This window comes from Anoplopoma fimbria, chromosome 24, assembly GCF_027596085.1.
Source record: "Anoplopoma fimbria isolate UVic2021 breed Golden Eagle Sablefish chromosome 24, Afim_UVic_2022, whole genome shotgun sequence".
Taxonomy (NCBI): domain Eukaryota; kingdom Metazoa; phylum Chordata; class Actinopteri; order Perciformes; family Anoplopomatidae; genus Anoplopoma; species Anoplopoma fimbria.
Window position 1 is genome coordinate 15,836,954 of NC_072472.1, and position 115,860 is coordinate 15,952,813.

The window sequence follows — 115,860 nt, forward strand, 5'->3', positions numbered from 1 at the left end:
GAGATGAACTGAGTCTGACTGACTGACTGACTGACTGACTGACTGACTGACTGTCTGGCTCATCTGTATGTCTGGCAGTCTGTCACAGCGATACTAAATGGGGAAGTGGAAGCATAAAAGTGTGACAATGTGGCGACATCGGGGAATAGGAGAAACAAAATGTAAGAAACAGAATAGCAGAGCGTGGGTGAGAAAAGGGGAGAACACAAGCTGATGGGGTAGGAGGAATCAAACGAGGCAAGAAGAAAAAGACTCAGACTGCTCTCTTGGGCTTGTCTGTCTGTTTCGAGCACAACGCCACAGCCTGAAAACACAGACACTGCCACAGTCTGCATCAGCCTGCCTTTCACCACTGTGACTCCAATTTGAACTGCAATCTCATATGTAATACTGTTATTCTGGCCCATATACCAGGTTACATAACACTCCGAGCCAAATCCTGACCTAAATCTGCAAAACAGCCACCCTTGCTGCCACTCCTGCTTTCGATCTTGTGCTCAACAGCACAAGATCGAAACGTCAGAAAACGTCAGACATCACATCGTTGTTGTTGTTAGGCAATGATTTGGACACCACTTGCTATACATGTACATATCACCTATTCATCCTGGTTTCTCTTCTCTTCCGTAGGTGGCTGTGTGAACTTGGACTGGATGGAAAGCAGAAACCATGTTCCCACCGGTAAGTTGAGTCTCACTTCCTGGGCTAGCCTGCAGGTGGAGGTCAAATCCACAGCTGTGGGCTCTACTCACAATACAATACGAGCATCGACACCACAGAATAATCCCCACTGCCATTTCACCATCCCTATCTGCCAAGTTTGGTGTGATGTGACAACGCGGCACACTGTTGATGGCCACTTCACCTTAGTCCTACTCTGTGTGAGTGAGATCTGTCGGTGTGTTTTTGTTTCGTCTGTGTGTTGTTGGTGCTATTTGTGTTAATGGTGTATGGCAGAGTATCACATGGAGTGACGCAAAGCACCGACTTGACCTCATTCTTTTTTTTTTTTTTTTTATTAACCACAGTGTCATTGTGAGGTCTTTGTGTGATGCCAGTCAGCTTGGCCAATACTGTTGAGCTTTGATATGCTGCCCTGAAGTGAGCTTGGAGCTTGTCAGTGGTCTGTACAGTCAGCGAGGGTTGAATGGGACTTGAGAGAGGCCATGACTTTGACTTAGATGATAAAAGTGGATTATAGATTTCAGTTGACATGTCTCTTGTCCTATTATGTAGTGGTACGACCCCTAGTCAGTGATCATCATAAGGCAAATAACCCTCCATGTAAGCCCAAATGATCAGCTTTTTTTAGAAATCCATTTTTTCCTTAAATACTTTATCCTCAAATGACCTAGTTTCACCATTTGTATGCGACTTTCTGGGATGAATTCACTTGATACTGTTAAATGTATTACTCTGGTTAAATACAGCGCTGCGAGAACCAGGCACAAGTGCATTATCCCTCCACTGCATCCCTGCAGTCGTCCCTCTGTGAATGAAAATATATCAAGGGGTGGTGAAAAGCAGCCTGTGCTGGTGCTCTGTTACCTGGGATGGCCCAGAGTGTGCCTCCTCCTCCTCCTCCTCCTCCTCCTCCTCCTCCTCCTCCTCCTCCTCTTTTGGAGTGCAGCCCCACCTGATGCACACATCTGCTTGCCCACTCATCTACGCCGCCGCTTTGGGAGGTGGGTGGTTGGCGGGGGTGGAGTGGGGTTGGAGCACCAGCCAATAACACTCCTTATCCTGACAGCATTCAAGTGACTTGACACATGTTTTCAACCAATCACAGAGCACTGCAGCAAAGAAAGCAGCAGTAGTAATAAAATGAAAAAAAGAGAAGAGTAAATACAGTGATAATTTATTCAAAGGGGGCATCTTGTCTGTGCTGTACTTCTGCACAAGTCACAGCTTTCTGTATATGACCGACATGACAAAATTGCAATACAATAATGAATTAATAATAATAATAAGAATGGTATGCTGCTATCAACTGATGCATATCATTTGGATTATTAGATGTGATTGAATTATTGATGGTTAATACCAGATTTGATTTATTTATCTTCAGACGTGTTAAGTTTACATTCAGTCTTCTATACTATGTCTGTGTCTCAAAAAGACACACTGTTATAATCAGCAGCATTTCACCTACCACCTCCTGATCACACTATTACTCTTGAAAACAATAGCTAATTGGATGGCTCACCCTGTTGCTTTGAAATCATATATTCTTCTGTTCACTGTTGAAAAAACCCAGAAGTTAGACAAATACAGGAGGGGTTTTTTGTTCTCTGTCTGAATACCAGGTATTCTATCCCTCTCTCATACACTTTCTAATTTCAATCTCATTTGAATTTCGACTTTGGATTGCCCCTCACCTTGATCTGAAACAGAATCATACGATTATGGTTAGCATAATAGACATGTATGAGAGCCATTCATTCTTACAAGGTCAATGGTACAGCAATCACCGCCTTTCATTGAGGAGAGAAAGACAGCTTTGTCGGGGATATCGTGAAAGGGGGTAGATGTCTTCTTGCTGTACAATTGAGCCATAAACCTCCATATTCCTCATTAGGTACGTATTCTCGTGGCCTCATGTGGAGAGCCTTGTTGTTACTCTACTGCACTCAAACCTCAGACACTCAAAGTCTGAACCCGGGATGGGGCTCGTCAGCTTCAGTGTCTGTCAAGTCATTCAGAAAAAAAGCCTATTACCTCTGACACAGCGTGGCAGTACTGTCCGAACGGCTGACTACAGCAGTGGCCTCCGGTAGAGGACTTCTCTGTCAGTGTGCACTTTACTGTACAGGGCGGAGCCGTTATTTCTGTGTGGTTGTCTAAAGGTTTTACCTGCGATGCTTGTTTGCAGTTGTGTTTGAGCGATTTTTTCTTTGTTGGTGTTGACTTCATACAATAACAAAAAACAAAAGGACAAGTTCATGTTTCACTAACATTACGCATGGTTCGTACAATAGAATATTCTGCTGTATCATTGTTTCTACCTGTCTGTGGGTGGACGAATTTGAAGGACAATTTGTCATATTTTCAACACGCATAACCCCATAGATTCGATTATCTGAGTGGATACTGGAACTTTGGTGTCTATCTGAGAAATATGCTTAGGAATAATGAAATACTGAATTTCTAAAGCTACTCACAGGCAAATTCCCAGACAATGGATTTGGCCACTGATAGCACCTTGCATCACCTACAACCACTATCTGTCTCGTCTCAAGGTTGGATTCACAAAAGATATTGTGGTTATGATATTGAGTTTAAATGGCCCCTTTATTGCATCAAGAACACAGTAGGCAGTAAACTGGCAGACGAAAAAAGAAAGGTCCTGACCGACAAGGTGCAGAGGTATTTCACAAAACTTCAGGCAAGGAATTTAAACATTACAGAGATGAAATTGTATTTTGGTGAGACTCCTTATGAATGTGCTTCAGTTACCACTCTCTCTCTGACGACGTCACTGTAACTACATGTGGATAGTGACGCTGATCTTTGTAAATTGGACAGTTTTTGCAATGAGGCTCATTTGCATAGAAAGGAAAGATTTTTCATCACGCATATAGCCTCATTTTAATATGTACAAATAGTAAAGGAGCACAATCCTTTTTTGAATTCGCCCTTTAATGTTTTAAAATAGGGTGCTCAGATTACTACCACAATCATGTGATGTCGAAACAATTATGTTGACATAGAAATAGCAGTTTGACATCATTAACAAACTTAATTGTTACCGCTGGCAGGGAGATATATTTGTTCCCGTTTGTTTTAGATATTTCCAAAACTTGGTAAAAGATTTCAAAAGATTTTGGGGTGAAGTCCAGCTGTCAATAAAAAAAAAAACCAAGTCATTTGTTTTGTTAAGGGTCCGGATTAGGGTGCAGGTTATGTTTTTTTTTTTATGAATTTCTTAACATTGGATGAAATGTCCTTTTTCAACATTTTCACTATTTTGTTATGAACTACTAATGAAAAAGTCTGGCAGATGTATTGATGATTGTCACACAATATCTATTTGATGCAAATCTTCATCCATCCTCACCCACAGATATTAAACATTGCTAAACATTTCCTCTAATTTAAAATATAACAATTGAATTATGCAGCATTATATGTTCCCTGTGAGAGCTTTCTAGTGTTTACAATAAATGATTATGTCAAGTATTCAGCTCAGAACAGAAGAAGCCGGTTGGTATGCATCATGGTTAAGTATTCCTCAACCTCTTTGTAGTCTCACTGGGTTGTTGTATAGTTATGTTGAGGGCCATGTGAGCCAGTTTCTTTGAGGTAGGATTCAATGGAAGGCCTGGACTGGTATTTTGCAATAAGAGTGGACTAATAAACTCATTCATGTTTGAAGAAGTTCAAACGGAAAGTAAGTCCGTTGTGAAGCATGTTTTTGAGCCGATTACACACTTGTTTTGAGGTAAAGCTATTAGTAAAACCATGCAAAATATTATATAAAGGCAAAAAAATGACGAAAACACAGACTGGTTGATTCACATTGTAGAAAAATCCATATCTCCCTGTAAATATTGTCATTTCTGTCCATGCCAAGCCACAGGAGTTCATCATTCTTCACAGTTATGTACGTTTGCAAAACCATTTCACAGACCTTATTTTATCAACTGTATATAAGGTTTTTATCCACTTTTTGTATCATAGTATGAAAAGTAATACCTTCTATTTTTTTTTTTTGCCATTAAGGATTATTTTTTATTTTAGTAAAAACAAGACTATTCAACTGCTTCATAATGATTTCCTTTATATCTCACAGTTAAAAAACATTGTGAGTTTCATATGGTGGGGCGTACAAAACATTATAATGCAGTCTCTCTTCCATTATGTGTTAACGTTTTAAGACATGAGAAGAAAATTAGTCGACTACTTGTATATATAGACTGTACGCATTTAAAAACAACAAAACATATGTCTATGGTTTTACAATACAGGGATGTCATTCAATTTTGGGCGTTAGTTGGCAAATGACCTTCAGCCTTTGAAATATGCATCATGATACTTTTGTCTGTCGGGGTTGGATTCTGTAATATTATGTTATTTGTCAATCAAAATGGCTGCAGGGGATGGAAGTCACATAACTGAGATTCTTACTTTTTTTTTTTTTTTTTACTGGGCATGACAGGAATGTTTCTGAATTCTCATCCCCCCCCTCAACTGACCTGAAAAAAGACAAAGAAGGAAACCAGCCACATATTCCCTCTGAACAAAGTTAAACTGAGAAGCCACTGAAACATAGCCTGATAATCAGAGCATTACATTTCACCTCACTATTTGAATCACTGACATGATTGGAGATGTCGACATCAAGTCAGTGGTCTGAAACAAAGCAAACTGAAACCATTGTAGTGGAGATCCATCAAAATGAGATCAGTATTAGGATGTAAAACTAGATATTGTCTCAGATTTTGGTCACCATGATAATCTTAAATTGTATTTAACTGATCTGTGTTATTCTGATTTGAAATTAATAATCATGTTGCTTAAACTATGGGTTTTTTCTGGACATTAAAGGCTGAATTACAGTTCTGTGAAATCCTAATTGAATGTCTTTGTTTCAAGAAGTTTATGAAAACCCCATATCAGTGTTGAGCTACTGATGAAAAATTCAGATGACTCTTGATTTTTTTTTTTTTTTTAAATACTGCTTGCTCTGCGGCTGAGACTGACTGCGTCATAATGCAGGTCAGTGTGTAATGAAGGTTTCAGGAATGTGATTGGTTGATGTGTTGGAGCTGAGGAGAGACACTGCAGACCATAGTCTCTCTGCCCACTGTCTGTATCCGTCCCTCCTGGCAACCTCACAGCTATAGTTACTGGCTCACAACGTAATGTGTGTGAGTGTGTTTTCTGTCAAGTGTGTGTGTGTTTGTGTTTGTGGGAGTGTCTGCTTGCACTGGAAAGGCTGAGGAGCTTGACACAGTACACTGTATTCATGGGCGGATCTGTGGATCTCACACCCTCACCACTGCACAAGAATACGACAACGAGATGTACGTTTGATAGTTCCCGATTTGGCGTGTGTGTGCGTGTGATCGAGGAAATGATTCAGGTTTTGCTACTGGAAATGTGCTTGAATGACCAATGTGTTTCATGTGGTCACCACAAGTGAAAGTGCAAATGAGTCACTAGACAAACACAGACACAATAGTACAGGAAACCACAGCGATGTCTACACACCCCAGTGCCTTGGACACGCACACACTCGAGTTACTTGATTGCAAAAATTGAGGATTTTAACTTGCTCATAACGGCTTTCCACTATTGTGAATCCTATGTCTCAAGTGGAATAGGAAAGACACACCCAACAAAGTGTTTTGATTTATTGCTTTTGAAACAAAAGCAGTTGTTCTATGGAGAGACATGCAGTGTTGAGTCATCTGAACTAATGACCCACAGTTGAAGAAGAATACTGAGACACTAATTGTTCTCTTTTTAAGGGCAAATGCAAATTAAGGGAAATAATTCCACTACATTATGTATATGTAGAATTAAATAAACATATTAACAGCCCTGAATTTCGACAGCAGTCACATGCTATAATAGTTATACAGTTGTTCTTTGTTTTCTGTTTGATAAGTTGATAGAAATATTACTTGTTGTTAAAAAAGTAAAGCTATAATTAAACTGTAATATACTACTCATATACTTTCGTATTTCAATAAAACACTGAATTGTATGTATTCAGAAGCTTGTATCTTAAGGGGAAAATGAGGATTGTAAAATTTCTGCAGCTAAAAAGGGAAGCTTAGTACTTACATATATTAATGTTTCTTAATACTAGAAAGTGTTACTAGTACTACTTAATACTTATTCTTTGACTGTTTTTGTGGTTATTATTATTATTTGTTTAACATTTTGTTATGATTTCAGTGATGAAGTTGCAGCTTCCTTTAGAGACTGACCATGTGTCTAGTCCTCATTAAATAACAAGAGCTGTTACCCGTTAGAGCTCGTGTTTTTACAGACACATTCTAAAACCTTGGTGGAATACGTCAGTTACTGTAAGTTAGTGCCGAGTTATTTTCAAGTTTGTAGTCAACAGTATATCTTGTTTATTTGCAGTAGTCTTTTTTTAACTGTCAAAAACTTTTCAGGATAACTTTCACAAACTGCAGATTCTGCAGTTTGTGTTCTTGTGAAATATTGGAGTCTGCTTTGAGCTAAACAAAATTTGCCCCTTAGCTTTGTTAAACCAATTATAAATCAAAATCTCCTTATCCAATGTTTGAAAACATTACAAAAGCAAATGAACCAATGAATTACTATAAAAAACATTAAGAACTCCATCATTTCCACACACATCAAAGAAAACAGTCAACAAAAGGGGGAAAAATCAACTACTTGTCAAGAATTGCAATTATAAAAGACAAAAGAGATGCTGGCTGATGTTAGAGGTGGTGGAGCAGCAATATGAGACCCATCTTCCTCAAATCCCAAACAGCCACAGGGACAGATTGCAGAGAATAAAGATGTTATTGATTATTTATAATGTGTTAAAAAATGTGGAGCCAGGATTGGCTTCAGGGAAGTCAGGGCCAACACAAGAGCCAAAAAATATCAAACTGGCAAGGTAACACATATAAACAAACAAAATCAAACAAAAGAAGATCAATTAAACCAAATGACTTAACTTTCCCAACTCAAGTAAATAAACAAGAGAAAACTAAATTAATATACCTGGCAGCAAACCTCTACATGCTCCAGAAAGACAAAGACAATGCTGAAGAGAGTACATTTCACTAATCACTGATGGGACACACACAAGTGTGGCTGGTTGGAAAGAGAGGAAGATGACATTTGTCGTAGACGCCGTTTTGGCTCGGCATGTAGTTAACTGTCACTTGGGAGCAAAAGTCACCCGCAGGCGTCGTCAATCTGACCAATCATCGTCAATGCGTCTCTTAGCATACAAGCTCTCTCTCTCTCTCTCTCTCTCTCTCTCTCTCTCTCTCTCTCTCTCTCTCTCTCTCTCTCTCTCTCTCTCTCTCTCTCTCACACACACACACACACACAAGCACACCTGTCATTAGGTCATATAAGATAAAATACACTGACAAAATGTAAGGGGAGATTTTCCTTTGGAGTTGCAGCCCTATTGACCCCGTCTGAATTAAGTCAAAGCTTGATTATCCTCTTTTCCTCTGCTTCAATTACTGCGTCTTCTTGATAATGGGTATAGATTAAGGGGATAATGTCCTTGACTGCACCTTTGTGAGAATCAGAAGCTCAGATATTTATGAATTTTTCCGATTTTATAAAAGCAAATGCGATTGATCTTATTAATAATCAATGCTAGTAAAGGATGATTCTGAATCTGCCACTGATATTTTGCAGGTATGGAGGTAGCTCAAGTCACATCTTGAGCAGTTTAGCTTTCAGTCAGTGAACTTTTATTGCCTGAGAAAGGCTAATTGATAAAGTTAATTGCCACTTGTTTGACTGCACTAGACTGCACTGACTGCGAATCTCATTCTTACAGACTAATTACTGCCGTCTCGTAGATTCAGAGCATTGGCTGTCCTATTCCACCTCGACAGCAGACATGTGTAACAGTCTGGTAATGTCTGTGTAATGTTTGGTCCTCAGCTGGTTGTTTAATAAAACAACTCGGTGACGCAGCTTCCAGGGAGTGATGTCCAAAATGTAAAAGAGTAACTTGTTAGAGGAGAAGGGCGCTACCGCAGACTGCAGACGTTACAAGGATGCAGTGTCTGTGACATCACCCACAATCCAAATATGGGCAAAGGGGTGGCAGCCTGCTGTGAGGAGCGAGAATAAACTACCACGACTGACTGTGAGAGGCTGCAAGGTCCATCATTCAAGTCTCTCTAAAGCCCAGCCCTGGTTAGCTTTTATTTTTGCTGACTTTAATATATTGCATAGTGTTTAATAGGATTATTTACTGTTTATTAATACAATATGATAAGAGAGTTCCTGTTCACCTGTTGCGATGGGATCAGACATGATTCAATAAACTTCTGTTCTTCTCCTGCATGAACCAACAAACCAACAGGTTCAGTAATATATCAGGCTTCATATAGCTGATACCAATCCAGCAAAAAACTCTAAATTCTATTTAGTATTTAACATTTGATAAGACTATTTGTTATAAAATTTTGCTTTTTGTATTTTTTTTAAAAAGTCTGAGTTTTCTTGTTGCAGCATCATGTGACCATTAGAAAAATAGCAGCTTATTGCTCTTCTTTATTGGTTTCACAATACAGCAGTGTTGTTTGTTGCTCAGGCTTTTTACCTGTAACCATAAAGTCTCTCTCAGTTACTTTATAATTTTCACAGTGTGATTCAATGTAATCCCATACTACTATATTGCAACTAGAATGGATAATTATGGTGTTGAATATAGTTAATTTGTTATCTTTGTTTCATTAGTTCATGTTCAGTAGTCGCCCAAATTGCCCTCAATAGTTTGAGGCTCAGTTGCACAAGCTCTCTGGTTGATTCACTGAGACGTATATGCAAATCAAGTTGTGGCAGAAATATGCCCCCCTAAAATAGTGCGTGAACACCAATCCCAATTCAATCACAGTTGAAGCGTACTTTGCACACAGATGGAACGGCCTCTCCCTCACATGCTTGGCTTGTTGGCTGCTCCGCCTGCTGAGGTCCTGCAGCAATAATCACGGGCAAATGGCGCAAACTGCACCGTCTTCTGGATGACCTGCACCTTTAAGTCAGTCTTTGTTTTGTGCGTCAGTAACTGACATAGCTGACACAAAGAGCCCAAAGTCTTGCCGAATTGAATATATTACATCTTATCTGTCATTGCATACAGGTGCAGGCACAAAGTCGAATTCAAATTGTCAGAATCACATTTGTTCTTCTTTTTATATGGGTTTCCAGAATAAGATTTGTATCACTCTGCACAGTACAGTAATCTTTTTAATTTAAAAACAGAGGCATCACACAACTTGAGCGTCTATTGTGATGCTTCTGTAGACTATATCCCTTGTCAGCTGAAGTCTATCTATTAGGCCAGCCTCTCTGTAAAGCTGGCATGTGTCTTGCGGCCAAGCACACCATTAACTGTGGAATTAGAAACCTTGAGAAGTTGTTAATCACCACAGTCATTCACATTCCACATAGATTCTACTCTGCTCAGGACCTCGGCGAGCCGGGGATGGGGCATGGTCTGCGGAGAGCTGGGCCAATGCTATTGGACCCAGTGGTCTTTAATTAGAGGGAGAGCTTGGCAGGGACTGATGGAGGAGAAAGGCTCTCAGGATGTGAGTCCAGGGTGAGAGGGTTCACACACAAAACACTGGCTTTTCATCACCGCATGACTCACTCAGTTTGTGTGTAAAGTGTGTGCATGTGTGCAAGGCAGAGAAAGTGAGAATATGTGTGTGCGTGAGTTCGTACTGTATGCTTGTGTGTGTGTGTGTGTGTGTGTGTGTGTGTGTGTGTGTGTGTGTGTGTGTGTGTCTGTGTGTGTGTCTGTGTGTGTGTGCAAATGGCGGTGCGTGCGTGCGTTTCTTACCTCACTGCTCAGGCATTCCAGTAGAGAAAGTGGTGTGAAGAGAAAGAGTGGCTCTCACAGTGTGGGTATTCATGGATCTGGCCCCCGTGGGCCGGTCCGGGCTCCAGTGTTCACAGACAAAGCCTCTCCAGCAGGACCCAGACACACTCACACAGAAAAGGGGAGCAACAGAAGGAGAGGAACGCAGGAGAGGGGGAGACAAGGTAACAAGGGGAGAGAAAACCGAGAAGGGGCGGGAGAGGGCAATGGGAGAAGGTCTGAGTGTCAGCTCCCATTCATCCGAGAGTGCAGGTGTGATGGGCTGTCATTTAAAACTGGATCAACCCAAACCTGCTCCGCTTCGATGCAATTTTCTATTTGTATTTTTTAAATCTGTAAAAACATGTTTTAAGCCAATGAAGCAAGACCTTGTCTTTCCAAATTTACGTCACAAACTCCAGACTCATGGGTTGTTATCTGGCTGGTTATAACAGAGATGCTTTATAGGGCCTCTCATCTGTACTTTGTCTAAGTCGTCACACTGAGAGACACTTGCACTCCCTGCACTCCCTGCACTCAACACCACCTTTATTCTTTTTTTTTTTATGTTTGCACTAGCGGACTCCATAAAACTATCCCAGTCTCCTCCTGGGAAACAGGCTCCTCCCTCTCTTTTCACATCAACCAATCCCGTCTCTCTCTTCCAGCGCTCTTTACTCCCTCCAGCATTAAGCCAGCAGCTTGAGCTCCTAGGATTCCATGAGTTTCTTCCACTTGGCCGTCCTGTCACTGTTCCCCCTGCGTGGCCCCTATCCCTAGATCGGGTAGCCTGGTTCACTGTGTCCTTAAACAACCCGCGTGCATGTACAGGAAAGGGGCCCCGAAATGGGGAGGCCCATATCTAACCCTTAGTTTTTACAGAGAGACAGATTAGCACTGGAAAATCCCCTCACTGACTTTCCTTATTACAGTCATTACAAGTCTAATATTAATGGTCTCTACTGCATATGTTATTCATATATATACAGTACCAGTCAAAAGTGTGGACACACCTTCTCATTCAACTACTTTGAAGAATCTAAAATATAAAACATATTCTGGTTTGTTGCGCATTTGTTTGTTTACCACATAATTCCATATGTGTTCCTTCATAGTTTGGATGTCTTCAATATTAATCTAAAATGTAGAAAAAAATAAAAAATAATATATATAAAAACCATTGAATGAGAAGGTGTGTCCAAACTTTTGACTGGTACTGTATATATATATATATATATATATATATATATATATATATATATATATATATATATATATATAAATGACCCAGATGTAGGTGTTGTAGCTACTCAGCATTAAGTACAACGATAGACACAAGGCATTTACAAAAGTAATTAACAAAAACAATCTACATACTCTAATTAATCACCAATCAATCACCGAGCCAAATTCCTTGCATGTGTAATGTAATTGGCAATAAACAGCTTCTGATTCTGATTCTGATTCTAAAGATGAGCATCTTTTCATGTTATTATTTGGGCTATATTGACATACAGCTTTGGTGATTTGGCAACCGTTATAGTAATCTCATATTTTGCTCCATGTGCCTTTACACACTAACAGTCAGCTATGCAGGTAATCAAAATTCCTCGTGTTTGAATAACAGCGGCAGATCAATAAAGAGACTAGTTCCTGTCCAGATAGTACATCAAGTAGTCTTCTTAGTAATTCAGAGGCTGCTGTCATTCATTGATACCGGAGGTCATTAGATATCAGAATGTTTTTCTTTCTTCTTAGTTTAGAGTAGTGACATACAGAATTCTGAAATATTTTCACTAATTCAAAACCATTTGTGATACTTTGTAAAGTACATTGTCATGTAATTATTACCTTTAGAAAATGTTTTTTGTTTAGCCTCAGTGATTCACGGGCGAGTCAGTAGGTGAATTGAATTTTGTATTGAGTTTTGTACTTTTAAAAACTTTGGCAGATCATATTTTGAGCAGAAACAATACCAAGCAGAGGAAATGATGGATTTTTTTTCTTTGATGTTCCATTTTAGAAATATAATGAACATATTGTAGTACTTTTAATCTAGATACATTTCTAAACTACAGTATTTTAACTCCTATAGAACTCTAAGGATACTGTGCTCCCTTACATGGGACACCTGTCTGTTTTTGGATGGATGCCACCCGTTGGTGGATGGATGCATGCTTGGATGGCAGGCACCTGCTAGGTTGAAATTGATGGCCTTGTCCTGAAGCAGACATATTACGTCCCTACTGAAGTTAAACTACTGGTCGGCATTGTGAAATGCGATACCAGTTTTATGTTTCAAGGCCATGTTAAGAAATTGTGTAAAAGTAAAAGGTAGTATTCAGCAGCTTAGTCATGTGGCTTTAGAATCTGTGTGAATGTTTGCCATCTAAAGCTATGAAAGTAATGTGGGATGTAATAATGTAATGTGGGTGCTTTTAGCAAAACTTCTAAATCTAAATAAGTAGAGGCACAAGCGGTGCAAGGTGGTGCAATAGACAGTAAATAAATATGTTTCTTTGGCTGATATGGCCATATTTAATAACAGTGAGGATCCATGTTCACATTGCTTGTAAGGAAAAAAATCCTGACACTTTAGTTATACATCACTCATTCAACATTCCATCATTTCTCAAGGCTGAATCTCAAATTAATGGTGTGAGTCGTGTACTTACTAAAATGAAGAGAGGAGTACCTTTTGATTAGGTTTAAATTGCAGATATTTCAGGTTGCACTCCAAGTCTTGCTCTGAATAGATTTAACCTACTTTTTGTTTGCTAATGCTTGGATGAATGAAACCGGGTTATTCTCAGAATTGCAGCATAGCTATTTAAAAAGGTTCAGTCGGTACAAAATTACTTAGCATGGTATTTTATACTCTTTTTGTTTTTGTTTTGATAGTTGTGTGAATACCATGAGATAGGTCAGCCTATTTAAAGGATCTTCCCTGTACAGTTGTGCTTCATTGACTTGATAAATCTATATCATTCATTCTTCATTATATACATATCTCAGTCTGACAACTCACATGACGGGGATTTAATTTAATTATATAATATAGAGTTTATTTGGACTCTGATTTCATCAGTAAACTAAGCAGAAAGGGGATTGAATGGGGGAGAACCAAACTGTGAGCTTTGAGTTGTATGGTGATTATAAAATCCTATATTGAGCAGTTCAGTAATAGAAGCAGTGGTTTAAATGAGCGAATGGTGAGTTGGATGTGAGTTGGTGTAAGTAGTGTAAGACAGTGGTCCCCAATCTTTTTTGCGACCGGTTTCATGTAAGATAATATTTTCACGGACCGGCCTTCAAGGTGTGGTGGATAAACACGACGAAATAAAATGATACGACCGAGTCATTTTTGCTAGCTTGTGGGCTTGATTTTGAGGTAACGTATCAGGTGACCGAGACAAGCGTCTTGACATGTGTCGAGAGGCACAGGCGGATGTAATTGGAAGAGAATCTGGTCATTTTTCAAAATAAAACATCTTTCAGACTCTGATAATCAATAAAATGGAAATATTATAAGTTATTTATTCTCTCTGTTCGGCCCAGTACCAAATGGCCTGGTGGTTGGGGACCGCTGGTGTAAGACATCGCATAGCTATACCCATATTTAGAGATGCATCTTGTAAATTGAGGAATATTTGAAACCACAAATCCCTTATCAGCCATTGTTGGACTGCAGATGAACCATTACAGGTCATGGTCCGCCTTTTACACTATTAACTGTATCATGAATGAATGGCCATTTTATATGGGGATAATGAAGGCACAGTAGACACACTGTCATATGGCTTGACTCCTGATCCTCTCAAATCACTGGTGACCAAGAGGCCACGACCCCAGCATCTGCCAGCAGTGGCAGAAGGAGTGGCGATCGACGACTGTCTGAGTCCCACCTACAGCAGACAGATGCTGTGTAAGATGAAGTCTCCGCAGTGAACCCGCCCAAACACTCACTGCCTCTGACTAAGTCACACAGGGGAAGATGAGTCATTAGACATCGATCTTGACTTCTTCAACTCCAAGCTACACAAAAGTTTTTTAGGATCCCCCAATGATGACTGTAGTCTAAAACTGCTATGAAATGTGAGCCTCAGTGTCTAAAGCCAAATTTTGTAATTATTTTGCTCAATTTAGCCTTAAAGGGAAGCTATTTAAAAGGCAGTAACAACAGTATGTGGCGTTGTTGGGTGAGAACTTCCACAAATGTCAAAATTCTTTCACCGAGACAGACAAAACCTTAGAGATACTTCAAGGGAGCATGGTCACTCTGTTTGACCTTTCAACGCACCATTGGCCTTCTGATTCCAGATGTGATTTTGTGGAAGATTAGTAAGTCTCTCTTGTATCAAATCAGGACTTTGTGAAGCAGGTTTGTCATTAACCAAGAAACATGATTAAAATTTAGATTAAATGCCAATAAAATGCCAAGAATAACTATAGAAATAAAACAACCATGGGTTTCTGAATATTAAGAAAAATTAATTATATATATATATATATATGTGTGTTTTTCCCTTTTATTATTTTCCTTTTGAACACTTAATATCACAGTTGTTCTTGCTTAATTGGTTATTGTAAAGGCGAGAGAGCAGTGCAACCACGGCCCTAATAGGGCTGTGAGATATGAACAAAATGTTCTATCCCAATATAAATAATTTCATATCTTGATATTGATATATATCATGATTTATCATGTTATCTGGAAAACTGAATAAATGATGCATCTTTATGAAATACCCATATCCTAAATGTTATTTTTGCATACTCCTGTGTGGATTGAATACTTGACAGTTTCAAATGAAATAATATAGAAAAGTATTTCGAGCTAAACACTGATGATTGGATGCATGTACACAAATGCGGAGTAATCAGATCAAGACAATAGTTTGATTTAACTGAACTTGTGTATTTCCATTAGCCGAATGCTTATCTATTCCGATTTTCTGAGAAATTTAGTATATGCGTTGGTATTATCGATTTAGACAACATAATTGTGTATCAGGATACCTTGATATATGATTTCATCACAATGTGGTGCCATTAAAAAGATTAATGATCATACTTTATTATGGCCCAGCCCTCATTATGATATCATATTTTTTATCAAACCAGTTAAACGTTTTTTTTCTTTTCTTATATGTCTACAGCAAATAAGTAATATAGTACATAGCCAAAAACATAAGTTTCCTCACCCATTTTCAACATTTGTTTACCTTTACTTTTGAATTATTTTTGTACTTTTTTCATATTTTGTTAAGTTATGACAACATAGTATCATAATTTGTGGTGTCAGTGGAGCCGTTGTTTTATTTTTGGCAAATTAGATTGGTTTCTACTCGCTCACAACTAATGTCTTCATCCTTGAAAAACACATTGTTATCCAAATCCACTAGCATTGAGATGATTTTTTAGAACATTTATAGAGTCAATTATTAATCTTTATAGGATCCATATTTTAATCTCCAGACACGTATTTAATAGAACAGTGACAATTAGTGTAGAAATGATAATTGTTGGAATGTTTTCATCTTTACCTTTAGCTATAATTGTGCTTATGTATCTTTATTGACTTGTATGGGAGGCTAGGGTTATAAGAGTATAAATATAGTGCATATTTTTAGTATTGAACAAAACTCTCCTAGTACTATTTATTTGAGTGAGTATTTTTTTGTGCTCCAAACGTGAACAGCAGTGCGTGCATGAGAGCTAAGTTCGATGCACGTAAGTGAAGCTGTTTGCCTCGTTCCTTCCTGTGTGTTCTGAAATCTCCTTTGCTGCAGACAGTCTGGGGTGCAGAGATGGTGGAGGGCGGGGGGGGAGGTACGCAGCGGACATGGCGGCAGGCCAGAATCAATTGGCAGTGTAATGAGATGGCCGGGTGCCAGGTAACCATGGAGCTACCCTCTCTGCCTGTCTACCAGTGCAGAGTTCAAAATTAAACTGAATGAATGAGAGGAGGGAGGGGAAGGAGGGCAGGGAAATAAGGGCCTGAAATGGCAGGAGTGGAGGGTGAGGGAGAGAAAGAAATGGCAAGAGAGGAGGGTGGCTGATGAGGCACTGTGGGCTATTTCAAAGCAGTGCTGTACAATTTAACTTGAGCCCTCATTTCAGAGAAGGAAGATGGAGGGGGTAAACTCACGATCCACCCACGAGTTTTGTGCGGCGAAATATCTGGAAATACAGTTTCTGTCCATCTGCATTTGGCTATTTTGCACTGCCAGCATTTAAGTAAAGAACAAGTGCGTTTCGCAAGGAAAGTAAAAAAATGTGACCTCCCTGAGTTTATTCCTTGATGTACAAGTTGAGCTGCCTGTTTTGCGAGTCCCATGGCATTAGTGGCTTTAATTTGCCTGTAAGTCTCATTCCTTCATCCCCTCCTAGACCCACACTCTTCCTCCTGTCATGGAAGATGTGTTAATATTGAGCATTTGGCTGCATTCTTAAAGTGATTAGTACAAGCCAGTGGATCCTGCAGATGAATAGAAATTAAGTAATTAATACAGTAATTAGATCTTTTTCTCCGTCTTGCCCCTGCTATGTCATTGTGCTCGCTCCTTTCTCAACTCTTTCCACACATAATCCCCTGAAGCAGTGTGCCACCCATAATGGATAGTTTTACTTTGTACTTTGTCTGTCTGATGAATAAAATGTACTGGTATGTTGTCAAACAGCTGCATTACAATCAAACCTTGATTAGTAATACTTAAAATGTTCTATTAATACTTAATATATAAAATGATAGGCATGTTGAAAAGAAAGTATCACATTTCAAAAGTTAGAAAAACTTTTTAATTAATGTGTGTCAAGAGGAAAACCTAAGGCTAACTTAAATGTTTATTTAGATGGTTTTAGTTAGATTAATAGATGTGGATAATGCAACTCGTTGATAATTGTGGCTCTTGGTTCTTTTGTTTCACAATAATACAGTCAACCTACAATCAGCATTTAAATCAAACATTATGGAGGAAAACTAAACATTAGGAAAGAAAAGCAGTTATAATCAAAAGCATGTCAAATAAGCAGAGAAGCGCAGGGTAAATTTGTATCAACAATGGCACCGAGTTTGTTGTTTTCTGACTCAAAGCCAGCATCTTCACTGTCTTTAGAAACTGGTCAAACCTGGTTGAAACAGGGCAGAGCCGGCCACACATCACAGGCCGGCCAGACCATCAGTTTGTTTTGTGCAGCTTTTCCTGCAACGGTGAAAGTAAATGTTAGGCGTGGATGAACTTACAGGTTATATACTGTGCGTGCGTTGTTTGAGTAAGGATTGGAGTGCTCTTTATCCTGATATAACCTTTGCTTTGACCAGAATGCCGTCTCAGGTTTTTCTATTTAGTGGTATTTAGAAGGGGAGGGAGAGCGTGATGTACTACTAGTCTGTCTCTACAGTAAAATGTATGTTCGGGCCTCATGGCCTGTGAAAAATAGTCAGGCACTCCCTGCTGAAATGGCCCCAGACTTTGAGAGTTTTGAGTGCACGTTGAGAGGGAGACGAGACAGTGGGCCAAGATGTCTGTGGTGGGGATTAATGGGGAGGACTGGAGAAAGGGTGCCGCAGTTGTGCGTGAGCAGAATACTTGATGGGGGAAGTGAGAGGAGGGAACAGTGAGGGATAAGCAACTGCAAGAGATTGGTGAGATGAAAGGGGGAAAAAGATAAAAAATGGATTGAAACATCAAGAAGCAGAGATGTAAGCGTGAATAAAAATGTACAGTAATAAATACTGCTGTTGTCTGGTGTCTCCCACTGATGCTTTATCAAGCTCTCTTGTCTGATTGTACTATACAGTGTAGGCTTTAAACATTCATTGTGTTGCACTGGGCTGAACATGGGGATAAGATCTACACAAAGGCCTTCACAGACAGATGAAATATACACCGCAGTCAAGTTCAATGATTAGATATCTTTAAATACAACACACGTTGGGGAATATAAACCAGGGAGAGAATAAACAAAGCAAGTCACTGAGTACACATTGAGATTAATCCAGTATGCAGGATCTTTGGTTACATTTACAACTAATTATACTTACTTTCATCATTACTTTTTCATGACTATCCTGGCCCAAATAATTTTGATTCATGATATTATCCAGATTATCATCAAAATATGCTTAAAACTCTTAAAATGTTACTTAAACGTACTGGAATTACTTACATTTTAAAGGAAAAATGTTTTTATTGCGTTAAAGATAGGACACAGAGGTAATCATATATCAAAAGAATAAAGGATAAAAAAATAGCAATGTTGTGTGAGTCTGTTCTTTCTAACATGAATTTAAATCAGGCTCTATTTTTCACTTCTCTACCTTCACAATTAACCCACTGATGGAAATGAATTCTAATTTGTTCTATATAACCATTTATTGTCCCATCCCTTCCTCCGTAGATTGCATAGGCACACCTGTAACCATTATGAAACCAATCTTATTTTATGAACTCCACGTTTCTTCTCTTTTTGTTCCTTTAGCAAAGTCTCTGGGAGACAGATGGAGACATCTACTGTCCTTATGTCTGCTTTTGGTTGTAGTGAGCAGCAACATTTTGGTAGACAAAAATCCCTTTTGTTAAACAAAATGCTTCAATGGCTTCCAACGGATTTACATACACACCGATACCTTGATCTTGTCTATCTCATTATCATGAATGTATGTTATTAATATATACATTTTTCAGGTTTTACCTACATCTGTCCTTTATTCTGAAATCACAGCACTGGTGGTTTTCAGAGGTGTTACTGTATGTTGAAGTTACTTGTGAGCTCTTCAGATAATACAACAGACAGGCTGGCCTGTGGGCGGTTATCTCATGTTTTGACATTCGTTTTCAGTGCCTGCCCCCTGGATGCTACACTTTGCTTTTATGTACTCAGAAAGGGATTGTAGTGATCTTTAAAATGTCAATAAACAGGTACCACGTCTGAAAGAGGAACATTACTGGATGTGCTTGTTCTTTGGAAAGCAACAGCTGCACAGAATTAAGATGAGATAAGATAATCCTTTATTAGTCCCACAGCGGGGAAATTTACAGGATAGCTCGGTAGCAATGACTAGCATGAGTGGCGACATGTAGAGGTATTTGTTGAAACTTCCTACAATTCACTGACTTATCTGTGAATCACAGCCTGAAAACAAATAGTTGACACATTATGAATGAAAGAGGAATGGATTGTTCTTGCTTTTCCTGGACTCTTCCAAATGTAAATATGAATATAAAAAATATACAGTGTCTAGTTTTTGTTTTAGTCAATTACATTATGTAAACATATTATAGTTAATATACTTAATAGTACTAGTGCATTAATATTCAATGATAACTCCATGGGTTTTAACTAACTACCATATTGAAGATTTAAAAGAAGTGGTGGTACTGTTAAAGTTCAACTGTACATCTTATTCCAAATATGAAAATGAAATGAAAGTTTTGCTTCTTCAGGTTGAGAGTGTGAAAAACGTGAGTGCATCGAAATCCTGAGTGCTATAAAAGGTTTGGGTAATAAATGCACTGTGTGGTACAGAAGTATGAAGGCATTTTAAGTTATTTAATTGAGTTTATAATGTAGTCTGGTGACGAGATTCAATTTATGCAGTCTGTTATGTGTCTCTCTAAAGGACAGCACAGACCCTCATATGGGCACCGAGTGAAACCAGAAAATGGGGACTACCTTACTGAAAGACAACCAAGGTCAAATTTTCCTGGACGTGCTGTTGTTGTGATACTCCGTTTATAATATTGAACAATGTTTTAAGACCATTTAATAACAAGAAATACAACAGTGTTGTATCTTTATCATTGACATTATTTATAAGGTTATCCTGCACTATTAAAAAGCAATTCCTAGCGTGTCACTTGCGTCGTGGGTAGGGTTTTTTTTATGCGGCGTTTTTTTAATGAAAGGCGTCTCTCGGATGCTAAATTAAAGGCAATATTGAAGAAAAGAGGTTTCCACGATACTGATGGGATGAGTTAACGTGTCATGTCTTTGCTAGCAACTGCACATGTTTTAAGACAATAATAGATCTTTCTCTTAAACACTAATAAATCACTAAATACATTTTTAATTTATGTTCTGTTCACAGGAATTCATTTTTAAAGCCTGGTACATGTGCAGCACTCATACAGGTTAATGTGAGACAATGGCTGCAGCCCAATATGGACAATTATAACAACACATACAGTTAAGAAAACAGTAACTAAAACAATCAAATACAATATTAATCCATATTTATCAAGCTGCTCGATTTTCTCTGCACTTACATTACATTATATTAAAAATATGTGCTATAGATTATTTCCCATTGTTGGCAGCCCACTCTCTCTTCCCCACTTTCCCAGGCTCTGAGAGTGGCTTTAAGGGGTTACCTTGTTAGAGGTTTGGGGTTATGCCCATGTCGGTCGCTCTGTTTCCCTCAACCTTCTGTTTTGGAGAGGCCCTTTTCTGTGGCGGCCCTGTTACAGGGTTCTTGGCAATATCCTGAAAGTCAAATCTGTTCATTTAGATTCAAGTGGTGACCATGGAGCAGACAGCAGCCCATTGGCATGCTGTGGCAAAGCTAGTACCTAATGTCATGAAACTAACACGCTGAACACATGAACTAATCTATGTGTGAAGGTGATTCTTGTATTCTAAAATACAGTATGGCTTATTGTGCAATTTGTCAATGTTTATAAATTGCAGATAAATTAGCTCATTGTTCTTCCAGATGTCATAAGTCCGGGTTAGATGGGGTTCTATCATGTCTTACTTAAGGGCACTTTAGTGCGACAGCTGCTTCTGTGAATGCAGTCTGACTGTACAAGAGCACAGCTTCTTCAAAATCTGAAATAATGCCTCCAATGTTGGTGCAGGTTAACTGACTGGTGGGTTCATTCCTATGATGGGGAGGATGGAAATATTTTATAAATGAGTAGTGTTTCGTGTAAAAACAGTGGTAATCCACGTCTGTATACTCTACCAGGAACAAGAACTGTACTGTATAAAACAGGATCAAATGTACGGAAATAGGAAAAACTGCGTGGGCTCATAAAAAATAATCATACCAGGTTGCATCATTTCTTTATTTAATAGGGAATTTAGAAAATAATATCCATAGCCCTTTTGAATGTTGCCAGCTTTCTTTGAGCCTATTGTTGCTTCTTGTTGAATAATCTAGTGGCATTAGAGCTGAACACAATGCAGTATGCAGTCCCTAGAAATAGTGCATGTTCTGAGGTGTTCTACATTTTTACAAGGTTACATTTTAAGCTACATGCAGTCTTTGGCTTTAGATGGAATCTGCAGAGCTTTTCAGGGAAAACACAAGAAAAGATACAATGAAAAGATTGGGCTCGCAGATAGAACCATGAGATACTCCGGTAAAAATGCACAGATGAGGATATAATACTTTTGACTGCAGCGGGTCGCCATTTAACTACTAACCGTACTGTTGTGATTGTTGAATATATATATATATATATATATATATATATATATATATATACATACATACACACACACACACACACACACACACACACGTATGTACGTATTTAAAACCAAGGTACACACACTGAAAAAAGTTTGGAATTATGATGTTGGCATTCAATTAATAAAATAACCATGGACAGATGCAGATTAAAGCATAATTCAACAATTATTTAGATGTAAATATTGCTTTTTCTTTTAAAAAATAGAGAATACAAAGTCAACAAAAAGAGTTACTTGTCTTGTAAGGACATTCAGGAGACATTAAATCAGAGCGTAAAACATACAGCATCAGGAGGACGACACATTAGCACATACAACAGTGTGGAGCATCAGGATGTGGGCATGTAGGAGACACACACTGAGCCATATCAGCCTTACTATTTACAGTCGTAGCCTTCCCCTGCGCGGTGGGCCGAGTAGAGTTTCTTATGGACTGACAACACAGCTGTATGCCATTCGTCCGGTCTGAAAGACGGCTAATGGGACAAAGGGCACGAGTGAGGAGAGGGAAACGAGGGAGAGATGCTCGCTGAATCGCCCAGCCCTCCCCTGAGCAGGACGGGGAGCACCACTCTTCCTCGTTGCTCATAGCTGCTTTTCTCCCGGCCCTCAGCCATTTTGGAGAGAGGAAAAAAGTGGCCGCCTTCTCTCTCCCTCTCTCACTACGTGGCATATCTTTGGAAAGGCTGCCGTGTTGTAGCAGCAGAGAAGACACGTTTTGCAGCTCGCACTCGGGAGATAATATGTTTGCAGAGAAAAAAAATCCTGACGCGAATCAACCTTCTTCCATCTTGACTTTTTTTTTTAATGAATTTTTGTTCCCCTTGCATTGAGCTGCTAAGCCTCTCTCCTCTCTGCTGTGCACTCTCACTCATGCTGTGTCCTTTTCTTTTTAAAAACTTGCGCTCTAGTTTTGTTGGCCGGTCCTTTCCCCTTGTCTTTTTTTTTTTTCAAGTTTTATCTTCTCTCATCTCTCAATTTGATTTTATGCAACAGAGTTAAAGACAAAAGGGATATGTCCAAATTTTGGCAGTGCTAAGAAGAGACAGAGCTGCAGCCAAGGATCCTGCTGGGATCCAAAAAAGCCAAGCAGAATGAAGCACCAAAAAAAAAAAAAAAAAAAAACACCACCCTTTCCTTTGCTTGGTCACAAATTCCACTTTCTCTGTAGCCAGCCCTGCGCTGCCACTCCTCCTCATCCACATCTTACCGCATTCAACCTTTTGCCATTTCTCTCTTGCCGTACATTTTTTTAAAGGCGATTTGAGGTTTTTGTACCCCCGGAAAAATGGGCACTGGACATCGGGTTAGGAGGGCGTAACGGGGACAGAACAAGGGGATGTTATCTTCTTACTTTTGCTTGTTATTTAGCGGTTTTTTTATTTATTTTTTAATGCTACTGTTATTGAATCGCTGTTGTTTTAGTGCTTGTAGTTTTAGCATCTTATGTGTTTTAAGGATATGCTCGGATTACCACGTGTTTGTGATTGTCTGGTTTAAGGAATGTGTGTGCACAGGTATCCTATCTGTCAACGTTAGACTTTCTGTTCTGTTCAAAGTCAGTTGTTGATGATTTGTATATCTGTTTTTATAGGTTTCTGGATTTATGCTTAAGCATTGGCCTTCACTTCCCCTCGAGCCTGACTCCATCTGATTCCAGAGGATGTCTGACCATCAGTTCCCTAATGGTATGTTTGCAATTTATGATACCTTTCTCTCTGTTAGCTTGGTTCAGTGTTGTTTCTAATACGGAACATACGACGTGTAACTGATGATTTGTTCACAGTACATGTTTTTATGGTGTTCATTGCAGGTAGTAAGGTCAAGGTGTTATTATACAGAATGGAAATGCATTATTTGTCAAATAGCTGCACGATATGTATTTATTAACTACTTAAATGAAAACTCGCATAATATTTTTTATTCTGTGCCAGTGCAAATCTTTTTTAATACTTGCTTTATAATATTTTCCGAGAGATTTAGAATTTGTTGTCTGTTGGCGATTGTAGATGTATTTAGTCCTTTTTCTAAGAATACAAATGGTCTTTTATTCATATTGCTGCATTTCATTTTAATCTCGTAAAGCCTAAAATGTCATTTAATACAGTATATTTTCTGAATTAAAAAATCATTAATTAGCTCGCATTTGCCTTTTTTTTTTTATTTCCACATCTCAAACAACACACGTTATATTATTTTGTCGGACACTTGAAAAAAACAAATGTTGACCTCAGTGTGATCAGTAGGTTACACAAACATCACGTCCATCTCACAGTCATGTGCTCTGGCCTTTTCAGTGCACCATGGTTTTAATTCCAATGCTCACAAACAGGAAATATGTTTTATAGCCACATTTAAAAGGTCTGATTAAATATAACATTTCAAAAATATTTTATTTTACTCAGACAGGGATGTATTCCTTAGATGTTGTAAAGGTAAAAATAGATTAAACTCGTAAATCTCCAACATAGAATGGAAGACATCAACATTTAAACCCTGAGGTTTGATAGAAACTGTGCAGTTCATAGTGGTTCTTTTGCTTGAACGCCCACTGAGTGGGGTGGTATGTTGAATGAGTGGAGTTTACATGAGCAAACAGCAAATGACTTGCTTTTTCTATGTTTTGTGGGTTTTCGTCGTTATTATCTATTCTTGAAGGGATAATGTCAGCTGCCACAAACCCGTAGATCCGAACTTGTGGTGACTGGCTGCACAAGCTCGTATCTATAGGTATGTGTCTTCATGGCAAACACAACACCTGCCCTCTGTCTGTAAGAAAAACAAACTAACTCAATGTAATTATCTTCAAAGCAGATTTTGAACAGTTAATCATAAAGATCAGAATTGTCAGATTTAATTACAGTCTTGGATATGCAGTAAGTCATTTATAACACCAAGCTCTCCTTGCCTGTGTTCCCTCAAGTGAACACCAGTGACCCTGTCACAAACACGAAACTCTCTATTAAACTTACCCCACGTGTCCCATGTACACACAGTGACCCCACCCAAAGTAGGAGGGCTGAGAAAATAACATGACACTAAAAAATAATCCTGAATTAGGCCAATGGGTAGGTGCTACAAATCAATGAACAGGACTTGCTTCACAGCAATATTACGGGATGTTTTTAACAACAATGTATTTGTCAGATATTTTATCAATGGATTAGAAAGAAACAGACATTCCCATGTGATAATTCCAGCTAACGATTGTCATTAAAATGTCTCTATAACTATATCTTTATCATGATTTAGTGGGCATCACAATATACTGTAAGAAAACATTTAGCATGACAGATTGGATCCTTTTCGCCCTACAAAGCAACAGTCCTGCAGTTTCCTCCAGTGTTCTTCAGGTTGAGGTAGTAGGTTGTATAGTTCAGAGTGACACCACAGGAGATAACTGTACAGCCTCCTAGCTTTCCCTGAGGAAACACTACACACTATGGACCCTGGTGGACTTATTTTACTAAACACCAACTTTTTTGTGATATGAGACTGGGCTCTGAGTTTTTCTCTTGGTTGTAAATACATTGTCTTTATATCAGGTGGTTTGTATAGGGCCTTTGAAAAAAACATTTTCCAATGTATTTTGTTTCATACAGTGTTTTCACATTTTTATAGGGCATAGGAAGAGTTAAAAATATGTCTTGCACAAACTAGCATGAAAATAGCAAACATTTCCTCTCATATGAATTTTTTTTGTGTCAATAAGAAAATATGTAAACAATCACGATGCAGGGGATAAAGGGGAAAACGTGTTTGAGTTTGGGGAAAATGCACCAACATGCTGCTGCAGCGAGGTCTGTGGGCCGCTCTAATGAAAGAGATGCCACTGAAGGGAAACACCATACAGCCGCAGGGGGAAGAACACGGTCTTGCCAGCCAATTATGTACAAAGTTCAGTTTCACTTAACCAAAACGATATATTTCCTCTGCGCAGCTATGTGGTAAAGAAAACTGCTGTGATCAAAAGAGGTCAGTCACAACTTTCACTGCTTCAAACCAAGAAAACCACCGATCCCTAATTTCAACTAGGACCCCTTACAGCAATGTAAAAAAAACCCGATTTATTGCTTAATTAGAGGCAAAGTCGAATGAATATCTTGACATTTGTCACAGACCATGTGACTTTTAGCTGCTCTTCCCAGACATTTTTTGCTTTATTTTCTAATCTCGTGGTTTAAGATGTTTGAATTTCAGTTATAAACGCTCCCACTGAATGTAACACACAAATCAAATCATTCTTAAGCAATTGCATTTTTTTTTAATACAACTGCTGCAGGATTTTCTTCCTGATTTCCCTGAGTAACACAGTTGTGAAAATCTGATTTTCCTGCAACATCTTAAACTGCCATTAAAGTATGTTTAGTGTTAATTATTCTAATAAATAAAACACGGCAGTGGATGCATTCCTGTTAGGGAGAGACGGTATCCCCGTAGTGCTGTGTGCTGCTGTGTGCAGATGTGTGGAGCATGGAGTGGCGTGATGATGAAAGACTGTTTCCACTTAAACTCTTCGCTCTCTGTCCCAAGGCCACCGAGTTCGATGGAGGTGGAGTAAGGAGCTCTGTGGGCCAGAATGTAGCAGGGGCCCTTAGTACGGGGCAGCTTCTGCAGTACGAGAGAGTGAGCAGTCAGCTACAGTAGATATACAGCTAGACCCTACCGTGTTTTCTTTATCGTCAGTGAATAATTATCAGGCTTTCTCGCTTTTTTCCCCTGGACGAGCAAAGTGTCTTTTCATTTGCTTCCCTGTCTGTGTGAAATGTGTTGTTGCGGCCATGGGGTAGTGTGTTACAGTATACAGCAGGAGGCATACTGTACAGGACCTGTCCCTAGTAACCCCCCCCCCCCACACACACACACACACACACACACACACACACACACACACACACACATCAAACCCAGCACACACACCACGCCCTCCTGGTGGAATCTAAGTGTAGGTTTTTGTCTTCATTGAAAATTTCTATAAATAGTCCCGTTTAGCTGTTCTAATGTTAGTTCTGTGTGTGGCCGACTCGAAGCAGCAGCGTCGCTCGAGCGGAAGTGAAAGTAAAGAAAGGCACTTTGTTAAACTGAGATGATATGAACGGACTCTTCACTGCAATGAAGTGCATGTGATGTGTTGAGAGGAAACAGCATGTGATGTCTGTGACCCACAGAGATGCATTTGCTTTGGAAAAAAAACGGTTGGAAAATAGAAAAAAAGGAATATTTCTGATGATGATCAAATCAGAAAGAAAGAAAAATGTGGATGAAGTCAAAGTTTATGTTTATGATTTTCTAATCGCTCTTGAAATTAAAGAGAATACTCTCTCAAAGACTGTAGTGGAGGGAAAGAGGGGGATAGTGTGGGACCACACAGGCCATTTTCCTGCTGTCATTGATCTCAGCCTATTGTGTGTTGCCCGTCAAAGGAACCCTGTTCTGGTAATTCCCTCTTCTCCCCATCGGTCTCGCTTTCCTTCCATCTTGTCTCTCGTCCTTTTTCACAAGCCTTTTTCTGATGCTTTACAGCAGCTAATACTGATAAAGTATAAGACCACCACGCCACCAGGCTTCCAGTTACATTTCCTTTACCGCTCCCTGAACTGCGTTTTCTCTCTCTTACTCCCCCCTTTTCTCTTCCGATCTTGTTCCCACCCTCCTTTTTTCTCTCCATGAAACGCACGCTGTAATACCCAGTCACTCTCACAGACACAGAGGGAGAGAGAGACAGGAACAGAATACCGGACTTGCCGACCGGAGAAGGATTTTTTTCCCTTTCCTTTAATGAAAAGGAGCTTGAAAAGAGACATTGTAAGCTATAAATGTGATTGCATATGTTTGCCTTCTTTCATTCTTTCTTTCTTTCGTTCTCTCCTCTGCTTTCCTGCTACCTTTGCTCTTGTTCACTTTACCACTTTCTCCCTCTCTCTCTCTCTCTCTCTCTCTCTCTCTCTCTCTCTCTCTATAGCTTTCCTTATCTCTCCTTCTCGGCATGTAGCAGGCCTTTAGAGTGTAAGTGATTTCAGCTGTGGGAGGAAATTAATGGATGATATTTATTTCTCTTTCCCCCGCTCTGCTGCTGCCGTTTCAGTGCTGTATGTGGCAAACAGAGGGGGTAAGCAGAGCCTCTACAGTACCTCTGCCCTGGGGACTTGAGCCTGCAATCCATGAAGCATGCAAGGCACAGGAGGGAAAGAAAATACAGAGGCACAGACACAGACAGAGAGGTGTGATACAGCGAGACTAAAGCGCCGAGAAAGAACAGAAAGAAAATGTGAGACAGATGGGAGCGAGGAGACAGACAGACAGAGAGACAGACAGACAGACAGACAGACAGACAGACAGGGGAAGATGGGTAGTGGTGTCACATGGAGAACGAGGGGCGAGTAGCAGTGAGTAGAGGGACTACAGCAACAGGCGTTACACATTTTTTCCTATTATTCAAAATACTGTGGCTGTTTTTGCGTTTTGTGTCTGAGCCTATTTCTAGATTTTTTTTATCATACCAGCAAAATTTGGATGAAACAACTGTTTCGTTTTTTTAAGGTCTGATGTTAAACTGCGATTGGTGTGGAAAAAAACTTTAGAGAATGCTGAGATTGTGGGCACATGTGTACTTTATTGGATTGCATGTGGCATGCATGCAAGTCTAAGGGCGGTGCTTTTGCATTGGCTTTCATTTTATTAACGTAGTCAGTTATGCATCTTACCTTCACTATTCTAACATTTATTATCCTTTCGTTCAACCCTTTTCCTTCCTGTCTTTCTTTCTCATTCTGTTTCTCATGTGTCATTCTAGTGGTACAGGCCCATTGATCTGCTTGGTTTTTTTCTTGGGCATGGCATTTTTCTTCTGGTGCCCATTACAATGCATCTTCTTGCAAACCTATGTTGTAAAGGCATTTAAAAAATAGATTTTGCTTTATTCTCTACGTTTTCTGTTACTGCGTTATGTCTTAGTGGCTTCTTTCCTCCATAGTTTCAAGATTTACTGCAGTGCCAGTCATGTGCATTACTTTCAATTTAAACCCATCTTTGCTATATTTCTTGTTCACCTTCTTTAACCCTTTAACCTTACTCTTGCCCTCCCTTTCATCTCTCTCTTGCTGTATCTCTCTCTCTCTCTCTCTCTCTCTTGCATGTCTGAGCAGCAGACGGCTAGACAGCGGCAATCTGCTACAGCAGCCTCATGTGCTAGTCCGAAATGATCCATTCAACAAAGCCTGAGCTAGCAGCACTAAAATCTCTTCCTCTGCTTCCAGCTTTCTTTTTTTTCTCACAGATCTCTCTCTTTTCATTTTGTCTGGTCAACATCCTCCCCTCCTCTGTTCCTCTGCTGGGCTGACCGGCGCAGACATACAGAGAGGACTGCGGCAGCCTCTGCCATTACGGTCAGCTGGGTGAGTTTTCTTCTTTCCTTCTCTCCTTCTTCGCATCTTGTCTCATCACCCTCCCAACCTCCGATTCCTCCTCCTCTTCATCTCACGGGCAGTCAGATCTCATTCTGTCCACCTGACGAATAGGCTTTCCCCTCCATACAGCCAGAGCTGCGTGATTGACAGGTGCGGTCTCAGAGGACTGACAAGCCTGCCATGTCTGGAGATGGGATTTCTCATAAGGAGAATATAAGTTGTAAGGAGCTTTGGCTTTTTTTTTTTTTTTTAAAGCGACAGAGGGCAATTTTTATCTGGCAGTCCTTTTTTTCTGTCTCTGCTGCTCTCCTTGTCGTCTGACTGGTACAGCTGCGCATGTGCATGGTGCAGTATTTTGGCATTTTAAATGAAGAATCAAAGATGTTGTGCTATGGATTATTATACTGTGACAGTTAAGGCTATGACAGCGAGAGGGAGGCCAGAATATGCTTAGGCAGAGCCATTCTTATGAACATCGTGTGATGATTAAATGCTGTCTGTCTGGGTGTGCATGGCCATTCAGTGGTGACTACAGCACATGTGTGTACAGTACGTGTGTGTTCAATTGCAACAAGATGAAACGTGGTCAGTTATGTATTAAGAGTCTGTGGTTATGTGCGATGTGATTTACGACGTGTATCGGAATTCGACTCGTGCGCAGAATACCACGTTGCTTATTGTCTTATACAGTATAAAAATGTGATGCATGAACTAATGCATGTGCGGTGGGTTGCATGCGGACACCGACTTAGCGAGACCAGACTGAACTTAGTGGCAAAACTGAGTCTTAGGAAACAGCACAGCACAAAGCCAGCGAGAGAGGAAGCTGCCATTGTCTGCTCAAGTCTCAGCCACGGCACTCGTGCAGCAGAAGATCTACTGTATGTCGCATAGGAAAGGCCAGACGAAGAAGCAATCTGTACCTCTCTCATTCCCTGAGACCCTAACTTGTGACGTTTTGCTGTGATGTGCACGGGTTGGGTTCTTGGGAGCTGCGAGGGGCACTCACACATCTCTGTAACCTAAAACAGAAGAGAAAAAAAAGGAAAACACTAACATGGCGGAAAGACACAAAGCGCAACGGAGAAGCGACGGCTTTGCTTTTTTAACCAGGCACGGTGACGAGGAGTGTTCATATGATTGAAAATAGCGAGAAGTAAAAAAAACATCGGGTTTTTTTCAGGTTATGGAGGGGTTTAGACCCAGAGGCAGGCGCACAGCGTGTGGGGCGTTGGGTGGGGGAGAGGGGGGAGATGGATAGAGGAATGTGGGTATGAAGGACATGTGACTGGGAGGGAGGGATGTCCAGACAAGACGTGGTGATGTGGTGAAACACTGTCACATTTACAGTATCCTGGTTTTTATAGGGCAGGTACAATGAATGAATGAATGAATGAATGAATGACACATTTATGACTAAGGTCACACCCAATATGACTAATGTTACACATACTTACATGGACAAGGACCTCACTCAGTTGTTGAGACACTGCACTGCTTATGCTGTATAGACACTCAGTCATACGCTGACAATATACCAGTAAACATGTTTTCATTTATATGCAACAGAAAAAGTGTTTTAGTGCATAATATCACTTTGGCTACAAAGTGCAAATCACCCTTTGACTATAATGGGATTCAGTGCTTTACTTTATTATTTATTATATAACAGACAAAAGATACAAATTCATCATGACTCTTCTTATCTCCTACTGGCTCTTCCTGCCTCATCTTGAGAGCAACACAAAGTACTGATGAGAGCGTGACACTGAAAGCTCGGTACACTTGTGTTTGACCTCATGAAAATTATCATCTTTCTTTCTTTCTCTATACCTGGTGCTCCTCTCTCTCTCTGTGTGTGTGTGTGTGTGTGTGTCTGTGTCACATGTGAATAGGAGATACTTAATAGGGAAACTCAATGCATGGGTGAGTGAGAATTATAGGATACTTGTGTATGTTTGCAGCAGGGTGCCAACCCCCGTGGGTGCCAAGTCATTAGACTGTGGATGAAAGCAGGATTGTAGCCTGATGCAACATTACAGTAAAAGGCTGTTATAGTGTGATTTAATGGATGTCATGGGAGGGTAGAAGGAGAGAGACAGCTTTCGGTCCAGGTTTTTGATGCAGTACTGTACTCGGGGCCACTTCGAGTCTTCAGCTGCTGACAATAAGTGCATCATGCAAAAAGTCGTTTCAGTGATCACAGTTCTCCTAAAACCAGCGTTCAGTGTGTTGAAATGTGTCTGCAGGCAAATGCCTGTTTCTATAATTGGTCTGTGATCTGTGATCACAGTAACAGCTTCATTTCCAGCTCTCCCCTCCCTCTATCCACACCTCCAGAATGTAACCCTTTACATGTCTTCTTCCTCTTCTTCTTCTTCTCCTTCCTCTTCTTCTTCAGCCACTCTGAAGTCACTCTCAGTCTTTCAGCGAGCTTCAGCAACATTTGAGCCGCAATGCTGTTTGATGTTTTGTCCTCATTCTTTCATTCGTTTGGATGGGACGTGATGCAGTGATCATGTGGTTGAAAGACAGGTAGCTTTGAGCTCTGATTCTATTTTCAGCTTTGATTTGAAGGCAATTTTTAGCCGTGTCGGCTGAACGGTTGAAGAAACAGCTGCCTTTTTTTTTTTTTTTTTTCGTACAAAGGAATTTAGTGATCCGTTAAATAGGCATTTTCACCATGTGGTCAAACACTCCTAATGAGCATTGACTTCTGTAAATGTGCAACTCATTCACATTGTCACACACTTCATATCCGAGTTTTGCTCCTCTGCCTGGTTTCAGTTTACTGTGTGAGAAAGGAGCTGTAAGAAGGGTTGCCTCACAATGACTCCGGCAGCATGTAATGCAGGTACGACATTTTTATTACTAATACTAAAACAAGCTTATCAAATCAGCAGCATCTGTAGGAAGTCTAGAATCCACATTTTGTGCAGCCCTTGATCTTTCATTGCCATGGTCAGAAATACTTTACTACTGAGGTCTGCAGCTCAATATGACCGTTTGAATATTGAGATGTTTAAGCTGTAGGGGTTTCAGCTGGAAGTCTCTGTTTTTGTAATGACATCTTTCAAATCACTCTGAAATTTGCATCTTAAAGAGAATAAGATAAGATAAGATAAGATAATCCTTTATTAGTCCCGCAGCGGGGAAATTTGCAATTTGCAATTTGAATCAGTGATATAAAGCATTTATTCTTAGCAGAAGTTCATTTTCTCAACATATCTCATCTCCCATGTGTCGCACACATTTGTTACATTAAGGTATTTGTTGGTGTAATGGAAATATGGTAATGTGATGTCATCTCAATGCAGTGGGGTTTCCTACTTGAGGCAGCAGGTCTGCATCAGTCGGTCATGGTGTCAGTGTTTGCCTTGTTCAGCTAAAACATGCAGAGACAGAGTCAATCCAGACAGACGGTAATGAAGAGGAAGAGAACAAGACACAATATTTGCAGATGTGATTTCTGTTTGGTTTTGAAATGTCATCCTCTGCTCTCACAAAAAATAATAATATAGTAATAACTGGGAGGAAAAATGGAGCAGCTAACTTTCATGGCTTCAGTTCAAGCATCCACACTGTACTTCCATGACACTGTGTGTGTATGTGTGTGTGCATGCATGTGCGTGTTAGCGTGCACACGCCACATTATTAAGACCTCCCACCGCAGCCTTGCCCCCCAGCCTCTGCTCCATTCTTTTCCAACTTTTAAAATGGCCGACCATTTAGAGGACTGTAGATTCTTTCAGTGTCTCTCCCTGACAACTTGCTTGGTGAACATATTTTTTTCTATGAAGATATATATATATATATATATATATATATATATATATATATATATATACACAGTATTGCACTATACAGGCAGGTGTAGTGCTAACAGCTGGACCTGCAGTGATGGGAGTTGATTGACAAGGAAAAAAATAATTACTAACACGAGAAGCTTTTGACCGACTGTAAGTGAGCAGATGTTATACTTTGATTTTCAGGGATGAAAGAAAAATCATAAAGCATTTCAGTATATCGTTATTTAGATACATTAACCGTATCTGAGCAGTGTACAGTTCTCTATTGCTGTCAGTCAGTTGTGGAATAAAGTAATGAGGTCATTTTAGGATGAGGTCGCATTAGCTTTTGTAATCTGTTTAAATTTTTTATTAGAAAACACAACACAGCAGATGACATGTCCTGTAGTTAACATGCCATTGAATGCCCTAAATGAAGAGGTCGTACTGTAAATCACAAATCAACCATCAGTGATTTTCCTACTGGGAGCAAAACCTCAACATTTAAACATGCAGATTATTTTTTGGTTTTTCATGTTAATCTAAATGCATGAATAAACACATCTGTTATCTGAGTGCACAGCATATGCTAGTGAGTGTGGTTTTGTCAGCTTCATGACCTCATTCGTCTGTCGTTTCCCTGTGCTGTGCTCTCGCTCACGCTCTCTCTCAGAGTCCTGAGATGCCCCTCTGATCGCTGGATCTGTCTGCTGCTTGTTACAGTAGCTGCTGTTGCTCCAGCGGCAGCAGCAGGTGTGTCTGCCTCCTGTGCCGACCCCCCCTTCCTGTTCCCTTATCACTGCAGTACCGCAGCTCTGTCTGGGAGGCAGCCATTCCATTGTTCTCGCGCCCCCTTCACCCAAAGGTGCTCTTGTGGGTGTTGGCACCGCTCTGCCCGCCCCAGCCCATGAACGGGACTGGTTCCAAATCACTCTGATACTTGGCACCTAGGTTCCCTCAGCGTGTTACGCTTACTGCTTTTTCTGTCTCCCTTTTTCTCCCTGGACAGAGCTTGCTACACTCTCTGCTGCAGACCGCCGCCATCTTGTTACTGCTTGTGCTGCAGGTCTGCCCGCCTCAGCTGCACTCAAACACCAAATCGTCAAACCCAGCCTCAAGTGTTCGCCAGCGTCTCTCTCTCTCCTGCCACGGTTGTTTTGTTCTATGTAATCCCACCTTTTCATAACTTCATCAAAACACTTTCATAGCTAATGGTCGCAAGGGGCTGCAGGCGTTCATCACAGTGTCACAGCACATTTATACTTATTTGTACAAAAAATAAATTGATGTCATTGGTAAGATATATTTAAATGCAGACTGTGTTTGTGTTTGTGTGAGCAAAGCATTACCAAAACCTTACTGTAACTGTCGCAATTACACATAACACTATCAAAACACAACTTAGACAAATAGGTGTGACAGTAAACTCATGGTTATACTATTGATTTGCAAATAATGTTATTAAATGAGCCATCTCATTTATGCAAGATATGATTGTTGTTTTTTAAAGGGAATAATGCTTCACAATCTATCCCTGATTCTGCAGGTATTTCTGTTTATGGAACCCAGTGTATGCGGAGAACATGAGCCCATATATCTGCAACCTTTGTGTGTGAGTGTCTTTGAGAGGGAGAGAGGGAGAGGGGGAGGGCAGGAGGAAGAAATTGAGCGGTGGTAAGAAAAGTCATTCTAATTCTGCTTGGCACAAACTATGCTGTTTGACCGTATGTGCACAGAGCAGATACTAAAATGACTGAAAATGACACATGCTCACATTCCCTCTAAACTCTGTGTACACAGAACATGTATGAACATAAATAGATTGTACAGATAAATCTTTTCCAAACGGCTCCATCAATTATTCACAAATGTCTGCATTCTAGATGTACTTCACTTTCAAGTATTGTTGCAGTACCACAAAGGCCTTACACTGTGCATTGTTCCTTTCCCAATAGAATCAGATATGGGTGAAATACAAACATAATTAAAGGTATGAATTTCAGCATACAGTATGGAAATGGTATTACTGTACTGAGATCTGTGAAAAACAAGTGGGTCTGAGTAGGTGGAGGCCAAAGTGTTACAGCAGCGAGTTCAGAAGGTCTTCGATCCTCTCTGACACTCCGCCAAGAAGAGACTAATGAAATCATAAAAAGTATGAAGAAAGACAAACTGTCTCTGGACTCTGAGGTATATCTGATGTTGCCAGTTCATTTTTATTTATTTTTTACTTGTGTCTATGTGTATACATACAAGGTAGCTTTGCAGTGATACTGTACATGGAAGGCCAAAGCCTTCAGGGTTAAAATGTTTCTTTTATCTGACGTTTTTTTTTTCAGGTCTGTCTGAGTCGATCACAAAGCTGTTCAATCAGAGTTATTACAAGTATGCAAATCACAATCATATTTCAATCTGAATGTCATGCGGTTCAAGAGAAAGAACGACAAATGGACAGAATTCAAGTCATTTCTCAGTTATCAACTACGTGCCTAGAATATATGTGTAACTGTATTTTCTTAGATTGAAAGCTCTCTGTAGAAGCAGTCAGTCCTTAAATGACATCAAACTTACAAGCTTCCAACTAATGAGAAGTTGACAGACTAATCATTGATAAGCTTCCAATGAAAAAGATCAGTTTAAACCCTTATTTTGTACGACTGTCAGCAAGCATTTGTCATTATTAAATTGATGACACAGTTGTTTTTTACTGATAACTGAAATAATGTTGAACATATTGATCATCTATTAAGGCAGTACACATAACAATACAGCCAATCATGGTAAGACAGATGCTGTTTGACAAATAGAAGAGGTTACAATTAGATTTACAGTGTCAAATCAACAAATGCTGCAATTTAGAGCCTCAAAAATGAATTGACAGTCACAGTCAACAAAATTAACATTTGAAGATTCAGCAGCCAGTTGTTTTCATTGCATTATACTGTATTAAAGTGTTATAACATCTCATAATGGACAGAGATTAAAGCAACACATTAGTAAAACACAGGACAAAAGATCTTTTTGCAATGCCATTATTTTCCCAACACCTTTTTTTAAGGGATGACAAGCTGTCTGTCGGCCTGTTGGTCTACCTACTTTATTCACCCTGAATATCTCAGAAACTGTTGATAAAGTTTTTTTTTACAGATCTCAATGACGCCCTGAGGATGAAGACTAATTACTTTTAGATGGTTACTTTTCACCTAATGCCATCAGGAGGTAACATTTTTCACTCATCCAGTGAGATCTCTCCTCATCTATTCGATAGACTGGCATAACATTTTGTACAGACATTCATGGTTCCCAGATGATGTTTCATTATGACCTCTAGCGGCACCGTGAGGATGACATTGGTGGTTTTGTGGTGAAAAATCTCAACAACTACTTAATGGATTGTCATGAAATTTGGTGCAGACATTGATATCCTTTGGTAACCGCTTAACGTTTCATGGACACCATCAACAGGTCACAAGTCCAAATATTCGGTTTAAAACTAAAGACCCAAAACTAATGAAATCCCTTCAGCCTCAACTGTACTTTCTGTTTAGTGCTAATCAGCAAATTTTAACATGCTAACATGCTTAGCTAAGATGAACAAAGTGAACATTATTTCTACCAAACCTCACCATGTTAGCATCATTATTGTGAGCATGTAAGCATGCTGATGTTAGCATTTAGCTCAAAGCACTGCTCTGCCTACTGTAAATGCAGCCTCATAAAAGTGTTAGCAAAAGTAGTTTAGCTTCTTGGAATGACGTGTTTATCATGTGTAGACTACATCTCTGATTTAAGTGTGACTCTCAGGTAATGTTTTTAACGTGTTTCTTTCCAACCCACGACAAATTAGTTTCTCCTTGGGTACAATAAAGTCAATAAAATAAACAAACAGCAGGTAAAAAAATATATGAATAAACTATAATCGTACTCTGAGCAGCTATCTGATTGGTCACTGACATGTTCCAGCAGAACAGCAAGTTATAATCAAATTGATTTGTAGCTATCGGACTGTAACAGTTGACGACCCGCATTGCTGTAATATTGTAGTCAGAAATCAGAGAATAGGAGGGTCGTCAATTATCTTGACATGGTGCAGTTTGCACGTGGAATGTAAAAGGATTTCAGGCACTCAGTGATGAAGGCCAGATGTTTGAGTTATGTATTGGAAGTCAGTTGTCTACAGTTGCTACTGGGTATGACAGTGATGTCGCCAGGCACCAGCTCTGGTATCTACTGTATAATCAAATTTAAGAAGGCCTTCTCACATATTACGGCTTGTATGTAACCGATGCACGGCTCGGTTTGAAAAACAGTCTTCAAAGAACATCAGGTGCATGATTATAAATAGAAACAGTATATGAGTGAGTAAGTAAGAGGAGCTATAGCAACCAATCCCATTTCTCATAAAGCAAATATTTCTAAACATTAGAGTCAGAGTGGTCGACAACTTAGGGTGTTAGTCACTATTGGTAAAAACATTGAAAATTAAAGTGAACTATCATATTACTGCTGTTTGGCGAAAACGTCATGAGTCAGATACGATTTTGGGGGATTTTTAACTTCATATTCATGTTATTATCTTTTACACGTTGCTCCATGGTATGAATTATTCAACAGATGTTGGTCCTTTAAAACTCTTCAACATACCAATCACATAAGCTCCAATCACATAAGCTCAAAACTAGAGGAAACAATCATTTTCCTGAAACTGTTTTGATAGACAAGGTTTTCACCCAATGACAGGGACAATAAAATCAGTCAACTTCTGTGTTCTGAAAAAGTTTTTCGATTTTGCAGGACATGTTGGTCACAGTATTGAGGAGAAATACAAATGAATACTTAGCAGCCAGCGGTACATTTGTACTCCTCCTCCTACTGTAGCCCCTTCCCCCGTTCATTCTCCCTGCTTTTTTCTACTCGTCTCACATACACACACACACACACACACACACACACACACACACACACACACACACACACACACACACACACACACACACACACACACACACACACAGCCTTCCTCTGTGTCCCACACACAGTTACACACAGTTACACACACACACACACCGTCTTTTGTTTGGATTCAGACGGCATTGAAGGCAGATCCTGTAGCCCTTCTGAGGAGAATGTTAATATGCCCGCTCTGTTCTCTCTGGGGACGCAGAGAATGGACTCTGGCTGCTAATGCACTGTCACACTAACCCCGCTCACTCTTCTCACAGTTAGCAACAGCAGCTCTGCTGCCTGTGCGGAAAAGTATTTAACTTCACTCATAACTTACTGAATAATTAAGACTCTCTCTCAACCACATTTTCACATAGCAGGAAAACCGCGTTATGCAACGTAGGCTGTTTGTTATGTGTACTTAAACTTATTTCACTTTGTTTCAGGAGTTCTGTCTTTTGATCTATAAGAGCGTTGTCAGTATTCAACAACGTAATGTAGAGTGGCTGATGAGGCAGCATACTTTCTTCAATCACCATCCAACCTAATCTAAATATGTTTATCAATTTTTTTTTTTTTTTTATGTAGACCCATTGCCGTTTGTTCCTCCCCAATGAATTAATGGATTGTGTTAAAATCATCGCAAACATAGAATAATGAGTTAAATTTAGGGTTTAGGGTTTCGCCCATCTTAAAACTCAGTTTCAGATCTAAGAATCTTCAACAATTATGCAAAAGATTGGAAATATTTAGCTTTCATTGCAAACACTTTTGAAAATAAACCTTGATTTGAATGCTAATTCGCCATACAAACTGTGTATCATCTATTTAATCAATTATTTCATTTCATTCATTCCAAAAAATGTTTTTATAAAAAGATCAAGATTTCCCTTTTCTGCTGTTTTTCTGGTATCCAGAAATGGAAAATGCTGTTTTCCTTCCCTCTATAAGTGGGTTATGTGATGAATATTTTCCAAACAGGTGTGCTGTGTTGTTGTAGTATGTCATGGACAGATTCTCCAAAATATAAAGTTAAGGCAGCATATTGGAAAGACATTCAACTCTCTCACACTTTAATCAATCATTCAAGAATAGCCAGGTGATCTTCAGATGTATTAAACAGAACAGTTTTGATGAGTTTTGGGTATTTCTCATTAATATATTGGCTTTTAGGCATTGTAGGAATTGAACAAAGTGATAATAGAACAAAACGGTTAACTGGATGAACTGTAAAAAAAATGATTTAATTATTATAGAAACTTGTTTCACAAATGAAGCCTGTTTGCATTCTGACTTTAATATGCACATTTATTATATTGTTCTGTACATGTGTAGCCGTAAGGCAAGTGAGCACAGTTATTTACATAAACACAAGTTCATTCCAAGTTAATGCTCTTGAGTTGAGTGCAAAAGAAATGTCAAGAAACATTTGACTTCATCAGCAGACAGTGAGTCCGGATACACCACTTTTCCCAATAACTGTCAAGCATTCATAAACTAAGAGAATTAGCCACTCAAAATACTGTACTATACACCTACTGCAGGTTTTACATGCTGTCGCTGGTGGTTGCATAAATAAACTCTTACACTGTAAGTGTCAATGAACTTTCCTGCACTACATTTTTCTTTCACTCCTCATTCATTCCTTGTCCTTCTGTTTCCCAGCTGTGGGCAGGGAAAATCTCCCCACCCCGTCTCACTCCCCGTCAACTGAAGTCCTTTCATGATGAATGGCAAGGTACGATAATAGCCTTCAGGTTGCCATAGAAATAAGACAGGGGCCCTGTGTGTGATTTTTCTTTTTTTTTTCTCGTTTTCTTTTTTTCTCCAAGCATAAATGACAGAGGACTCTGAGGCAAACTCTTTTTCCCCAATCTCACAGAAGCGGCTCGGCACTTTCCTTTCATCTTTCCCTCCTCTCACATCTTTTTCTTAATCAGCATTTCTTCTCTTTTTCTACCTAATCTGATGTGATGCATTAATATCACAATCATGCAAGTTGAAAGTGATTTAGCTGGGTTAGGATTTAACAGCAAACAGTTTGAGAATAATTCATTCTTCTCCTATGCAGCACCATCTATTCTCATATCACCAACGCCACAAACAGTCCAGACAGGTCGTACACTCAGGGCTCTGAGCTGATCTGGGGGCCGATGCGAGCACATTTTGATCACAACCACCCCGGCAACTTTTCAAAACTGGTCTGATGATGAAGAACGATCCAAGACTTTAGGGGAGCAGATGGAGGTTTTTCGCTGCACGAGGCATCCACCCAACTCAGGTCTCCTCCCTTGCATTGAGCATCTCGGTGCAGCTGCTACATGGCCTTTGAAACTGAGCTCTTGTGATCTCAGTTTCCCGCCAACAGCTGCTCTCAAGCTAAACAAAGTATTGATCCAGTCTGTCATTTTCACACTCATGGGTGTGTGTGTGTGTGTGTGTGTGTGTGTGTGTGTGTGTGTGTGTGTGTGTGTGTGTGTGTGTGTGTGTGTGTGTGTGTGTGTGTGTGTGTGTGTGTGTGTAGGTTTGGTGATGATCTCTGATGTGTTTGTGTCATGTTTGTGGTGTCAAGGAGTGGCTTAGTGATGAAGTGATGAGTAATAACCACTAGTGCATGTAGCAGAATGTGCACCTGTATATTGATATGTTGTATTATGGATTAGGGAGACCTGCGGCTGTAGATATGATTTATAACAAACAGACTTTTGATTGGCCATAAGCTTCATGGATCATAAAAGGGCAGCTAAGAACTTTAACAGCATACACGATCAATGCAGTAACATTTATTACCTACAATCCATCAAAACTTTTTCATAGCACTGTTAACTGAATACATTTGGATTTGTTATTTAAAACCAAGGAACTGAAGATGTGATCTTGTGCTCTGTGAACCTGTGATGGCCCTTTTTTATTAATTTCTGACATTAATTATACTAAACGATTAATGTGAGATAAAAAGAACCGTCAGTTTCAGGCCTATAATGCTCCTGAGGCATTAACTTGTTGCGTGGTAATAAAGAGTACCTGTTTTCTGGTCAGGTACAGTAGACTCTATCGATACCTTCAGTCCACTGACAACCATATATATATACTGATTTGTTATGCACAAGACTAATAAAAAAAAATATATATATGTTAATATGTAAGAGTTCAGTTGATTGATATAAGTTGTTGCCGCTCTGACAGCCTCTTTTAGTTCCTGAGAGTGTTGAAACCCCTGAAACTTTCATTTCTACTTCTGTATCTTAATAAATATTCATAACAAAAGAAGAAACGATTAGTGTTAAAAAAAAATCTTGAGGTATTATTTTTTATTGAGAGCCTCATCTAATCTAATCTGCTGTATTGCGTGGGTGTGCTTTCATCAGATAAGAAAATGAAGAATACATCATCACTTTGTCAACACCCCAAAAACACGTAAATAAATAAAAAAAACACCTTTAGTCTTTCCGATGGTAGCTTTCAACTTTTTGCTGTGCTGCAAACCCATTCTTAATTTTGTATTTTTAATTTGTTATTTAGTTTGTTAAAAAGCAGTCTGATTATCCTTTATGATGTTGTACTAAGTAAGGAAACATTTTTTTCAAATAAGCAAAGTTATTCATTAGGGTGCCGGAAAGTGTCCTTCCGTGTTTTCTCCCTCCAAGGATAAACCCAATGAAATGTAACATCTCTCCCCTTATTAATACAAATTCATATTTCATAGATTAATAAAATGACAGTTTCATTGATGGCTGGTGGTTTCTTTGACTCAGATGTATTAATTTCTGACTTTGACTATTTCCTGAGGATTTTGCAGTCTCCCAAAACAACCAAATTAAAGAAAGACTTAAATGTTATCAATTCCTCTCCTAAAGAGATCATTTTGTTAATGAGCTTTTGGTATCTTAACATGTTCACATTCGTAGTCTTTTAAAATCAAAATCATTATTTCTAACTAGTCTGATCCTAATAAAGCTTGTAAAACTCTATTCTCCTGCTTATTGGATGTTTGCCAACAGCAGTGATCAGTGAAACCGAAGTGGTTTTCAAAATTCAATTTAGTTTCTTATTTCACCTCAACAATCAAATGAAACCACCTCTGAAAATATCTGAGGTGTATAACAGGCCTTTCAATAACTTAATCAGTGTTTTCTAAATTAACTGAACTTCAAACTGACCTTTAGTGACCTAACTGTACTGTAATGACACAACGTAAAAATAACAGAATGCAAGCAAACATGTAGAAACCAGAACACAGGATGTGTATGGGCTTTGCAGCAGCTGTTTGCCAAATAACAATCACATGTTCACCACATAATTGATTTTTGTTAGAAAATACATATTTACTGTAAACCTGCCACGACAACACTGCGGGTTGCCACAGCAGTTTGTTTGTGGGTCTAGATGTTTGAGTCTGGTTGTAGTTGTAGTGAATGTAGCTGCATGCAGCGTATACATCTACTCTCTCTTTCAACCTTACTGAGCACAATCAAACAGCCAGATATCGTCATCTCATTCAGACTCAACAAAGGTTGAAATATCTTAAGGATTTATAATTAATTCATAATTTGTCACCTCTTTGTTTATTCTTTCACCTGCTTTTTATTGACAGGACCCTGAAAATGAGGGAATTTAGTCAGATTAGTGAGGTTTGATTAAAATAAATGTCTGACAGTGCAAATGTCTGATCCTCACTGCATCTTTTTAATCATCCAATCTATTTGTCTCAGTTTGTGAGTTTTCAGAACACAGCACATATCATCACACCGGCAATTGTACCTTTGAAAGATGTTGCATAAGAAGACACTTTACCTGAATATTTATAAAATGCGTCAAATGGTCATTCTGTCATGTATTTGTTATTAATACTGTTAATGAATCAGATGAGCAAAGTCTTGGAAAGGTTCCATGTTTGTCATTACCCGTGTCTGTGTGGATGAAAACATAAAGCTGCTTGAGTTTCAAAGGGGCTTAAATCGTCACCTTGAAGCTCTGCATCACACTTCAGGTGTTCAAGTGCATCTTTCTCTGATGGAAGTCCATTCTTTTTAGTAACTGGTGTTGGATTTTTGTTTGTTTACTGATTTTCTTTACTAGCTTCAATCATCCGGCCTGAGTCCGTTGGTTTTTCTGTACTCTTGACCCACAGAGATGCTTGTGTACAGATTTCCAAACAGTTTGGAGCAACGCAGATAGCTAGCTTCCATTCAGCTGGTGCATTTTCTCAGTATTTCTTGACAGGAGTTGCAAAGTAAAATCTATCCGCCTCAACCAAGACTGACATCTTCTCTCAAAGATGACAAGTTTGAAAAAAGGTCATCCAGTTATTAAAAACATCTGTTTGAAGTGAGAACATAAGAAGTGCGCTCAGCTGCACACCTACACGCAAGCACATATTTTAAAGAGGAGTCATGACAACTGTCAGAGCGACCTTGATCACCAGCAGCGTCTGTGCATTTGACATTTTTTACATAGAACTTAAAATTATATAAAGATTGTGTAGACTTTGGAGATTTTGAGACTGAAGGACACTAAAAATTTGCACCAAAAAGCTTGGTCTCGTGAAATGCAGGTGAATCAGGTAGGACTTTTTATATTTAACTAAACAAATCTTACTTTTAACCTTACCCTCTGTCCCCTGTACCTGTCCACATGTCTTTAGCCCGATGGCTAGCTAACCTAAAACGGCCACGCCGAGGAGTGTCCATCTTTTTTTCTATCATGGACCTGCTTTTTTCGCAGGTCTTTGCGGCCGTTGCAACCAAAGGCCCTTTTGGCCAAAGTCCACGTGGCACAAAAAAGGCAGTGGCATTCCTGATGTCTGTGGCTAATCTGTGGTGTCAGCTTGTGTTAACGCCGCACCGCCAAATTTGAGGGCACACAGGGCCGGGGAATATTAAAAACTCCCATCAGCAGCATTCCTCCAGAGGAGGGCGGGTCTGATGAGAGCAAGGGTTACCTAAGGTTGAACGGTGGTTGTGTGTTAGAGCCGCTCGTACTGTAACGGTCTGATCCACTGGACAGGAGGTGGGGGGCCGGAGCAGGACGGAGGGAACACACTTCAAAGAGAGAGCGCTCTTTCCTTGTCTATCCTCATTGAAAGCGGGCTAAATGAGCTTTGTGGGGGCTTTTGTTCCTGCTGTGAGACAATTCAGAGACTGGACGGAAGATGCCGAAGAGGACAGGAGGTCATATGGGCAGTTAATTATCTGCTCCTCAACCTGCCAGACGCTTTTCTGCATGCCACCCCAATTGACCTATAATGACCATGAGACATTGTTCTGCTAAATTTGAGAAGTCTAGCAAGTGTAAGGTCAGACTGTTCCTACAATTGCCACATGTCAAATTTCACACAGCCGTGAGACGGAGACTTTGTACTTGAGCGCAGGCATTTCTCTTCACACATCCAGCCCTGCAGCTTCCTGCTCTAATTTGAATACTAATATCCAAAGAGTGAGACTAGTTTTGCTTAGCAGCTTACAAAATGAACCGTGACATTGAACACGACTGATAAAGAAAATAGATGCAAGCTCGCTGTGTTTTTGGGTTTAGCAGGGCAAACTGCAGCCCATACCTGCGCTCACCACGAGCAATATGATAGCCAAAAAATTCAACGTATTTCTGGTTGTCTCAGGCTGCTGCGCAGACATGTAACATGTGCTCTGCTCTCCCCTGAGCCCTAGAGGGGCAAGGACAGGAATTCAGGGTCAGGGGTCGGACAGCCATGTGCATGTGCACTGCTGTAGCCTGGCAACAGGTGCTGTGCAAGAGCCACTCAGTAATTTAAGATTACAGCCAACCTTCAATAAAGCTACATTTTCTATCTAACATTTCCATATTACCTTTTACTTTTTTGTAACTTGCTGCTTTAGAATAATACTGTATCTTAAAATATATCTTTTTTTTAATAATAGCTTTTGTTGAAACTGTTAGATGTTAAACAAGCCGAGCTGCGAGTGTAACATCTGTGCAGAAAGAGAAGCTCGTAGCTGAGAGGTTGGTAGCGTCTCGGGGAAATGATAGCTCTTTGCCAAGGTATTCCTTTTCCCTCCTGAGAGAGAGGCCCCGCCATTCAGCACTGCGAGGTCAACAAGTACAGACCATTACCCACAATGCCCTTGAACGGAGAGAAAAAAAAAGGAAAAAAAACTTGAATATGCAGGGCTGTTCCTTTAAGATGGTAAGACAGGAGCTGCCTGAATGCACTCAGAGGCAGAGCTGCAGCCAAGATGGAGAGACGGAGGGAGAGGGTGGAAACAGGGGGCCGGAGAACAGAGATCCTCTCCTGATGTGGGGAAGGATAAACGTGTGTTGCCCCGCTTCTGCAGCAAAGCTGTTAAGTTGAAATTATTCATATTGGAAAATTATGGGTGTCAGGTTGCTGATTGCAAACGCTCAGAGAAAAAGCAGTCCTGTTGCTAGGAGAGGAGGGATTCAGCCTTCTCTTATTGGCCACTAGGATGCGTAAGATGGTCCAATGAGAGCCCTCCCCCCAACAGCAGTGCAATAGTAGAGCTACCCCCACATGCAGACCTGATTAATATGTCAGACATGTTTTATGGGTTAACGTGAATCAGGCTGCATGTATAGAAAAGACTGCAGCAGGGATTTAGTGTGTGGATGTGTGTGTGAGTGAGAGAGAGAGAGAGAGAGAGTGTAAGTCTATACAGTATGTGTGCCAGGGGAACATGCCACACTGACATATCACACACTCTACTTTGAGGTCAAGCGATGCTCTCAATTCTGAAAGAAATGTTCACATACACACACACACAAACACACACACACACAAACACACACACACACATGCACTGACTGTAGTAATGAACTAACTGAAAACAGACTAGTGTAGCGAGGAAATAGGAAATAGGATTCCTCACATGTACATGATTATCAAGAGAATGCAGCGCACAAAAGAGAAACAGAAGTGAAAAACTTGACTCTGTTTTAGTAGTCTGGTGTGAGTTGAAAGAGTACTGCAGTATATCTAAAACACACTGTACAGTTGTTAACGTGCGGTGGATCTCAAAACAAATCTGTCAGGGAAGTTTGATACATGTTTTATCTGTCACGAAGAGAAACTTAGATTTCTTTTAGTTTTAGGGTGTCTTTAAGATGACATTTAAAGGCACCAGCATTGTAAAGATTCAACTTGGTTTTGTTTAGAATAAAAAATTTGTGTGATGTCAAGCCCTAAAGTTTAAGGTAACTGCTCCTTAAGGGGATAGTTTGACAGTTTCTCATCCGGTCTTTTAAATGCTGAGCCAGAGTCAGGAGTTGATAGCTTAGCTTAGCTTAGCATAAACACTAGAAGCAAGGGGAGCAGCCAGCCTGGCTCTCTCCAAAGGTTAAAAATACAACCACAAGTACCGCTAAAGCTCAACAACAAACATGTTGTAGCTTTTTTTTTACACAAAGAGAAATGTAAAAAGTAAAAATGCTCACCTGCCGAAACTACTAGTAAACAATATCTCTCAAACTGCAGCCCAAAGTGTTTATCTTACTTGCCAATACCAGGCAAGATGACTATTTCAGTATTCAAATTTATTATCTTCTGTTAAATAGCCTTGTCCAGAATGAGGCACAATTTGCTTTTGCGTGCTATAGACTAAGGTCATTTTTCCTAATTCTGTGTGATTTATAATTAGATTATTGTATGCACTATATATTACATAGTACAGCTACACAGGTGTTTTCACTTTCACTGATTAGCCCTCTCCTTATAGGACTTTCTGAACATTTACCGCCTGCCTCAGACTTTATTTGAAATTTAATTAACTTTTGCTAACTTTTTTTTAATCTATCAAACCTCTCTGTCATTCAAATGTTATTGTATTTTTTACTCTTATTTCAAATTTGTACTTTATGTGTTTCTTCACCTAATTCCCAGCCTTGTTTATCCTCAACCTGAGCAGAGGTCGTATCAGACAGAATAAGTGAAAACACCTGTGTGGCTGTGTGGGGCAGATTAACAGTTTTGATGTGTATCGTATTACATTGGGAAGGTAAATCATTTTGGTTGAGGGCCAGATTTGACATATGGCCTGTTTTATTTTTGTACCCTTACAATATTATTTTAATCATAACAAACTTATATTTTCTGTAAGTTATTTTCTATTCATGATATTTTTTACATTATATTTCCTTTCTTTTTGGTTGTCAGTTTCTGGTTTAGTACAGCCTGAGCTGACTGATGCTGCATGGTCACCAATAAAGACCTACTGTAGTGCATAACTACCATCTAATGGTCCAATTGTTAAAGCTGCTCTAACCAATATTTTTATATTAACAATGGATCAAATCACTATGTTTACTGTGAAAGGTGCCGCTCATAGTGACAAACCTACAGGAAATTGTCACCCAACTCTTTTTGCTAACATGTTAGCATATTCTGATTAAAGGTCAAGGAAAAAAAAGTCAGTTATTGCAAATTTCAGTAAAGAGCTCTGCTGTCAGGTGAATACAGTTCATTAAGTATAGTGCAATAACTAACTGTAAATAGGGTTGAGGTCTTTTTTCTAGTAGCTAAATGCTAGCCTTTCTTTCATGACTAGAGTAAACAATATACCAATGTTTTAAGTATAATTCAGTTCCTCCATGATTTAATATAATATGTCTTCAGACGGTCCTACAGACTGTGGCAGCACAGATGTTCTCAGTGGTGGCTGACTTCAAACAACTCTTGAATTTACACAAACGGCTGCATCTTTCAGAGCTATTCATATCACAAACGAGAGACAAGCTAAAAATAAATGTCGTGCCTCTTATGCCACGGCTGATCACAAACCACCATCCTGCTAGAAAATCACAATTCCTGACCTGAGACACGACTGACTGCTTCAATAGATGTTACAAACCTGCTGCCACAGAGCCGCTCCCTGTAGCACAGTCAGTCGGTGCTAAATAAGACCGATGTTGAGTGATCAATATGAAAGTGATTGTTCACACGCTGTCGGTACATCTTTATACACAGTTTTGACCAAACTGAGTTCAGCATTAAAACAAAGGATTCCGCTCCAATTCAGGTTTTTGTCTAATGCTTGCTGAAAAACAAATACTGATCTTTTAGTTTATATGACATAAAAACAACCTTTTCCTAAGTGATAATAACAGTTGGCTGCAGTTTGTTTGCTTCCAGATTTGCTACGGGGAAGATATCTGTCAGCACTTCTCTTAGCAGAATAAATCAAAAGATGCAGCTGTTGGATTCCTGTTCAATGAGCTGTAACAACTGAAGTGGATGAAAAAACGTCAAATGTCTGATTTATCACTGTAATTATTTTTGACAGCTCTATTTTGTCTCGTCATGGCACTTTCATTCTGTTGGTTAAACAAACTATATTAGTATACTAATGTATTGGTTGTGCAGCCTCCCTGTAGTGAAAAATGCCCACTCAGAATCCAGTGATGAGTTGTGAAACTCTTTGAAAGTGTCAGACAGAGACGGTCACATATTGTTCATGAATTTCAGAAATCACTCTTATTCTAACATATTCTACCATCTGCGGTCCTACATGTGGTTGTTACCATCAATAATGCATGATCTTTACTTCCAAAAGCCTTCCTAATTCTTTGAAAACTTAAATTGGCCTGAAAAAGACTGTTAGATTTAGAGGTTTTCTCTTAAGAGTTTGGTTCCTGTTGCTTTAACCGGCTGTCAGGAACACACAGAGAGTTTTTTTTTTTTTTTTGTTCACTCCACTATGGAAATGCGCGTCTGTTCTCGGGCCACACACGCAGGCTGTAAAGTGAATTTGGAAGCTGCAGTTCGTCTTCTGCTTTAATCCATTGTTTCAACTTTGATCTATTTCAACATTTTAATATTTTTTTATTTCCATCAAGTTGTGGCCTTATTTTTTCCTTATTTCTTTCAAATTACTCTTGAATAGCAAAAAATGAATTGTAGTTGTTTTTTGTATTTTATCTTTGTTTTATTGTTTTTTCCCACTCTCAGGTGTCCTATAAATGCAGTTGTTCAGATCACAGACTTGTAATTAACCCCTCCAAGGGTCAATGCCAGGCTCCTCCACTGTTTGCAGTATGTTTTTCAAGTGACAGGATGGGCTGGCGGTTACAGACTGTTCAATTGTGAGAAGGTCACAGAATTGATCCCTGTTATATAGCCAGTGTGCCCATGTTGAGTCTGGCTTCTTTACAGATTGCTGTATGAGCTGTGAAGTGTATCTGTTAAGATTCACAATGATGCAGAAGAGGCTGCTGTTGACGGGGTTTTACAATACAGAAAGTGCAACACAGTCACTGAAGGGAGAAGTTGCATTGTTGCTGCTCACAAACCCAAGGACTTCCTGTTGTCGAACTGCACATATACAAGCCAAAGCATCATGCAACTATCTTATTTTAACTCTTTATTAACAAATAAATAGGTTAATTTCCCGACACTGCACATTTACTGTAAGACTGACGGCAGCTGAAACGGCGTCTCGTGCTGACCTCTTGTGGATGATGTGTGGATTTCTCCCAGCAGACAAAGAAAAAAACATTAGCAAACATTTCATTGGTTTGCCGTAAGGGGTTTTCCGAATAACACCAATAAAGTTTAAAGTAATTATTTTTTTATTTCCATTGGTCTACTGGTTAGTCATACAGTAATTGAAATGATTACATATTCTCAGGGGATATTCTCCACAGTAAAATAGTTTATAGAACTTTAGTCTTGAGATACTATTGTTAATAACTAAATCTTGTGTTTGACTAAATGTATATATGTTATTAATATGTATGCAGAGTGAAAAGACAAGATTTAAAAGGTTTAAAATGTGTAGTATAAACATAGTTTATTTTAAGTGCATACAACAGTTTATAATAAATCTTAATAATATATGTCTCCAATTCAAAATACTTTTTATAATAAACTGTTAAGTTATGAAAAAAAATCAAGTACCTCTGCAGTTTCCATGTGAACATTACAGTATATCGGCATAAGAAAATCCCCCCCCCAAAAAAAAATTGTGAGCATTTAATATTAAGATAATATTTGCATTGGTTTATTATCTACTGCAGAGTTGTTGGCCTATTTCTAAACTCACTGTGGATAAATCCATGTTGTAAAACAGAACAATTTCTCAATTGTGTTTTAACATTAAGCCCAATAAAATATTTACCAATGTTTTTGCTCTGAGCATCGGATTTTTACACAGTTTTTAATAGACATATCTGACTTAAAAATAATATGAAATTGGGTTAAAAAAAATTCTATATAAATTTAAAGAGAAAATATTGTAAGCAGTTCAGGAAAATTCTCATTTGAAAAAAAAAAGTAAAGGAAGTGAAAAGAAAGTTGATGTGATGAAATAAAAAAATATACGTCTTAGAAAATAAGATATGAAAATGGGATTTATTTTTCCAAAAAAGCCCCATCTAGAGATATTGGGAATCCATTCTTTCTCTGTATAATACATTGAGGCAATATAAATGATAAAATTATGAAACATGTTTTTATATAAAAGCATATTCTGAACATTATCTGTTTATATCGGATGCACAGACACTCCACAACTTTGTAAAAACACTTGACAGCTCAGATGGAGGTAAAGTATTTTATTGGAAAATTAGTATAAAATAAGTATAAACTCTGTAAAAACAAAATACATTGTTAATTTGGCACTTGAAACATCATGCAACCTGAAATCACAAGTTCGATGCTACAGTTTAATAAGTCACAAGTACCAGTTTAAGGCTGAGTATTATAACAATAATTATGTAACATTATAAGTATCTTCGAGTTTATTTGGGCTCTTAATGCCATTAACCTTGTTTTGGATGTTACTACAAACCAAGTATCAGTTTAGAAAAGTACCACAACATTCAGTCAGTAAAGCATTGGGAGAGACACTTTTAACCATTAGATAGTAAAAGTTAAGGAGGGGGGGTTAAAGGAAATGCTAGTGTGCCTGCTCTGTGTGCCCCATGATACAGAAGACCCGGGTATTTTTAGCTGAACTCTATACTCTTAAGTCAAACTTTTCTTGCTTCATGAGCAACTTTCATAGGGATTACCGGGGCGCCGCCTCTGACGCGGTAACCAGTTCTCTTTATACATCAATTGCACAAACCATTCATTTTTAAAGGGGCCAGTGTGTAGCATTTAGGGAGATCTATTAGTAGAAATGGAATATAATATGCTATGTTTTAATGTAATCACTTCAGTTCAATGTATAAGCACCTGAAGTTAAGAAAAGTTGTCTGCCATGTTGCACCGCCATTTTTTAACAAAAGCCCAGAACGGACAAACCAAACACGTAGTTCTGAGACTCGTTTGTGAAACCTTAGAGTGCAAAACCCTGGTACCGACAGCTGTCCTCTGACTTCCGTTGCTCTGAAAGTATTGTTATTATGGAAAGGACGGCCAATCTGTAACCACACTGCCAGATGCCACCAAATCCTACACACTGTCCATTTAAGTAGCAAAGCTACAGTCAATAGCGACCACAATTTTTTTTATTCATTCAACCCTGATTTAAAAAAGAAAAAATGGCTTACAAAACTACGACATAAACTCCAAAAAACATACACCACGCTTTACAATTGTGCAGAAGTTCCTTTGTTTGGTTGCCATTGAATTTATTCAGCAAGTATATCGCTTAGGATGACGTCACAGCAGTTTCACGCACCGTTGCTACAGCGATCAACTGATAATCCCGCCTAAACTGAGGCAATACTTTGAGGTGAAAACACGGCATAGAGGAAAACAACCTGGTAAAAAAAAGTGAGTACCATGTAGTGGAAACAAGCTTAACCCAACACTGCATCTTACTTCATATAGTGCAACAAAAATTCAGTACCATCAGGAATATAGTGGTTGTAATGGATACTGCTGAGTTTGGCATTTTTGGTAGTACATTCATTGAAGAAACACTTTGAATGAAACAGAACCAGGTCTATGCAGAGACGTCAAAGGTACCGTGGAAGCCATAAGCCATGTTAACAGGCACGTAGGCTCTTGCCACTTCTTCAAAGCTCTTTGCATCCAAAACTAAAAGGAATGTTCCTTTATCCTGGAGAGAAAAGATCGGTGGGATTACTTACAGAGAGGACCAAAACATCTTATTAGACAAGTTTGACACAAGTGGCTCAATGAGGCAATTAGAATGGACAGTTCAGAAACATGCTGCTCTTTAATAAATGATTGAAATATTGAAAAAAAATATATATAGGATATTTTATTTGCTACATTTGTGATATTTTCTCTGCACACTCTCAAAAGAAGTCAGTTTAATTTAAGATTTAATTCTCCTTTTCCATTCAATCTTTAAACAATTAAAATGTATTCTGTGTCAATTCATGCACATTTAATCTCCCTTATGATTATTGATGATGGGTTATGTGTCCAGTTAATACCAGACTTGGAAGAAAATATGAAGGTGGACTTAAAGGCCTGCTGCTGTTATAGATATATACTATGAACTGGCACATAATAACACTGATGTAACCAGAGTGACCAGCACTTTTACTTCTGCCCTTTCTTTCTCATCATGTAGTCTCTCCTACAATTCCTGTGCATCTTCAGAAACAGAGTCTTACCTGTGAGGGGGTGAGAACCACAGAGAGGATGACACCATCGTCCTCGTCCACGGCGTCAGGTGACGGCACAAACACAGGCTCTGACGGGAAGAAACCCTTCTGGTACCAAACCTGAGCTCACACACACAATTGTATATTATATTCACAAATAGTGTTATCATACCTTTACTACAATGTTTAGAGCTGTTAATGTTAAAACATCATTTTGACATTATTCTAACTTATTTTTGTTTGTCAATGGGAGAATTAAGAGTGTTATTTTGTTGTTGATCAAGATTGTAGCATAAAATGAATCTTACAATATAGCATTGCGTAAGCTATTTTCCATGATGAGGATTATTTTTTGTTGCCGTAAATACAGTCATTGAGCGAGCACACACACACACACACACCTTGATCGACTTGTCCTTCAGGTCCATCTTAAGCAGTGAGTCTCCCACCAGGTGTCTGAAGCCACAGCCATAGAAATAACGGTATGGCCGTGTGTTATATTTCCCATAGTTGATCTGAGGGAACTCCAGGCCACCATACTCGCTCAGGTCGTCGCCATGGAGATCCTCGTGTTGGCAGAACACCTGTTTTGACAAAGAACGAGTTAACAGTCGGCTATCACTTTTGCCAAAACGGATGAGAAGTTTTTTCCCCTCAGGCCATCCGGCTCTTGAGCCATTGCCTTTCATCTATAACTCATTATTACACACAATTCACCGTTTCATTTCTAATTCATCCACCTGCCACACACTGAATATGATATACCGGTTATATTGTTGTAATTCTTCTGAAACTCAATCGTGGTTATACTGTTTCATTGTTTTGTTTTTTTACTTCTCTGAAACATTAATTTCTATTGTTTATTTTGTAAACTATTTTACATTAATTTGTTTTATTAAATAAGTTAGGCAAAAAAACAACTTAACTACACGTACTGTGTATGAGACAAATAAACGTTGATTTGATTTGAAGAAGTGAACCGTGTCATCCCTGCTGGTTCAAAAATAAGTATCAGTCAATCATTGCAGAAACCATTTATAAGGATAATAAGAATTGTATTCCTTTCTTGGCTAATTCTGCATGTCCTCCTCCATATATATACAGCTATGAAAATAAACACCCCAAATCACAGACTTTATTATTATATTTCTACATTAAGCAATCCCATTACTGTTACTTACATATTAAGCGGTTACTTTATGGCATGTAAGTAGGTGTACATTTCCCATTCAACAAATGTTCTGTGTCTTAATAGATCTGTAATAATATAATTCAATAACATAATCATACAGTATTTTAACTTTTTGTATTGTTATTTTCCTATTTGTAAGACTAGTACTAGAGTATTTTTTACAACAATCTATTTCTACTTCAACTAAAGTAAAGAAGCTGAATACTTTGGATATAAATGAGCTTGTCAGGACACATTTCTGACCAACCTACCTTCTCTTTGCTGATTTTGACACATGTTGCTGCACTGGAGGGCCGTGTGTTCAGGTTCTGGTCTGTTGGGGTTTCAGCAGTCACGTGGAGGGGAAGAACAAAACGCCGAGGGAAAACCCTGCTCATGGTGTTGTACACCTGGGAATGTGACCACACAGGATATGAAGTATGTGTGAACTTCACAGGTCCCTCTCTTACAGTATGTCTTTTTGTCTCTTGTTGCAAAAAGACTGAACAAACGTGACCTAAACAGCAACAGTACACTTTAAAACATAAATTAGTTATTTGATGAACAGATCTAAAACTATTGACTGACAAAAAAAGTATTTAGCAATTATTCATTACAAATGAAAAAGATTAACAAAGCCCATAATGCTGAGCAGTGATTTAATACTTTACTTTATCTCAGGGTGGATTTTCTCTTTAGTAACGAGAGTGTTGAATCATGTAATTATATACTGACCTCGTCTAATGCTTCGCCCGACTTGCGTAAGTTCTGGATGAGGTAGTTGTTGATGGCTTGGCCGTCGTCTGAGCAGCACATGTCGAGCATCAGGAATCCATCTTCCTCGAAGGCGTTGATCTGATGGAAGGTGGAGATGGCTTTGGTGTGGTACTTCACCGAGCTGACCTGTGGAACAGAATACACAATAAAATTTGGGTTCCAAAGCAAGAAGATTTTCCATAGACTTTCCTACATTAGGCGTAACTTAATAATAACAGTCACATCCTACCTCGCCTGATTTCTTGTCAACGAGATGGAAGACAGTTTCCTGTTTGGGATCCCAGTAGATGCCGTCACTCAAAGCCTTCCCCCTCAGCTTGCACGTGACGATCTTCAGCAGGTCCATCTTAATCGGCTGCTCAACGAACACCACGTAGTTCTCAGACATGGCTGGAAGCAGGAGAAGGGTGTTACAGGGCTTTGTAACTGAGGGCTGCATAATAAAATATTACAGACATCACTAACAAATGATAAATCCAGGAGTCCGGCTCACCAAAGCTGTGGTAGTAGGAAGGATGTGACTTGTTGGCAGGCACAATGGAGCAGAGTACTTTGGCTCCTTGTAGGGTGTCTTTGACATCTGTCTTCTCAGGAGGCACTCTGATGATGTTGTACAGGGCTCCTGGAATGGCCGGGATCATTTTATTTTATTCTAATATGTGTGATATAAATCATTCAGCTGTTGATTTATATAAACCTTAATGTGGGGCGTTTGGAGAATTGGACTGACCTTTGCTTCCATAGGAGTTGCCCATATTGTAGGTGGTACCATCAGGGTCAGAGTGTGGGTGGGCAGTGGCTCCATTTACAGCAATGAATTTGCTCCAGTCTACCTAAAAAAAACATTGCGGAGAAAGATGGGAAAGATGATGATTGTGGCTGATGGACTACAAAACAGAAGACAGATCATGTGTTTTTTATGTAACATATAATTAACTACATTATATTAATATCTATTACTCCATGATGAAAATGATTGTACCTTTTCCAATGTTTCTAAGGTCTCTGGGTTCACTTTATGCATAAAATTAGTCTCTGTGCTGACAAAGTAGTCCCCCTTGTACTTCACAAAGCTCACACTGGCGTTGTCCGTGGGCACTGTAACAAAGAGAAACACAGGATTACTCGCCTTTAGTGAAAGTCTTCCTCCTTTAACAGAAATCTAAGTAAACATTTTGCTGCTTGCAGTTACACTGGAAAAACAGGTGGGAATGTTAAACATTTGAGCACAGAAAATGCCCCTTCTGGTCCCCCACTGTCGCACATGTTCTTATGTAGCCTCTACACATGCAGTACTTTAGAGGCCCCACCCCTCAGGCCTCAGTACAAATTATGCAAGACAGTTTGTACAAACACTTGGCCTGATCTTTCTGCCTGGCTCAAATAACTTACTGTGTTTCATTTATACCTTAGAGAAAGATAGAAAATAAAAGTGAAGCAACATTCTTGCACAATGAGTCAACTACAGTTGAACGGTCTGAGCCCTCTCCTTTATTTATTTATACTTTATTCCATCCCTTCTTATTCAGTGTACTCACCCATCATCTCAAAGCGAGACAGGAAGCGCTGGAAGAAGTTTTTACAGGGGTCGGGCATGGCGAGGGTACCGAACTCTGACATCACGATGCGGTCCTTTTGACAATTGTTCTTGTAGGCATCGCTGTGCAGAAACCGACTCATGTACGTCACCTGACCGTTCTCCATCTTGAACTGGTGCAGCATGGCCATCCCGTCAAACCAGTGGTTGTAGCTGTGATGAAATGAATAGACTTAATCACATCTGATCGGAAACTTTTTTAGTTTGTACTTTGAGGTGTTTCCAACTCACTGTGTGTTTCCAAACTCAAACTTCCCGGGGCCGTTGCGGAGGAGTTTGCCATTGATCCAGGAGGGAATGGTGCCTTTTACTTCAGTGGAGATTGGCTCAGGGGTCTCTTCTACGGAGCGGACTAGAGGCTCAATCGTCTCTAGTCCCTTTAATGCTGAGGTCATGCATTCCTTGGCCTTGCCATTGTCAGCAGACCTAGCATCATCTGTAGGAAACACATAAACACAGGGTCAAACCCATATTATATTTACCTAAACCAAACTATCAGGTAACTAATTTGTGTGTGGGCAGATCACACATGATGCATTTGACTGCACCAAATGATAATTCATCTTTTTTTGATTCCTCCCCTGATCAACAAAGCTGAAGATGTTTTAACTCACTTTTTAAAATGTCTAAGTGTGTCGGAGGTCAGTGTCAGTGAAATGTCAGTACCCTGGAAACTACACACTGACCGAGCTGACCTTGATCTTGAAAACTTTGTATTATGGCTCACAGGTGCAGCAGTACATTTGGGGAAAAGTCACACAACACAAAGTCAAAGTCACAGTGACCGACTAAAGTCGGTCACTGTGACTTTGTGTTGTTTGGCCAGAGAACCGCAGCAGTACTGTTGGTTATGAACAAGATAAGATAAGATAAGATAAGATAAGATAATCCTTTATTAGTCCCGCAGCGGGGAAATTTGCAGGCTTACAGCAGCATAGAGTTAAAGTGCACACAAGAGACATAGTAAAGAAAGACAAGATAAAAATAAAAATGAAAATAAAAAATAAAAATAAAAATAAAAAAACAAGTATTATAAATAAGCAATAAAAACAGTAGAAAAACACAATAACTGAAATATAATATTTACAGACAGAAAAAAAAAAACTATATTAACTATTATTGCACAATACTGCTCAGTCTCACTTTTGGCAGTAGTACCAAGAGCAGAGTCAGGGACACAAATTCAATTTGAGCACATAGGGTCCTGTGCATTCCTTCTACTTTCAAAATAAAAGCTGTTTTGTCTGTATTATATTTAAAATCTAAATGTGGAGTGGAAGTTCTTAAAAAAACTATTTGTCAACCCGGTCATTAAACTCCATCATGAAGGGCAAATGTGGAACATATAGTTTTTTCACGATGTTTTGATTCGTAATGCAACCTGATATATTAAAAGCGTCACTATTACACGTGCCTTGTCTCTCTTTACACGTGAGCACCGCCTTGCTTATCCCAGTTTGTGTTTCTGGGAGAAACAACAACAACAACATGATTTACCTTCACTTATGTCTCACTCTAACATCTGTAGAGAAAACACAGTCTTCCGGGTAATGCGTAACACGGGGCGTTATGACTGTACACAGCCTGTATGTGATGTAAATAGAGCCTACGCGTTGGCTGTTTGCATTGCGAATACAGCATATTGTCAATGGTAAATTTATTCAACAACAATTTCATTTTTTTCCCTATTAAATTACCTGCAGGCTGTAAAATGAAACCTGACACGAGAGGAGTTGCACCGAGTGGAGAACAAACTGTCCTGCCAACATAAACTGTGCAGCCTTGATCGCTCTGCATCAGAAGATACCAACATATTAAGATAACAGCAGTTATTCTATAAATATGTGAAGACGCAAAATGAGGTTTTAGCGATAACGGGCGATGTGCGTCCAGACATGGGTGTTAGGATATCCCATCAATAATAATAATAATAATTACTGCGCTCTGAAACCAACATCCGGTAAACAAACTGCCCCGTTTTGTGTGTAACGTTACAGTTAAGCATACACTAAAGACAGAAGGCTTACCTGAAGTCTCGATCTTCACTGGGGGCATGTTAACTCCTAACGTGGATGGATACTAATGTTGCTCGTTAGGTCTGCGTGCTGCTGCTGGACGAGAGCTGCAGAGAGCAGGAGGTTTGAGCATGCGCACTGCGAACTTTTGAGAGCGCACCATTGTACAGTGATGACACATCTAGGACTATACTCAGGGGATGAGGCTAGAATAGACCAGTGGTTCTCAAATGGGGGTACGTGAAGGCACTCCAGGGGGTACGTGAGATTTAAAAAAATATATATTTAAAATTAGCATCCATTCAAAAATCCTTTACAAAATAGTTATTTAATAAATATTCAATAAAATAAAAGTTTAAGTTCATAAATGACAACCTTTGTTGCAACAATGCAATCTTCAGTGTTGACAGTTTAATAAATCAGACACTGATGGCAGAGTGCTGTGTATTACATCTTTTTTTCAACCAAAAATGCTTTGCGCTGGTGAGGGGGTACTTGGCTGAAAAAATATTTTACAGGGGGTACATCACTGAAAAAAGGTTGAGAACCACTGGAATAGACGGTCGGTGAGACTGGAAGGTGACCGATTTAGGCCGGCTGAAATACGGTTACAACATCAACGTGTCTCAAAACACGGATTTATTTGAAAATGTTGATGTTTTCTTCTGTTAGGGATTCAGTAGAAAAGGGACCCACTAGCAGACACACAGCTCTTGGTTCAGAGTAGATTTAATAAAGTTCTCAAGCAACAATCCAAAGGGCAAAAACAGTCTCGTAGTCAACAGGCAGGCAGAGGTCAAAAATCTAAAAGTCAGAACAAGGCAAAGGTATCCAAAACACAGAATCCAAACAAGGCAAGCCAAACATCAGGCAAAGGTCAAAAATCACAGGCAGACAGAGTATAACAAGACTTACTAAACGCTGGAAAGGCTCAGGTATTAACTGGCACGATCTGGCAGAGACTACAAGGCACACCAGGCTTAAATACCCACAAACCAATCACCACAAACAGAAATCAGGTGTGCACACAAAATGGCAGAAAACAAACAAAGACAGGGTGGAGTCAGAGCCACATGACTTTTCAAAACAAAAACAGAAAACACATGACAACACCACATGATCAAAATGTAAACAAAAAGCACATGTTGCTGGAAAAACAAGAACTCAAACAGCATGGTTACTAACATGTTCAGTCGTAGGTTAGAAGAGAGATATTAATTACTTTGAACATATGTTTCCAAAGTCATATTACACTGGAATGTAGGCAGACTTGTACAGTTCAGTGATTCATTAAATCGATAAGTTGAAGCTCGGCAGACAGGTTCAGGTCCAGGAAACAAAACAGAGTCAGAGTCAAGTTGTTAGAAAACCAAAGTACAAGGTGCATGGCAACTAGGATAAACTGGCAAAGAAAAGAGGAAGTCGGTATTTGTAGAGCTGCATATATGGCAAACAGATGGGTTATTGGGGGATGCAGGGGAGAAGGTGTGTGGAGAAGGCCCGGCAGAGTAAGAGCAGGTGTGGCAGTCTGGTGAATGAGAACAATGTCTGAGGACATCTGGTGGATGGAAAAAATGACAATGGAGGGGCCTGGGAATGAAGATTGTGAAGAGTAGGGACAGAGAAACAAACAGACATTTAATCTTTTATTAATTTAACTGACATATTTATTTATCTCTAGCCAGCTTATTTCATAAGTTCGTGCAACCACATTACACCAGACCACAGAGCTTTGCTTTCTGGCAGGTCAAATGGACACCTAACAGCTAGTACAGTCCATATGGGCCAGCTGTCTATCTTGACTTGCAGACTGACCCAGATTATCTTTGTTAGGAGGATTAAAGCAACGTCCCGAGGAGGAGGACATCCTATACTGCTTGTATGTGTGTAATAAAGCTCCTACAACCTCGTAGGTAATGTATTGTTACTGTCTCACAGCTGCTTTTACAACAGGGCTGAGTATTTCTTATGGTAGTAGTATCATGTCAGTAGGCTGTAGGCTAGCTGTGTATGCTAGGTGTGCATTAGTCGGTTTAGTTAAAAGGCTTAAGAACAATAGCTTCAGTGTTACAGCTTGTAGTCAACAACAGGCAGCAGAGGACTGATTGTACCTGGAAGTTTACATATTGCCATGGCAACAAGTTGAACTACGTCATACATGTCATTACACTGCATTATAATTAGGTTGCTGCTGCCGTAAGGTGGACATATTGTTACTTTCTAATGATAATAATAGTGCATGGCTATCTGGTTAATATGCCTGGTAGAAAATTGCAGTATGACTGTACTTAAGTATAATTATGAGGTGTGTATAGGCTACTCTGACTCTACTCCAGTATTACATTTCAGAGAAACATTTTTATTCTTTTTTGTTCACTACATTTATTCAAGAATTATAGTTACTGGTTACTTTTCAAATTCAGATTTTACATGCAGATCATATAATGTCTTTGAATGTAGCTCCATCTTGACCACCGACAAAATGAATCAACATACATATTAATACTTCAAAAATAATGATAAAATAATGTGATAGGATAATACAAACAGTAGCAGCCACTCTGCATGATGAGTTATTTTACATTTGATACTTGAATTAAATGTTGTTGCTGATACTGAGTATACTTTTTAAACACGTGGCCCGTGTAGTCACTTCATCTTCTACCATTTGTTTCTTGTATGTTAAAATGCTCTTGTTAAGCACTTTGTGACTTATGTTTTTGAAAAGTGCTATATAACTACATCTTACTTGCTCATTCAATCAATTCAAATCTAGGACTTTGACTTCTAAAGTAGTATATTTGTACTGTGGTATTTGTTTTACTTAAGTAAATATTTTGCATACCTCCTACACAGCAAATAGTTAGAGAGTGAAAAAGTTGTTTGGTCAGCGTTTTGAATTCAATAAAGCATAGCTATTAAACCTGTCTTAATTTTAATGTTGTTGGTACTGTACAGTGGCGAATAAATGAGAAATAATCTACAAGTATATTCCAAATGATGTATGACAGTGACACACAAAACCAGAATTCATGTAAAAACAGAAGAGCTGCAAAGTTTAGTCGATGTATCGATTCACAGAAAATGAACTGCCAACTATTTGGTAATTGAATAGATAAATCATATTTTTAGGATGAAATACCAACATTCTCTAGTTACAGCTTTTCCACTGTCAGGATTTGCTGCTTTTTTTCTGTCATCGCAATTAAATTGTTAATGTTTTGGACTGTTAGGACAAAACAAGTTGTCACCTTGGAATGTGTGAAAGTGGAATGAATGCAATTTTCTTTTTTTCAACATTTGTAGACCAAATGGTGATATGATAAATCGATTTTCTGCTCTAAACACTAAAAAGTCCCAATACTATACAACAAAATTGTGCAACTAAAGTTACTGGCTTTATCATAATGATTTGCACAGTGTTGTTTGTTTATTAAGGGGTTATAAATCAAATGAAGCAGACAATCTACAGCATCACTGCCTTTATTCTGTATGCTTCTTATATGACATAATATATCACAGTCTTTCTTCAACAGGACACATTACACAAGCTGACTCCAATGCCTTCCACAACGGGCTCTAATCACTGGACTCTATCAGAGGTACTTGGGCAGCGAAGGCTCTTAGGGCTCGGAGCTCTGCTGGCATGGCTCGTCCTCTTCCATCTCCTCGTGAATGTCTGGCTCCTCTGCGTCTTCACCAGTCTCTTGGTGGTTCTCGGAGGTTGGCTCGGGTCCCGTGCCGTGCTGGACGCGAACAGCCTCCTCCACCTGGAACACTTTTTGCCCCTTGGCAAAGTTAACCCGCCTCTGTATTCGCCTGAACATGAGTGGAGGTTGAACCACGAGATCCACAGCGCCGTCCACAAAGCGGTGCGTGACTTTGTGTCCTCGTGGTATCGAACTCTGCTCCCAGAGGTGGAGGGGGAGTTTGAACGTGCGGTGCGTAGTTCGATGCTGGAGTCGGTGATGGAACTGAAGGAGCGCGCGCGGCGAGTGGACAGAAAGGCGCTGGTTCAACGGCTGCTAGAGCTGTATGGCTGTCACCTGCAGAGCTACATGACGGCGAGGCAGATACAGTCAACGCAAAAGCAGAGCTTCAGCCTCTGGAAGCTCTACAGTGAGGTAGACGCCCCCCACCCAGCTGTGAGCAGTGCAGCCGCTGAGCTCAGCTACTCGAGAGCTCTGGTTAACCTCGTCTTACATGTGCTAGTTCCATACCCCCAGATGGAAACCAGGACTGGAGGTTACATGGTTACAGAGCTCATCACATGCAACGTGCTGTTGCCGCTCATAAGCAGGGTGTCCGATCCCGACTGGCTCAACCAGACCATTGTAGACATAATCACCAGGTCCAGAGAGTCACAGGAAATGAACGTGGATGAGATCCCAGCTGCTCTATATAGATGTCAGATCCAGCAGGAGTCCTGGACCACCTGCAGGTCACTGTCTTCTTCCGATCCGACCGGCCTCAGCAGCAGAAACACCTCTGACCTTGATGATATGCAGAGCCAGAGCAGCATCTGTGAGAGGGATTCCTCGCAGGGCAGCATGGTTAGCCTGACGTCTTACGGGAAAGTAGAAGGTTGCCATGTAGGTTTGCTCACCCAATGCAAGGTGAACTGCTGGTCACTCACATCTGGCCGCTTCTCCCAGTCACCAGAGCCCAAAATGATTTCATTGGACTCCTTTATCCAATCGGACTCCGAAGATGACCTGACAGGAGGCTTTTGCGACTGCGGTTCTCCGACGAACATCTGCAACGCGATCACTTTAAAGGACGATGAGGCTTTCGGGTGCTTCGGCCCTCTGAAAACTCTTGGGCCGAAGCCAGTGGTGCCCGAGGACTCCCAGTGGCCAGCAGGTATAGCCCAAGAGAAATCCCCAACATGTCCTCCAAGAAGACTTTGTCTTAACTCCTGCAGCTTTGATTCCCCCAACATCCAAGCTGCAGCTGTGAACATCCAGAATGTGCAAATTTCTGGCACTGTGGCTGCAAAGGAACAGCGTGGCACAAGCACACATCCCTATACTCTCTACACTGTAAAGGTAATGCCACCTCCTACTTCCTGATATTTAAATATGCATGATTGATTAGCACACATTAACTTCCACTTTCCGTTTCACAGTTCGAGACAATGGCTCCAGCGGAAAACGGTGAAACTCTGCAACCGGTGTCCTGTCACACTGTCAACCGGAGATACAGCGAGTTCCTCAATTTGCAAACACGCTTAGAGGAGAAGCCTGAGGTCAAGAAAGTAATCAAGAGTAAGGGACTATCGTCTTTATTAATTTACAATTGAACTGTAGTCTACCGCGACAGATGCATCATTGCAAATCTATGTAATGTATTTCAGATGTCAAAGGCCCCAAAAAAATGTTCCCTGACCTACCATTTGGCAACGCAGACAGCGAAAAGGTTGAAGCCCGTAAAAGCCAACTGGATACGTTCCTTAAAGTAGGTATCGGGATCGAAACTTCTGTAATGAAACGATTTATGTGATTCTGTAATTTGATTGGTTTTTTTTCAAGCAATTGAGCAGCATTCCTGAGACATCCAACAGTGAGGACATGCAAGAGTTCCTGGCTGTCAACTCAAATGACTGCTCATATTTTGGAAGAAAGCCTTTTGCCAAGTCAAGAATTGATAAGGTTAGAAGGAATCTTCATGCTGTAGATCCTCTGAGTGTTGTTGTAAGAAAAATACAAGTAGTTTATAATTTCTCTGACTAAATTAGGTATTTTGTCTATTTCTTACTGAGAGTACATTGATGTCTGTGTGTGTGTGTGAATATGAATACATCTTAATATGAAGCTGAAGCCAGAAGCTGGTTAGCGTAACGTAGCATGAATACTGGAAGCAAAGGGAACAGCTACCTTGGCTCTGTCCAAAGGTAAACAAAAGCTGCGTAAAGCTTGCTAATCAACACTATAGATTCAATGGAAAAGTATGATCTATGTATTTTGTTTTCGAGGACTTTAATAATATCCTGTCTTCTCCATCATTAAAGATGATGGAAAATGCTTTAGACACCTTGAAGACAGCTTTCCCTCATCCTGAGCCCCTCAGTCCAATGGACGACCTAGAGGGAGATGCTGACGGAAGAACAATTGACAGCAGAAAGTACAGGTGAGACCTCTATACCAGTCCGGTGCCATTGTTCCCAAAATGTCTCCCATGGTGACCACTTATAACAGCAGTTTCCACTTGTGACCCATCATCACAGTCTGCTTTTCCCATGAGTTGTGACCACTAGACTTCAGAGTCATTTGAAAAAATCTAAGAGGCTTTAACATTATCCAGGGATTTACAAGAAAAATATATTCTAACATAAATCCATTTTATTTTGTGTAGCAGGAATGTTTTTAATTGTGTCTCATCCACTTACCCCAGTTTAATTTTGAGACCAAAAACCCATAGGTCTGTCTCATAACCGATTTGACTAATCAATTCAAACATAGAGTGCAGGATGTCAACAAAAATCACTACAGAGTCTCCACTTAAGGACACTTTGAATTATCTTGTTTATCTGGTGTTATATGAAAAACATTTGGATCGCTGTTTTTTTGTTTCATGCATCAGGAGGCTTATGTTCCCAAGCAAAGTTTCCCCGTCTCTCAACATACCTGACCTACACCCTAAAGTGACATACTGCTTTAGTGAAGGCAGCGCTGTGAGTTACCATACTGTATTGACTGTCGATTGATAAATGTGTGTTGAGAAACAGAAACTGGACACAGCTGACATGTTTGCTTTGCTCATTATAGATCCTCAATGGCATGTCACTGTCAGGCCTGGAGAGCTTCGTCCAAGAGCAGGAAAGGCTTTTATGTGAGCAGAATGGGAAAGAGACAGCCAAGCAGAGATGTGAGCAGCTTGGCTTAGACAAGAAGACGTCAGGGAAAACTCATGGCACAGGTCTTTTTTTAATGTATATATATTCAATTGTAACAGTCTTGTCTTAAATGTATCCATAATGTCGGTACAGAAGTTAGGGTTTAACCCTTTAGAATCAACATGCAGTAATTCAACATCACCACTTGGGTGCAGTAAAACTCCATTGTTTCTTTAGACATTTACTGAGTATTTCTATTAGTCACTATTCACCTTTGATGCCTTTTGTCTGTACAGTGTGTCATATGTGTTTTAAGGTGATCCTATTGTTGTGTTGCTGTGAATTTATTGTGTGTCTGTGTTTGTTGCTGTGCACTGCAGACACAGCTGTGGCAGATGTTGCTTTGAACATTTTGTGTCTGCTGATGAAGGACCAGTGGAGTTGGCTTTGCACTGAGAACATACAGAAGACCATCAGACTGCTCTTTGGTACCTTCATTGAGAGGCAAGTGTTATTTTCAGCTTCTATGTAGCTTTCACAAGTATTATCCTACTGTACATACATCTTAACATGCAAATAACTCAATGTCTATCCTGAAGAAGGCAGGAATGCATGTATTTTTTAAATAATATATAATCCCATATTTATTATAATGATTAATTAGGCTGACACAGCAGTTGCAAGATTACTGCAGTTGATACTAGTTAATGACGTGACTGCAGACCTATTTACTGGCATTTGACATTGTTGCTCTCTATTATTTGCCCTTCATACAGCTGAACATCCAGACGTTGGGTTCTTTTCTAATAAGCACTACGTGGTTTGTAGCACTCGCTTGCTGCATGACATTCTCTCAGATTGCCTTTCAAAATATTACCCTTTTCTTTAAATATTTATGCCTCACTTGAAATCTAGAATCATAAATGAGTTTGTTATTACCACACAGTCCGTGGGAACTGTGATTTTCTAATCTCTTGTGTCCTGCTGTCACTAACTGATCATACTGGCCTCCATGTTTGGACTTAACATATGCCTCTGGGAGTTTTAGGGTTCACTAAGCATGCCAGTAAACAATGTTCATTCTCCTGCGATGGTTCATAGAGATTTTTTAGAATACTTGTGTGTGTTGCTTTCCCTTTGTGTGCATGTCTTTTCTTCCTTCCTAATCAACCAATACTACTATACATGCATTTATTTTCACTTGTTTGTTTGGTGATATCCAGTAGAAGAAGCCCATGCACAGAGGAACAGTACTGAATTAAACTACGGATTCTGTTTCAGATGGTTGGATTTAGGGGTTGCCCACCTTACCAGTGCCCCCTGTTGGGTGATTTACCTTCAAGTGCTGCAGGAAGCTGTATGGCCAGGCGGCACGCTGCCTGCTCAACCACGACCAGAGCGTAGTGCCGCCGAAAGAGACGAAACCAAGGAGCAATGTCTGGACTGTCTAATGCAGCTGATGCCAGGTATGTAGAGCTGATTCAGATTGTAGGTGTTTGAATACCTGTTAAATTTTGAATTTTGTGGGCTCCTCAAGATATGTTGTTCTTTTTGATTTGCTTCATTCTCTGTGGCAGAGCTCATCACTGACTTGTTAGGAAGTGAGAAGTACAGACTGAGCTTGGAGACCGTCCTGGAGTCTTTACAGGACCATCAGATAAACAAGTGAGTCAACAACCGAGCTGTCGAGTAAACATACGTCTGATTCTGCTGTTTTAAGACGGATACACTCAGGAGCTCAGGAACTGTATCTATAGTGTAAACAGGTTATGCATTTCTGGTTATCATATCTAGAACATTCTAAACCGTAGTGGTGCAATCTATTGCTATAGCTACTCTCTGAATCTTTTTATGTCACAAATATATCTGAATTTGTATTCAGACCATGCCTCCTAAACTGAGTCTAAATTAAAGCTGTGTGACTGTTAATGGTCCTGGTGGAAATTAAAAGGGAAAACAGAATGAGAGGTTATTTGAAAGAATCCAAGTCAGAACTGCCTTTGGCAATATTGCATTGTTTTCTTTAAAAACTGGAGGTAGTGTTTGTAATGGGAAGAGGCCCAGATTAATGTTAAACTGGTCCAAAGTGTCTATGATGACAAATGACAAAGCTATTGACAAAGAAAATGGCAATAACAACTCATAGGGCACCATAGCATAATAATATATATATTTTAATATATATTATTGAATAAAGGAGAGGGCATACAATGACAGGAGATCCAGGTTGAAATTGATTACTTTGAAAAAAAAGAAGCTATTTGCGCTAATTAGAAAAGCTCCTTTGGTATGCACTTAGAATGCACTTTTGGGATTTTCCCTGACTCCTCAGTTTTCTGTCTTCAGTCAGGTCATGCACAGCGCCACACATCATACAATAATAAATATATCTGCTCTATTTAATGATTTCAAATTCCATATTTTCCTGTATTAATAACAGTTGATGTCAGCCTTTCATTCACCCTCATTTTGTGTGATTATGTGCAGGCATCTGATCTACTGCATCTGTGACCTGCTGCTTGAGTTACTGATCCCTGAGTCATGCGACAAGGCCTTCCAGGGGTCTCTGCTGCAGAGCCTGGCCAAAGACGCAGAGAGGGACAATCCTCACATATGAACAGGACATGATAACACCCAGATGCCCCACGGTTGTAGGCAATTGATGCATAACACGCTGTACGTATGTATGAGGGTTGTGATTAGGGTCCACAGGGTGAACACACAGTTAAACAACAGTCATGACCTGATTGGTTGTTGGTAACAAGGAGTTTATAAGGTCTACTTTTCTTAAAGTTGAATCTTACTTATACACCCAAGGGGGACACATCAGAAGGAAACAGTTTGTCATGCTAGCATCCAGTCAAATAACAACTACTCTTGTTACAATATGCTTCATTGGTTTTATGGGATCTAGTGCAAACATTGTCAAATTGTTTGAATAAATAGGCAATAAGGCCACCAATACCTACAGGCAAAACAGGTATGTGGTCTGTGACAATTACTTGTTTATTTTTAACGATGCAGTTATTCATTCATTCATTGAGATCTTGTTTCAAATGCTACCCGTAGAGCCTGATGAAATTATGTGTATAGTTTTGAGATTTACATCTGAAATATGACTTTTTATTGATTTGTCTAAATCATCATTTGATGTGTTGAATTGTTTTGATGTGTAAAATATATTCAGAAGTCACTTGTAAGATGTACGAATGTAAGGCTTTTATTACAGGATTGGTATCATCTCCATGTGTTCAGTGCTATTAGCTGAGCACTGTGACAGCTATCTATGAGATTAGCTGGGCTCTAAAAAAACGAGCTATAAGTGATTGCTTAGAATATCCGGCTTTCACTAGACATTATGTTCTTAGTTCATCAGAAAACTGCAGAGTTAAAGTATGTTCACTTATGTTGAGCAGCCAGGGAGGTAGTATTTGCACATTGCTTCTCAGGGGACCTATTTTGATGTACGTTTTCATGTCTGTCTCCTCCTATGGACTGGGGAATCTACTCAAGACCATGTTTCATTTATGCACATATGTTTTACAGTAAAATATTGCACAATGTAGCATTAAAGTAAAAGTTTGAAATTTGATTGTCATAATAACAGTTTGTCGGCAGTGGCGTTTAAGGATGCCTCGTCTTGCTTTGACCTTTTTTGTTTATTGAGGGAATGGAGTAGACTTGCAAGCACTTGAGTTGATTTATCTGTTCCTTGATTGAATGTCCAATAATTCTCCTGAGATCCAAGACTGAAATTTGATCCATAAAAAGTGATTTAGTGCAGGCAGTGTCATAGCCTTCCCATGTTCTTTTGATCCTGAGCAGCCTTTGAAAATACTCACTCCTTCACAGACAACCTCTCTGATGGGGCTATATTGGTGTGAAGATGAATACCCCCATACATGATTTATGACACCACCATGAAAAATGTTTCTTTTATATTTGACCTAAGTGGCAAATTGAGACAAAAATGAGGAACAAAATCACCAGAATAACTCCCCTCCCCTCCCCCAACATATGTAGCTAATGTTTCTTGTGATTAAAGTTTACTCAAAGTAATTTAAATCAGATTAATGCATTTTAAGTTTGCCTTAGTTTTTATTTTTTTAAATTGCACAAATACATTTTCACAAACTGTCAATTTATGGACTTAGTGCCATGCAACCAAATAGAACTTAACCTTGACCACCTTCCTATATATAGGACAACCCCTTAGACTGCCTATCCAATCAAATAAGGGTATTTTGTTTACATTTTAATGGGTGTGAATATGATTTGTGTTCTCGACATACTAATATTTTTCTGGCCAATTAAAGGTCTGGCCTATCGATGTGGGCGGGGTCAACCTTTGACCTTTGCGTGTGATACGTTTTGTGTGCGCTGTTCGGAAATAGCCCACTTTTACGATTAAATAAAAACAACGGCAGCTATTAAACTATTTCATTTTAACATGTCGAACAAATATCATAATATTCAAAGAAACAGTCGGAAAAAGGAGCCCGTCTCACGCCGTCACTGGATCATATTCTGACAGATTCATTGGATTACGAGGAAATCACCTAAATATTGAACGCATGCACATTGTGACGTAAGATGACAGCGTCTTCCCCATACACCAAACAACGGTAACCCTACTTCTATGCCCGTCGTGTCAGGCCGTTGAATGATAAATACCGTGTTCATTAATGATGAATGTTATATGACGAGGTCACTGAAGGTGCAGCCGAAACTACTGTTTGTTGGCTGTGTATTTGGAGCAATTATGTGAATAGTTTTCTGCTTGAGCCAGGACATGAATTGTAAATTGCTTGATAGTGTTGTTTGGTATTTCTTTGGCTTCAATGTAAAGGTTTTCACTCAGCTGTCATTCTGTAGACTTTATCACAGTCAGGGTCACTCCTGCCAAGCGCATGTTAGAGCCTTATTTTCGGGCCTGTGGTCTAGATCTGGTAGTAATCTTGATACATTAAAAAAACATTCAAGGTGATTTTTTATTTTTTTTTGTGGTGTCAGATTAGTACATTTGGGAAAAAGCATGATCATGGAAAGGGTAAAAAAACAATAATACCTTGGCCTATGTCCCAGCAGAGTGCAAACACTGGGTCAGCTACTCTAAGGAAGAAAATGAGGTTTCAAACTTGAATGAGTCTGATGTGTAAAAAAAAAAAGATTCCTCCTCTTGCATTCTCTTCTCCAAATGTATTGGAGATATAGACAATTTCAAAGACATAAACCCTTTGATGTAGTATATTTTGTTTGTTATGGAAATTTGTTTTGATTTCACGTGTTCCTACAGGAAGCAGATTATATGATTTATTATATAGCCTACAAGTGCTCTACAACAACATGTTGACTAACAGGGAAGATTTGATTATGTCCAGGCTCTCAATAGATGCTGAAGAAAACTGCTGTTTCTGCCAAAACTCAATAAGAGACTTTATTACAAACAAGCTTAAAGAGATCCGTGCTGAGTTGGAATCAGTTCAAAGCTCAAAAGTAATTTTTGTCGGCACAGAGATAACAAAACTGGCAGCTTTTGCTTGCCGAACCATTTGATCAATCACACCATGCTACAATGCAAAAAGTGTCATCTACTTATCACTTATCTCTAGTTAAAAAGACATTTGGAATGATCTGTTTGTTGATTTTTCAGTTGTGTTTCAGTTCCTCTCAGTTTTATAAAAGATAACCATAAAATGTAATCTATGTACAAAGCAATAGTCTTGCATCAAATACTATAAATCTGAAGCGTTAAGATGACACTGTAGCGGGTGGACACAATAATGGGAACAAAACAATCTAAACATCCTGACGTTTACATATAAGCTTGTGTCTAAATGTGAGCCCTTTGTTTCCACGTGCATTTCAGAAGTACTTCATAAATTGGATCTTGGGAACATTTAGCACAACCCACTTCCTTTCTCATGATATCATGGGCTGATACTGGCGATCTCCCACCTCCTGTCTCATGCTTTGGGACTTTTCTGGCAATGGAGGAGACAAAATGCGTATGCTGCATTGATGGTGGCCCCATACTGTACGTCTGTACGCCTCAAAGCGATAGCAGCTGTAATTTCAACACAAATCTCTCAATGGGATAAACATCTGTGAAATTTCACAACTGATCTCTGACTGATATGTGGATTGCCACAATCTCAGATTTATCAACTACTTAAAATGGATTGACTCATTCCAACTAAAAAGTAAACAAATACAAGATATTTTAAGTTGTTTGTCTTTGAATATTTGTTTCCTTTTTAGTTAAATTTGAAGAATGCTCTGTGAATGTGAAGACACTTATTTTACTCGTCCCTATTTGATTTTCGATTGACATAAATAAGCATTTTTACCATGAGTCTAAACAGGGGAAGGTAACTTTCGGCATGTGTGCCACCTTTGGCACCTGCTAGCTCTACCAATGGCGAAAATGTTACTATGCACTTTGCGTATATGGATGGAATATAAAACAGATGAGTCATAATTAAACTTGTTTGGTGACCCTTTGTCTAGTCTTTTCAAGAGCTGTTTCTCAAGGTTTGGGCGGGTGTGAAAATATTCTAACCAGTTTGATGTTAATCTAAACACCGGACCTGACCAATGTACAGAATTTAACCACTAGGTGTCATACTTGACTCAGCATCCGCTCACAAGCAGCACATACATGAGTCTGATGAAGCCCATGAATGACAGTGTAGCAACTCCAGTCCACTTGGTGGCAGTAATGCACCACTAAGATGGTTTGCCAAAAGCCAATAAAACACTAAATTTGAAGAAGAAGCAGAGAGTGAAGCGGGTCCTTTTTTATAAACAAATATAATATTAGGTTAATCACATTGTCATATTTTATTATTCCTTATGCAATACAAGACATATTTAGTTATCCTGGCTGCACAGTTTGCTGATGTAGGCTACTTTTTAATTTGCCAGGCACACAATGACAAATGCTGGTTCAGCTGATTTTCATAAAATCAGCATCATAAAACTGATTTGAGCTCATGCACCGGAACAAACTGGCAAAACTGGCTTTATATTACTGCTTTACTACCTAAATATATGTGTAAAGTCTTTCACAGATTTCGTGATACTACAGGGTCAGTATACTACAGTCATTTAACTGCATCCATGGAATTTTCATTCTTAATGACTCCCTGGTGTTACTGGGTGTGTCTACAAGACAAACGTTAATGTGGTCTATTTAATCACACCATGTACTGTGTGAATTCAGGCCATAAAAGACATTGTGTCTGGCTACAGTTTCAGGATATTTGGTGGAAGTAGATGTCCTTTCTGTTTGGATTGTGGAAAATGTCCATCTTCTGGATGAGTTTAATAAGATGCTGCTCTTGATGATAACGATTAAACATGATGATGATGATGAACTGGACTCCTGATGACTTCTCATGGTTCCAAACAGCAGATGTCCGTTACATGTGTTATATTCGGGGTGTCAGCCAGAGGTGACACTTTGCTCACTGAACACAGTCAGTCCCACCTTTAAACCACAGCACTAACAGTCCAATAAAAGCAGGCCCACAGCTGAAGTATCATATAAAGTGAAATAAAAAATGTAATGTACATAGCCTACTTTTTTTGCACAAACTCCCAGATGTAGCATTTATTGAGAGAAGAGGAGGATCACCAGCTGAGGTTGACAAGTGTGTATGTGCTACATCTGAATGTTGAGGTAGAACTCTATGTGTTCCATTATGCATGAATTATCACAGCTCGTAATTAAAAACAGGATTTAACTTGAATCTTTGAATACCACCTATGTCATTTTCTAATAACATCCAACAACAATGACGGGATATGTGTGACACAGAAAGCAGAAGCAACATATCTAGCTGTTAGCGTCCCTAGCCGCTGATTCTAGCATCTGATCTTTAGATTGAGTAAATCTGGTTCCTGTTAGCGGCGTGTCCTCTGCTGCTCAGTACAGATGTGCAGTGAGGCCTTTAAGGAACTCTTGACACCCTGACTTAGTGCCCTACTTTTATCTACTTAGTCTGGAAAAACTCAGATGACCAAGCTCTCTGGAAAACGGCAACATATTTCAATCTCAATATGACTTTATCCAATTGATTCCACCCTGCTACATATACTCCACCCTTTTCCTATTTTATTTGACTGTTTGGCCAGTATTTCGGGTAAAAGAGAAGAAGAGACGTATGAACGGACACAGATGTAGGCAACTGTGCTGCGTGTTGACCCATGTGATCATAGATGTTGTTTAAAATTTCACTTGCAATAAGCAGAGGGAGAAACGTGATAGCTCGGGGTTAGGAAGAGTTGACCTTTTCCTGACCCCACCTTGGGACAACTGTCTGAGTGAAACCATCCGTCATTCTCAGTTCTGGTAACTGACTGCTTGTGATGACTCTTGACCTCTAAACAGGTTCCTCGATGGGTAATCAAGATTTTCTGGGAGGTCAACATGATGTTTTAAATACTATTGCATTGAATAGAAATATTTCTTCACAAATTCTTGATACATTTTTAACAATTTTCACAAATAAAGACACATTTTTATGTTTGGGTTTACAAATGGTACAACATATAGTGTTGTTACTATAACATAGTATGGTACTTTATTTCTCTGCAGCTACATCAGTTTGAATAAACAGAATCAAGATAATAAGGACTAAGTCCAAATTTAGGGGGTCCCCAACCAAGAATTTACATTCTACAATTTTCTTATCTGATTGGTGATGTCTTGCCTATCAGCAACTGATCAACTGATCATTGAATCATGTTTTTTTGCTCATTGATTGATGCTGTTTGTTATGTGTGGGTGTCGCTCAAGCCCCCAGGAAGGGCGCTGGGCTTTTTAAGCAAATTTTACATAATGGCCAAATGGTGGACTTAAAATATCTGGGTGGGTCAAGTGATGCCCCTAAAGACTTTTTCCCCCCATATACGTACATTGGGAAAGAGAAGTCTGTAACTCGGCGGTTCATTTTTTAAAACTTTTTTTATACTTGAGCAGCCCTTATTTAAATCATTGGGTCTTAAAATGCAATATTTCCTTCCTCCGTTCCTGTGAAAAAGCCAAAGCATGAGGCTTTACCGAATGTCGGAGGCAGGGTTAGCACGGTTAAAGAAAACTCTATTGCGCTTGATCTATGGGCCCAAGGGTGCTGTTGATTGCTGAAAGTTCAAGGGAAAATTAATCAGAATTTCATATTTGGAAGTTATGCGCCATTGAGCAACTTTCATAAGAATGAATGGGGCATGCCTTTTCAACGCTGAGTCTGGTTCTCTTTAGAAATCCATGGTGCGTGTGCGTAGGTGAGGCGCTGTCAGTAGAACTGAAACAGAGCGGAGGAGATTGATCGTGTCTTGCTTTTCGTTGTTGGAAAATAAACTTTCGGCCCTAATAAATATACATGATAGTATATTCTATCTGTATTCTGTCTGGTACCACTGACAGTCAAAAAAATGTAGTTGATATATTATTTACAGACTTAAATATCTATATATCCTGTTTTTAATGTGAGAAACTAAGCAATTAAATGAAAAGCACCCCCATATATCCCATATAAAATCATCATTTGTTTTCCAACCACATTTTCCGCCACTGCAACGATTCTGTCAGATTGGCAGTAGAATCAGGCTCCTTGGATTGAATAGTCAACCATTCGGCATCACCCTAGTCCACAATGAAGCCCCCATGGAGCTCTCTTTGATGTACTGACTTAAATGTCCTTTCTCATGTGGTCTTTTCATTATTTTGTTCAACATAACTTTGACTGACCAAAGAATGTCCAAAAACCAAGTTGTTTTTTTTCTTCATCCCCTGAAGGGAAAATTCTCTTCTCAGTCCTTCCTTTCCACGTCAACTCAGGTCAGCAAGTGCAGAGTTGCCCAGGAGCGGCTGAGGAGTCAGCTTCTTGCTCAAAGACACTTCAGCAGGGTGGACGCCTGGTGCCACAGATATTTGAAACAAAGTTATGTCTAGTTGAGAATAAACATACACACTGCAGCTCCCTACTGTTGTTGTTACCGCCAGTCAAAACATAGACATTTTGAGAGACATTTCTCACTGAGGTCAAGGTGCTCTGCTTGGTATGTGTTTCAAGAGTTTGCCTCTACCACAAATGACCATGTCAGAGATCTTAAAATAATGCAAGTTACTGCAAGTTTGGTAAAAATATTTGGAGATCACAATCTGTATCTTCGCTTCTTACCCTGTACGGTGTAATTAGTGGCTGTCCCCCACCATGATGCACACTCCCACTGTCCAACGTACACAGCTACTGTTTTTACGACAGGCATATGCCAGGGACAGACTTTTCTGGGATCTTTATGGGAAACATAAGACTAGGCCACTGGAACACAACATTTTTAGCTTTTGAACCTTTACAGCTAAGCGATGCCCGTCATCAAAGGTTCCATAGAGTAGAGTTTGCCTAGATTGAACAGATTTTAGTGTCCTGAAGAGGTTACACTCTCCAGTAAAAGAGCAAAGTTTAAGTTTAAGTTTTATTCAGAAAGAATAAACATAATTTTGTCTTGCAGAATTTTGTCTTCTATCTTGTTAATCATCTTGCAACCCCTCAGATTTATCTACCAAAGCTTTGAGGGGTTCTGACCACTGGACTTTGCAGCAGGACTTGTCAGACATACAGTGCACTTAACATCTGTATAAGCTTGTGATAGTGAACACATATCCATCCCTGTCTCATTGGGCTGAGCACTTGTACAGTATTGTTGCTATAGCTGTAACACTGATTTATGATGGACTGGGGGCATGTTCCAGTTTCTCTGCTATTGTGTCCCATATGCCAACAGGCTTAATGTATACTGTTATAGCTGTTGACAATACCATACAGAGCCAATACGGAGAAATATCTCACATGCATAGATTGTGTTGCAGAGTGATGAAACCGAGCATGTCAGAGTGAATTCTTCCTCACCTGTGAATGGATCATCCATTCACAGGTGAGGAAGAATTCACTCTGACATTCACTCTCAAATTTCAACATTATGCAACATGCTTGTTAAGTTTATTTCCTCCCTCTTTGTACACCTTCTTTACATGATAGTAGTTACGGGCTGTGCTTCAAAGGAAGGGTAAAAAGTGACACCACCTGTCATTTTAATAACCAGCCTTTGTAAGCCCTCGGCAAAGGCCAGGCTCATGCTCTGAGTCTTCTTTGCTTTAACTTGTACAACATGGTAATAAGGCTGCCACAGGGTTTGTTTTCTATACTGCAAACTCTTAAGGGCTCACTGCACCATCAACGGCATGAAACATTATCATTTTAAACAGCTCCATGTAGCATAAGAATAAGAGTAAATACGGTATATCTGATTGTTTTGCAGAGTTGAAAATGCACTTCTATACTGACTCACAGTAGCCAATGAAGACAATATAGTGTACACTTCACATACAGGTGTGGTGGAATGGAGAAGTTGTGAGATGGTTCATGGGGTCATCTCTCCTGCAGTGTGTGAAGATGTATGAGATCATTGAATGAGGAGTGCACAATAAACAGATCCTGTATCAGGCTCAGGGAAGGCGGTCATATTTGACTGCTATTTGGGAATTAAACCAAGCCGTGATTAGTTATTCTGACCTCCTAACAGGCGGAGATCGGGCGGAGGTATGTGAACAGTGCCTGTAAATCAATCCAGCGTGGTCCAGGGTATCATCATGGAAGAATGCAGTTTTTTTTTTTTTTTTTTTCTTTTGTGCCAAGTTAGAGATTTAATATCAGCAACATGTGGTGCAGGATAAGATGTAATGAGTAAGCGTTCCACAGTGCTGGCAGAGGTTAAGATATGTACAGTTTGGTTTGATGATGAAATGCCACTATGGCTCATGTTTTAAAAGATACTTACTGCAATATAGCACCTGCAGGACATTTCTGCCCCAACTTTGTTTTATCCTGATGGATTGTTATTGTGAGAACATTCACTTGATAAAGGTCAAATAAAGTGACACTTTATGACATCATTTGCATATTAACTCATTTTTTTGTCTTTGCTGCCTCATTAACTGTGCAGGAGGCAGCAAAGACACTATGTGCAGTATTTAACATTTATTTTGATTAATCATTCATTTGACTGCTCATTTTAGTGAGGGAGATATTAAATCATATATAGGAATCTTTACGTTCGTTGGTGTTGGTTTCATAGAAAAGCTTTCAGTAAATGGACTGGTAACAGGTGTGTTGGACAGGGCTGACTGTAGTGTCAGAGGCATGCACAGTGTTCATCCATCCCGATCTGTGAAAGAACAAAAACACATGAAGAGCATGGTTGGAGCAAAATAACAGAGCCTTTTTTTTTTTTTCTAGACATCTGTATGAAACTCTAGCAGTCAGTTCCTCACTCCTCTGTTTGTGAAGTGACCTGTGTGAAATGAGGTCTGATGGCTTTATGGGGGTTTTGGGACTTCTGGGAAATGGCTATAATTGGATTAAGACTGTGACTGCTCTCCTAAAGAAGAAAGCCATGAAATACAAGCTAGCAGGCATTTTTTTATAGTGGTACCACTGGTTTACCCAGTCTGTTTTGTTGATACGCAACATGCACTTTACAACACTATTAGCACTCTATGAAGGACTAAACAATCTTGTTAAAGCTGAATGACTTCAGGATGAAGATGTGTTTTAGATTCTTTGAGTTTTGTGTTGCTATGAAATTGACTCTGATTTCTTCCAAAACATACTCAATTATATTATTACCTTGATAGGGTTATCAAATGATTTGGGGGTCTGTATTCAGGTTGGAGAAGTCGATTCAGAATACAGTGATGTCATTTAAGAATAGCCACATCAGCAAAGAAAATCACTCCAATGATTGTGAGTTTTGGTCTTATGACAGATTTGGGTAAATTAGTAAAATAATTTATTGTATTGGTGCTGATTTTGCTTCTTTTTCTGTCTGTTTTCATGAATGTAAAACAAAATTGAAATACTCTTTGGAAAAAAACCAACCAAAAAAGCCTTTTGGATCTATCTTTCAGAGGCCGTAAGGGGGCACTGCGGTGAACCAGACCAGTCTCTCTGCAGTGTGTGTGTGTGTGTGTGTGTGTGTGTGTGTGTGTGTGTGTGTGTGTGTGTGTGTGTGTGTGTGTGTGTGTGTGTGTGTGTGTGTGTGTGTGTGTGTGTGTGTGTGTGTGTGTGTGTGTGTGTGTGTGTGTGAGATTGCCACAGTGAAGTTTTTGTACTAGCATTACCACATTGTGGTGACACACATAAGCATTGACTTCAGACGATGCATGTTCTCTTTCTGATTTCAAATGTAGGGCAAGACAGCGGGTGGGAGGGTCTGCTGCTGTAATATGTGATACATGGAAAATAAATAAAAATATGACAGCTGACATAATACAGAATAACCAGACTGAAGCCAGTGTTGACGTAGGACTGCAGTCACCTCGGTGTCTGTCAGGGCTTAACTCTACAATCATTCATACGACCGATATTAATGTAACACAAACTAGGCTAGCTCTTTGTGGGCTACATACCAGCTGCCAGTAGATTTGGCTGAAAGAACCAGGATGGAAAGGGAACAGCAAAGCCAACCAAACTGTCTTTCTTCTAATTCTTATTTAAATAAGAAGATTTGTACTTGAGATATTCCTATCTGTTGTAATATAGCATGTGATGTGTAAACATGGTGTTATATGTTGTTCTTTTCCCCCCTGGGACTTTGCATTCCACAAACTACCTATATTTGTTACTAACGTTGTATACTAATGGATTAGGAAGCTACATTATTTACACTTATTTATTATTTACAGCTAATTACTCATGGAGTGTTAATGTGGAGTTTACTTTGTGGAGTTTACTTTAGGATGATTGCGATTTACACACAACGTGTTTACTGATCAACTGATCCCCAAGCCTTGACCTTAACATTTATGATGCTATGTGTTGTGAATTTAGTTAAATGAGGAGCCCAGTTCACAGAAAAAGCAAACACCCAATTTAGCTGGACCTCCAAAGAGAAGATGGTTTAATTATATTTATTCTGTACATCGTGATCACATGCGTCTCATGCCGGGAAGAGAAAAGTGATATTCCTCTTGTGTGCTGCTCTTGAGCCAGAGTGGGTTTCACCTCCTTCCCTCTCTCTCCTGTAGAGTCAAAGGGTTTACGTTAACACTTGGCTCAACAGAGAGGGACTTTCTCAAACTTGTCTTGTTCTTGCCACGGCTGAGAACGGTCTCAGAAAGCAACGGGATCCGCACAAGCAAAGCACAAACACTGAGGAACACGAGCGCAGGGTTTCCCCCTCACGTTATAGAACAGACATCAGCTGCTCTTTACTCTTTAAGTGTGTCTGACACGTTGGCTTGGATGATTGGACTGTGATTGCTGAGAGAGAGTAGATATCATGAGCTTACATCACCACTGTACACCCTCATGTTGTGCCTTTTATTTATTTTAGTTTGTGTTCCCATCACTTTTTTTCCCCCCCTCTGCAAGTCACATATTTATTTTTTTCATATGGAAACCACAGCTGGTTTACATCCTGGCTCTGGAACTACAATCACAGTTTGAACCAGAAGATTTCCATATCTCTATTTGAACAGTTTGTTCACATGGACAACTGCAACGCTATACATTTTTCTTATATTTTAAGTCTTGGACTGTTTTAAATTGTTAAAGCTGTATATGAATTGATGTTTTGGTGACTTCCTTTGCCACTTCAGGATAACATTTTTTTTAACAATCTGTTATTTCTGATGACTTCTCCTAGCCCAAACAACATGTTTTATCACCGTTTCCCTCTGCTGTGAAGCATCTGTAAGATGAACCAGTGCCACCTATCAGGTATAAGATGAGTGGAGTCCTGCCGACCCCCTACCAGGCCTCCACCGCAGGCGGCTCTGTGTTTTTGGCGTCAGCAAACCCCTACTGGGTTATGTAACATCTACACGAGTGGGCTGGTGATTTATTGTACAGGTGTTGGGAGGCTCGGAGCTGGTGGAGCTCCACTCATAAAACAATGCTAGGGGCATGTTCACTGACGAGCAGGGTCAAGACACACATGTGGACAGGTGGAAACACACGGTAGCCTTCTTTGTATGCAGATGGAAGCGTTCACACTCAGACTTTAATGCACACACACGCACGTTTTTGACCATTACATCCGGGACACAAGTTCTCCATGGTTTTCTCCTAGTACTCCATGTTCCTGTGCCAGGTGTTGTGTTGGTATGAAGGCGTATGTACCTGTATTTAATGAAAGACAAGGGAGGCCCGAGGCTTCGCTGCATGTCTCAAAACTCAGAGGCAATTGTTTTAAGACAGTTTCCATATTTTGTCTTTATGGTCTACAGAGGGTTCAGATATTTTTAAAGCCAAGTTGGGAGGAAAGATGTCTGTGAATGTTCAGCCTGAACTGTTTCAATATGTCTTTTTCCACTATTTAGAGTCTGTTAGTATCGTTCACACATACTGAACTCTCCATATTCCGCAGAGCAGTGACATTCAAAGTACGGTTTAACAAGTTATTATTTAAAGGTCTGGTTGATTTGGCGAGTTTTGCTACTTTGTTTAAAATACAATGCAAGAAGGCAAGCAAGTTGTCCAACTTGTGAACTTCACAAATCCTTGTAGCTATACTTGTGCAGACGCAAATAGCTTTCCTCTTCAATGTGCTACGGATCAGTTGTTGCGTAATTTTTGACAATATTAAGGTAAGATCCTGATCACGGTGTCCTGTCACGTCATCTCTTTTCTTGTGCTCTCCGAAATATCTGTAATCTGTAGATGTATTTATCTAAAACGTGGTAATGAAGACATATGATCTCCTTTCTTCAGTAATAAATAGGACAAAGTAAAAAAACAAAATCCTGCAGTTTAGGCATGAGAAGTTACAAATGGTAGGAATTAACCCTTGAATAAATCCCGCCCATTGAACGCATACAAGCCAATCACAGTTTAGCATCAGCCAGCTCCAACAACTATACGGCTCTGCTCCATAGATGTTTATTAAGTTGTTTCTGATTTAATTCATTTTCAGGCTGGGTTTGTGCCTGGGACACGTTATGGTGATACTCGTTACCTGGAGAGGTTGGAAGAAGATATACGTTTCTAAAACATTACATTTCTATGTAAATTCCTTTGGCCTTTCTGCTAAGTTAGCACATCGTTATGCTTTCTAATGATTGTAAATGTGAACAAAGACCAACCCAGCAGTACAAGAACAGTGCTATTCCTTAATTTCACTGTCTTGTCTGGAGTCGCCAGGTGATGTGATGGTTCTCTGGTACACTGTGATATGTAGTCTTTAGCTTCTGTCTTCATCACTTTAACCTGTTATCACTGCGGAATCAGTTTGACATCCCTGATACATCCTTCAGAAGCATTCTTGACCCTTTTGGCTTCTCTCTGAAATTGCTTTTTCGTTTTTCCCAAAATGTGATAATATTTATTCAGGGAGTGCAGTTAATGACAGTTTTGGCTCCATTGTAACGTAGCGGGCGGGGCTTAGCAAAGGGTCGATGGTGTGGTTGATTGATCCTTGGAGTCTGGTATTTCTAGTTTTTTAATGGTGACAAAACGCCCTGATCTCTCGATGAGGGATGCAAAGGCCTTTGATCAGTCAAGGAGACGTCTGTAGAGCAGACGCGCCAACCCAAGAAGGATCGGGTCTTCACAAATGTCTCTGTGATATTTCTGACCTTCAACTATAAATATTATGTTGTTTGCAGTTTTGCTTTGAAGCTCCAAGTTTTTGAGTAGTTTAGAGCCTATTTCTTTCAAATGCGGGTCATCCTACATTTGATATATGAATATTCCTGCATGGGGCAGACATCATGCCAGGAAATTTTTGACAAATTTTACCTTACTAAGAATCACTATTATCAATAATCCAAAAAATATTCAGAAATGGAAGCAAATGGAGACTGCAAGTATTGTTGGAATTCCTGACCAGTGTTACGTCTACAAATACTTCATTTGTATTCAGCTTTGGAGTGCACTGAGATCACAGATCATATAAGAGCCTATGAGTTGTGTAACATATTTTCTCAATTTACACAGAGGGGCTGTGGTGAAATATGTTGGGCAATTGTACAAATATGTTCTAGCCTTGGACAAGTCTTCATCGTCATGTTGACATGAGAATTGGAAAAATGATGGTTTGAAACCCAAGTCTTATCTATCAGGGATTATAAAACAGATATTTTCAGTGGGAAGGGTTGAGCTCCCTGGAGAGAAAAAACAGAGTTTGGGTCTCCTTTTGCTCTTGGCAGTAGAAAGCTCTTGTATCCCTCCTCTGACCTCCCGTCATCTAGATAAGAAAGCTTTTTTTTCGTGTTTGTTTTCAGTTTGTCAGACACTTAAGGTCACTTCTTGCTTTACATTGGGCAGGTTTGTTTAAAAGATGTTAATCCCTTTTTCTTTGGAAACAGCAAAAGTCAGCAAACCCCTTGATGATTGAATGATTATGAAGAGATTTTTTATTCTCACTTAAAAACAGTGTGCATAAGAATTGATATGATCAAGAACATATCTGCTATGTTATGTATATAATATCTCCATTTCTTGTACATATTTACGATCATATAATGATACTATTTAGTGCTTCATTGTTGTTATTCTGCTTTGGCTTCCCAATAACATGGAATACAAACTGTCTTTGTTAGTGTTAGTGTTTGTAAGTGCTAGCTCTACATTCACACTAATTATGTATGAATGTCTCTGTTGTAATATCTCTGAAAACTTGTTGACCCACAACCTTTAAACTGTATATTAAGAAAACATCTATAGGAGAGAAGTAACTCTGATTACTATTCTAAATAGCTCAGTGTGAATTATGTCTGTTCTTAGTAAAGGGTTCAGACAAAGTGCCTGTTTGTGATTATAATGTAAAAGTTACACAAATCACTGTGAAACTTCAAAAACTTTGTCAAAACAATGTGGATTGTCCTCTGAGTGACTAAAAAGTGCAGTTTGAAACAATAAACAGATCATTAATGTGACTAAAGTGAATTGGATGTCGGCTTTTAAAAGATATTATTAAAACAGGGTCTTCTCTTTACTCTCTTATCCAAGTATCTGCAGTGTTTTTTCTCACCAAAAATCTGGAATACATAATTTTGTGAATGTGGGAATGATTTCATTTTTGCTTGTTCAAAGATGTGTGAGTGTTGAAGCAAGGATGGTTGCAGACACTGCACAAAATCACCACTGAAGAAAACCAGATCTGACTTACAGTCGACAGCTCTGAGTGTTTCTTTAGTTGAAGCCACAACTTTACTTAAAATTCACTTAAAAACATAAGCCACAAAGATGGAACTGTTTTACGGTGTGTTTGGGAGCGTGACACTAGAGGCTAGAAGTAGAATGTTAAAAATAACTTTCATGAACTGACAACACTGTGAAAGGGTTAAAGTTGTAAGACAAAAAACCTGACAATTCCCAGACCTGATAACACCGTGGTAACGACCTGTCAATCACAAGGTAGCCACGCCCTAAAGGGTGGCTACCTTGTGCTCATTTTGATCATCTATTTTACTCTAAATGGGACCATAATCTACTAAAAACAACATCATGCTGTTTTGAATAAGACTTGAAACTAGAGATTCAGATGTTTACTGATGTATTTGTAATAAATCCAAATACATCAACATGTGTTGCATTTCTTTTGTTAGTCAGAGTAGCTCAGTCAAAGGTTTGTATAAACAACTCCGAATCCTCAGTGCCCACTCGTCAGTTCTTCTGTGTTTAATATGTGTAGAAGTAGAAAACAAGACATTATGGTTTAACAAGCAGTCAGCCAACATTTCGGAGCATAGCTAAACTGTAGCACCGGTTACTGCACAAAGCTCCCCAGAAGTCCTGACCTCACAGAGTTCACACATCCTCTCCAAATCCCCTCACCACTTTCTCCAGACAAAACTAAGACCAACCCTCCATCAAACTCCCAGTTACACGCCGACCCCATAAAAAATGTCCAATTAACAGACGTAAGGGTGTATAATACGAGATTGGGAGCATTTTGATTTGCTCTCAACGGCCCTCACCATGGCGACGCCTGAGCTTGCGGCTTGTAACTAAAGGTGACAGAGCTAACAGTGTTTACCTGAGGGGGGAACCAGAAGGTGGGTGCTACACTTCCTCAGTGTAACGGCCATATGACAGTCGTGCAGAGCGGTGGCCTTGAGCTAGCCAGTAGGACACGCTCACATGCTCTAACATGCAGTAAACCAGTTTATGTCAACAAAGCAAGGAGAAGCTCACATAACAACACACAGAGGGAGAGCGACTTTCTCTGCTCTGGTAGAAATTATGTAAATTGCTCTTTTTAAATTTGAAATTGTAATCCTTTACCTTTCTTGTTAGTGAAAAAAGTTGGAATGCGTGGGAAGTTTGGCTTAGTGGTGCAGATATTCAGATTAATACTGCTAGAACAAAGCAATTTAAATACAAGATTACTGGCCCGTCAATAATGTTTCACATCCAGTATTTTCTTTTCCCAAGAAACACCAAATTTTCCTTTATTTCAACTCTGGACGGGATTTCCCTTACTTTCTAGGGGTATAGTTTGGATGGGAATCTCCAGTTTACTGACACTGGAAGACACAAGAGAGTGTGGGTTTTTTCCTGCTTGGTTGGATGTTTTTCTGCCAAGCCATGGAAATGTGCTGTAGTGTTGGGGTTTCTGTGATGTGATGCTGACTCCATAACAACGTGGCAGTGCGTCAACCTCCGTTAACCCCCCCCTCCCTCTGGGGTCGAAGCCCCGAGCCCCATCAATCTGTAACAACAACACGCTAACGGCTGAGTAACACAACATGTGATTCGAGAGATTAGCTAGCTCGCCTCTGCCGCTGTTTTCCCCTGAGAGATAGCAGTGGAAATGTTGAAGAGATCAGAGTCTATGGATACTGGAACAAGTGAGCAGCAATATGGAACGAGGATATTCATTTTTCATTTTCTTTGGCTTTACACACATGTAAATTAGGATCTTTAGTCACTGAATGATGGCATCAGGTAAATCACGATTGAATGATATTTTAATGCACCCCTTTAAAGCTTTTTTTTAATTCTTATTATAGCAAAACATGGGGATCTTTATCACTAGCTGCTTCACATAAGTGAATTAATGCTTCAGGTATTCCCACCAAAAACACACTGTCAACAACTCGGAGGGGGCCTCAGCGCTGCATTTTATGTGGCCTAATGAGCAGCTGTCCCCTTCAAAGAGGTTTATAATATAATACAGTACCTTTTGGTTTATTGTGCCTCATACATATGTGAGCTTTTCATGTGATAGATTACTGTTTCATTAAGACCCGGTGTGCTCCATAAAAGTCCCCTTGATTTGACCTGCTAGTGTTTACATCCCGATGAGTGCAGACAGACTTCAAAGATCAGTTTTTACGACAAACCACCACCAATCTTTACTTATCTGACAGGGGAGATATAATATCTGCAAGAAGGATTACGCCTCATGAGTGTACATAAAATATTAGAAACAAGGCTGATCTCATGACGGAGTTGTTTTGGCGCATTAATAAGCATGTGCAGCCAGACAGCGCTGTTTTATGAAGAAAACCCGCAGAGTGGCTTGAGTAACAGACTGCAGGGTGCTGTGGTTTTATGAGTCTTCCCATCATTCAAAGACGAAACACTTAATCCCGAGACACCCAGTGCTTTGAACTGCAGGGTGGACTCTGGTCATCCTGTCTGCGCTGTCTTCCAGGAATCTGCCGCTCACATGAACAAGTACGCAGTTTTTTTCCCCTCAAGAATGACAAAGAATAAAGTTTTAGAAGCTACAGCTGCAGTTTTACAAGATGGAGGGACAACGTTGGAACCATAACCATTTTTGTTTTTTGTTGACAATATAGATAGGTTGTCACTGATACATCTCAGCAGCTATTGGATGGATTGCCATGATATTTGATCCTACTGACTCTGCTGATCGCCTGATTTTTTCTTAAAGGGCCTCCAGAGGGTCAGACTCATCACTTATCCTATGAAATATATCCCCAACTACTAAAGTTGATGGATTGGCTCAATATTTGCTAAAGACATTCCCACTGGCCTCTGATTGGTTTTAGTGTTGATGAGCAGCATGCTAACAATGCAAGATGCTGAACTTGGTAAATTTGACCTGCTTAATAGCAGGTGAGGATGCACAAAGCACTCATATGCCTATAAGTCAACCCCACAAAGACTATTGCACGACTGTAGAGTACTATAGTCTTGTTTACATAAAGGTTGAAAATAGCACATTTCTTTGCTGTTTTAAGAATGACCAAAATGTGACAGCTGTAGGCAGATGCTAACTTGGAAAATAGCTTTATAATGTGCTGTATTATGCATACCATTAATGTCATCATTAGAAATAAAGATGTTTCTAACCCTAACCCAACACGATTCAAGTTAGACAGTGCAAATGAAGTAAAGTGAGATAAAGTGTGTTAGTGTTTCCTTCTGAGTAGTACTTCAAATACTTTAAGGTAAGTACTACATCTTCATATCTACACTAAATCACCTGTTTATATTATGTAAATGGTGACATTTTATTCTCCATATTTAAAATACTGTATGTACCATGGTTATAGTTTACTTCCTTGAACTAGTTTTCCTTTCATTCATTCCCAAAATGTCATTAAATATGAAGAAATGCATCCATTTACATTAATCCTAGAGCTACAGGTGTTGTGTTTGTTAGTGCCTGATATATATTTATGGTACATACAAACCTTAGTTAGCGTATATTCAGATAGGATCCCAATACTTTCAACCAACAAAACAATCTACAGAACACAGAGAAGACCAACTGGACAGGAACATCAAGAACATATTTTAATGAATTCGCCTGTGTGTGTGTGTGTGTGTGTATTTGTTTTTTGTGAATGAATGTGTATTGGCACAAGAGCATGTTTTCCTTTGAATGATTCTCTTTATGACAGATTGGAATTTTTTTCAGACAGATCACTTAAGGTAAAGCTAGGACTTCATACCATCAACAAGCAGCTGTTGGCGTAAACAAGAAGAGCTTGGTGCTCAGCAGTAAACTTGAACGTATCCTTCTGCTGCTGTTTGATTTAGCAGTACATGAAGTAGCCCAGTGAGCTGTTGTATGCTTGCTTATTAGAGTTCCAATTATCTTTATTTTCCTTTTTCAAAATGATCAAGAATGGATTCTAAAGAGAATAAAATGACTTGTTTCTTGTGTAATTTAATCTCCAAACATGTTCCTATAAGATTCAGGATTCACTTTCACACTGTTCTTTCTTCACATAACAAAATGGCATGTTTCTCAAAAGAGCGATGAGATGCATTAACTACAGATATTTGAAGTAAGAGAAACTAATTGTAGTTCTGCTGTCCAGCTCAAGCTATAACAATGAGAGCAGAATAAAATGAGCTTCTTGGCAAAGTTTTGAGAGGCCTCGATCTTAAACCTCGAGAGCTTATTGGATGGCTCACTGTTCCAGAAGAGTCTTGACAACCTGCCCTCACTTACTACCAGGTGCTTTCAATAAGTTTCCCTCAGACTCAAATGTCCTTAAATGGAGCTCTGCTGAGTCCAAACATTACTATTGTACTTTTTCTTTTCTTCCAAAATAGCAAAATAAAAAACACACCTTTCATCACCAGTCTTCTGAATTTATGGGGACCTGGCTCACATATTTAACGAACGGATCAAACCACAACATGCAGGACTGCAACATGATTCTCTCACTGCCCCGTACTTTGGGCTGAAAGCAGAACATTTTATGTAACCTTACTCAAGTGGTGACTTTATATAGCTGGCATCGGATGTGTGGTTTACTTTTCCCATAAACAAATGAAAACAATTCTCCTCTAAGACACACCTGCTTTTAGAAGATGGAGATTTACAGGTTCCGACTCCTTTAATTCCCATCTGCTCAACAGGTTTCAGAGTGTCAGAGTGAACCACATGAACATTATAATCACCATAATAAACCTGACATAAAAGTAAATGGCTGATTAAGCCAAACAGGTAGAGAAACACAGATGATTGATTCCTTCTTTACCACCTCAGTCAGATGGAACAATCAGATATCTGCTGCTGTCTTTTGATTGGTACAATTGAAATTATAGAGAAACATTTGGAGTTGGCGATTGTAATCCTGACTCCATCAACCTCTGCAGTAAACGTCTTGAATGCACACCAGAGATTATAGATGTGGCCAGAAAAGGATGAGATCATCAGCAAACAGCACGGATGAAAGCAGATGTTTCCAAAGCAGAAAATAGGGCTCAGGCAAGAACATTTTCATTTACTTATCCACCAATTGTCCGCTCATATGAGTGTTAGGAGTGGGATTCACAAAACTCGAGACAAACATGATGTATATTGCTGTCACTCCAGCTGCTCCGTCAATAGAAACACAATGATTCCTTAATGTTTCCAAACCCATGTAGAGGACTTTAGAAAACTTCCATGACTCATTTATAATCTGCATTGCATGCACTGTACAGGATCACCATTATTTGTCTAGTCATCACTCTGGATTTCGTCATTACACTTCAGGACTACAGTTTCCAATTTTTGTTTGTTGGAAAATTGTCCGGTTTCATTTCTGGTTCCCATTAGAGACTTAATAATTTATATTAGAATTTTGTTACCTAAAATTATCACCAGGGAGTCTCTCCTTTGTTATTAAAATGTGGATAACTTTAGCTACACTAATGAGGTTCAATGGGTTTTATTTCTTACATAAACTTATTGTGGATCTTCTTTTTCTTCATCTTCTTCGTCATCATTTTCTTTTTCTCATTCTTCTACCTCTTCTTCTTCTTTCTTCTTCCTCTCCTTTTCATGAGCATAAAAGCAGGTACCTCAGTGATGTTGAAGGTTTGAAGTAAAGCAGAAGCCCTTTTTTTCGGTATCATGTAATCCCCACATAAAGCTCAGTCAACACCTGTGGGAGCGTTCACTTCCCTCCTGCAGCTGTGCGGCTCCTCACTCTTCTTTTCTCAGGGCGTGCAGGAGGAATAGGATGTGGGTCGGGCAGCATAGCTTAGGCGTGTGTATTTTCCATTGCTCAAGATATATCTGTCAGTGAATCAGCTGTGGCTAAACAGGCATGAACTGTTATTCATTTACCACACAATGGCTGATGAAGGAATTTGAAAGTGTGTCATAAACTGGCCTACATGTTGCCGTGGAGTAATGGGAGTGAAGCTTTCCAAGTGTGTAAGGCCTCACAGTCGACTCGTTGGCTTTGACTTCTTCCAGGCTGTAAATGGTCAATTAGTGCCCGAGTATGGCAACACGTTTTACACACTTGACTCGGTTACCAAGGCAATTCAGGAAATGGCACGTAGGGTGGTGGCTGTGTTTGGGATAAAAACTGGCATCCATGCTAGTCTGTTGGGTTTGAGCTCCTTCCTGCTGCTTTTCACTCACGTGTTGTTGTCGAATATGAGAGGGCAGTTCTGTAGTTTATATCAGCGATGAAATCTGAAAGTATTTGTTTACAATCAATGCTTGGTTTTAAAGATTATACATTTGTTATACCATGTTATTATTCACTTATTCACAACATATAAATTGTAATCGCACAGGTTTTTTTAAACTCCAATAATTTAAAGGTCCAGCTTGGACATTTTATTCTTTCATGAAAGCACAACTTAAACATTTGTGTCGCTAGTCTCTCAGTCACATTCTCACGATCTCATGTCAGGTTCTAAAGAGGTTGTTTTGAATGATATTAGACTATGTTCTTGACTTTTTGAGCTCCTCACCATGACATTCTTCTAAACACAGGTTTAAAACAAACCCACAGATTATCCAAACTTATTTTGTGGAGAGAGCCATTTAATGACTCACTGAACTACATGTGCAGGTTTCACACTTTATGAAAGGATGAATTTATCAGCCTTAACAGTGCTTCTTGAGATGCACAACAATACAGACCAATAATAACATGGAAAGGGGAAAATTTCCAAATCTGTAAATTTTGACTTTACCAAATTAAAATAATAGTTATGATAAGCATCCCCTATTTTGCACTTTCTTGCAAGTTTTTCAGTGAATAATAGTATTTTTAAATTGTTTCTAAATGTTTCAAAGCCTACTGAACATGACCATCAATCTCAAGATTATCAGTATCAACAGTCAACAGTGAGTGAGCAGAAAAGTGAGTAGGTGTATCACCGCAGTAAAATTCCACTGGCTTCATCAGGTCACCTACAGAGCATCACCTGAGGGGCTTCCTGTCATCGGCAGTAAAACTGACTCGGACATGTGTGGGGTTGCCCTTTATGGAGCAGGAAGCTTTGCACAGGCCGAGGGGTCAGTCCTACCAGAACACACTTGGCAAATCAGACAACACATGTTGCACCACCGGCTCGGTGGGGAGAACCGTTCTCATTTAAAAGTGACTGTTCTCTGCGTTTCTTAATATGTGCTTATTGACACATTCTTAGTGATGCTTGCAATGAAAACATCTGGAGCCTCATGCATGCTTAACAACAACAAATTAGGCCTGCATTTAAAGCAGCATCTGCCATCATTTGTTTCAGCTCAAGGTCCTCAAATGACCTGTTAGTTTCACAAAGTACCAGAGCAAGAAAAAAAAATGTATGAAAGCTGAATATGTGAGGCTGTTGTAATAGATATCCAGTGTTAAATCCAAACATGAGTTCTCATAAGAGTCACATTATTCTTAAGTGCATTCTGTGTTTACAACCTACCTTGTGTTTAAATCACTCTAAAAATTATGATGGTACATAAAGGCATACTCCTTGTACACTTGCATCTCCGACACATCTGCCGTGTAACTTGATTGAATCATCACCCCTCCTGTTAGATGTCTTTTCAAGTGGAGCTTTATTTTTTACTCCGTAACATGCCTGGACCCATGTTTCTCATTTTGCTCTGATGGCGCAGATGAAACACAAATTGCAAGCCGGCGCTGAGCTCACAGGCGCCAAGGATTGGTGAGGCAGAGCTTTATAACGTTGCCAGCTTTAAAGCCTTTTGGTTCTAATTAAGGCCACTCTCCTCTCTGCAAGACGGACAACACATCCATGCATGTCGAAGCTTCTTTACGAAGTAGTAAATCCCTCCGGTCTTAATATCTTAATATCTGTTAATCACATGCAAAGTATACAGATATAGAAAGATCACATTGGAATAAGTGAAGGGCATTAACATTATTTACATTACATTACATTACAGTCATTTGGCAGACGCTTTTATCCAAAGCGACTTACAAAAGTGTATTCAACATAGGTATTCAACAGAACTACTAGTCACCAGAAGTCATAAGTGCATCTCCTTTTTTAAATAGCATCTAAAAGCATAAACCAGAGCAAAAGTATAGTGCAGAGGCAAATTACTACGAAAACAATAAGTGCAACAAACTAATACGAATACAATAAGTGCAACAAACTACAATAAGTGCAACAAACTAATGCGAATGCAATAAGTGCAACAAACTAATACGAATACAATAAGTGCAATGAACTGATACGAATACAATAAGTGCAACAAACTAATACGAATACAATAAGTGCAACAAACTAATACGAATACAATAAGTGCAACAAACTACAATAAGTGCAATGAACTGATACGAATACAATAAGTGCAACGAACTGATACGAATACAATAAGTGCAACAAACTAATATGAATGCAATAAGTGCTACGAGGAAGGCTCAGGGTAGTACTTCTTGAAGAGGTGAGTTTTCAGCCTGCGCCGAAAGATGGGCAGCGACTCTGCTGTCCTGACGTCAGTGGGGAGTTCATTCCACCACTGAGGGGCCAGGACAGAAAAAAGCTGTGACCGGGTGGATCGGCCGCAGGGACCTCTGAGCGACGGGGCAACCAATCGCCCCGAGGCAGCAGAGGGAAGTGGTCGGGCGGGGGTGTAGGGCTTGACCATGGCCTGGAGATAGGAAGGAGCTGTTCCTTTCACTGCCCTGTAGGCTAGCACCAGAGTCTTAAACTGGATGCGAGCTCTTACAGGGAGCCAGTGTAGAGAACGGAGAAGGGAAGTTGTGTGGGAGAACTTGGGGCGATTGAACACCAGACGTGCTGCAGCTTTCTGGACAAGCTCCAGAGGTCTGATGGCCGACGCCGGGGCTCCGGCAAGTAGTGAGTTGCAGTAGTCCAGGCGGGAGATGACCAGAGCCTGGATGAGCACCTGCGCCATCTCCTCAGTGAGGAAGGGGCGAATCCTCCTGATGTTGTAGAGGAGGAATCTGCAGGAGCGTGTGACCAATGCAATGTTTGCTGAGAGGGGACATTGACATTATTTAGGGGACATTGACAGTATTTAGGGGACTTTGACATTATTTAGGGGACATGTTTTGCAGTGTTTACAACCATAAATGTTGCCACATTGTATCATCTGGTGTCACTGACTAACCATGTGGTGACCTAAGAAACTCGCCGTGTCTGTTTGTTTACGGATCTACATCCTCCATCTCTCCTGCTTCATTATGCCTCTATCCTCTAAAGCAGTAAAATGCAAGTTGTTTTTTAACTGAGCAAATAACATCAGGTGTTTCTACTTAAGGCAACACGTACGCTCCGAGTCGGCGGTCTCCCGTCTCAAGTCCTCTCTCAGTAGGTGTTGAATTGCCTCCATCTTGAATCAGTGTTTTACTTTGCTCTTCCAAAAATATGTTCTTATAGCTGTATAATCGGTCAATAAAGACAAAGATACACTTAAGATAATAATGCTTTATTTGTGTGTCACACCAGTCAGAGACGGGGTTTTGGCGTGCTGTCTGGGACACACCGCCTAATCTCTGTATTTACCTTCACACACAAATCATGAATCTGCGTCATCAGGACTTCAGCTCTCTGTGATTCATGATCTGTTTTCACATTGTTGTGAAAGCGCTTCTTGATAACAGACCTTATTTTTCAGAACTGGAAAGAAAACTAAATACCCTCCATATCTGATCATAAACAAACGATTCCATACCTTGAAAACAAAACAAAACAAACAGATGTAGATTCAGCTGTAGTTTGATAGCACACAACATTAAGCACGCTGTCCATTACAAACACTATGCATGCTTCTCCTGTTTCTATTAGTTTTGATGACATTAATAGAAGCTTTTACGAAACATGTTAAACATCAAATACCTGTGCACGCATGTCTGTAACACTATAACAAAATGAAGTTAAAACATGAGCTTTCCATATAAAGCCTGACGCAGCTCGTACGTATCTTTCATGCAACCTTTCTTCTTCTTCTGCACATGTTTTACTATTGTTCGTCATTGGTAATCCTTGGTGTCTGAAGTATGCAGCGGAGTGAGAGAGAAGATTCATGGACATGTGATGTCAGCAATCAAATACAAATAAAACTGGTCTTTATTGAGTTGTCTGAAAGCTCAAACTGAGACAACAAAGACGAATCTATGATCATCCATTAAATTGCTGTCATTTTTTATATCTACTACTATAAAACTAAGATAGAAAGGAGTCCCTTGAAACTGACGTTAAGAACTCCAGAAAGCCATTAGGAGGGCTTGGCAAACATCCCTCAGTCATTTGATCTGACTTTAACTCCACGCTGATTCTGAAAAATAAAGTCAGGTATTTCAATTCCAAGCACTGTTTTATTTCCAAGGCTTAAGGACACTTTATTGTTCCAGGGCTCAAGGGCAGCTTTAGTGGACTCTACTGGCTCAGAGTCGTTTTCCATGATGCTGTTCCCCTCCGTCCTATCAGGCCTCTCTCCTTGGCAGGTTTCAACAGCCGGATGGGTCAGCTTGTCCGGTTCAAGGGTTTCTGGTTATGTTTTAGAATGGGAGAGCAAATACATAATTGACAGGTGTGTGAATTTTTTAACACATTTCCTAAATTTCTACACCACCTAACCCTGTGGATAAATCCAAGAAACATCCTCTTACACTAGTCTAGATTAGTTAGATTGAGGGTGCTATGAAAACCAATAAACTCATAAAAAGGGGAGTAAACCCTGTTAGGTTGAAAAATGTGGGTGAACGTTTTGTTTACTCTCCACTAACTGTTACATCCCAAATGATAAAATCAACAGGCCTAATGCCAAATATTGATAGCCAAATTACACTTAAGAGTCGATTCTTTGATTAGGCTCCTTCACGATCATCCCATATTCACCGTTAATCTTGTTAGTGAGCTAACGTTAGGGAGGCTGCCTGGCTTGTGAATATTAAAATAATTATTAATAAAGGGTGCCTTAATATAATCCCCTGCTTGCGAGGACTTTATGATTAAAAAGTCGGGGGAAGCAAAATTATGTTTTGCTAATTGAGTAATAGGGATTCATTTTCTCCTCTTGCTCCATTGCTCAGGCGCCTATGTTCCTATTAAGACCACATGAGGCTCTGCATCCTCGGACAGAATTTACTCCGTATCTGTCTGGAATAAACTAAACTGTTTAACTACACTGATTGCAGCTGCTGCTGCAGAAGTTGTTTATGCCGTCCCGTCTTGATTAAGTAAAAGTTGTTTATTGTATAAATGCGTGTAGGGCTATGGCGATTAGCCAAAACATCTTAAACAGTCGCTGAGGTCACAGAGTTAAGTCTTCAACCAAACAGCTCTATATGTCAGTTATAATTGTCACTCCTTAAAAGTTGCACTGTAATTGCCACATAGTTTATTTCCGACAGCATCACTGATTGAGCCAAATAAGACTCGACCACATCATTTTCAACTTTGTTTACATGCCTTTAATTTTTCCAGTTTCCTTATCGGCTCTGTAACGTGGCTCTCTAATTCAACATGGAGACACTGACCTCGTGTTATGCAGTCTGTTGATTGTCTAAGTCTGAATGTTTACCCTAAACTCAGCTGTCTTTGTTACAAACACTTTAAATCCTCCCACTGCTACATCCGAAAAACATCACATTGCAAACATACAGCAACCACATCTAGAGGGAAATTCAGAAATATGACCATAAAAAAATGTTAATTGTCAATCTGTTGTTCTATAAACATTATCCAACAACCACTAAACCATCCCCATCCAAAATTCTAATATGGTTTGGATTCAAACATTTTCAACCACCCAAATAAGAGAGTGAGCTGCAGTAAAATATGATTTGTTTAGTATTTTGTATTTTCAGAGGTACTTAAACTGGGAGGGAATGTGGATCAGTCTGAAACACTAAAATGCCACAATGTCCTAATTTCCACAGCTTTCATATATTCATTACAAGAGACAAACACCGGAAGCTTTCTCGAGTGTTGGCATCATCACCACAAATTGCCGTTTTTGCACTTCAGCTTTTTTATGGATTGAACAAATGAGATAAAACGTGCTAATTATTGAGCTTAAGAAGCCGATTTTGCTACATTTTGTCAGCTGTTTCCCCTTTAAACTAAGCTAAGCTAAGCTAAACTAAGCTTTAATAGGCTAACTGGCTGCTGGCATCTGTTTCTTATTTACTTTACAAACATGAGAGCGGTCTCATTCTTCTAATCCAACTCCCGACAATAAAGCAAATCAGTGTATTTCCAAAAATTGTCTAACTATTTCTTTAATCAAAAGCAGAACTTATTCTGAATCCTCATATTGAATAATTTATCAAAAATATTTCCTGCAGACTATCAGTGTAAGCAAACATTGAATAACTAGACAATAGTGTGCTGGTTTCTCTTAACTTACTCAGTACTAAAGTCGTTTTTTTTTTGCTGTAAATACGCTTGTACTCTAACTCAAGTAGTTATTTTGATGACTACCTTTACTTCTACTTGAGTACTTGTTTTGCAAAGTAACAGTACTTTTACTTGAGTACAGTTTTTGGCTGCTCTACTCAGCCCTGACAACAAAGACAGCTCTGATACATGCACATAGTAAAACATTTTATGCTTCTCTGCACATTTCATGGCCTTGATGCTAACGTACATTTTCCCTCCTCTTCATCACGCCTGGCAGCTATCCTTCATATTGTAAAACCTGCTCTCTGGTTTAACTATTACTCTGGGATATATCAAAGCTGAGATTCTTGGACGAGTTCCACTTCCATTACTTTCTGCTTGCTTAGCAGATTTAACTGTTTGTAGGGGGTGTAAATCTGTGTTATGAACTGTTAAACCGAGGAATAACAGCACCCACTTCAGAGACAAAGATTTTGACCTGCTGATACTATACTACAACTTTTACCTGGTTTTATCTTTTATACATTATTTTGTGAACAAATCTTTGCTAGTTCAATTGTTCGTACTTTTACAAGGTTTTTTTTGTACTTGAACGAGCACAGTGAAGGATATCTTTGCTGACTACAAAAGGAACAAAATGATCCAAATTTTCTCCTCACTAAGCCGTCTGCGTGGAATCACCACACTAAATGACTCTAACTTATTGCTGATGACGGTGATGATGTCAGGCCTCCTTTGCATCTGACATAACCATGTTTCTCGTATTCAGATCGTCTCTAGATGTGGTTTAACTTCAGAGAAAGAATTACCCTCTGAGAAAGAGGTCTGTTCTTTGTGGCTGTTCTCATTACAGCTGTGGTCAGCGTCACCACCACCCAGAGACGTATTCTGATGTGGGAGTTGAGATGAGTGGGAAAGAGTTAGTTGGCCACAGCGCACGCTTGGAAGGCTCTATGAGGAATGATGATGTGTCCTCACAAGGATGAAGAGCAACATCTGTCAGTTTTTCTTTTCTTAATGTTTTTGTACAGACGGATTATTGGAAATGTTCAGTATTGTTACAATGTGTCACTGAGATGATGCTGATTTTCATCCATCTTCTCTCCATCTTTACCCCTCCATTTTTATACTATTAATGTTTGGTGTTTGTCCTGCTCCAGTCCACATAATAGGATCAAACTACCATCAATAGAGATTGATGAAATCAATCAATGTTTTTTTTAAAGGTTATAAGCTTTCTGTAAATTATTATTTACAGCCAGGAGCTCAAGCTTTGTTTTGTAGGCCTTAAAGCAAAAAAAAGAAAAAAATGAAGACACCCTGCAACAATTACAGATTCCCTGATGAGTAAATGTACTCTTTCAAATGAACCCATTGCCATTTTATGTTTTAAAGCCCTGCTGGGCTACATTTAGAATAACCACCCAGGCTGTTAACAGTCGTTTCCATATGGTTTCAAGTTATCGCCCTCACTCTTCAGTTACATTATATAATGCAACGGACTCATAAATATGAGTTATGCTACAAATTTTGACCCAGTTATTGCAACAAAGTGGTTGCATATACTTTTATTTACCTCTTTTACCTGAATTACGTCAGAAATTCACGTTCATTTTTACATTTTGCACTGTCAATAGATGGGCTCAATGATCATTTGTAGTTCATCACCAGTATACTGCATAAGTAAAACTGAACATGAACATGGAATTAGCATTAAATGCATACAGTACCAACAAACTTAACTGGAATGTCTTCTTTTTTACCTCCTCATTTCATGAAATGTTTGTGGGTTCAGTCTGTTTAACTGTTACACTTTGTGTTAGTGTTAAATAAATAATTTGCTGCAGCTGTTTCAGCTGGAATTTATTTGTCTTTCCAACCACAAGAACTTTATGAATTATGTGTGCTGATGTGTCACGTCCTGAGTAAGAACAGTTACCGTAGACACTGACAATCACAGTAACATCATTTGTGAAGATTGTTTTTTTGCCAGTACGAGATAAATGTTGTTGTGCATCAATAGTGTCTGTGGGATGTATTGGTGTTAGGGTGTAAAATGATACAACATGGCAGAAAAAAAGATCAGGAGGTAAATAATCAGCCCTCCTGAATAAGATAAGATAAGATAATCCTTTATTAGTCCCGCAGCGGGGAAATTTACAGACGAAGATGAAGACGTTATAGTAGCTTTGATAATTTAAAGGGGAACTCCACCTATTTAACACATAAAGATGGATGGCAGGTCTTGGGGAGTATCGCTGCATATGTGAAAAAAACCTTTTTGTGACTCTAGAGGAAGCTGCAATAAATCTGTTAAATGACCTCAAGTGATATCACTCGAGGCGGAGTCAGCTGTGGCTTAAGACTGCAAGTTTGAGAATGAAAAAAAAGATAGCTCACCTTGAGGTTATCGGCTCTAGGCTATGAGAGCTGCCACCAGAATCTCTGACTGAACTGTTGGTGGTGGAGTTGCATTGTGGGTAATGTAGGCGCCAGATTTTGACAAGGTTATGCTGCATATATTTAAATTTATTTATTAGGATTGCAGTGCTAAAAGCTCCATATGATTTCATTCTGCGAGTAACGCATATCAGGATCCGGAGGTGACGGCCCTTCGATGAAGTTTTCACAACTTGACAAGAATCAACAGCGTCTTACTGGAACAGGTCGTCTGACTGTTGATGTACAGAGACTTTAAGTCACATTTCAGTGCCTGTGCTTCACCGGCTGCTCCACAGTGGACTGTGAATGAGTCAATTTCTGTAACTTAGCGAAACCGACAGGGTTTGAACTCTGAGGCCATGTTTAGACCAACACTATCCCTCCGTAAAATAGCACATGGGCCTTATTCATTTAAGTTGGGCCAGTTCAGTGACGAGGTGAAAACGTTGAACCTGTGTCAACTTTTTGTCAGACAGCATTGCAATGTCACCTTGTACTGAGGTAGCCAATGAAATACATGCAAGCACAGATTCCTGGTAGTTTACACTGTACGTGAAACTTCTACTGGCTAACTTGCGATAGATGCAACAAGAGATAACCGCCACCATGATAACTTCCAAGATTTGTAAAATCCTGTCCCTTGTGTTAATCAAACTGGACTACTTGGATCGTATTTCATGTCTCAACGATAACTGAAGCACGATAAGTGAACACTCCCTCACTAGCCCCATGAGTGTGCCCCGTAAACAGTCTGACCACCCGCTGACAAAGACTAAATGGACAGTATGGCAGATGAAGGGCGAAACTTCCCCCACGACCCAAAACCACCCAGCAGCTTGGAAATCTGTATCTGTAATTGAGGCAGTCATGTTGAATAAAGTAAACCTCCCACGTAGACAAAAGATTAAAGGTTTAAGAAAGGTCTATAGAATATCTTTATTGAGCTAATTGAAGGTTTCTCTAAAGGAGAAATTACAGGACAACTGGTATAAGTGCAACATACTAATGCACCTGTTCTGTACTGTACGTGCAGATGAATAGAAACGCTAAACTTTTAGCACTTTTTTTTTTCAAAGGGAGCTCCTTGCTGAAACTTAAAAAAAATAAAAATAATGTGCTGAGGGCTGTCGTGGATTTTGTTTTTCCCCGTTTTTTTTTATCTTCTTTCAGGATGTATTTGTAGAGATGGTACAAAAACTGAGACCAGCTTCTTTCAGCGAGCTGCTGTCCAACAATGTTTCTCACACAGTTTTACCACATTTTTTCCCCCCTACACAATTTCATGCCAAGATTTCCATTTTATGTGACACACCATTTGTGGGAGTGCATCCCTACATGTGGAACCAATTTGCTGTGAGCTAATGAGTTTCGCAGGTGGCTTGACTTGTTGCGTGCTACACTGTAGTCGGGAAAGGAGAGGAGATAGTGCAGTTTGGCTGAGGTAACTCTCGCCTGCATTGTTACTGAAGGCTCCATGTTTACCTTTGATGATGTCTTTTATTATATCAGGTGTTTTCTCTTCACTCCCTATTGGCAGTGCCTGGACTGCACATTTAAAAAGAAACCTGTGTGAAAGGTTTTAATGCAAATGTAATTTTCTTTTCTTTTTTCTTTTCTTTTTTTGAGCAAGAATTCGGATTTACACGATGAAAAATGCTGCTGTCACGGCAGCTGAATACAGTAGGAATATACAGCACAATGTATACATATACAAACAGTATTGTGTAGCAGAGATAAACTGCTGCCGATGTGTGACTTTCCTGATGAAGAAATGTGTGCTACACCACAGCTGTTTGAAGGCCATTGCTAAATAAAATGGATAGCTTTAGCCTTGGGGAGAATTTAAAAGAAATGAGCAGGGGAAAATAGAATATTCTGTGAATGAGTCACAGGGCGAAGGGCGGAGTGATGCCGGCCCAGTCTTCACAGCTGAGAGAGCGAGAGAGAGAGATATACAGTGTGTGTGTGTGTGTGTGTGTGTGTGTGTGTGTGTGCGTGTGTGTGTGTTAGTTGGGGATGGAGGGGTGGGGGGCACCGTGAGGATCACTGGGGCCTTCTGGACCCAAGCAGTTGTTCTGAGCACAGACCGACACACATACAACCACACATGTATACACACAAACAATACAATAGACTACACACACTTTGTGCCTGAAGATTAGACGGTGTCTAGCAAAGCTTCAGTTGTCCTTATACTGAGGTCACTCCTGAGGCTGAGAATGACCGGATAAATGTTAAATGGCTTTCCATGAATAAAATTCTGCTTTCCATTGAAATTAATTTACAAAAGTGAATAAAAGGTAGAGAAGCTTCACTCTAGTTATCCTTGTATTAATATGATGTTAGTGTATTGTAATTATTGCATATCATGTTTATTGTGCTAAATGTTTATTATAAGACCACCCACTTAACATCACATACAGCTCCACATCAGCAGGGGTAACTGTGGGGAAACGTCATGTTAAGGCCTCATAGCTCTTAATCTCAAAATCTCCTATCAACACTGCATTAAAGTGCTAAGGGAAAGTTTATATCTAAATTTTGACTTTATTTGAATGTGATTCAATGCAGGAGTCAGCTGGCTGAGGTGCTGGCTGAGCCAGATGCTTGATGGGTAATTACACTGTTCAGGAAGTTGCAGAATACATTACAGCTCCAGGCAATACCCTGTGTGTGTGTGTGTGTGTGTGTGTGTGTGTGTGTGTGTGTGTGTGTGTGTGTGTGTGTGTGTGTGTGTGTGTGTGTGTGTGTGTGTGTGTGTGTGTGTGTGTGTGTGTGTGTGTGTGTGTGTGTGTGTGTGTCAAGTGGTGTAGCATTTACCATTTAACCTAACTAAAGTTAATTTCACCAGATACAGAAATATGTCTGTCTGTCTGTATATAAAATGAAAATGTAATTTGTCTAACAGGAGAGCAAAATGGAGCATGCTGAAAGATAAGTTTCTTAATAAATGAACTGAAGATAAAAAACATCCAATATACAGCTCACTTTTATTAAAATCAAGCCCTTTGACCTTTGCGTATTCAGGGGTTGTGAGCACGGGTGTAGCTAATGGTATTAAAAATGGCTCATTGAGAGACAAACACCTTACCTACTATTGTCATATAAGGTTGTCACGGTCCAGCAGACTTGGAGCAACAATAGCATTCATTCGGAGTTGTAAGCATGGCTGCAAAACAAATGTAAGTCTAACTTATTTTAGCTCTGGTTTAGTGTTTACCAGCTCCAGACAGTGACTAACTGCTTGTCATTTTGTGGGCAGGAAGTGTCCAGTTGATGTTTTTGTTAGCTTTTGTTTTTTCGCTTAAGCAGCTGCCACCTGCTGCTATTGGAAATGAGGTGGATGAGAACACGAAAACTGAAGCAATGACTAAATTGATTGTTGCAAAACCAATACAGTGAGCTAAAAGAGGCTTGAAGCTCTGTTTGATGAGGAAGCCTCTCACTCTCGGCACACCCTGGAATGAAATGTGTCTACTCCAACAATTGCTAAATATGTCACCCTTTCAAACTGGTCTTAAACAATTATCGTTAAATGATTTTGTATGTGGGAGCCGCTCATCATCATAATCCAGCCTTGATGGCACAATAGACAGATTCAAGAGTCATGCAGAAGAAAAGCAAAAGGACATTCATAATCACAACCACCTGAGTACTCTGGGACTTACACCTTCCGTCGTGCATAATGACAATACATGGTCCTTGAATCCTTGAAACAGGTCAACTAGACAGCTGCATTTCTGAAACTTAACATGGCAGTGTGATGACTTGGTTGTTTTTTTTTACTGAGTGAGTTTTGTTGAAATCAGCTAATCTAAAAATGACTGTTGGTCCAAAAGAAAACAGCTGAGCAAATATAAACACATCCAAACATCAAGCACTTTTGGCTGTCGGAGCTTTGTGCATTTATATCTGCCACTTATTAAGCTATGAACGACTAAATAGAAGACGATAAAAGCAGGATATCCTCCATATACATTTCACTTTATATTGTTCAAAATAGTTTGTACAGTGCTCGTGTTATTATGGGTTGAATGGATAATCCTTTTTGAAGTCCATGAGTCACTTCTCAAGGGACCAACTTGTCAGTGGTGTAAGGAACTCTGTAAAACAACCAGGAACTGTTAGTTTCTAACCTCAAGAAAATGTCGTTACCCCCTTTAACCACTTCACTCTGTCTAATCCTCTTGCCATCTTTGAAAGGAAACGTGTTGACATCCTAATCTCTGTCCTGCCATTGCCTACAAATTCCATCTCTACTCTCCTGTGTATTGCTGTAACTATTCAAATTGGTCAAATCATTTGTTTTAATGTGAATTTTCTCTCATCTTACTATATGTAGTCTCTGGGCACATGGGACTACTGTTTTTGCTATATAATCCATTATGTTTAAGGAAAAAAACGTAGCCCCATGTGCCCAAAGTCTAAATAAAGTATGATAAGCATGTATCTGTGAAACTACAAGAGTACAATCAAGATGGATTAGGTTGCACCGGCTATTCGTAAACCCATTATTATTGTGTGCATAGAGTCCAACCTAAGCTCCCTATTTTTAAACCGTTGATTAACTAAATCAGCACCATTCAAATTTAATAAATGTTTTAATTCGAAAAGACTTCAATAATGATTAAATCAGTTGCTAGGTAACATCTGTTGCACTGCCCAATCTAAAACTAGTTTGACAGTTAATTACTGTAGTTAGCTGTAATAGCTGTTGCTTCCAGAAATACGTTTTAGGGGAAGAAACAATGTAACCCTTATTGTTTATAAATATAGGTATTCCTTTGTTTCGTTTTTCCATAAGCAATGAAGGAGAAATATATTTGTTTCAGAGTTACAGCAAGTTTAGAGTTACTACAATGAGCTATCATATTGTGTTGGTTTTGGCTGTCCCTGCTGTCAAAGGGAGGTGGTAGTGTTTGAGAGCAGAAACAGTTTTTTACTGCAAAAGGGTCTGACGTTTTCCCCAGTCAGTCCTGGTTCTGGTTCTCCCATGCCTCCCTTACCTTCACTCTGGCAACCCAGCAACACGGCCTTGCCTGAGAAGCTGCTGTTGGGTCTGAGCTTAAGGAGTCTCAAGTGAACCTGCATGATTTCATCTGATTTTGCAGGAATCGCACCCAGTTGCACCAATGACAAGCATTAAGAATAACTATATAGCCAGTCTGCTCGCTGATGATCTCGTTTGCTCATGCAAGTTATATAGAGACAAAGTTATAAATTGTTACATGTTGCATTTTTTCCCGAGCAGCCGAGTGAAGCCCCTGTGGCCCTTCTGGCATCCGTTCCATCCATTTTCCGTAACCTGCTTATCCAGTTAAGGGTCGCAGGGGTGCTGGAGCCGATCTCAGCTGTCAATGGGCGAAGGCAGGGTACACCCTGGACAGGCTACACCCTGGACAGGTCGCCAGTCTGTCGCAGGGCTTCTGGCATTATTTGAAAAAAGTTAATATAGACCCTAGTGTGTTAAAAAAATAGGAGATCAAAGATTCAAAACACTCCGCGGAAATCCCAGCACTTTCATTTCAGGATTTATGTTTGTATGACATCACTAAAGACACTGATTAACTGTCTCTGTACTGTGTTGAAATGAACCTTTACACTGATACCATCCTTTTATCTGGTAGACTGGCTTAGACCCAAAACCACACCTGCATGAAGGGAAGCCAGAGACTGTCTGTGTGCTGAAAGGTCCCTGACTGCTGTGACAGCCATGATGAAGACATCCACATCCGTTTTGGATGAACTCGAGTCTCTGTGACTGACGCCTTTGGCAGCCGGCCAGACGGAGCCTGTGGGTCAAGGCACTGCAGGGGTGTGGAGTGAAGGACACAACAGAGATGAGTATCCTGCCAGACATGTGTGCACTCGATAAGCTGTTGGAACCGGCCTGCTCTGTAAATACACTGCTACAGAACACAGCGTGCAGCTCTTTGTCAATGACTCTCAGAGGATTTTATCGGTTTAAATATGATTAATATCGCATCTTTTTAACAACAGAGGAGTTAATGTTCTGCTTAAGATTGATTTAGTCATGAGAGAAGTAAGGAAGTGCAAGTTATTGGTGCCTGAATGGTTGTTTTCCTAACATATTTCTATTTTAAAAAACTGCAAAAACTAATTATATATATTTTTTTTGATGATTTCTACCAAAGATAGTTGATTTTGTACTTTTTTGGGGGTGGAATTTTACAGTTATCCTTGCATTGCAAGAACTGAGAAAATGTTCATGTTGCTGCATTTGCAGGAAGGGACTCAACACTTGGATTTCAATTTGACAAACATGATTGGATTCTGGCCAAATTTGCAGAAACTCACTAAATGTTGCAAACAAGTAGCCTGTATCGCAGCTTACCACATATATGAGGCCCTGCATGATCCTGTTATTGATACATCATCTGTACCACCAGTACTACCAGCTAACTGTAACATCCAGTCCATAAATCATGTGATTCATTATTAATATTACTCTAATTAAAAAAAACTGCTGCTGATTGTCATGAGGCTGAAGGAGACAAATCAGCTTTGTTAACTATAGTTACCCTGACATCTTAAAACAAAGAAATACCACATTATTTTAAGGAGTAAGGTTTCTCTACTCAGTCAGCCAGAACCCAAACAATGACACGGACTACAACAACTAAACAAAGAGTCCAAACATAGTTATAAATACTTTTTTTTCCTAAGCGTCATGCATTTAGCCACAGCAATCAGTAAACATGTGACAGGATAGTGGAAACATCTGCAAACCAGCAAACAACAGGACGCTGCCATCTTTCTGTCCTGTCAGTGCAGTAGCATAAATACTGTACACTTAAATTGCATTATATTAGCACTCAACAGAAATATGTATTTTAATCCATCTGTGCCCTTGGAGGACACAAGATACAAACGATACTGGGATCTGCCCACAACGAGAGAAATGCTCAGTGTTAATCCAGTATCTTACAGTCCTATTGCGTTTTTATCAGGGACTTTTCTGGCCCTTTTGTATTAATCAAGTTACATTCCAGCAAAGTTTCATGAGGAGGAAAAGGAGGAAGACATTGATCATCGATCATCGAGTCAGGTGTCCCTAAGCTCCACATTACAACATTTTTAAGTAAACCAGAGATGTGATTTACTGAGAAAGTGATTTATTGCATTGAAAAAAATGTTTCACTGAATACTGCCAGTGAAACATTTTATGTCAAAATATAATTAACGTATTATGTTACTTTTCTCTTATGTCAACCTATTTATCTTAATTTTGTAATCATGTCACCAGTGTAACAACAAGAAAACATTTGTTCAAGTTTGAGTTAAAAAAATCTAAAATGTGATTTTTCACAAAATGTACACATCAGCAGGAATATTTTTAGACATCCTTTCTGAAACAAACCTATCTAGCTTTATATCTAGTGTAAATCAGAATAAAGGAAAAACATTGTTAATAGTTTTCACATTTATTAGACCACATGTGCTTTAAAAACCAATGCTCAGCAGGCTGCATGAAACAATTAAATGAGAAGTGTGCCCCAACATAACAAAATAAATAAAGAAATAATATTTGTGCTGTGAAAGGATACTTATAGGTTTCAGTCTTGTTGATGGTATCAAGCTGGAATGTGAACTATTCACCCACTCCTATACATTTATGGGACCTTTGAAAACAGACATAGTCTCCCATATTGAGCAGGTTGACTTGTTTTGAGAGGAAACAAATCAGATTGTTTTCATTGGAAGTGAATCATGTCCATGATGAATAAATTGAAAACAGAAATCATGCAGGCACTGGATGATTTCTTTGGAAAGTCAATAAAATCCATGAGCCATCAAAAATATCAGGAATTAATATCTGTTTAAATGCCATAATTCTGATCCCATCTTACATGCTTATAAAAAAAACCAGCTTGTAAAAATACTGATATACTGTATAAAATATTCTGGGTTGTAGGCAGAAGCAGACTAGCCAGAATATACCACTATGTAAAGCATTTCACTTTTGAAGTGCCTTTGGCAAGAAAACTTTCCAGGAGGTCCTCTATGTTCAACAAAAAGCTTTCATTAGGATGTGTTTATAGTGTACAAATACTTTTTAACAAAATTTGTCCAGTTAACAGACAGCTAGACTCCTTGGGCTGTGCCTGGACAGTAAAAGTCACAATACTTGCTTGTTAATGTATAATGTTATGTGTATTTGAAAGAATAATGCTTAATTCAATCAATTTTATTTTCATATATCTCCTTTAACCTCTCATGTTCTAATCAGTTTCTGAGGGCAAAGTGATGTGGTAACACCGAGCCGCCCTTATCTCTGCTTTGTATGGCATTTCTACTTTTTTTATTTTGGTCACATTTGAAGTCGAACACCATCTCAAAAAAATGAAATTACTAACAAATGTTTCTTCAAATGAATACAAAATTGTATTTTATGTGACAAAGCAGATGCTGGCTAGCTTCCAGATAAAGAAACATGTTTTTTAATACAGTCGCTAAAACTTGTGTACACTTGGGTCTACAAAGAGCACATTGGTCTTCGTGACAAGCCAAACCATGTAGCTGGAATGTTGTTTATTGGAATTCAACGTCTTCAAGCAAATTCATTCCCCCAAAAGTTGTTTCCCAGCCCACTGTGTCACGACCACCCTCCAGGGACCATTCCCAGGTTCTCCGCTAAAACATGAACATCAATCATAGTTTATACTTTGAAAGAAAGCGTCACGGATTGAAAGAACGCTGGCTATAGTTGTGGGTTTTCTGACCACTAGACCAGCCTCTCCTGGGACATTTATCAACCAGAAAAGGCAGTTAAAAAACACAAAGGGAGACCCGCCAGGCGAGGCAAAGCTCCAAACCATAACATGGTCAAAATCATTCTCTAATGTTCCTGGGAAGGTCCCACCACCACTCACACACAATGTTACATTAGTAATAAATATCACTCTGCATTTGGCTTCAGATTTAACTCTCTGTGGGTAATGGATTTTAACTGCTGACAACTTAAGATAAGGTAATAAGAGTGAGATAAGGTTATCTCTGCAATCTTTTCATTATTGTCCACTCTGCAAAAATACAGAAAAATAAACAGAAATCATCCTCTGATGTGAGACGAAAGATTTTGGACCATGTTCTTACTCCCTGCTTTAGAGAAAGACAAACATAGGAGACCCATGGGTCAGGAGATTTTTTTGAGGTAAAACAGAACATGTGTCTCATGTTTTTGTCCAATAATAGTTCACATTCAAACTCTACACCCTCAGCATTCCCCCATATCACCTCTAAAGTTGGCTTCAGGATGACCATGCCATCTCTGTTCACCCTGTCATGGAACTTTATCTTAATATTATCCATCCAAACACAGACGGGCTACAGCTGAGCTCTGTTCAGTGTAATCCGCAAAATCAGCAATGTACAAGCTGTACAGCCAGAGGAAATCAGCTTTGTTGTCCTGCATCTTGTCAAATTTTGTCTTTGTTTGCTGACAGTTGAGCATTTGTTTTATTTAACCTTAATTTTTATTTCCATGTTATATTATAATTGGCAGATTAAAGCCAAGTGGAACTACTATGATTTTCTAAAGAAAATGAAAACCTTTACTTAAAAATAGTAGTATGTGTACCAGAGAAATAAAATCAGAATTTTTTAGATTAAAGTCATAAAATTATGAGAAAAACACTTGGATAGTCTTAAATTAGTAAAAAGTATAAATTAGTAAAAAATCATAAATTGGAAAGATTATGTTTTCATTAATTTACACATCCAAGTTTTTTTCACATTAAAGACAACTTTATATTCTCTTGTTTTTTCAAAGTTAGTGGTTGTGTTTTTTGTGGGCTGAAAGTCTTAATGCTTTTATGTAGAGTCTGATACCTTAGCAAACCTAGTTCATTCAGTGAATTTAGAGAACCAAGAGAACCTGCAAGATCTTGGGTCTTAGATATTTCGGAGAAGCCCAGATAAATATACCATAGATACTAATCCTCAGGATCAGCAGAACAGATTCCCCACCCAAGGAAAGGTTAGATGTCAGACACGACGCTGTGGTTTGAGGCAAAAGTGCAATAAAAAGTTCATAAACCTCTTGTGATCTTAGAAACGAGTGGCAAAGCAATACTCCATTTATATTTCAATTTTTTTTCACTGATGTTCTATGAATGTCAGCACTTTCTCAAGTGAGTCACCAGATGATTTGTGGGAGCGTACAACCCCGGGGGATTCTTTCCAGTGTGATCTCTGAGAAATTTAATCAGTAAACAACCAACTATGTAGCCCCGAGGAAATGGCAAATGTTGGCCACAGTAAAGCCACTGTGTCAACGAAAAGATAAAACAAAGCAATGAATATTGGAAAAAAAAAATCTTTGGAAGATCTGCAATTGGATTGTAACAAAAACAACATGTTTGTTTGGGTCGTTGAAATTAGATTTTCTTTTCACTCCAAATTAATAGCATAAATGAAAATGCCCTAAAAGGACCCTTTTGTAAAACAGACATCTGACTATTGTCTTGTATTGCCTGACCTTCCACACCAAGTCGGTGCTCTGCCATCACAGAATGTGGAGGGTTATTTTAGGATCGATTAAGAACACATTTTGGGTTTGATGTCTTTAGCCATGGTAGTAGTAACCATGAGATGGATTGTAATGGCATTTGATACAGACATTCATTCTGTTGACTTCTCTATAGTGCTGCCATTTTTGCTTTTGAGTGAAATGTTTTGCAAAGTATTGGATGGACTGCCATGAAATCTGGTTTGACATTCATCCTCCTCACAGGATGAATTTGAGTGATGATGAGTAATAACTTTGGTGATGCCTACATTTTTCATCGAGTGCCATCATCAGGTCAAAATGTTCAATGCTTTGGCTTATGATGAATTATCTTCAAAATTAATAACATTTCCATCCATCTCAACTGTACTTTGCTGTTACTGCTGTGGGTAAATACTGTGCACAACATTTTAAGTTTAATATTAATAATAATATTTTTTATTTGTAATAGTTGCACATGTGCAAGCAATAAATCTGTTACATGTAGGGTTAAGCCAAACGGTAAAAGTGAGTCTCTAGAAGAAATATAAAAGAGGATAACTGAATTTGCCTGCCTTAGATCTAAATGCAGGGAGCTCCACAGCTGGGCCCCGTCACCTTTAGTGACCAGTCGTGATTTTGGAACAGTTAGTAAGGCCCTGCCCAATATAGCTGCTGGAGCTGACCTCTTGTTCGTGCAGGAGCTGCCATTGATCTCCAACACTGTGGACCTGTCAACAGCTAACACACAGGAAGGCTGCTGTGGAAGAAGAAAGCAGGAAAAGCCAAACATGATGGTTCTTAGTTAAAGCTTTTATAGTGGCTGTTTGTCGCCACTGTACAGTTTATATGCTGATTTGTACTTGCTTTATGTTCTTCTGGCTGCTAGCATGGTTGTTGACTCTTGTTGAGGAGCATTTTGCACGGCTACTGACTGCCTTATGGGCCATTCAGATCATTGTACACGTTTTCCATCATTAGCAAGTACCTGTGGAGCACAAAGAAAAACAAAAGAGTCAACAATCTGCCAGTGGAAGGCTTCATGAAATATAGTTTTTGTCTCTTTAACCTCTGTACGATTCCCCTGAGGTGAAGTGTGGTCTGCCACAAGACCTCATTCCTGCAACAGACATCTGGTATATGGCATCAACACCAGGCTGCCAAATCCTAGTATCCTGTAGTTTTCTGTTTCTATGATACGAATTACTAAAAACAATCTGCTTTTGCCATGCTTGCATTGTTTCAAACCTGCATCTATCATAATGTATCCTGTTGTCAATTCATAGCCTCAATGTGTTTTCAGTTTTTTAAACTTTGAAAATCTTTTTTGGCAACAAGATCTACGTACCTCCCTCATTAGATATTATTCAGTGCAACATACATCATTTTTTAATTTTAATTTTTACCCTCTCCTTAAATGTGAAAAACCACAAAATCCTCTTAGAACATGGAGGAAAGATCAGCTATACAGTTGCATTATTTTGTGCTCTGTTTGGTGATGCATTTAGCAGCTTAACTTGTGATCATGACAGCTCTTTGAGCAATAGACTCATAATGTAAAAAGTTTGGGTCCCTGTTCAATTGGCGATTCCGAAGCACAGCTTCAACAACATGTGGGAGTGACTGACAAATGAACATAGCTCGGTGTTGTCTCGGCCATAAAGAAATAGAATAATGGGAAGATTATCATCTTGGGACCATCTTAAGAAAATTTAGGGTTATGATTTTTTTTTTTTTTTTGCTGTTACTCCCAACCCTTTGAGATTTCCATTCAGTCCAGAACATTTAAAGGTAGACTTTGTTATAGTTATGGCATTCTATTAATTTTTTTTTCCATAAATTGCCCAGCTGTTTGATATCCCTGCTGCAACACCCGAATTTCCCCCATGGGGATCAATACAGGAATATCTACTAACTTAAGCCATTTTATGTATTTGCAACACATCTTATGATTATAGCTACAGAGTTAGACCCTCACCTACTTTCTGTTTTGTTTAAATACGTTTTGGGTGATTGGATTGGATAGTGCTTGACCACATGAAAGTACTGGTGTAAATGCACTATGACAGATGTGATCTGATCGCCAAAACACATCCAGAGGTGGTAATGGACGCATTGTGACCACATTGTAAATAAAATTGTTGTTTTTTTTAGTCCACACAAGGCTTAGGTCTATGAATCCTTATGCTATTTGAGTCTTTGATATAGATTGTGTCTTTGATTAAAAGCCTTGCTGTTTTAAATCAGCATTAACAAGAACCAGTATGAGGCTGAATTCAAATACTCTTTTTGAATTTTGGCCTTTGTTTTAATTACCCTCAACACATGTGCAAAGGCAGCAGTCAAGTGGCTCTTGAGCCTCTGAAAACATCACATAAAATTACATAAAGCAGTGATTACCTTCAAAAACCACAAACCAACTGTTGGACAGTTAATTAAATGAGTTGTGCAGTGAGGAAAATAAAAGAGGGGCTATCATTACCATATGTTGTTTTTTTCTGCTTAGTTAAAAGTATTGATGCCTTCAAGGAGTAACTCGATGTGTTTTTAGATCTTGCTTGGGAAAGGTTCAATCATTACAGTGAAAACATTTGCTTTACAGCACAAACTCGTAACGGTAACAGCAGAGGAATTCTGACTTCATGACCACTGTGTTTCAGTTTCCTTTCAGTTCATGTAGATAATACTTTGTTAGGCCAAGAAAGGACCTGACCATTAGCAACGTGGGAGGGGTTCCCTTCTTTTTGTTTGATTTTTAACCATGCTTGCAGCATTGCTATACGGATGGCCGTGTCGGTCGGTCAGTTCATCTCTTTAGACCAGTCTGAAATATCTTTCAAAAACTGTTGTATGGCTCGGTTCAAACTGTTGTTCACGCATTCATGGTTACCAGATGATGAATCCCAACAACTTAAGTGATCCCCTGACTTTTCCGCTACGGCCACTCAGAGGTTTAAATTTGTCCATTGCCATTAAATTTGGTGCACACATTGATGTTCCCCTCAGGATAAATCATCCTATCTTAATGATCACCAGACTTGAAATATGTCCAATACTTTAGTTTATGACTAAATACATCTAACCTATTTAAGAACTAAGAACTCAGCTGAACTTGGTATTAGGGGCTTATTTTGTAAATGTCATCATGCTAACAGGCTAAACTAAAAAGGTTAAAATGGTAAACACTGCTAAACATCAGCATGCTAGCATAGTCAATGCTAGCATGCTGATGTTTCGCTCAAATCACCATGTGCCTGGCTGTAGACAGTTTTTCTTAAATCAAAAGGATCTGTTCAAGCTGCTCAATTTTACACAGGTTTTTTTTGTTGTGATGAACTGAAATTTCTCTGCTTTTTGTTTTAAATGCGTTTTTCCTGACCATGATTGTCTAGGATTTGAATAGTTAAATACTGTACTTAAAAAATGGTGTCACAATGGCATTCAGTGCATGAAATACTGAGTCTTCCTGTAAATCTTGTCTACACCTTCCTCGCTGTCTCCTATTTCAAATCTGCCCTTGAGCCGTCTTCTGGCCCTCGGCCATGTCACAGTTGTTGGTCCCCTTCAGTTCAATAGAAACCTCAGAGAGGAAAACACATTATTCATGATCATTGTAATATCAATCATTACTCATGAAGATCTTTTAGTCTCACAGCTGGAGAATGAGATGATATGTGGCTGGTTTGATAAATCAGGCTCATAGGATTAAATACTCATAGAGACTGAAGCACCAAAAACAACAGTGGTGCACCTGAAAACAATCTATCAAGTCTGGTGTCTGGTTTGCACTCTTCCCCCCGAACAACTGGAGGAAAAAAAATATATTTTCAAACGTTTTGTAATATCTTAATACTTTTGGCACCACTTGGTGTGGTAGAATGTATACAGAGAAGTTGAGAGCTTAGCTTTCTCATATTGATTTCATTTTCGATGTGACTGAAGCTTGATCAAAAAAAAAAGAAAAAAACACTGAATGAAAAAGGAGATTGGAAAGACGATAGCGCTTGCCATACACTTTGGCAGAACATGAGAGAGCTGCGGGGACATTTGCTATTTATCCCCTACCGCGACTAATGACTTCGCTTTTGCTGCTTTTCTGATATGCATTCCGGTTAACCCGATACCGCCACTGAGAAGCCAACAGGGGGGATCAGCTGTGCTGTTCTTTTACATTGTTCTGCTGGAAAAGCTCGTCCAGTTCCCCTCTTTGTTTCTTATGTAATTTCTTTGTTGTGTGGTTTTCACTGGATTCTGGCCAGAACATGTGCATGTCACGTTAACCTGCACATGTTGACCCGAATGTCAAGTTTGAGTCGCAATGTTAAAAAGAAAAAAAAAAGAAAAATCTGGTTGAAATAGCTGAGGTTAACAAAACCTTGGTTCTCTAAATAACTTTATGTTGCTGCATCAATCTCAGTAAGCAGAACAAGACTTTGCATCTGCATTAACTGACATGAGTACATTATCCACTCTGTAGCACATGACCTTGTGTGTTTGTATTTAACAGCTCTGGTGCGTTTTTCAGGCATGTTTTAGGTTGTTTTGCCCACATCAGGTTTGGATTAGTGATACCCTCGCCTTGATTTCTCTTGTTCATAAATCATGATTTATGATTACTGCTCTCAACTGCTCATTTAGAGATTACAGACTTAAAGTATGGTCATGAACTTTTATAATGCTGCATTTTCTGCTGCACATTGTTGTACACATTTTAATTCAGGCTGAGATATAGTTGAGTAAAATGGCCTTTCTCCTTCTTAAGATTCAGTTTTATAGATTCATAGCGTCATGACTTCATCCTCTCACTTCTCCCTTCAAGATACTTAGCCAAAGAGAAATTAACTCGGTCTTTTGAGACCTACGGGGCCGGACTGATGTGGCCGAAATCCAAACACATACGCATGCACACATATGCAGCCAGCAGGACTTTACTTCTCTTCTGAGCCAAGGTTAAAGGCATAACGTGACGTTTTGAAATTCAGCAGATTATTTGTCTCCGCCAGGAACTTGTCACATTATAGGAAAAACTTGCCACTTTGTTTCCCCTAAAGTGGCTCGCTAGCATCATTAGCATTCCCTGTTGAAACCCAAGGAAGGAGAGATTTTGCTCTACATTGTTGCAGATGAAACCTTCACTAGAATACGTTATGCACATGCAAAACTTTTTATCTGAATTACAGATTGCGGGGTTTTTTTTGCCAAAGGGTAACTCCCCGTCATTTTCTGGCCAGTCACCACTGGACTTTCCCTGAGCATGTTATAGGCATGTCAAGCTTGCTCTGAGTTTGGCTTAAACAAAAGACCCAAAGCAGCCAGACCACCCAAAACATTCATGAGTAAGATTATGAGCGGCCAAAGCAGCCAGCCTGCGTCCTCCTCCTCCAGTGTTCTGTATACACTGTGACTTTGATCACAGCTTCGTGATTGATGCCATATTTTTCATTCGCCTGGGTTTGTCTTTGTGATCCAAATTATAGTGTGAAGAATAAATGTCAGAACTCTAAAACAAGCCCCCCACTTTTGGGTACTTACCATCTCCCCTCTCATAAAGACACACATGGTTCTACTCAATCTCTCTATTCATTCTGGGACCTTAAAAACCTCTTGATTAGAGTAAATGGAATATGAAACCCCAGATTTAGGCCCGATGGTGTGTAGTTGGATGAGCAACTCAAATGAAACATTAAATTATTCATCATACAGCTGCACTGAAGCAAAGTTCAGCTGGCTGCGTTACAGGACTTTGGTGTTTCAACATCAGCATATGCACCGATGCATACGGACCACTCGTGATCTCAAGTTTTTGCTCGTCTGAATATCAACAACGTTGCACTCAAACGCTAAAATGTACATTCCACCCTTGGCTTGAGCAGATATAACTAAACTGAAGTCATCTATCATCGAACACACACCTTGAAGTTCATATAACTCCACTTCAACTAAAACAAAAAAAAAGAAACCATAAATGGTCATGTTCCAGTGTTTCCAATGTATGCATTTTGATGTGGCCGAACTCCTACAGACCCTGTCTTTGAAGAGGTTCATATGGAGAACTAATGATAGGACATGTAACATAAATTCAAACACTGACGAATCAGAAAACAGAAGGGCTTCCCTCTAAAACAGCAGTTACTGACCTGGGAGTTTCAACCCCTGAGATGATTAACGGGACAGGAAACAGAAAAGAAACATAAATTATGTTTATTTACTCAGACTTTTCTATAATCTTTGCTTTGCAAAATTTGGCATATGCAACCACTGACAAGGGTCAGCCATTGTTTTGCTTTAAATGTTCACATGATGTTGGGAAACGCTCTTTGAAAGAATGTCAGCAATTCAGATGATTGTGAGGAAAGTGATACTGCAAAGGAACTAAGATTCAAACTAACCTTCCAACTAAAAGAAACACATTTGCCCACACTAGTGTCAACCCCCATGTCTGTCATCTTTAATGCTTGTTTGATTTCACCAGCTGAATGACTTATCTCAAAGAAACCAATGAGAACATTTCTGGCAAACTTTAAACTGAAAATACAGAAAGTAAAGGACAGCCCTATGAAGCGCACATCTTAAGTTCACATCTCGTCTGGAGCTTAAACTATAGCGTGATGCCATTGTTGGCTTGGTACTGATAATGCTGTCGATTATATTAAATGTCAACTCTTTGTTTAAAATGCCAGGCTTAACATCAGAGGGAACACGTCCATTCTCTCCCATTGCAAACAGGTAAAAAGGCTGTTGTTTTTTGTAGTATCTGGTGTCTGTACTTGCATGCTAATCTCATGAACATCATGGATAAAGGCTAAAATGTCTGCATTGTGTAACCTGCTATTAAAGCTTTACATTCAGACACTAAATGCTTGAGCTCAGAGTCAGTCATTACTCTTCTTAAATGCGCTGAGATTTAGTATATAGTAAGCTCTGGCCAAAGGAATGTCCTCAGGGCTTTATCCATCTAGATATCCAAAATACTCCCTGCAGCTGACTGCCTTTCTAAGGACTGTTTTTGTTCGAGAAACTATTACAAAACATTCAAATTGGACCCAAAAATGTTCACCTTTTGAACCTTACTTTTAGAAGATGATGATGACAAAAAGTAGAGCCCATGTTGGAATTTATGTAACCATTTTTGTCCCATTTATCCTCATACATGTTTCCCATCAAGCCAGTTCAAAGGAGAGTGTCTCGGTGAGAGGTGACCAAACCATCTTTGTTAGGCTTAGAGCTGAGCCAATGTGCTGCAATCACACTGGTGAGGTTCT

At 39.4% G+C, this 115,860-nt stretch overlaps 2 protein-coding genes and 1 long non-coding RNA gene across 5 annotated transcripts; 2 read left to right on the forward strand and 1 right to left on the reverse strand.

The window, feature by feature from the left end:
• Window positions 1-629: 629 nt before the first annotated feature.
• Window positions 630-52,714, forward strand: LOC129113580 (uncharacterized). 2 transcript variants are annotated; one of them, XR_008532396.1, is made up of 3 exons: window positions 630-681; window positions 23,628-23,721; window positions 52,652-52,714. It is a non-coding gene; the product is annotated as an uncharacterized LOC129113580 (long non-coding RNA). The 2 variants fall into 2 exon arrangements; XR_008532397.1 differs by lacking the exon at window positions 52,652-52,714 and adding an exon at window positions 34,237-34,430.
• On the reverse strand, window positions 50,528-59,192 carry LOC129113578 (carotenoid-cleaving dioxygenase, mitochondrial-like). 2 transcript variants are annotated; one of them, XM_054625964.1, is made up of 13 exons: window positions 59,161-59,192; window positions 58,258-58,352; window positions 56,462-56,666; window positions 56,172-56,383; window positions 55,616-55,731; window positions 55,364-55,466; window positions 55,127-55,255; window positions 54,863-55,023; window positions 54,592-54,759; window positions 54,129-54,266; window positions 53,087-53,269; window positions 52,695-52,805; window positions 50,528-52,168 (listed from the first exon to the last, which is right to left on the reverse strand). In XM_054625964.1, exons 2-13 carry the CDS (start codon window positions 58,283-58,285, stop codon window positions 52,052-52,054), a joined length of 1,671 nt encoding a protein of 556 aa, XP_054481939.1. In that variant the 5' UTR covers window positions 58,286-58,352; window positions 59,161-59,192; the 3' UTR covers window positions 50,528-52,051. The 2 variants fall into 2 exon arrangements, with proteins under 2 accessions (XP_054481939.1, XP_054481940.1); XM_054625965.1 differs by lacking the exon at window positions 58,258-58,352.
• A 2,613-nt stretch (window positions 59,193-61,805) lies between these two features.
• On the forward strand, window positions 61,806-67,763 carry LOC129113961 (sorting nexin-19-like). Its single transcript, XM_054626450.1, has 11 exons — window positions 61,806-63,293; window positions 63,374-63,512; window positions 63,602-63,702; window positions 63,777-63,896; window positions 64,256-64,374; window positions 64,828-64,918; window positions 65,013-65,163; window positions 65,461-65,584; window positions 66,362-66,546; window positions 66,658-66,745; window positions 67,568-67,763. Exons 1-11 carry the CDS (start codon window positions 61,806-61,808, stop codon window positions 67,695-67,697), a joined length of 2,736 nt encoding a protein of 911 aa, XP_054482425.1. The 3' UTR covers window positions 67,698-67,763.
• Window positions 67,764-115,860: the final 48,097 nt, after the last annotated feature.

What these genes read in the sequence shown, in the direction of transcription:
- LOC129113961 (XM_054626450.1), top strand. Translation starts at nt 61,806, where the DNA reads ATGCCTTCCACAACGGGCTCTAATCACTGGACTCTATCAGAGGTACTT. An exon ending in ATACTCTCTACACTGTAAAG is followed by an intron (nt 63,294 to 63,373) that starts GTAATGCCACCT and finishes TCCGTTTCACAG; the next exon opens with TTCGAGACAATGGCTCCAGC. An exon ending in ATTGACAGCAGAAAGTACAG is followed by an intron (nt 64,375 to 64,827) that starts GTGAGACCTCTA and finishes TTCATGCATCAG; the next exon opens with GAGGCTTATGTTCCCAAGCA.
- LOC129113578 (XM_054625964.1), bottom strand. Translation starts at nt 58,285, where the DNA reads ATGCCCCCAGTGAAGATCGAGACTTCAG. An exon ending in CAACTCCTATGGAAGCAAAG is followed by an intron (nt 55,256 to 55,363) that starts GTCAGTCCAATT and finishes CGGCCATTCCAG; the next exon opens with GAGCCCTGTACAACATCATC. An exon ending in TTCCTACTACCACAGCTTTG is followed by an intron (nt 55,024 to 55,126) that starts GTGAGCCGGACT and finishes TCCTGCTTCCAG; the next exon opens with CCATGTCTGAGAACTACGTG.